Here is a 144,179-nt window from a genome sequence, read left to right as displayed (position 1 = left end):
CATATTAAATGTGTCAATCCTTGCTTCATATGTGTCTATCAGGTATAGACCTCATAATGGAAATTACCGATGGAATCATTTTTAAATTGCTAATGAGATTCTGGAATGTTCATCCTTTAAAAATAAATGGTTAGGAACTGGGGCTGTGGTTCAGCGGTAGAGCACTTGCCTGGCATGTGTGAGGCACTGGGTTGGATTCTCAGCACCACATATAAATAAATAAAATAAATGTCTATCAACAACTAAAAAATATTTTTAAATAAATGAAAATAAATGGTTAGGTAAATTTGCTTTAGGAGGTTTTTTTTTTTTCACTTTTACTTGTGAATCATGGAATTTTATTCTGTACCCTACAAAGATGCACTGTTAACTTAATGAACTGAGTAAATTATCTCTGCTGAGTTTCCTTAGGCACTTATTTAACTACCTAACAGCATCACCTGCACTCTCACAGAGAGTCCATCCTTGGAACTCTCTCTCTTTCCTTTACCCTCAATCACAGAAAAGTGCCGAAAATTGTTTAAGAACGGTGTGTCTGCATGCTGCATACCACAAAATAGGCCAAAACATAAGAAGCCAATGTAGTGGAAAGGAAAAGTATGTATCAGCCACATGATTGTATATTACCAAGATGCTCAGACATCCTGTATTGAGACACCAGTGCTATGAAGGGGAAAGTCACCTATTGATGAAAGTGAGCTTAGGAAAATTTTTATTTCTGTAGTCATTCTTCAAGTCTGGTACTTGTCTCTGTCCCCTACCCAATCCCACTTCCCAATTACAGTAATTAGAAAGGAGGACATACCCCAATGGAATTCTTCTTTGTTTGAAACTTCCTTACCAGAAGTTTATTGTTCTCTCTTTAAAAAAAAAATCACATTTATTGCTACATAACAGTTGTGTACATGTGACATTTTCTATTAAAATGATTTAAAAGCTTTTTACATTTCTTGCTGCTAGTAACTGACCTTGCTGCTAATAAGTTTATCATTACCTATTAAAATTAAAAATGCAATACCCTCCTACCTAGCAATCCTACTCCTTGGAATCTGTCACAAAGAAATAAACACATCAGTAGATAAAGACACACAAGGATGCTTATTGCAGCATTATCTGCAGAACCAAAAAATGGCAACAAAATGAATGTTCAGACAATTAAGGGGTTGCTGACTAGATAATGCTCCATCTAAATCATAGAATACTGTGTTGCCATTAAAAATATGAATTTAAGGTACACCCAAATGAATCAGTTATTTGCCACACGTAATGCTAAGTGAGAAAATATAACCTATGTTTAAAAATTGAAGATTTTTAAAAGCCCTGTTGTTTGGAGATACACACACACACACACACACACACACACACACACACAAAGTAAGTTCTCATAGAACTTTATAAAACAAGAGAAAAAGATGATGGAAATATATTAGGCTGTTCTCATACTTTGGAATGGGATTTAAAAAAGAGGAACCAAGAAAGAAGATGAGATTAAAAGAACAAAATTCACTGTGGAAGTATGCACATGATCACATTTATGCATTCTCTACAATTACAAGTATTTCTTTGAAGAGTAAATTTTCATTGGTTCTTTTCAGTTATGCATAATATTAGGATTGATTTTGACATAATTATAAAAGTATGGAATATAATTTTTTTCTAATTCAGTTCCCTTTCCCTCCCCTCCACTCCCCCCCGTTCCTTTCTCTCTATTCTATTGATCTTTCTGATATTATAGTTGTTTTTTTTAATTAGTACTTTGCACAGATACATAAAGGTGAGATTCACTGTGGTATACTCATATGTGTACATAGTTAGATTCATTCCACTGTTCTTCCCTTATCCTGTCCCTTCTCCCTTCTCCTCCACTCCCTTTCTCTGCCCCACTAACCTTCCTTTTATTTTGATGGAATTCTCCCTCTTTTTGTTTTTTCTTTTCTTTCTTATTTTGAACTAGGATCTGCACATCAGAGAGAACATTTCACTTTTGATTTTCTGGATTTTACTTATTTCACTTAGGATGTTGATCTCCAGTTTCATCCATTTACCAGCAAATGCCATAATTTCGTTCTCCTTTATGGCTGAGTGATACCCCATTGTGTGTATTTATATGTGTTTATTTATGTGTGTGTGTGTATATATATATACACACACACATGTATATATATATACACACACACATAAATAAACACATATACACATATATATATATACATATATATGATTACACACACACACACACACATATCTCACATTTTCTTCATACAGTCATCTGTTGGCAAGCATTTTGTTTGTTCCATAGCTTGGATATTGTGAATTGTGCTGCTATAAACATTGATGTGGCTGCATTCCTATAGTATGCTGATTTTAGATATTTAGGATACACACACACACACACACACACACACACACACACTAAGGAGTGGGGTTACTGGATTGTATGGTCATTCCATTCCTTTTTTAAAAATTTTTAAATTTGTTTTAATTAGTTACACATGAAAGTAGAATGCATTTATGCACTTCAATATATCATATATATATGGGATCCATTCCTAGTTTTTTGAGGAATCTCCATACTGCTTTCCAGAGTAGTTACTAATTTGCAGTCCCATCAACAATTATGAGTGTTACTTTTCCCTTATATCCTTGTCAATACTTATTACTATTTGTATTCCTGATAATTACCATTCTGACTGGAGTGAGACAAAGTCTCAATGTAATTTTGAATTGTAGTTCCTTGCTTGCTAGAGATGTGAAACATTTTTTTCATATATTTATTGGCCATTTGTATTTCTCATTTTGAGAACATGTGTTTTGTTCTTTTGCCCATTTATTAATTGGGTTATTTGATTTATTTGGTATTTTCTGAGTTATTTATATATTCTGGGTTTTTTTACTATTTATTTTTTTTATTTATAGGTGGACACAATATTTTGTTTTTATGTGGTGCTGAGGATTGAACCCAGTCCCTCATGCATAGTAAGTGAGTACTCTACCTCTGAACCACCAGCCCAGCCCTATATTCTGGATTTTAATACCCTGTCTGAGGAGCAGGTGATAAAGATCTTCTTCCATTCTGTAGGCTGTCTTTTCATGTTCTTAATTAATTTTTTTTTTCTGTGCAGAAGCTTTTTAACTTGATGCCATCCCACTTATTGATTTGGGATTTTTATTTCTTGTGCTTTAGGAATCTCATGAAGTCAATCAGTTCCTGAACCTGTATGTTGGAGTGTTGGGCCTACCTACATTTTCTTCCAGCAGGTGCAGGGGTTCTGGTATAATCACTAGGTCTTTGATATACTTTGAATTTTTGTGCAGGGTGAGGGATGGGGTTAAATTTCATTCTACTACATATGGATTTCCCATTTTCTCAGCCCCATTTGTTAAAGAGGCTCTCTTTTCTCCAATGTTTGTTTTTGGAACATTTCTCAAGTACGAGATAACTGTGTTTATGTGGGTCTCTCTCTGTGTCTTCTATTTCATTGGTCTTCATGTCTGTTTTGGCTCCAGTATCATGCTGTTTTTATTATTATAGCTCTGAAGTATAATTTGAGCTTTCATATTGTGATGCCTCTAGCATTGCTCTTTTCACTTAGGATTGCCTTGGCTATTCCAGAACTCAATTTTTCCAAATGAATTTTAGAACTGCTTTTTCTATTTTTGTGAAGAACATCATCTTTGGTACTTTGAGGAGAATAGCATTGAACCTGTATAACACTTTTGGTAGTCTGGTCATTATGACAATATTAATTCTGCCTATCCCAGAACTTGGGAGATCTTTCCATCTCTAAGCTCTTCTTCAATTTCTTTCTTTGGTGTTATATAGTTTTCATCATAGAGATCCTTTGCCTCTTTTTCTGTTCTTTTCTTTCTTTTTCCTTTGAGATTATTGTGAATGTAATAGTTTTTCTAATTTTTTTCCCAGTAGATTCATTATTGGAGTCCAGGAAAGCAATTGATTTATGTATTTTGATTTTGTACTTTATTAAATTTGTTTATCAGCTCTAGAAGTCTTCTGGTGTAGTATTCAAGGTCTTCTAAATATAAGATCATGTCATCTGCAAACAGAGACAATTTGACTTTTTCTTTTCCTATTTGTATCCCTTTAAATTCCCTCTCTTGCCTGATTGCTCTTGAGTATCAAGAACTATGTTAAATAGAAGGGATGAGAGTGTGCATCCTTGTCTTGTTCCTGTTTTCAGAGGAAATACTTTTAGTTTGGTATGATGTTGGCCTTGGATTTGTTTCATATATGAAACAAATATTTGTTTCCTTTATGATGTTAAAGTAAGATCTTTTTATCCCTAATTTCTCTAGTGTTTTAAACCTAGATGTGTACTAGACTTTGTCAAATTCTTTTTCTGCATTTATTGAAATAATCCTGTGATTCTTGCCTTTAACTTTATTTATGTGATGAATTACATTTGTTGATTTGTGTGTGTTAAACCAAGCTTGCATCCCTAGGATAAAACCCACTTGATCATGATGCTCTATCTCCTCAATGTGTTTTTGAATGCAGGTTGCCAATATTTTATTAAGAATTTTTGCATCTATGTTCATCGAGGATATTGACCTCAAGTTTCCTTTCCTTAATAGGTCTTTGTATGGGTTTTGTATCAGAGTGATACTGGCTTCACAGAATGAATTTGGCAGTGTTCATTCCTTTTCTATTTTATGAAATGATTTGAGGAAGACAGATATTATTTCTTCTGTGAAGGTCTGGTAGAACATGGCTGATAATCTGTCTGGTCCTGGGCTTTTCTTTGGAGGGAAGCTTTTGATAGCTGCTTCAATTTTATTACTTGATATTGATCTGTTTGTGTTTTCTGTATCTTTGTGGCTCAATTTGGGTAGATCCTATATATCTAGGAAATTGTCAGTATGTTCAAGATTTTTCTAGCTTATTGAAGTATAAATTTTCAAAACAGTTTATAACGGTCCTCTGGATTTCAGCAGTGTCTATAGTGACATTTCCTTTTTCTTTTTTTTTTGTCTTTATTATTATTATTTTTTTTAATTTTTATTGTTGGTTGTTCAAAACATTACATAGTTCTTGATATATCATATTTCACACTTTGATTCAAGTGGGTTATGAACTCCCATTTTTACCCCGTATACAAATTGCAGAATCACATCAGTTACACATCCATTGATTTACATATTGCCATACTAGTGTCTGTTGTATTCTGCTGCCTTTCCTATCCTCTACTATCCCCCCTCCCCTCCCCTCCCCTCCCCTCTTCTCTCTCTACACCCTCTACTGTCATTCATTTCTCCCCCTTGTATTATTTTCCCCTTTCCCCTCACTTCCTCTTGTATGAAATTTTGTATAACCCTGAGGGTCTCCTTCCATTTCCATGCAATTTCCCTTCTCTCTCCCTTTCCCTCCCACCTCTCATCCCAGTTTAATGTTAATCTTGTTCTCATGCTCTTCATCCCTACTCTGTTCTTAGTTACACTCCTTATATCAAAGAAGACATTTGGCATTTGTTTTTTAGGGATTGGCTAGCTTCACTTAGCATAATCTGCTCTAATGCCATCCATTTCCCTGCAAATTCTATGATTTTGTCATTTTTTAATGCAGAGTAATACTCCATTGTGTATAAATGCCACATTTTTTTTTATCCATTCATCTATTGAAGGGCATCTAGGTTGGTTCCACAGTCTTGCTATTGTGAATTGTGCTGCTATGAACATCGATGTAGCAGTGTCCCTGTAGCATGCTCTTTTTAGGTCTTTAGGGAATAGACCGAGAAGGGGAATAGCTGGGTCAAATGGTGGTTCCATTCCCAGCTTTCCAAGAAATCTCCATACTGCTTTCCAAATTGGCTGCACCAATTTGCAGTCCCACCAGCAATGTACAAGTGTACCCTTTTCCCCACATCCTTGCCAGCACTTGTTGTTTGACTTCCTAATGGCTGCCAATCTTACTGGAGTGAGATGGTATCTTAGGGTGGTTTTGATTTGCATTTCTCTGACTGCTAGAGATGGTGAGCATTTTTTCATGTACTTGTTGATTGATTGTATGTCCCCCTCTGAAAAGTGTCTGTTCAGGTCCTTGGCCCATTTGTTGATTGGGTTATTTGTTATCTTATTGTCTAATCTTTTGAGTTCTTTGTATACTCTAGATATTAGGGCTCTATCTGAAGTGTGAGGAGTAAAGATTTGTTCCCAGGATGTAGGCTCCCTATTTACCTCTCTTAATGTTTCTTTTGCTGAGAAAAAACTTTTTAGTTTGAGTAAGTCCCATTTGTTGATTCTAGTTATTAACTTTTGTGCTATGGGTGTCCTATTGAGGAATTTGGAGCCCGACCCCACAGTATGTAGATCGTAGCCAACTTTTTCTTCTATCAGACGGCGCGTCTCTGATTTGATATCAAGCTCCTTGATCCATTTTGAATTAACTTTTGTGCATGGCGAGAGAAAGGGATTCAGTTTCATTTTGTTGCATATGGATTTCCAGTTTTCCCAGCACCATTTGTTGAAGATGCTATCCTTCCTCCATTGCATGCTTTTAGCCCCTTTATCAAATATAAGATAGTTGTAGCTTTGTGGATTGGTTTCTGTGTCCTCTATTCTGTACCATTGGTCCACCCGTCTGTTTTGGTACCAGTACCATGCTGTCTTTGTTACTATTGCTCTGTAGTATAGTTTGAGGTCTGGTATCGCTATGCCGCCTGATTCACACTTCCTGCTTAGCATTGTTTTTGCTATTCTGGGTCTTTTATTTTTCCATATGAATTTCATGATTGCTTTCTCTATTGACATTTCCTTTTTCATATTTTGTTTTGTTTATTTGAGTCTTCTCTCTCTTTTGATTAGTTTTGCAAAGGGCTTTTCAATATTTTTTATTCTTTCAAAAAAAACAACTTTGTTGATCATTGATCCTTTGTATTTTTTTATTCTCAATTTTATTGATTTAAATAATTTCCTGTAGTCTACTGATATTGGTGTTAGTTTGTTCTTTGTCTATGGTCTTGAAGTGTAACATTAGATCATTTATTTGGTATCTTTCTATTTTTTTACCATTTTAATTTTTGTATTTGTTTTAATTAGTTATACATGACAATAGAATATATTTATGTACTTTGATATATTATACATAGATGAGATATAATTTCTCATTTTTCTGAGTGTACATGTTGTAGAATTATATTGGTCATGCAGTCACATATATACATAAAGTAGTAATGCCTGTTTTGTTCTACTATCTTTCCTATCCTCATATCCTCACATCCCCTTCCCTCCCCTCCCTTCACTTCCCTCTACCTAATCTAAGGTAACAATATTCTTCTCTAGTGCCCCCTGCCTTATTCTGAATTAGCATCTGCATATTAGAGAAGACATCTGGCCTTCGGTTTTTTGGGATTGGCTTATTTCGCTTAGCATGATATTCTCCAACTCTATCCATTTACCTGCAAATGCCATAATTTCATTCTTCTTTAAAGCTGAGTAATATTCCATTGGGGATATATATATATATCTCACATTTTCTTTATCCATTCATCTATTGAAGGACACCTAGGTTGGTTCCATAGTTTAGCTATTGTGAATTGAGCTGCTATAAACATTGATGTGGCTGCATTACTATAGTGTGCTGATTTTAAGTCCTTTGGGTATAAACCGAGGAGTGGAATAGCTGGATCAAATGGTGGTTCCATTCCAAGTTTTCTAAGGAATCTTCATATTGCTTTCCATGCTGGTTGGACTAATTTCAGTCCCACCAGCAATGTATGAGTGTACCTTTTTCACCACATCCTCTCCAACATTTATTGTTTCTGTATTCTTGATGATTACCATTCTGACAGGAGTGAGATGAAATCTTAGTAGCTTTGATTTGCATTTCTCTAATTGCAGAGATACTGACCACTTTTTCATATATTTGTTGATCAATTGTATTTCTTCTTCTGTTAAGTGTCTGTTCAGTTCCTTAGTCCATTAATTAATTGGGTTATTTGTTTTAATTTGTGTTAAATTTTTTTGAGTTTTTTATATATCCTAGAGATTAATGCTTTATTGGAGGTGCATGTGGTAAAGATTTTCTCCTAATCTGTAGGCTCTGTTCTCATTTTATTAATTGTTTCCTTTGCTGAGAAAAAGCTTTTTAATTTGAATCCATTCCATTTATTAATACTTGATTTTACTTCTTGATCTTTAGGAGTGTTGTTAAGGAAGTCAGATCCTAAGCCAATGTAGTGAAGATTTGGACCTATTTTTTCTTCTATTAGGCGCAGGGTCTCTGTTCTAGTTCCTAAGTCTTTGATCCACTTTGAGTTGATTTTTGTGCAGGGTGAGAGATAGAGGTTTAATTTCATTTTGCTACATATGGATTTCAAGTTTTGCCAGCACTATATGTTGAATAGACTATCTTTTCTCCTTTGAATATTTTTGGCACCTTTGTCTAGTATGACATAACCGTATTTATGTGGGTTTGTCTCTGTGTCCTCTATTCTGTACCATTGGTCTACAAGTCTGTTTTAGTTCCAATACCTTGCTGTTTTTTTGTTACTATAGCTGTGTAATATAGTTTAATGTCTGAAATTGTGATGCCTCCTGATTCACTTTTCTCTTTAAGGATTGCTTTGTCTATTTTAATAGGAATTGCATTAAATCTGTTTAGCACTTTTTGGTAGTATGGCTCTTTTGCCAATATTAATTCTGCCTATCCAGGAGCATGGGAGATCTTTCCATCTTCTAAGGTTTTCTTCAATTTCTTTCTTTAGTGTTCTGTAATTTTTATTTTAGTGGTCTGTCACCTCTTGTGTTAGATTAATTCCCAGGTATTTTATTTTATTTTTTGAGGCTATTGTGAATGGGGTAGTTTTCCTAATTTCTCTTTCAGTGGAGTCATCGCTGACATATAGGAATGCATTTTATTTATGGGTATTGATTTTATATCCTGCTACTTTGCTGAATTCATTTATTCTAAAAATTTTCTGGTGGAATTTTTTTTGATCTTATAGATATAGAATCATATCATCAGCAAATAGTGATAGTTTGAGTTCTTTTTTACCTATTTGTATCCCTTTAATTTCTTTTTTTGTCTAATTGCTCTAGCTAGAGTTTCAAGGATGATGTTGAATAGAAGTGGACATCATTTAGAAAGATGATGATGTTGAATAGAAAGAGGACATTCTTGTCTTGTTCCAGTTTTTAGTGGGAATGCTTTCAATTTTTCTCCATTTAGAATGATGCTGGTCTTGGGTTTAGCATATATAGCTTTTACAATGTTGAGGTATGTTCCTAGTATCCCTAGTTTTTTTGTTAAACTTTTTTCTTTTTTTAAAGAGAGAGAGAGAGAGAGAGAGAGAGAGAGAGAGAGAGAGAGAGAGAGAATTTTTAATATTTATTATTTTTTAGTTTTCAGTGGACACAACATCTTTGTTTGTATGTGGTGCTGTGGATCGAACCCGGGCCGCACACACACAAGGCGAGCCTGCTGCCGCTTGAGCCACATCCCCAGCCCTATCCCTAGTTTTTCTAGTGTTTTGAACATGAATGTGTGCTGTATTTTGTCAAATGCTTTTTCTGCATCTATTGAGATGAACATATGATTCTTGTTTTTAATTTTATTAATATGATGAATTACATTTATTGGTTTCCATATGTTGAACCAACCCTGCATCCCTGGCATGAACCCCCCTTGATCATGGTGCATAATCTTTTTAGTATGTTTTTGTTTGTGATTTGCCAGAATTTTATTGAGAATTTTTGCATCTATATTCATCAGGGATATTACTCTGAAGTTTTCTTTCCTTGATGTGACTTCGTCTAGTTTTAGAATTAGGGTGATATTAGCTTCATAGAATGAGTTTGAAGAGTTCCTTCTTTTTCTATTTTATGGAATACTTTTGAGGAGTATTGGTGTTAATTCTTCTTTGAAAGTCTTGTAGACCTCAGCTGAGAATCCATCTGGTCCTGGGCTTTTCTTGGTTTGTAGGCTTTTGATGGCATGTTCAATTTCATTACTTGAAATCGATCTGTTTAAATCGTCATGACCTCCTCATTCAGTTTGGATAGGTCATGTATTTCTAGAAATTTGTCGATGTCTTCAATATTTTCTATTTTATTGGAATATAAATTTTCAAAATAGTTATCTTCTGTATTTCAGACATGTCCATTGTGATATTTCCTTCTTCATCTTGTATTTTAGTAATTTGAGTTTTTTTCTCTTTTTCTATTCATTAGCATGGAAGAGATTTATCTATTTTGTTTATTTTTCAAAGAACTTACTTTTTGGGGGGGGGGGGGAGGCTGGGGATGTGTCTCAAGCGGTAACGCACTCGCCTGGCATGTGCAGGGCGCTGGGTTCGATCCTCAGTACCACATAAAAATAAAATGAAGATGTATGTCCACTGAAAACTGAAAATATTAAAAAAAAAGAATTTACTTTTTTTAAATAACCAACTTTTGTCTTGTCAGTTTTTTTTAAATTGTTTCTTTTGTTTTGATTTCATTATTTTCAGCTCTGATATTAATTCTTTCCTGTCTTCTACTGCTTTTAGTATTGATTTGTTCTTATTTTTCTTTGTCTTTTAGATGTAATGTTAGGTCATTTATTTGTTGACTTTTTATTCTTTTAATGAAAGTGCTCAGTGCAATAAACTTCCTCTTAGTACTGCCTTCATAGTGTCCCAGAGATTTTGATATGTTATATGAATGTTCTCATTTACCTCTAAGAATTTTTAAATTTCATCCTTGATTTCTTCTACTATCCATCCATCAGTCAATAGGGTATTATTTAATCTCCATTTGTTACAGTAGCTTGTATTTTTTATTTTATCATTGATTTCTAATTTTATTTCATTGCAGTCTGATAAAATGCAGGGTATTATCTCTGGGTTTTTTTGTATTTACTAGAGTTGCTTTGTGATATAAGATATGGTCTATTTTAGAAAAGAAGCAATGTGCTGCTGAGAAAAAAAGTATATTCACTTGTTGATAGATGAAATATTATATATATGTCTGTTAAGTCTAAATTTTTGATTGTATTATTTAGTTCTATATTTGTATTATTTAGTTTATGATCTGGGTTGAGAAATAAGTTGAGATACGAATTGGTTTCCCCATATAAGTAATTAGATTTTTTTCTCTCACAGCCTTTAACATTTTATCTTTATTCTCTGTGTTAGTCAATTTCATTATAATGTGGCTTGGTTTGGGTCTGCTGTAATTTTGTACATGTGGGGTCCTATCAGCCTCTTGTATTTGATTTTCCATTCTTTAGGTTTGGGAAATTTTCTGCTATTATATCATTGAAAAGATTGTGCATTCCTTTGGTTTCTATCTCTGCTCCATCATCTATTCCAATAACTCTTAAATTTGTTCTTTTCATGTTACCCCATAATTCTTGGATGTTCTGTTCATAGTTTCTTACCATCTTCTCTGCATGGTCAACTCTACTTTCAAGATTATATATTTTGTCTTCATTGTATGGGCTTCTGTCTTCCAAGTGGTCTGGTCTGTTGATGATGCTTTCTATTGAATTTATAATTTGTTATTACTGATTCCTTCATTTTGAGGATTTCTGCTTTTTTTTTTCACAATCTCTATGCTTTTATTGAAGTAATTTTTCACTTCCTGTATTTTTTCTTTGATTTTGCTCCCTATACTATCCTTTACTTCACAGATCAGTTGAACTATGTACATTCTTAACTCCTTCTTGGACATTTCTTCTACTGTGTTTCAGTGGCTTTTGGTGTTGAAGTGTCTTGGTTTGTTCAAGGCACTTTATTCCCTTGTTTTTTCATTTTGTTCATGTGTTTTCCTATCTAGAAGTATGGACCTGAGGCAGCACAAAATCTACCCTGTAGACCTATAGTGTCCCTGAAAGTTTCCAGTTCTTCGCCTTTAATAGTGAGACCAATATCAACAGCACCCAATGTAAACAATATATAGCCTTAAACCTAATAGCTCCTACTAAGGTGTCTCCTGCTTTCTTGCATTAAACCAAAATGATGAGTTCAATAACTATCTATAGTATAAACAGAAAATTTGTTAAAATGGTTTACAATTTCAAGTAGTGGACAAGAGAACAGAGGTAGGGTAGTACGTGATGTTTGCAAGGGAGGAAGAGAGAAGCTAGAAGCAAAAATTCACAGGAAGAGTGGAAGATGGGCCCACAGAGATTGGCACTTGGTTGGAGAAAAGTTGGAAAGAAAATCCAAGAAAACAGACAAGAGAGAGGAAGAATAAAAAGAGAAAAAATTAAAGACAAAGAACACAAAAAAATGCAAAACACCATTTATATATCATTGTCCTCCACACACTGATGCATAAAAAACACCCTGTTCCAAATACGGTAGAGATATTAGTGAATCAAAAAATAAAATAAAATAAAAAATATCGTTGGAAAGTAGAACTGTCTCTGTCAGTGTTCAAAAGTTTCTCAGCCCTTTCTCTGACGTCTCTCAGGATCATCAGACCCAGATCAGCCTTCAGAGACCCAGTTACTATCCTACTGATCTGGGCTTCAGACACTTCAGGCTCACCCATGCTGCAGTCCCAAGATCTCAATGCTGCTCCTACTTGCAGAGAGACCACCAGGGATACATTCACTCAAAGGAGCAAATCTGAGATGCAGCAGCAAGACAAGGGCCACCAGCACTTCCAGCAGGAGGACTCCAGGCATCTCCAAACCCAGAGGCATCCCCATTCTGGACCTGCAGGTCCCCACTGGAGTCCCCAGATGGAGAATCTTGTGGTGTTAAACCTACTGGCACCCAGGCCCCAGGCCTTGGCTGGTGTCCCCAAATGGGTGCAGCCATGTGCACCCAAACCTGGAGTCTCTCTCAAGCAGTCTTCTAGGTGGTGGTAGCAGATGTAGTGGTGGTGTTTGTTGGTAGCAGGCAGCAGGTCAGCAGCAGTGGCAGCTGCAACTGCAACTGTGGGGGCAGCATCACCAGGTGATCTCTGGGGTTCAGGAGCAGTGTCTCGTTAGTTGCATCCTGGGCAGCAGTGTCTTCTGTGGAAGCAGCAGGTGGTTTCAGCTCTAAGGGCTGCACCACCCAAAAAGAAGACTTCCAAGTGACCTCAGGGTGGCAGCAGTGGCATCAGAGGCATCAGTGATGTCAGTAGCAGTGCAGGCTGCAGCTGACTGGACAAGAGACCTCCCTTTGTCAGCAGCAGTGACCTCAGAAGTAACATAGGAGGCAGCCAAGGCTGTGCCCCTCTTTCTATTTTTTTAATGTAGGAACTCCATGCTATAAACTTTCATTGTAGAACTGCCTTCACACTGTCCCAGAGATTTTGATATGTTATATCATTATTCTTGTTTGTTTCTAAGAACTTTTTTTAGTTCTCCCCTGATTGTTTGAATGGTCTTTTTAAAAATCTTTTTGTTGATATCTAATTTCATTTCATTATAATCTGATAAGATGCAAAGAATTCTGTTTCTGTGTCTGTGTGTGCATTTGCTAAGATTGTAAATATGATCTATTTTAGAAAATGTTCCATGTGCTGCTGAGAAGACAATGAATTCAGCTGTTGATGGATAAAATATTCTATAGATGTTAGGTCCATTTGATTAATTGCATTTTTTAGTTCTGAAGAATCTTTACTTAGTTTATGTCTGGATGGTCTATCTAGTGGTGAGAGAAGTGTGTTGAAATCACTCAGTATTATTGTATTGTGGCCTATTTTTAATCTTGAGAGAGTTTGTTTTGTGTAAATAGATGCATCAATGTTTGAGGTATAAATATTTACAATCATTTTATCTGATTCGATTGGATGATTCGATTCCCTTAAACAGTATGAAGTGCTCGTCTCTGTCTCTTCTGATTGATTTTGGCTTGAAGTCCACTTTGTCTGATATGAGAGTAGCTATCCTTCCTTACTTTTGGCACCACTTGCATGATATGTCTTTTCTCATGCTTTTACCTTCACCTGTGGATATCTTTATCTGTAAGGTGAATCTCTTACAAACAATATATTGTTTGTTATTGTAATTATAATCTAAACTGAAAATTTATGTATTTTGAGGAGTTTCTTAGCTTTTTACACTCAATGTTATTATAGATTATTTTTATTCCCTGATATTTTGATTTATTTCTAATGCTTAATTCAGAATTGATTATCTTTTCAATTGATTATTCTTCTAGGGCAATTTATCCCCATGCCGGTTTTCATTTTTATTTTCCATTTCTTCTTTATGAAATAGTTTATTGTAATGCAGACTTTATGGTTATGCATTATATTTTAGTTTCTGCTTATTATTGAAAGTTCTTATTTCAGCTTCAATTCTGAAGGATAATTTTCCTGGGTATAGTAATCTTGGTTGGCACTCACTTTCTTTCAGAACTTGATATGTATTATTTCAAGCCTTCCTAGCTTTTAGGGTCTGGGTTGAGAAATAAGTTGAAATCCAAATTGGTTTACCTCTAAATGTGACCTGTTTTTCTCTTGCAATTTTTAAAATTCTATCCTTATTCTATATGTTAGGCATTTTCATTGTAATGTGTCTTGGAGAAGATATTTTTTGATTCTGCCTATTTGGAGTTTTATATGCATCTTGTATTTGAATGTCTATCTCATTTCTAAGATTTGGAAAAGTTTTGAATATTATTTCATTAAGAATATTGTGCATTCCTTTAGTTTGCATTTCAGAGCTTTCTTCTACCCCAGTGATTCTTATATTTGGCCTCTTGATGTTATTCCAGATTTCTTGAATATTCTGATCATAGTCTCTTTACATCTTTTCTTTATGGTCAACTTTATTTTCAAGGTTATATACTTTGTCTTCAAGACCTGAAAATATACCATCAAAGTTGTCTAATTCGTTGGTGATACTTTTCATTGAATTTTTAATTTGGTTTTTTTATCTTTCATTTCCATGATTTCTGTTTACTTCTTTTTCAGAATCTCTTTGTTGAAATGATTTTTCACATACTATATTTTCTCTCTAATTTTACTCCCTACTTCTTCTTTTAGCTCATTGAACATTTTAACTATGGACTTTCTAATTCTTTCTCTGACATTTCCTCCACTGTGGTGTCGATAGAGTCAGTTGTTGATGTTATGGCTGGTTTGTTCCCTTGCTTTCTCCTATTGGTATATGTTTATCCATACTGGGATGCTTATTGCTTCTTCTTTTATGCAAAACTATTTCATGAGCTTCTTTTTCTTAAGAGCCCTGGGCTGGGTGTATATCTAGGTATATGTGGCCTCTGCGCTTTCCTGTATCAGCACCAATTTGAGAGAAGCTACTGAATCTTATTTACTACAATCGCTTCAGAGCAAAGCTACATACTATTCAATCTTATGAAAAATTAAAGACTTTTTGATACTCCACTTTATAGTTCCCCACCCACTGGCTGCTGCTGATCCAGGTGTAAACTTGTAGTAAAGTTCTGGAAAAGATTGAATAATTAGTTTTTACTTACAATAAAATTGCTACAACATTATATAGGGGCTAAAAGGGAGAAGAGAAAAAATTGGGCAAAGTGGGGGCAGTAGGGAGAAAAGATAGAAAATAAAAATACATACACATCAGTGTATAAAGGAGAAAAAGATGAATGAAAGTGTGTGAATTTGAGGCAGTAGCAGACAATATAAGAGGAAGAAGAGTGGGTAAGAGGACAAGTATAAACCAGAAATAGGAAAACAAAGAGAATGATACCAATTAATGCTTTAATTAAACCAAGAGTGGAAATATCATTAAATGAGTTAAGGACACAAAGTTGGCTATTAGGGTAACAACTATCAAATCAAGATAAAGAGTGATATATATGATCAAAGTTGACATTAGAGTTATTTATAGTAAACCATGCCAAGATGAAGAAAATTCTTACTGACAGTTGGTTTGAAATTCATTAGGATTTGGGACATTTAGAAGATTTCCATCATTCTTTGGCTTTGGATCACTCCATAGATGCTGAAGAACAGGAGCCACTCCCCAATTGTACTGGATCTCCCACCAGCTAGTTCTCATTTGTCAGTGCAAGGACCTGAATTGACTATTCAGAGGGTGTGATATTATTTCTGATGTTTTTTCTATCATGTGCAGGTGTTTAAGATGCAAAGCTCTGGGCTGTCTCTGTGATTGCCATGGGTCGCCATGTACTTGCTCCCTCCTATGGGATGGTGTAGAGCCTGGTGGCTGTCTAGAAGCACAAGACTAGTGATTATTGATTCTCTGTGTGTGATCTGTGGTGTAAAGGGGTTTCTTCAGCTTGTTCACCTATGTTCTAGTTTCCACTGCCTCAGGTTGGGAACTGTGGGTGTCGCTTCCCTCTGCTGTGACTGAGGCAGTGTTCAGCTAGTGTCCAAACATCCACCAGCTATGACTATGGGTCAGTTGGGGTACTGTTGCTCTCTGTTCTCTGCTGCTTTAGATCCAGGCAGCTTTCCACCTTGACTGACCTGCTGCTGGCTGTGTTCATGATCTGGACACCATTCCTTTAGGCTTTGTGGGACTCAGGCAACTTCCTGCCGTGATCACCCACCCACTGGCTGCTGCCATGATAGGAACCATCCCTCTGTATTGCTTGGAACCAGGAAGCTTCCACCATGATGAGCCCCATGTGTTAGCACAAAAGACCGAAGCTTGACACAAACTTCATGGATCATCTTAGCTTTTTATTCAGGAATGAAGTTCATGCAGGAACGGGGTATGAAGGAACCTGGTGATGGACCCACCTTTGAGCCGCTGATCAAGGGAGGAATATGGACTTACATAGGTCATACTGGAAGATAACCTAATTATTGCCAGAGCGTGTCTAATGAAAGGTCCGGGGTCAGCAGTCAGTGGGCCAGATGGAGGGTCTAGTGTCAGTGTTCAGAATTTATCTCTTTCCTTTGGGGTCTCATTGTACTGTGAAAGGACTTATTTTGGGAAGAATTAATACTTTAACTTCTTCCCAGAGACTGCCAGTCTAGGCTTGGATGGATATTCCCCCACACCTCGCCCAGTCTTGTCACTGGGAATGAATGTATTAGGAAAGTATCAATGCTATCAATGTACAATGGCTTTCTTTTTCACTCCCCTTCCCCAGGATGCACTATTTTGTGGTTTTTCATTTTCCATACCCAACACCATGCAGGCTGCGGCCGTGATCAGGCTGACCTTCTCTTTAGGCCTCCCACCAAGATCCTGGACATCTCTCTATGCTGCTGGAAATACAGTCAGCTTCCCACTGTGATATGCCTCCTGTGAGCACCAGTTCCTGACAACTTTCCTTTCCTCTGTGGAACCAAAACTGCCTTCTCCTTTGAATCTGAGCTCTCACTTCCTGCTACAGATCCCCTCTGCTCAGGCTCCCTCAAAGGTTGTGTAAAGCGCTGTGTTAAGCTAGCCCTTCCTGGGCTGGGGCTGCTCTACCCCACTCCCCTTGTTCATGGTGAGAGGGGGGGGGGTTCAGTGACTTTTAGCCAGTTGCAATCCCTCCACAAATCCTTTCTAGAAAGATTCTTAGATGCCATGTGGATTTAAAGGGCAACCAGTCAGCTAAGGGTGCCACAAATGGCTGTGGAGCCTGGCACATCTTGCTGGCTATAGTTTGGTTTTGAATTGCTTGGTCTGTTTCAGTGACCCTGCTGATCTTGCCACTTTTCAATTCGGTCTGCTTTTCTTTTCAGTTGTTGTTAAGGGAGTGAACTTAATGTGCTTTTTCTCTTCTCTTGCTGTTGCCCCTCCCATCTTCTTCCTGCCCTGGCCCCAGTTCAGGGTTTGGGAACTCTGCCCTCATTTTCTTCTTCTGTAACAAAACTTCGTCTCTCCAAGTCTCAAACTGTGTAATATTGGGTCTTAGAGCATTTATTCTGTCACTTGTCACAAATGAGCTGTTCCTTTAATTCCTCCGTGTGCTTTGGGGATATCAAGGATCACTGTCTAGCTCGTTCTGCCATCTTCTTCCAATTAAGCTACATATGAACTATTCATAAACACTTTTTTTTTTTTTTAATAAAAGGTATTGGACTGGGGATGTGGCTCAAGCAGTAGTGCGCTCGCCTGGCATGCGCGGGGCGCTGGGTTCGATCCTCAGCACCACATAAAAATAAAATAAAGATGTTTTGTCCACCGAAAAGTAAAAAATAAATATTAAAAAATTCTCTCTGTCTCTCTCTCTCTCTAAAAAAAAAAAAAAAAAGGTATTTCTGTTGTTCTGAAACCCAGCTTTCCTTCTCCTGGAAAAGTTGTGGTGATATACCATTCTCAGCTGATGGAAACCCGACTGTGGGCCTTCTGTGACATTCAAAACATCCAGAAAGAAGGAAATCCAATGAAGAAAAATTCTATAGTGATTGCTGCTTATCTAGTTTTGATCACTCTCAGAATCAGGATATTGGTTATCCAAAATAATTTCTTAACTATGGGAGTAAGTTTCTTAATTTAGAATGTTTTGATGATAAAAGAAAAATCATCCCTGCGCTGCAAGTGTACCTCAATGGTAGAACAGGTGCTTAACATGTAGGCCCTGCATTCAATCTCTAGCCCACATGTACACCCCCCCCACACACATAATTGTTCATCTAACAAGTATTTGCTAAGTAATTACCAAATATAACATTATTCTAGAAATTGTTGGGAATGAATGAATCCACACTATATGCTATATATATTACATATCATATATTATGTAATATATATATATCACAATACAGAATTTATCATAGGCTATTATTTAGTTTCAGCTAAAATTTAGCATGTTAGAACTTCAATTAAGATTTTTGAATGGCAACACCTTATACAAAATGAAAAGGTAAGAAACAGACTGAGAGAAGATACAATATAACAAATGATTAGGCTCCAAAACAGTAATAAAGCTTTAAGAGACAATATAATACAAAATAGGCAACAGCAATAAAGAGGTAATTTCTAGAAACAATAGTGTCCAACAGTCACACTAGTTACCATAGAAATCCCATTAAAACAATCCAGAAAAATTTAAAATCTGAAAACACCAAGTTTAGGAGTTGACTGGTGGGAATATAAATCAGCACAATCTCTTTAGGAAAAACAATTTGAAAACATTCATTCCCTATGATCTCACAATTCTACATCCAGGTAACTAAATTTGTATATTTGTGCACAACAAGTCATGTACCAGAATGTTCATTGAGGCACTGTGTTGTAGAAAAATATAAAACACCTTAAATATCAATCAGTATCACTGAAAGAAAATCATCCATGGTTTATTCATACAGTAGAATATAATACAGAGGAGTTAAAACAAATAAAATCAGAACCAACAAGGATAGTTTCAATAAAGTAATAGCTAATTGAAAAACAAGGTAGAATGATATCTATTATGTAAATTTTAAGAACATAAAACAATTCTACATTTTTTTAAAGAGAGAGAGAGAGACAGATTTTTTTTTAATATTTATTTTTTAGTTTTCGGCGGACACAACATCTTTGTTTTGTATGTGGTGCTGAGGATCGAACCTGGGCCACACACATGCCAGGCGAGCGCACTACTGCTTGAGCTACATCCCCAGCCCTCTACATTTTGTTTATAAACACATATATAGAGTAAAAGCCTGAAAGGATAAACACAAATTTAAGGTGGGCTTTGGGATGGGTGAGGGAAATAAGTCAGACAACACTATATTTGTAATCTGATGTCATATTTGTTATGCCACAATATCTGTGAAGACAAAATATTAACAATTTGTTAATTCTAGGTAGTGAGTACACTAGTGCTTATTGTAAAATTCATTGTATTTATTGATTTTTAAAGATTTTTCAATAAAATCAGAAGTATTACCATGACTGTTCTGAAAAATTGGACAGTAGAGAAAGGCAAGAGTTCAGTCAAGGTCCAAGCAAAACACAATAGGGTTTAGAATTAATGCTGTAGAAACAGAAATGAAAAGAAATATTGGCAAGGTGGTATTTTAGTGGTAGTTTTAAAAGCTTCTGATGAATATGAAGAGTAAGGGAAATGAAGGAATAGATGATACCTCTGAATATTAAATGCATTTTTCACATAGAAACTTTTTTAACAGGCATAGATTTATTGAAAGGGAGAGTAATACTCAATAATGTAGTGTAGGGTGGGCAGGGCAAGAGTGTGGCTCAAGGACCCAATGTCTGGGTGAGTATGGTTTTATATGCTGAGATGCACCTTGGTTTCCCTCACTGCTTGCGCCATTTGTTCCTATTTATTACTTGATTTTTGCCTGATTAAGAATACAGAAACTGTGGTGGGAGTTACTATGGCAATAAGCCCTCAGTGATAGTTTTCATAATAATGGAACTTTCCTAAACAGAGACATTATAATGTCATAATAACTCATCTGCCTGTCTTGTACTTCAGCTGGCATATTTCTTGCATCCTGCCTCTGCCATCTTGACATTCTTAAACTCCTATCTCATTTCCCCATGAAAGAAATGATCCCAAAATTCTTTTTTGAGTGGCTAAGGGGATGAGGGTCTTATCTTCTGTAGTTGCTTCAGGTGGGCTGGGGGCCACTGTCTTTGCACAATTGGGGATCACAAAATTCCCTATCTGGTCAAGTCAAGACAGCAGGCACTTGGGTTCATTTGTGGGATCAGTTTGAAGCCCTGCTGTGGCACCAGATAAGAAGAGATAAACTTTGTTAGCAGATTTAACAGGCATGGTGTGAGCAACAGAATTAGGAGCAACAAAAGTTGGGCCACCAAGGGTAGCAACCAAGATATCCAGTTCCAGATTTTGACTGTGATCTTATGACTCTGACAGCTGCTGCCAGATCTTGGAGTCATGGTCTGCTAATTTCTTTCTTGCATATGAAACTATCCTAGATTGGTTTATATAAAAATATCATTTTTCCTTCAGGAAGACACAGTCCCCTCTTTTTGATGGTTAGTAGAGCTAATATTCTTTGATCTGGAAAGTATGTTTAATGAGTCGATTTGGTTCTGGAGTATAGACTTACTTTTTGCTTATAGTTTGAGCTGGTGAACAGTATCTCAGCTGGATAAAAACCTGGATAAAATTAAATCGTATATTGTCATAAATGTCACTTGAAAATAGTTACTTGGGATAACTACTGGCTAACTATTTCAGGCATAAAGGTAAGAATATTATACTTCCATATCTTGTTGGGAGGTGCTCTAATGTTTGGCTGGTAACTAGCTGCCATATTTTTAGTTAACTATGTTGAAACAAGTTAACACAAATGTAGTGGCTTAATGCAACATCAATTTATTATCATGTAGCTCTAGATATCAGAATACTAAGGTTTTAGGGGAGATTGTTTTCTTACCTTGTGTATCTTTTACAGACTATTTGTCATGTCTCGGCTCATGGTCCCTTCCTCTACTTTCAAAGTTCATCATTCTACCCTCTCTACCTTTATTGTCACAGCTCCTCTTTAACATGGACTCTCCTCTTCTAAGGATGTTGTGATTAGTGTCTATTTGGATAATTCAGAATAATCTCTCCATCTCAAGATTCTTCATTTCTTCACATTTGCAAAATCTCTTTTGGGAGGAAATGTATTTTCAGGCTCTAGGAATTAGGATGTAGACACCTTTGGGGACCTTATTTGTCTACCCCCAGTGATTTGGAAATCTTATTTGCACATGTTTTCAACTCTTTGCTCATTCACTGTTTTTGCTTCAATGTAAAAAACTTAAAAATTTTTGAAAATTTAGAGGCACACAGGTGAATTTCACTACAATCAACAAAATTAGAAATTTATGTCTATCTTAGCCAAGAAGTCCTCAGTACCAATCTGCCATGCGACCAGCACGCTAGCTTCATACTAGAGGTTCTAAGCATAAAAGTTAACTAGTGAGATCAAAATAAACACACTAAACTCAATTTACCTTTTTCTTGACCGGCTCCTGCCTCAAGCCACCTGTTGGGGTAGTGAGGTTTACACAAGAGACTAGCAGGAGAGAGGAAGGGGCACGCCAGAGAGTGGCCTTTTATTGGGGAACAAGAAATTCAGGGGAAAATTCCATCCAATGAAGATCGAGGGGGACAGCATTCCAAAGTCAGGGTCAGTGATTGGTCTCAGGGTCAGTGGTCAGTCACACCCCCATACAGACGGGCTCTCGCACCTAAAAAGGGTAGGGATAAGTTCTGACACAGCTTGGCCGGAACACCTCACACCCAGTCAGGGAGGTGCCCAATCACGTGTGAGAACGGCTTCCCACAAGTACCTCTTGATAATAGATGGGAGCCAGAGGGACTCTTTGTCTTTTACCAATCATTTTAAATGATTGCAATATAAGTTATGATTTTCAGGGGCTCGGGGTTTAGCTCAGTGGTGGAGTACTTACCTATCATGTATGAGGCACTGGGTTTGATCCCTAACCACACACACAAAATGATTTTCAAGTTTTAAGACTTATTCCTCACCCCCATTTCTCACTTCCAAACAGTGAAATCTGCTTCAGGCATGTTCAAATGTATGTTGTGCTTCCAATGCAGTCAACTTGGTAATGCAGGTTTTCAGCCCAAGGATGTTGCCTTTATTCTCAACACTTTTATAGCTTCGTTTTTGGAATTGTCTTTAAAGACAGTTCAACAGACACACAGGAAAACACAGCTCGTTATTTTAAGGTCACAAGGTACTTTGCCTACTCTGTCTTCTTCCCTTCCCCATTGTTTTAACCCACTTAGCTTCATCCCCACTCCTTCCTCTGCTGATATTAGTGCCAGAGATCTGTGAGGCTGAGAGGAAGGCCTGGGGAGCCAGAATGTGACTGCGAAGGGGGCAGGGAGAATGTCATACAGCTCACATGGCAGCAGACTCACAAATAAAGTTTATTTGTGGGATCCAGCCCATTTCACATACTGAATAATAATAATTTATAATTTGCTGAGTGTCAAGAAATCATGCCATTAATATAAATGTATGTTGAGAATTACAGACAGCCTTTATGGTATACTATTTTTTGGCAGGAGAGGTGGGATCACTGGGGAAGAAACTGAATAAAAAAATAACAAAACTCATCTATGTACTGATTCTTTTCAAAGAATGTCTTAATTCAGAGGCTTTTTAAGAACAATTCTATAATTCAAAGCTTTCCAACTCCAGTAATGAACATTTACTAGTTTGGTACATGCATAAATAAAGAAAATATTGATAATGGCATCATGTGAAATATCTATGAATATAATAAAGACTGCAAACATTTTGAAATACTGGAGTTAGTAAGTGTAAACACCAACTCCAAAACCTCTGATATTTTCAATTACTGAATTTATGTGATATTTGTTATCCAGATTCTTTCCGAGGCCCATTCAGAATATAGTATCTAAAATATTCCTGTTACATATTTTAATTATATACATACTTATATGCATTTATATTTTTTATACTTGGACCAATTAAGATTATTCCTCAATAAAATATATCTAGAACTGAAGAGTAATCAAAGGAAATACAAAAAATCCTACTTTAGATTGTAATCTCACATAGGAAAAGGTTTTTTTCCCTTTTACAGGACAGACTTCCTGTATTTAACAACTGCCATTTGGCTTCCTCCAGTGGCTCATCCCCTTGATATCAGAATAAAAACCTCTAAATTCTAAACCCATGCTGTTCAATTTATAGCCACTCTCCACAGGTAGCCACTGAGTATTTGAAATGTGCCTAGTCAGTGCCTACAGACTAAGATGTGTTGCAAGAACAAAATATTCAACAGATCTTAGGGATTTATAATGAAAAAAATAATGTAAAATAGATGTCATGAATAATTTTCTGTTGACTACATGTCAAAATGAAAATATTTTAGACTGCTAAATTAAACATATCATTAAAACTAATTTGGCCTACTTCTTTTGACCTTTTAAAGGAAGGTAATAGGGTTTTTAAAATTTACATATTTGGTTTACATCTGTAGCTCACATTCTGTTTCTATTGGACACTGCTATTTTAAGTCATCAGGGTAGTATTTCTTTCCATAGGATCAGATAGCTTATTAAACATGTTTGAGTTATATTTATGCATAAAACAAATTTGATTCAAAATATTTTAAAACACTATCTACTTAGTCACTAACTCCCTGAAAAAAATAGTTTTGTCTCCTATTTTCCAAATGTCACACAAACCACAGAGATTTAAATGACTAACAGTTGTATAAGTTGGACAAGTTGCACAGGTGCTCTAAATTTTGACCTAGACTAAGTTGCAGCATCTTTATGTTTTATGTCTTCTTATATACCTTCCTAGAAAATCAAGTAATTTTATTTTAAAAAGTTTTGCCTAGAAATAACAAATAGTTGACCGTAGCAGATTGATAAATGTGATAAATGGGAGCTTAAATGATGGACACAATAGATATTTCCTCAACTGCAGTTAAAAGAAAAGATTAAATCAATTACTAAAATTGTCAAAAGTTTTCTCTTTAAAGGTTTTTTTGGTTTTTTTTGAGACAGGGTTTCACTAAGTTGCTCAGGCTGGTCTCCCACTTGTGATTCTCCTGCCTCAGTCTCTGCAGTAGCTAGAATTACAGGCATGTGCCACCTTTCCTGGATCTCAAAAGTATATATTTTAAAAACTATCAAAATACTCATCAATTTCAGTACTACACAAAGAACTATCTCAATTATATTTACAGAAGGGCAAGTTTGGTACTCTTCGGTTTTTCCCCCAAAAAGTATATGAGTAAAATCCTATGCCTCATCTATTATCATCATCTCTCTAGATATGTCTGTCCATCTATCTGTCTGTCCGTCCATCCATCCATCCATCTCCAGAGGAACAGAAATCAGTCCTGTCTTTGAATAAGCTTCAAAAAGTTCCCTTAGATTATAGTCATTATGCTAGGGTACATTTTAGACATTTCTGCTTCCAAGCAGAATCCAAGAGACTGTTTGAAGCACTCTTTTAAAAAGATAGTAATGAATAATTTTATTAAATATCTCTTCTACATTAACCAAATGGTTAATATGGTTTGCTTAAAGTTTCATGTGTGTTTGGCATTAGGGATTTGAACCCAGGAGTACTTAACCACTGAGTTACATCCAAGCCCCTCCCTGCCCCCACTTTTTTAAAATTTGAGACAGGGTCTTGCTAAGTTGCTAAAATTTTGAGACAGGGTATGGCTTTGAACTTGCAATCCTCATGCCTCAGCCCACTGAGTCACTGGGATTATAGGTGTGTCCCACCACACCTGGCAACTTTTGAATTGTTCAGATATAATTCATATACCATAAAATTCACCCAATGAAAGTATAAAATTAATTTTTAAATATTCAGTTGTGCAAACACCACTATATTAGAACATTTTCATTATCTCAAAATAAACATTGTGCCTTCAACTCTCTTGCTTTCCATACTTAGGCAACCACTAATAATATGTGGATTTATCTATTCCCAATATTTATATGAATAGAACTTATAATAGTTGACCTTTTGTGTCTAGCTTTTCACTTAGCATGTTTCAAGCCTCATCCATACTTTAGCATGTATTATTACTTCATTCCTTTTCATGGCTGCCTAATGTTACATTGTGTGAATATACTGTATTTATCTGTTCATTAGTTGATGAATAATTGGGTTATTTCTACTTTTAGACTACTATAAATAATGCTGCCATAAACATATGTATATAAACTTTCATGTGGATATGTTTTCAATTCTCTAGGGGATTATGAGAGAAGTTGCTAGCATTTGCTAACTCTCTATTTAACTTTTGTGTATGTGGTGCTGCGGATCAAACCCAGGGTTTGTACTTGCCAAGTAGACATTATCTCTGAGCTACATCCACAGCCCTATGTTTAACTTTTCAAGGAATTTTCAAATTGTTTTCCAAAGTGGCATTTGCCCTGCCTTTTTAATTTGGATTACTCCTATGAGTTTTTGGTTGAGTCTATCTTACCCCAAACTAATTCAGTGCAATAAGCATTCACTGGTCAGCTCATGTGCCAAAGGGTCTATTTGGCAGAGAGAATAGAGATGACTATGACACCAACCTTGTTCACAGGGAACCCACAGCCTGATGAAAGACCTCAAAAGTGCAGGAGAAATAAGTGAGAGGTTCCTCCTACCACCTGGCATCTGGCTCAAAAGAGGAAGGAAGAAATACTTGTGCCCTATGAATACAGGATGAGTATAAGATTTTCAAATAACCCTGGTACTTTACAACTAATTATACAAATCATATTCAGGGCATATTTAGCAATGAAACTTTTATTGTTTTTATTGCTGCTGCAGCAGATTTTTATACTTTTAGATGAAACAATCCATGCTAGCTGTTTCTAAAAATTATCTACATCTAGTGACACTTTACAAGTGTATGGGAAATTAACTAATTAGGATCATATTTTCACTAGTTATCTCAATCACAAAATTACTGAATTTGAAATTAGTCTGACACACAAGAAACTCAGTTAATTCTAACAGCCAAAGGGAAAGAATTTATTTAATTTGGCAAACTAAAACTACCTCAGTCTCCCATAAAGCAAAGAAGAGATACCTTAGGGGAAAAAAATTAGGAGTGGATAAAAAGGAGAATTAAATGAAAGTGATATTATAAAATCATAAAAAAGTGAAGTAAAATGTTTCAAGAAGGGAGAGGTTAATAATGCTAAAACACTATATGGAAATTATACTGAAATAAAGCCACAGTCTACTAATTCTAGTAATAATATATCACTGAGTATATTAATGAGTAATTTCAGTGAAGTAGAGGTAATTTCAGTGTTTAGAAAAAAAGAGTAAGATTTAAAGTAGAGTAGCATTTGAAGAACTCTGAATGTGACATTAATGAGAGAAAGAGAAGGGAAGGTGTTTCTACGCTTAGGATGAAATTGATGAAAGAAAGATTAAAGCCACAGGAGAAGGACAACAGAGGAAGATTCCTAAAGAATTTGGAAAAGGTATGATGAGAACAAGTGAAGGAATTACACTTGCATAGAGGGGACTTCTCTTAGAGGAACTTAATAACTATGCTTCTAGGATACATGTTTCTTCGAGAGAAGAATGGTACCATTAACAGATGTTTGTGTGGGGCCAGTAGTGATGGAAAAGTTAAAGAAGTATAGTGACTACTTTATACAGTATTTTATAAACAAAGAAATTTCACATACATTAGATGCCATTGAGTCTTATAACAACTCTGGATATAGGCTCAGGAAGTTGAATGAATTTCTCAAGAGTCCTTGAGATAGTGAGCAGCAAAGATACTTCTTCAGAGCTGCGTTCCTCATTAATAACAGAGGAGCAAGGTGATGAAGGAAAAGAACCATGGGAATGGGGACTAGCTTGAACAATATCAAGGGACATTTTTCTACCTGTGGGATATCTTTGTGGAGATTAGAATGATAGTTCAATGAATGATAGTTAAATAAATGTCCAACCATATTTGTGTGGTGGGTGCTTCTACCACAATGGAAGAAGTGGGAATAAAGTCAGACTAGTAGAACACAGAGAAAATGGTTGACTTTATGTGGTAGTCAAAATCCCAGGGATTTCTCCTTTATTGGAAAATAATCTGTTAGTACTAAATTTCCTCTGCAGTCTTGGAAATGCCCCACCCCCACTTTTTTTGGCATTATAACTTCTGAGGCAGTGAACACACTATGTCAGTACATTATCTTAGTATAGAATTTCAGAAAATCAGTTTGAAATACTTTTAAAAAATTATTTGCATCAGTTCACATTCCAATTCTGAAAAAGTGAGAGACATGGCTTCAGTACCCGGCTCAATGCTATGCTGAATGAAGTTACTGGTGAGGGAAAGGAAATATTTTGGGAATTTAAAATCTGACAAATTAGTGTGGTTATGCAAATTTGTATCAGAAATCCAATCTATGTTCAATGAAAAGGTACTGGAGAGAAATTTTGAACATTTTTTTCCCCCTGGAGCTTGTTTTCTGGATGAGGTGGGGGCACCTTAGAGTGATATTTTTGTAAGAGATTTGCTTACCTCCTATTACTTGGTACTCCTTTAATCATCTGCAACTTGAGGTGTCTTATGAATATCTCTTATGATCTAACTGGCTACCTCCAGCATGCCTCTAGGAAAAGGAATAAAAGCAACTGGACATTTATAGTTTCACTAGATCTCCTTTTCTAACTTTGATATTTCTGGTAGAAAAAGAAACTGAGCCAAAGAACGGCTTCATGAGAAGACTCCAGAAGGGGAATGCCATTTGACTTTCTGATAACCACAGCAAGTAAAGGACAGATGCTCACGTGACATCATAAAGGCAGTAACTCATATACACTCCAAGGATCCAGACTTCATCCATCCATCTACTGTTGGCATTTTTGTTATTTCCTCCCAAGGGATGCTTGCTTTTCACTGTGGGCTACATGGGAAGTTGGAGAAGCTGGAAAAGCAATTTTCTTTTCCTCTCCTGCTTAACCATTTCCCCTAATCCTGAGACACAAGGTCCCTGCTTTGTCCTTGGAATGGGGGTAGATAGTGATGGGGGTTGGTCAATCACTAAGGAAACTCTCCCTACATCCAGTAAACTAAGGGAAAATTCATTTCAACAAGAAGCTAATTAAAGATTGAGAAAAACTTTTTTAAATGAATTATATTTTCCTTTGATAAAAAGCATTCAGATTGAATTTATGGATTGTATCAAATATTTTCACCTTCATGTTAGGCTAGACTTCCTCTAATACTGTGATTTGTCTGTTGAAAATGATAACAGAATATGAGATAATATTTCAGTTTGATTAGTCAGCTTAGCTATTGTCTTCTAATTTTAAATGGCTAACTTAGTAATAGTTCTTTCTTCTCCTTCTGCCAAATATAACCTCAACTGATTAAATCTGTCTCCCCCTGGCTTTATCATGTTATTATCATGATTACCAGAAGATTTTGAAATAAAACAAATTAATTTTGAAGACTTCATTTTCATTTTTTAAAATTTTGTCTTATGAAAGCCTTATCTAGTGTGCCTGAGATTCTTTTAAGTAATAGACAACTTCTGACTCATGCTTCTTCCAAACTCTCCTGTATATTGGGTATGTTGGACTCTCCAATGAGTATTATTTTCCCTCCTGTGACACAGATTCTCCTTTATGAGTAACCACTTGACTTATAGGAACACAAAGAAAATGACCAAGCAGAATAGCTTAGGTTTTTCCAACACAGGTTAGGAGATTTTCAGAGCAGCAAGTAATTTCAAAGCGTTATGAAAGAATATATTAAGGCAACAAAGAATAATCAAAGATCTTCTAAAGTAGTAAGAAACAGAGCGCCTACAAAATGAGAGAAAATCTTTGCTATCCACACCTCATAGAGAGAGCATTAATCTCCAGAATATACAAAGATGCAGTATCAATTAAAAAAATACATTATGACAATTCTCTAGTAGTCCACATTGATTTCTTCCCTGAGTCTAAACACTAATAATTTATTAAGGTTGTTTATACTGAAATTGTGTAGCAGAAGGAAAGAGCTACAGAGAAATTAAGGCCACAGAACTCCTAGATGTACTACTAACTGATATTTTCTCTAGTGTGATATTTACTCCACACTCTAGTTCTAATCCTGCATTGAATTTTGTGCCTTAGCATAAGACTTAAGTATGGTCCAGTTATTAAAAAAAAAATCAAGAACTCGTTCTATATATTGATAAAAGATGGGAAAAATAGACTTGCTAGCTTTCCCATGTTGATCTTCATTAGTAAAACTTCTCAACTTGTTTGTCAGTCTGCAGCTTCTTTCCACATGACTTTCAAGGTGTTATTTTAACACGAATGGAACTCACTGAGTGATGTGACTGAATGAGGAAGAGCTGGTTCATGCAGATATTAAACTCTAATTCTATCCCAGCAAAGAGAATATTCTTGTTTGATTTGTTGAAAGGCTCTGAGAGGAAGGAAGAGACATTAGTGAGAATTTCCCTCACATAAAACATGTTTAAGTTTAAAGAAATCCTGCTCAATTATGTTCCCCAAATATCACATATGAGTAATTCAGAACAGATGTTAGAAACCTTGCTTTTTAAATTTTTTTCCTGTCAAGCTTCCTAAATGACACACACACACACATATATTTTTTAATATGTCTTTATTTTCTGGGTAAAGACAGGTTCAGTTCTACACAGAGCCAATAACCAAAGAGTTGTCGTACTACCTGTATTAGGCAGCTTAACGTTACTGTAATGAAATTCCTGAGATAGGCTCTTTGATCAAGAAAAGCCCTCAACTGGTAAAGGCCTTTCTTGTTGGCAGAGCCCAAGGTCATACAGATTATCACATGGAAAGATATAGGGACTATGCATGTCAATCTAGTTTCTCTTTTCTTATAAAGTGACTAGATTTAAATCATTGGGCCTCTACCCTTATGACCTTATCTATAATCATTTTCCAAAGGCCTAATCTCTAAACACCATAATTAGATGAAGTTTCCACACTCATAATGATTCACAATGGGGGCCAATTTTCAACACATGAAGCCTTGAAGGACATTCAAACCATATCACCACCATACATCCTTTAAACAAGTAGTACATATATAAAACTTTGTTTGAATTTTCATTGCATTTCTAAGTATTATCCGTACATGATAGGCAATTTAGAAAATCCTAAAACGCTTTAGGAAGATTAAAACCACCCATAATCCAATCCCACCACTCATTATTAATAATAAAAATTTAGTTGGTAATTAGTTTGAAAGGGCCCAGGAAGAAGAACACAAGCAGAAAGAGAAGAACTAAAGAAAAAGTAAAGCTTTAGAATTTGCTTTGAAATGGGAAAAATAAATAATATTTACCATAAACAAGTTTATCAAATTCCTATCCTCTAAGTATCTATAATGTAGAATCATTATTGAAGAGAATGTAGGAATCAGTTCTCTTGCCTAAGTCATATCCTGGCTCACCTGTGGTTGTTACTATAGATAGCAGCAACATTTCTTAGCAGTCACGCATATACCTAAAGGATCCTTTTTTTTAATATTTATTTTTTTAGTTGTTGTTGGACACAATACCTTTATTTTATTTATCTATTTTTTATGTGGTGCTGAGGATCAAACCCAGGGCCTCAAACATGCCAGGCAAGTGCTCTACCACTGAGCCACAACCCCAGTCCCCTAAAGGATCCTAATCACCAAATTACACCAATTACTTTATGAATGAAGAGTTTGGCAAACTGTCATCAAAATTTGTTACTTGTTACTTCTACTGAATTACAGATTTCATCTCTTTAATTCCCCAAAGAGTATTTTCTTGTGAATTTAAATATGATAAACACTTTATGCTACCAATTTTCAGTGGAAAATTCCACATAACCTCAAAAAAATAGAAATCTGTGGTGGCTAGAAAAAGACACACTTAGGAATCCCTTGGAGAAAGCCAAAAAGCTAACCAAAGGACTCAAGGAAATGAAATTATTTTATATATAACATTTTGCACCTCAGACCACGAGTCTTATGTGACCTAGGGTCTGTGAAAGTAAGAGCTCTGAAGACAAACATTTTTGGAAATGCCTTACAGTATATACTCTTCTTGAGTGTGTTACACATTATCATGTTAAGAGCTTTCAGTAGTCAAGAAGAAAACAACATTTCCCTAACTTCTCTGACCATGAATCTATTCGTGGTAGAACACTTATTAATAATTTAAGGAACCCCTTTCATGAATGTCACCTTAATGAATTTATCATTGTCCAGAATCTTCATCTATATATTAGTAATCCTAAACAAGCTCAACAAGGGTCATTCCTCTACCTAAACTTACACAGATTAAGTTGAACAATTTATAGTGATAAATATTTACTTTAAAAATTAGCATATATGAATAAAATGTTTAGCACATAAATGATGTCTCAATGTAAAAAAACTTCACATTTTGGTCTTCTTTTTTAATTTTTAAAGAAACAAATGTTCTTGTTTCAGGATACTGAGAAGAAGAGCTACTTGTTGAACATGTTATCAGAACAAAAGAAAGATAGTTTTAAAAATATTTTATGCTGGCCAAGGTGACTCATTTCTGTGCTCATCTGTAGTTACTATAACTACTCTTCAAAACTGTGCTAATTACTATACAATTCTAGTTCTTGTGAATTTTCTGTTCAAATGTTTTGGTTAATACTTACAAATTAATCTATTTAAGTCTTTCTAATGGTACAAAAAAAGGGAATACAAACTCCACAGTGGAAATGAACAGCTATAGCCATAGTTCAAAAAAGTCTACTGCAAGTGCAGCTTTTCTTTTAAATTTCATTTTTCCTGGCATATATATGTGAGAAATATTTTAAGAATGTAAAGATGTAAAAGTTTTAAACTTTAATTTAGGATAACTGATACATAAAGAATATGTTATATACATGATATGGCTTTTAGTATGATAGAATACACATTAAATATACCCTATTTAAGAAGGTTCAATGCTAAAATCTCTTTTCTATATATCTTTTTCTAGAAGCAAAATTGATAAGCTTAATGATTTAAATGCTAAATCAAAATCATATTCCATGTATCTTTCCTAGAGTTGAGACATAAAAAAGTATCTCATTTGTTGCCATAGGCGGATTAGGTGAGCTAAATGAATCTAAATAGTCAATTTTCATTTCTTTATCTCTTGGTTCACCAAACAAAACAAATAAAAACATAACAGAAAAAAAGATGACACTTTTGTATGCAAACTCTTTATTGAACTATTTTACTATTTAAAACATTATTCCTTAAAGCAGCCACATTGAAAATGTACAGAAATTTTCAAGAGTAAACTATTTTTAGTCAGCTTGTACAAACTTCAGGGGCAAGAAGATACTTCTTTAGAGACTGCCAGTTGATTTAGACTCAGTTTCTGTTAGTGTTATGTAAAGCATCCATGATGGTTTTATTGTACTCTGCAATCTGCTTGGTCACATTTTTAATAATGGGCTGATAATCACTCTCTTGACTCTTGGTTGCTATGACTAACCACATGAGTTAAGGAGAACACTGTTAATAAAAATATTCATCAGTTGTCTCAGAAAGGAACTAAACCATACTAGTATTTATTGAATATAAATAGTATAGAAAATATGCACAATTAAAATACTTTCAAAATACAGTATGTTGTTTTAACAGGTTAAGCATCAATTGAACCCTAAGATAAGCAAAACTTGTTTAAAAAATGTTTATCCACAATATTCTTAATGTTATGTATCTCAACCGAATTTCTGCTCTTAGAACAATAATAATATTCAAAAGAACCATGCTCTCTAGAATACAATACAGAATTTCAGGCAAATTTCTAGATTTCTCCCCATTTCAAATCACCTATTTTATGTTACACAAAACCAGAGAGCTAGGCTTTAAGCATGTTGTGAATGTCTTTCTATTTTTAAACTAAGTTACACTACTCCTGGGAAAAGAGTCCCTAACTCATCTTATTTAGTGGTAAACTGGGGTACATTCTGGCTCTCAAGTGAAGTTCAGCAGCACCCTAAAGGAGAACATATGCCACCACTTGGTCAGGATCTAGTTCTCCAAGTAAAGATGTCCCTGAATGAGTCAATGAAGGGAAAAGAAACAACTTCTGAGAAGATATTTGTCACCTCCACAATATGTTTTCAGCAGCAGCTGCCTCCTGTGACTGCATAAAGATGCATAAAAAGAGGGGGCTGGGGTTATGGTTCAGTGGTAGAGCACTCGCCTCGCACATGCAAGACTGTGGGTTCGATCCTTAGCATCACATATAAATAAATAAAATAAAGTTATTGTGTCCAACCACAACTACAAAAAGTAAATATTAAAAAAAAGATGCATAAAAAGATGGGATGTAAGCATCATTTTGGTAGAAATGAGGCTGAACTGGCTGAAACATGGATGAAATCAAAGGTCAAACTTATAATCTCACAACTCACTTAAAATTCCATTTTCTGCCCTGATATCCAAGATACAGTATTATATACAAAATCCTAATATATGCAACTATATTCATATGGTTATATATAATTCTCCTAATAACTCTCTTAGAAAGAAATACTATTTTAGAGGTAATAAAATTGAGGTTTAAACAGGTTAAGAAAACTATCCAAAGTCCATAAGCTTAATGACTTAAATGCTAATAGGTGGAGTGACATTAAAACTAGATTTCCTGACTTGTACACTTAATCACTATGCTACAGTATGATTTTATACTCCTCTTCTGGCAATTCTCAAAGTCTGCTTTCTATTTATTAATTACTCTGGGAGAGTACACATACACACACACACACACACACTCTCTCTCTCTCTCTCTCTCTCTCTCTCTCTCTGACACTCCCTATCTTAGAGTGAAAACTAAGTATTATTTGTTTATGCCCCACATAGTTAGCTCAGTGTTTGGTACATATTAGGTATTTGGTAAGTGTGTGTTGATCTAAATTTGAGCCTTTAAAAACATTCCTAGAAAGAAAAACAGTCAAGTTCATTTGCACCATTTTAAAGGATACATTCTTTCATCACAAAATTATTTTGCTCCTGGTGTTGCCACTTTCTCTCCAAATTCGTAAGCTAAAAACACAAAAGAAAAATGTTAACTGGGGCTCATATTAAAAACAATTATAAACCCTTCAAAGAGGATAAAAAAACTCAATTTTAAATCTTATCAACTCTTTGAATTTTATTGAGATAAAGTTATGGTAAATAAAAAAATTTAGGAATGATTAAAATAGTGGTAAGTACACTGAGACAATAATGACATCTATAAAAGGTTTACTCTGCATGTTTATTTTAATTAGAAATATTTAAAATGTTTATTATACCAATGAACATGCCAACTGAGACAATTTATGATTTTCCATTTCCTAAAAGAACTTAGAAAAAAGGGACATGGTGAGAATCTCTCCTTGAAATCTGGAAGTCTAATGCCACTGGAGTAATATATATTCTAACACTGTCAAAGGTTCAGCTATATAGGAAAAACTTCCTTATTTCCAGGGTTAAATTTCCTGTCTAATTTCACAAGCTGTGATAAGAGTAGAGCTGCAGTGTGAAGATTATAAGAGGGTTTGCAAAAAGTTGGCACTGGTACAATAATTTCTGCATCAACAGGAAGCTAATGTGGATATTATATTGATGGTTGCTTCCTCAGAAGACAATTTCACTGTTATAGAATTAAATTGTTTTTCTGATTTAATTAACCTTGTAACTCTAGGTTATGGTCTTTCTTTTTTAAGATGCATAGTTTTTCCTAAGAAAAGGACTGTCTGAAAAATGAAACAATAAAAAAATATTCTGCCTGGATATTTCAAAGAAGTAATGAACATTTTTAAAAGTATGGTAACTAAAGCAGCTTTAAAAAAGAGTTTCTACTCTCTGTTAAGATTGTTTTCAGGGTCTAATTTCAGTCTTGATGTAGCACCCATCCCACTGCTTCCTCCAAAGAGATAAATCTAGATATTAAGATGAATTATAACTAATTAATTATGTGAACTATATTTGCTATAAATTAATACTATTAAATCAGAACTATTGCTCCCAAATAGAACCTTGAAGTTAAGATAGTCTTAAGGAAGCAGTCAGCACTTTTTGGCAGTAAATCTCTAATAACCTTTTGCAAAGTCAAGTACCAGACTTTTTTCTCTTTGTTTCATACAAAGAAGTGGCCTTCTTATACCAATGGACCTCTTAAGTGCTACACAAATAATGATAGTAAAGTAATGGTCAGATGGTCAAATTCCTTTTTTATTATAGATCTATATTATTGTCTTTTCTTTAAATATCCAAGGACATCATGAAGCTTAAGTCCATTTTTTAAAATCTGGGTTTTTTTTTTTTCACTATAATTTATTTAAATAGCTTCTTATATAAAATTATTTATAGATGTTAAAAAAACAGTTTTTAAGAAAATAGTTATAAAAGATGGGACACCAGGATTTGATTTGATCAGCTGGGAGTCACAAATGACAACAAATAATACAGAGAAGGATTTAATATTGTAGTATCTGTTATAATTTTGGAATAATCAATATATGGGGATAGTAATTAGCACTTAATGTGGAAATAAACAAGGTAGCCACTGATTGACTCTAAAAAATGGCATTTGTCAAGTGTTTTCCACCTTAAATCATCAATTCAAAGAAACAAGAGGACCAAGAAGGGATAAAAAATACAGCATTTTTTTTTCTAAGAGCCATCTGAGATAAGACAATGACCTCACAAACATTTTCTTTATGTTTCTTCTCTAGCACATATTTCCACTTGAAACAAGCTAATTTTGTCACTTCCAAATCTTTATCTAGGTTTGAATATGAAGTAGAGATAGAATAACTGAAAAGTAAATCTGAATTATGCAAATTAGTGATTTCTAAACTTTTAGTAGTTGTGGCAAACTTTTATGAGACTACTTCTTTCAAGAATATAAGGTACATTGTTTTTTTTAAATAGTATACCTATACAATAGAATTGCTTATTATAAAAATGTCATAAAAATGAAAACAGTCTGTACATTTTTAAGTAAGAAAATGTTTAAAGACCATATGCACATAAAGATTTTACTTTTTAAAAACAATATAATTGATATGAATGCATGAATGCTAAGGGAAAAAAGTCTCAAGGATTATACATCAAAATGTTAATAAGGGTTGTATCTGGATAGTAGGAAAGTAAAGTGACATTTTCTCCACCATGATCATATTAATGTATAAAGGAGGAAATTTTTAATGTATTCAGTATGTTAGTGCAAATTGCTAATACAGACTCGATATGAAAACAACTAATCCTTTTCTGTCCATAATTACTAGTTTTGTATATGATACACAATGCTTCATTCAGTCATTCAAAAAATACTTACTGAATATCACACCTGTGTGAAAGCTAGTTGTACAGTGTTGAGGATAAAGTGAATGAGACAGTCTAGAAGACTGCTCACAGTCTAGAAGACTTCTTGGTAATTACTCTTTAGGTAATTACCAAGAAGACGAGTGACAAGAAAATGGGCTACAATTATGTCTGTGCATCCTATATAAATAATTAGAGATGTGAACCAAAAGAATAGGACAGATAGCCTAAAAGGAGAAGTGAATTTCAAAATCATTTTAAAATTTTGTTTTACCTGAGCATGTGTCTCATTTTCTTGCAATTGTGTTTTTAATGTTTCATATTCTTTGTTTAGCTTTTCCATTATTTTCTTAAAGGCATTTCTGCGGGTTGATAACACTGTTCTCTCCTGATGTAATTTCTATAGATTCAAACAGAAGTAAGAGGCTATAGCGAATATCCAGTAAGCCAATATAAATCTCATTTGACTCAAATAACTTCAGTTATTATATTATGGTAAAATTCTACCAAGGCTAAAATTACTCTAAAACATGTTTGAGTTAAAATAAGCTATATTGATATTGATTCTGTTAAAATAACTCAGTTAATATTTCCATATCTGTCCCTACCCTACAAAATTTACTTTAAATTAATGAAAATGGCAATGGAAAGACACTGACAAATTTAAAGTAAGAATGTTACATCAAACCTGAATTTAACAAAGTTCACATCTGTTGAAATGCTCTGTATTAACTAGTAGCTTGTACTGTTTTTGAACTTTTTTCTTTTGTTTAAAACTTTTAAGTCACTCTAAATTCCTACTACATATGTAAATGTTCTCAACCTGTTCTCAGGATACACTAGAGATCAGTTTAAATTCAAAGAGCGATATGTCAAATACTAGCTTATATGTCAAAAAATCAACTGAAAAAGTTCTATAAACTACATATACATTAACCAATCAAGAAAAAATTTGAATTATAATTTTGTAAGACTTGGTTACCATTTACCTTTTTCTTTTCTTCACCTGATGATTTTAAAGCTGGCAAATCATTATATGTCTCCAGATCAGCTGTCATTTGCTTAATTTTGCTTTTTAGAGACTGTTGTTCCTCAGTCATCTTACTTTCCAGAAGCTCCATTTTCTGTAGATCCAACTGTAGACGTTGACTGTCTGAAACATAAAAATTTTTTTAAATCTCATCTTGATTTTTAAAAAATATTTTTTAGTTGTAAGTGGATCTTTTATTTTCTTTATTTATATGTGGTGCTGAGGATCGAACCCAGGGCCTCACACATGCCAGGCAAGTGTTGTACCACTGAGTCACAACTCCAGCCCCTGAAACATAAAAATTTAATGTCATAATTCATCAAAATTTTATTCCTTTCATATAAGAAAATACAACACAATAATTAAAAATCATGTTTTATGAGAGTATCTGCAAAACAAAAACATGCTCACTGTGACTCTTGAGACCATATAACTTAAGGGAGAGGGGAGAAATGAAGCTTTGGCAACCAATTTAGCCTGCTATATATTAGCCACATCTGCCTCCATGCTCATATAAACATAAAAACATACATGAGTTTTGTGTGTGTTAAGTAATATAAATATTATGAGATAAACATCTCTTATTTTTAATAGGGTTATGATATATCCACAGTTATATTTAAAAAATCAAGTTATAAAATGATATATATTTGAAAACAATTTTATAACTATACATATATAATTTTTTTTTTAATTTTTCACTGTTTGCTATAATTTCTATAAATTCACTATGACCAATGAGTTAGCAAACAGATTGCTCCTCGGAGAAATACAGGGTTGGGTTCCTGCCAGTCTGTGGTCACAACACTTTTGTCAGTTGACAAATACACAATCTTATTTTATGTGTGTTTCTGTTTAAACACGTTATTCTACACAAGTTGGTGATTTCTTAACAATGAACTCATGGACAACAGCTACATGTGAATGAAGCTTATGTAATATACATTTTGTCCATAAGGCACATAACAGCTTTCATGCCCTTAGGAACACCAGATAGCATATCAGTACTTTGCTTAGAGGCGTTTTTAATAGCTTGATCACCACAGAGAAGCACAAAAATGTGAAAAGAATTTTTTTGCTGGCACTAAATACCTAGCCAAAAATGAAACTTGTTTACAGCACAAGACCTGAGAATAAGAAGTCATACAGTTAGTTGCCTTTTTCAACCTCTATAGGGAAAGTGAATATTGGGCTGTTCAAATTTTTCATCACTTTGTATATGTCCATGAAGAGCTGTAAAAATGCTGCCAAGTGTTGATTTGGAGTTTCAAATTAATTTAAGTGAACAGGAAAATTCACAAATATGAAAGCCATGAAAAATGCGAACTATACCCATACATGTACATGTCATTCTTTTATTCAGAAGTACTGAGCATCTATTAAATGCCAAATAATAAGGATACTCTAGAGATCAGTTTAAATTCAAAGAGCTATTTTCTAGAGGTAGAACCAGGCAATTAGATAAATATTTACAATAAGCTAAATGACTATGAAAAGAGTAATAATACAGGGTGCCATAAGCACATGTGGCAGGGTCAAGACCACTCTCTTGAGACAGGCCTTTTAACTGAAGCAGTAGGGATTAGTAATCAGCCAAACAAAGGTTAAAATGTTGACTTCAGTCAAAATACCTAGAAAATAAGCACATTTATGAGGGATTAGTAATCAACCAAACAAAGGTTAAAATGTTCCAGAGAAAACAATCAATGGGTATAAAGTCTAGAGGCAAGAAAGCATGGACCCCTAAACAAATAACAGAATTTAATATGTTGAATATTAAATAGCATCTAATAGTCTTATTAAATGAATATTCATAGTAAAAAATAGTGCTTCAAAGTCACTGAAACACACATTTCATAAAAGCAAGTAATAAAAAAAGGGGGTGTTATATAATCAAATCTTTTAAAGTTGGTATAATTAAAGCAGTATTTTCTTGAATGTTTCCTTTATTCCCTCTTAAGAGTTTTAAAATTCAAACATATTGACACACATTATTAAAATATACATATATGTATACATACAAACAAATATAAATATAACAGGTCTTAATGTTGTGGCAAAGAGTTCTATTGGATTCTTATCTCTACTAAGGTTGGAAATGTTACAATGAGACTCAAAGTACTGAACAAATCACTAAGATGTACAGTGTTTTAACTATTTTGTACCCTTGTCTCAGATGTTGAACACCTATAAAAATTTAAATATAGCATATAATTGTATAATATATTACATAGCATAAACTTATAATACAATTATAAAATTATATTAGTTCATAAAACAATATATAATTTCCAGATTATGATTGCAACTCTATTTTAATGTACCTATGTCAATTTTGTTAAGATATCTGTATAATTGAAAACTTAAGATTTAATGGGTAAATGCTCTAAATAAGAAATGTGCTTATTTTCTAGGTATTTTGACTGAAGTCAACAGTTATATACCTGAAAATGTAATTTGAATATATACTAGTGAAATTATTTAAGAATTATACAAACTGATTTCTCTAGAGAAAAGGAGAAAATGGTTGGTTGGTATAGGGTAAAGTTTATCTTCCTTTAACAACAGGTCCCCATGAAAAGCTAAAAGCTTCTCCAAGGGAAGAGACAGGAAAAGGATGCAGTCTAGTTCCTTCTGATATGCTATGAAGTTGCAAAGTTTACCAAGCAGTGTGTACATAGTAGCAAAATCTCAGAAGGAACCACTTTGACCTGGGGAAATGTTTCTGAAATATTGTGCCCTCAGCACATTTGTTTACTCCCTGGAGTTTCCTTTCCAAAAATATAAATAAAAACCACGGCTGACAGACTCCTTGCCTCTTTACTCAAGTGGTACACCAGTGTTTCCCGACCTTCCTGACTTCTTTTTCTTTCATTATCAGCCCCTTAAGGAGCATTTTCAAGCCCCCTGTACATTACTCTCCTTAAGATTTTATATCCTAGATGTGTCGTTTATCTGTTTTTTTCACTTGTCCCCAAGAAGCAATGTTACCCACTTTGGGAACAATACTACTCCATTAAAAATCATGATGTACACTAAGAAAATCAGGCGAATCCCAACTATAACCTCAAGGATAGAAAGGGAGGCAATTCACAAAAGGGGGATACAAAATGCACTATATCTGAAAGGTGAACAAAAATATTATGTCCTTTGGTGATTTTTACATACAAGGAATTTCTTGAGGTGGAGGATGACATAAGAGGAAGGAAAGAAAGAATAATTATATATTTGGTTCAAATTAGCACAAAAATAACTCAAAAATGACATTAATTTGGGGGTAAGAGAATTTAACTGCTAATAAGAAAAACTTCCAGCAAAATCTTTAAAATAGTAATAAACTGGATTTTTATTCTATTGAAGCCAGTTCTCAATCTTTTTCAACTATACATCTCGGAAGAAAAAAATAATTATTGCTTTTTTTGTTTTAAGTATAAAAGTATTCAAGGAATACAAAGTCCTTATCATTGAATTTATTTCCTGTTATTGATTACTTGCTTTTATGATTTCCTGTCATTGATTACTTGCTTTTATGAAATGTGTGTTTCTCAACAGCTGTTATACAAAGTCAGCTTAGGAAAAAAAATATGTTGAAATAATATTGACCTTAGAGAAATGAAAAAACTTAAGCACTATGGTAAAAAACACAAAACAGAGGTTTTCTAGATGAAACAAAATATAAAATTCCTTAATTTATAGGCAAAAAGGAAGTAAAAATTTTAAAATAGGCACATATATCCAAAAGAAGTAAAAATATTTCACTGATATGAGGTATTTAAAGTACTCAAACACAGAAACAGAGGTAGAATTGTGATGGCAGGGGATAGGGGAGAGTTGTTCCATGGGTATGAAGTTTTCAAGATGAAAAAGTTCTAGAGTTCTATTGTATATAATATTCATACAGTTAACACTACCATGCTGTACACTTAAAATGGTTAAGATGTTAAATTTTTGTTATGTGTTTTTACCATGATGAAAAACATACTTAGAGTCAAACCAATAGTGGATATGAAACAAGGTTAGTATGTACTTCCTGCGGTTGCTTGGCATGTAATTCAGATACAAAAAAAAATTATGGCAAAAAAATCTTGGCATAAAATACACTTAACTATACAGAAAACAGCAACTATTTACTTATAAGTCTTAATTCAAAGGTATACTATGATCATTCTGTATGCATTTATAGGTCCATAATCCCTTTTCTAAAACTCCTGGGCAGTTGTTTTCAGAATACAGAATTCTTTGGATTTTAGAAAAGTAATATATGCACATACTAATTATAATATAACTTCCATAGCAGGGTCTGATGCAGCACCCAGTCACTGAGTTAATATTTCTAAAATAAAGAGTCATATAAAGTGGGATAATTAAAGACAACACATAGTCTCATGTCAATTCAGGTCAGGTTTGATTTTGCTGTCGAGATCTTTTTAGATTTTGGGAATCCAGATAAAGTACTGTGGGGTTCATTCCATTTCAAGAATCTTTAAACTGAATTGACAAAAAATAATTAAATTTTTATTTCCTATAATCTCATTAATTGCCAGAGTAAGTCTAAGTAGACAAAAACATAGCTAACTCAAATTCACCATATACCAATATAAGAAACACTGTAGTTAGAATCTATCAATCCAAAAGATTTCAAACATTTTTAACATGATTTTATCCCAGCCTCTTTAAGCTAACCTTTGTATGTTTCTAATCTCTACTTGCCCCATCCCAAAGACAGCCATTAGTCACTTATGACTTTTGTACACTTGAAATGTGTCTAGACTGAATTAAAACATTTGAGTATAAAATTTCTCACTAATAGTAATATTAATACAGATTCTATATAGGTGAAATGATGATGCCATGGATACACCAAGGTAAATATACTAGTATAATTCACCTGTCTCATTTTACTTTTTAAAACACGGCTACAAGAAAATTTTAATTATGTAGTTGGCATTATATTTTTCTTGGACAGCGCTGCTATAGTTGCATGCTACTGAGCCTGGCTGAATCTATTTAAATTAACCATCATCCCTTCTAGGACAATTGCCCTAATTATCTAAGATTTAGCTAAATATGTGCCCTATGTTGTTCTGTTGTTCCTTATGCTTGCTTTGCTTCTATGATAGCACTATTTCATTGTATTATCATCTCTGTTTGTCATTCTACCACATTCTACCAATTCAAAGTTCCTTGAGAAAACAGGCTGGGTTTTTTTTGTTTTTTAACCTCTGTATACTCAAATATTCTCTCACTACCAAACTCTATTCAGGCTTTTTTGAGCCCTTCTCAAATAGACCTTATTCTTGGCCTATAAAAACTCCAGACTTGCAACACAATCACTAATTCTTTCTTCCCCCCAGATTAAAAGATTTACACAAACACTAACATAGTTCTAACATCTTATGGCTGCATTACTAGGATGACCCCTTAAAGTGCGCGCCTGAGAAAACCCAACATTGCCCAAAGAATTTACTGTTTGTTCTGATATCTGACAATAGTCCCCTGAGCACCTGTCTTAGAACATTTACTAAAAAAGGCTTACAAATGGGAAACCGTCCTCAGTCCCTTTGAGTTGTATACACATCATTACAACTCAGAAGTGTCTTTCTCAAGGACCTGAAAGCCATTCCTTTGAAGTGTAATCATTAGGAAGGTCAGAGTCTCTATAGAAGCCTACATAGGTTAATTGACAATTGGCTTAATCAACAGTTATGCTGACCAAAGTCTGTTGTTTTTTCAATTCCCTATTCTAATGAACCTTCAGGGATGGGGGAACAAGCAGACAGGCCCTGCATCTGTTTTTTTCCCTAAAATTCCCAGTCATCTCTGTAGAAATTGAAGTTAAATTTAATTCACATTGGATCCTTTCTTTACTGCATTATTACTTCATTACTGATAAAAATGTGTTCTTACCACTTTAGCATCCAGCTTTAACTTTGATATTTCCCAGGACACAGCATAGACAAGGAGGAAGTACAGATGTTTCTCGACTAACAATGAGATTACTTCCAAATAAACCCATTTTGAAGAGAAGTTAAAAATGTACTTAAGATACCTAACCTACTGAACCTTATACTTAGTAACACAGTACAATGTAAAATACTGGTTGTTGACCCTAATGATTGCATTGCTAACTAGAACCTGTGGCTCACTGCTGCTGTCCAGCACTGTAAGAGAATATCACACTATATTATCATTAGCCAAGAAAAATATCAAAATCCAAACTTCAAAAGAGTTTTTACCGAATATGTTTTGCTTTAGTACCACAGTAAATTCAAAAGAAAATTATAAGTCAAACTATCGTTAAGTATAGGATGGTCTATGTTCAATAAATGTTGTTATATGAATGAGAATATACTAATGTAATACTAGTAAGTTGATAAAAAGTAGTCATATAAAATTATGAGACCACAAGTGATTGAAGTAATACAAATTCTAAATAATATATTTCCTCAACAATTTCCAAAGAAGTCAAAGAGAATAACATTGATATATTTTATATATAACATTGATATATTTTATACCCTTCCTCAATGAGATTTTCAAAAACAACCAGAGAGAATAACATCAATAAAAAAAGTTCCAATTTGTTACAAAAACAATTAAAGAAAGAATATAAAGTCTAGGCCAGTTTCTTACCTGAAGTCAAATTCCTAGCTGTACTTTGTGATTTCTGCATTTCAGTAGATTTAAAATTAAGGTCATCTTGCATCATCTTTAACTCTTGATTGGTGATAGATGATATCTGTTTCATACGATTTATATTCTATATTTATAAATAAAAATAGAAAAAATTCCACTGACTTAACTCTTCAATAAAAACCACTGAGAAATACTGTGGAAGAATGGGATGCTTTCATTAGTATTATTTTTTTAAATACATCATATAATTTTGATATTGCATAGAAATTCAAAATCTCTCAAAATAAATAGGCAATAAACTCAATTTTTAAATTTACTTTATTTCACGGTAGAAAAAAATAAACTACCCTATTTTACGAAGTGGTTGTAGTCTTAAAACTAAAAATATTGAAAAGGGATCAGGGACTTTCCTATAATAGTATCACACATATCAGATGTTCAATAAACTATTTTGATAATTCAATTTACTCATTGGGTATATCTAGAAGAAAAAACTCTATTTATAATGAAAATTACAATGTAAAGTATATTAACATTTCCACATAATGTTTAGGTTTTGAAATTTTCTGAGTAAAAGTTTTTCTACTACTTCAAATAAAACAGGGAAGAAAAAAAAATCTTAATAATTACTTTAATAAGTCCCTCACTTATTGCTGAATACCGATATTATACGTATTTCATTCTTTTCTCCTATTGCCTAATTAACTAAGACTTTGCTAAAAAGAAAAATTAATAAATTAAATAAATAAAATAGCAAGCAAAGGAATATAAAGGAAATAGTTTAAGTGAGCAGACATAATATGAGCCTTCCATTTTTGTATTTGGAAAGTTAATCACAGTGAAAATAATGGGGACACAAAAACACACACATGGTACTTACTCGACTACAATGCTCCAGAAGTGCAACAATGTTGGCTTCTATCTGTGCCTTCCTTTCCAGTTCCTGATTCTTAGTTTCCTCAAAAGTCTCTATAAAAGCTGACAGATGAAAAATATGATAAGAGAGAATACTGCTGTATATAGTTAACACTATATAAACCCTGATTTTTAGGTCTTTAAAATTAAAATACATTTTAGAAATTCAAAACAAATATAAATTTTAAACTACCACTGCTTAATTTTTTATTAACTAAAGGATAATTTCTCAATAAGAACATTTCTACAAACTTTCAAAATTTTAAAGCCTGTCGTTATGAACTTGATATGGGTAAACTAGGAAGTTAAAAATATAGGCTCAAAAGAAACAAACAGTAAAAATAAAATAAAAATCAGAAAACATCTGTTTTTACATAGGTTCTCCTTGATACATCTATAATTATTAACACCTATAATTGGCCATTGGCTTTATGAAATTAATATTACTAAATATCTATTTTATCTGAAAATGTATATTTAACTTAGGTTAGATTAATCTCAAAATAAATTTAATAATTCATTCAGATTAAATAAATAGTCTAGGAAATCATCCCTTCATCTTTCTAATACAGAACTAGCACATAATTTTGCTCTTATTTATACTCTTCAAGTGTTCCTACGGAACTTTTAAAAAGTAAAAAAAAAATTAGTTACAAATTTTACTATTAATACGAGATAAACATCAATATGGTCTATCTTTCTATTATACTTTTTTTCTACTTAAACATTTAATATATTTTTTAATCAAAACAGTCTTTAACAGAACTTTTTTTAAATGAATATGGTTGTCAGAGACCATAATCAACATTAAAAAAAAAAAAAAAACTATTATTTATGCCCCATCTTCAACATTTAACTACAGATCTTAGCTACCAATAGCCTGCTTCTATATCAGTCATATATTAAATAATCATATGAGATTTTTACACATAATAATGTCTATCAGAGGTTATTTTGTTAAGAAAACAAACTATAATAAACCCTTAGGAAGAAATCTGGATGAAGTGCCTTGCAATTTTTAAAATTCTGGAAGATAGGAATTCTTTTAATTCATTCATTAAACATTTAGTAGGTGAATATTTATTAAGATACATCTAAATGTCAGATGCCATACTATTTCCAACATACGGAGCTGTGACACATCATTCCTTGATCTTATACCTACTTCTCTACTAAAAAGCACTTAAAAAAATAAAGAAAACAAGGAATTAATTTTGAAATAATTTTTGGTACTTGCTGAGACTGTAAACAAATTGAGTTATTGTGAAATCAGAATTGATAATTGCCATTTTGTAGAAAGTTATCTATGAAGGTTAACAATTGACATCAGACCTAAACAACTTCAGATATTAGCAAAATGATAATTAAAAAGGAAACTGGTAGTAGATAATTACATATTTTATAAATATACAAAGTTTAATTTAAGATCTATTTATAAAGCTGAGATTAAAAAAAAAAAGTGAAGGAAAAACTCTAACCAAAGACCACTAAAGTTATAGTTGGTAACAGAAACAAGGAAAAAGAGCAGAGGTGAGGGCTAATAATTGAGACATCATAAAAAGCTGTAAAAAAGTGAAAGATATGAAGGTGAACATAGCCATGTATAAGAAGACATTCAAGGGCTGGGGATGTGGCTCAAAGCGGTAACGCGCTTGCCTGGCATACCTGGGGCGCTGGGTTCGATCCTCAGCACCACATAAAAATAAAATAAAGATGTTGTGTCCACCGAAAACTGAAAAATAAATATTAAAAAATTCTCTCTCTCTAAAAAAAAAAAAAAAGACATTCAACATTCAAACAATAAGTGGTCTATAGCTCCCTCTATACAAATTACAAATGTAAATACTAGTTTTAGAAGCTATCCCCATTAAAACAAAACAAAAAACCTCATGCCTACATGTATGTAGGAATATATATATATTCCTTTTAAAATTCCTAGAAATTAAAAAAGTGCTATAATTCTTCATATTTTGCATTTATTAGCCATTATGTCTTCTTAAAATGGGATCTCTGATTTGGTATAAATGAAAAGCAATTTGAAATATATTTTATAGTTATAAGATCATCACTTACTGTCCATATTTTCCTCCCTTTTTTTTAGCTCCTTGTATTTCTGATTCATTTCACCTATAAGAAATACAAAATATAACATTTATTTTAAAACTTTCAGTTATAATATTCTAAATTAGAAATATCTTTTAGGTTTTCTATATGCAATTATTCACTGAATATTTGATATTTTTAATTGGTTGAAATTCTTTTACATTAACTTACAGAGTATTTTAAAGGAGCTATATATATATTTGTGACTTGACTATTTGGAAAAACAGTCTCCTGACTGGAAAGGACTTATAGGCTTTCTATTCCCAGGGTGGGGCTAATCAGCCAACATATGAACACTACTGATGACAGGAAGCCTAAGTTCTGAAGGAGATACATTCTGTCTTTAAATAGTTCACAACAGCAAACAAGCTATCAGGGTAACATCTCTCAGAGAACTTATAGCCTAGGGATTTAACAAATAATTAAAGTTAAAATGTACTAAGTGCTTTCATATGAAAAATAGGAGTAGACAGCAAGGACAACTAATCTGGTTCGGGGACTGGGAAAAATTCTCTAAAGGAGTAAATTTTTGCTGCATATAAAGAATGAATACGAGTAGCTAAGGAGGCTGAAGCAGGAGGATTCCAAATTTAAAGTCAGCTTTAGCAACTTACAGAAACCCTAATCAACTTAGAGAGAACTTTTCTTAAAATAAAAAATTTAAAAAGGGTTAGGGATGTGGTTCAGTGGTTAAGCACCCCTGGGTTCAATCCTTGGTACCAAAAAAAAAAAAAAAAAAAAAAAAAAAGAATAGGAGTTACTTTGTCAAGATGTAGAAAATGGAATGTCAAAGAATTACCAATACCAAAGTGTGGAAGTGAGGATGGATATGAAAACATGAGAAACTGAAAGTGGTAGGGCTAAGAGAATGTGAAGTTTTAGAAAGGTAGCACAGAGATGAAGCAGATTACAAAACACCTTATAAAATACATATTAAAGACTGGACTTTCTCCTAAAGACAATTATTGAAGAACTTTAAGAGGGACTAAGTTTGGATGAATGATGAAATATGCCTGGAGTAGGGTAGATCTAATAAGCATGGAAATTGGATTTTCATTTGAGACATTCAAGAGCCAAAGTGAATGGGTTTTGCTGAGGATTAGAGAGGGAGGAGTCAAGTATAATACACAGGTTTCTGGCTTAGGCAACTGAGAAGATGGTGGTATTAACTGGAAAGGGGAATGTCGAGTTTAATGAACATGAAAGACATGTCTAAAGGGACAAAATACAAGGCCCAGTGAGATAAATGAAATATAACATGTCAGCCTAACAAAGAGAACATTAGGGATCATGATTACTTTATAATAGGATTTTACAGTAATGCTGAGCTTTGGAGGCACACAGGGCTATTTTGAATAGTGAGATGGCTGCAGCTCCCAGCTCCCAGGTAGAGAAAAAAGAATAATGTGTGATTGTTTCAATTTGTAGTTTCTTGATCCCAGTCAGTTAATTCTCAGCTTTCTGTGGAAACTAGTAAGCTTAGTAAGATGATACCCAGCAGGTATGAAAAGAATAACAAGCTGAATATTTCTAAGGGAGATCCAGATTAGAAGTGGCCTCTAGAAGGACTTTAAGAATAGAGTTCAACTTTTACACTTTTCTTGTGATTGTATTATAACCACTATAGAAAGCAGTATGGAAGTTCCTCAAAAGACTAGGCATGAAACCATCATATGACCCAGCTATACCACCTCCTTGGTATTTATCCTAATTAGTCAACACACTATAGTGATATATTATAGCTGCACAATTCACAATAGCCAAACTATAGAACCAGCCTAGGTGTTTATCAATGATTGAATGCATAAAGAAAATGTGGTATATATACACAACGGAGTTTTATTAGCTATACAGAAAAATGAAATTGTAGGAAAAATGGATGGAACTTGAGTCAATTATGTTAAACAAAATAAGCCAAACTTGGAGTCAAGGTTCATATATTTTCTCTGACATATGGAAGCTAGAGAGAAAAAAGGAAAAGAAAAGTAGGTGTGTGTGGGGGGCAGGGATCTCATGAAAATCAAAGGGAGATCAGTAAAGGAAAAAGAGCAGGGGTGAAGGAGAGGGGAAGTGCTAGGGAGGGACACTGGTCACATTATATTGTTATAGTGTGTGCATGTATGAATGTGTAACCACAAATTCCAACATTATGCACAATTACAATGCACCAGTAAAAAAACTAAATAAAAACAATAAATAAATAAGAATTCCAAGAAAGTGGGTAATCACAGTGGAAAGTCCAAAGACTAAAGTTCCAATAGTCAGTGTGTGTTCTATATATCCTACTACATGGTATTGAGTTTTTTTCAAGATCTGGCTAGATAGTAAAGTTAGGAAACAGAGTAATAAACTGGGTGTAGAACTCTGTAATTACTGGGGAAGCGTGGATCTCCATGTGCTTTGTGGTGAGTTACGAGGTCAGCAAACTACTTTTTTGCCCTATGGTCTGAAATTGCTTTTCTCAAATTCACTGAGGATAGCCTTGATGCTGAGAAAAGCTTCAGGGTCCCAAAATATTACTGGTAGTAAAAGGCTAAAAGTGAAAGATAAAGTGAATACATGTGGTCATGAGTTCCTAGCTAGGCTACAATCAGTACCAATGGGAAATACTTTGTCAACACAGGTAAGGCTCTGAATACATTAATAACTTTACTGAATGACTACATAGTGAAAATTAACAACAGTATACTAACAATAACTATAATAATGCAGTATGATTCGTTGTGAGGGAGAAGTGAGAGGTAACTTGTTATTAGTAACAAATTTTTCATATACCTAAGTTTTTAAAAAATATTATAAGACAGGGCTAAAAATTAATCCCATAAAAATGTCAACCATTCACTTACCTTACTAAATTTTTTTAATGGAAAACAAAGAAAAAAAGCTAAAGATTTTAGGATACATGATCTGGGACAACACTACTCTTGATCAGAGAGTGATACATATAAATGTCATTAAAATATACGTGAAGTACTAGAACATCTAGTAGCTCTGAATCTGCCATGGCCTAGGTTATAAATAAAGTCCATAGTACCTTGTTTTAGCTGTCTGAGAAGTTCCACTCTTGAGAGACTGATCAGGCATTAAAGGATTAGGAAGAAGGCCTGGATTCTTAGCTTTATGCAAATTTAATTACCACCTTTTATTTCTTCTTCTAAACTTATGAGAATTCCCTACACATTCCTTTTTTATTTATTATCCTGCTTTTGATCCTCAAGGCAGGAGGTTTTCCCTCTTTTTCCAAATGAAACTGCTCTCAATACAGTTCTGAGTCCTAAATTATCAAATCCAAAGGGCAGTTTTCAGTTTTTATCTTACCCTGCAAGATTTGCCATTACAGACGGATTATTTCAATTTTCTTATTTCTTTGTTTCCCTTTATGCTTTGTTTTTGCTTTTTATGGGGGGGGGGGGAATTTTCTGTCTTTTCTTACTCCCAGATCACTTTCTGTCTTCATGGGTTCCTCTTCCTTCTTCATTTAAAATCTGAGTTAAGTACTAATTAGTTAGTAACAATCTCACTCATTCTTGTGGTTTAAAAACCCTCAAATCTAATGTTTTCCCTGATTTTGAAATCCTTTCAACATCTCAAACTTATAATTAAACTTATTAGTTTTCCCCCTCAAAATCTGCACCCATTTTAATTCCTTATTACATTTGTTTTTTACTTATGTGCTGCTGAAGTGAGCTCCATATTATATTTGAATGTCCTCACAATCTACTTATTATCCAAGTCAGAAACGTGGAGACTCTTCCCCTCATTCTCCTCAAATATTCCTCCTAGCTGTCAACATATTGAATTGGAAAGTATATCTGGTACATGTCTCCAGCTGCAAGCTGGCCAGCCAGATTAGATGGGACAGAGCTCCACATATCTCAGCAGAATCCCAAGCTTCAAAGAAATTTCCTCTGATATCACGGCTAGGAAGGAGAGTGGTAGGAGCATTAGAACTGGTCTATTCTGTGATTTCCAAGTGGAGAACTGATATCTTACCTGCCAATAAAAGGCAATGTAGAGGTGTGGGCAATCCTAAGGCAAGATAAGTGTGATTACCAAATCTATCCTTGGATTCAACATTACAGGAAAGTAAAAGATCACAGATAGAAAGAAGTAAATCAGAGTATCACATTGGCAGTGTAATCATGCAAACAGAAATATTTGAAGTGGTAGGATCAACAATGAGGAAACCAAAAAAGATGGGAAGAGACACAATGATACAATGGGGTAATTTTGGAAATATCCTCTAATTCTGAGTATCTGCTGTGATTATAGTTCTACATTCATTTATTTATTCCATATATTTACTGAGTATCTACCATGTACTATTATACATACTAGGGATAAGATAAGGAACAAGGTAATTTTTGGCTTATCCTCAAAAGGCTTATGATCTATTAGTTTGCAATAACAAAAGGTATAAGGAAACATAAGTGCTGTAACTGAGTTATGTATTAAGCATTATGATAATCAGACGGGTGAAAAGTAGTCAGGGGTTTTTACATTATCGGGCAATTTAGAAATAAAAGAAATAATATATTTTCCTCCAAAAAATATACCGTAATAAAACTTGTACACAAAAACATATACTTCAAATTCAGGCTCTTCCTCTCCCTCAGACAGTAATGAAGAAATGGGTATGGACTGTTACCATAGTCTTGGGCTATAGCAGAAAGAACACCATTGCTCTTGGATACTCCCTGCTTTAGCCAGCCAGTGGAGATATGGTCTCTTCACATTACCAAGAGATTGAGTGCCATCTGTTCTCACTGTGAGGAAGTTTTGAAATTTAATTCTCTTGTCTCAGGGTAAAGGTTGGAGCTATCTTGATTTTCATACTTTGAGAAGTAGTTCTGATCTAGAGAAGATCTGATTATGATTTTCAGGAATGGGTAAACTTCCCCAATCTTCCCTCCTGATTATAAACAAAAAGAGATGTACTAAAAACTCCACTGACCTCAAGGCCCTCAACTCAGCAAGCCTTCAAATTTTGGAGCTGAAAGGGCAAAGGAAACAGAATCAGGGAGATGGAGCAAAAAAACCCAAAAAGACTTCTGCATATTCAGGTGGTTCCTTTCCTGCACCTGGGGCAAGCTAAATCTCCCAGTACTTCATGTGCTATGTTTTCATTCCTCATTACCATTCTTAGTACTACTCCAAATGAATTCCAGTTCTTTACCCTTTTATAAGTATTATGCCAAGAAACTTATGATTCCAAGAAGACTATCACTTCCCATAATCTTAGATAGGTTGCAAAGTTAATGCAACCTAGGATTTCAGCTGTAATGTAACCTAAGATTTCAGCTGTTCTCAGGGCTATATCCCATTAATCCATAATGAGCTATTATTACACCCCTTGTAACAGTTTCACATATTTTAGTTAGCCAAGCCACTTTCTTTCCTTCCCTTCCCTCCATCTTTCCATTCCCCACTCCTGCTGTTTGGTGCTGGGGATAGAATGCAGAGCCTTGTGTATGTGAAGCACTCACACTTCCACTGAACTCTATCCCCAAATCTTGAGCCTCCAATTTTCTTTCTTTTCTTTTTTGATTGGGGGTAGTAATAGGGATTCAACCCAGAGTTGTTTCACTACCAAGTTGCATCCCAAGTCCTTTTTGATACAGGGTCTCACTAATTTGCTCAGTCTAGCCGTGAACCTGCAATCTTCCTGCTTCAGCCTCCTGAGTTACTGGGATTACAGGCATGTGCCCAGGAATCAGGCCATTTTTATATTTCAACTCCTACTTCAATTTTAATTAGTTTGGGGATCTATTAAAGCCCATCTGTTTATATTTAGTCTATCTTTCCCACCTAATTTTCACATGCCATTACAGCAGTATCCAACAAATTAGAAGTGAAAATCCTTCTAAATTGCTCTATTAAAATACATATGAACAATGTTTTAAACAAACTTTTGGCTTTAGATGTCATCCCACTTACTAACTATACATTCCCTGCAAAATATTTTAAATTCTGGCAGAAATATATCTTTAAAATTATGGAGACAAGGTCAGATAATTCTACTTCTGAATGCAAGAGGCACTTTAAAAAATATAATAAAAATTCTCTAAACATGTCATAACAGTTAAATAATCGCTAAAAGCCTCACCATTTCTAAAGAAAATAAAAGAAATATATGGACGATCTTTTCAACAGAGTAATATCAATCAGATGGTAGGACTAGTAGTCCTTGGCATATACTAAATGCAACATAAGGTCCTCAATTATTTTCTAAAGCAATGGTTATTAAACTTCAGTATGAGTCAGAACCACCAGGAGGGCTTGCTAACACACAAATTATTGTGCTCTGTTCCTGTTCCAAATTTAGTAGGTCTGGAGTAGGGTCTAAGAATTTGCATTTCTAAGAAGTTTCAGATGGTGCTGATTCTCCTGGTCAGAGATAATTCGACCATTTTAATGAAAAATACCAAGTGTAGTCTAATTAATTTCCACATTGAACAATAATGATTTGTTCCTCATCTGATATATAGTGAGAATACAGAAAGTAGAAATGAGTAAATGCCATTTATTATCCCAGATACCAGAAGACAAAAGCTTTGAAATTAAAAGATTATTTTGTATATATTTAGAGGAAATACTAATGGAAAAAACTTTCTAATATAAGCTTAGAAAACTATCCAGAAAAAATTACTCAAGTTTCAGTCTATAAGCTAACAGCATTAACAACACTATTAGCTAATATTTAGGATAACTTTTGAAATTGAGTATAATTCTGAGTCACACAGACACATATATCCTGCATTCAGCTAATCCTCATAATAAGCCTATAATGTAGGGACTATTATTATTTCCCTTTTAAAGATGAGAAAACTAAGGTAAAATTAGTTTAAACATTATGTCCAAGATTGAACAATAAAAATAGCACAGTTTGAACCAAGGTACTCTGGTTGCAGAAAAACACTAGTCTTCCTTAAATATTTTTTTTTTAATTTTACCTGATATAACCAACGAATAATAGCTCTTAACTGAGGTCTTAGAAATCTGACTATAAAGAAGTATCTTACAGACAAACTAAAGAAAAATATTACATTTTGTACTTTTACTACTCTTCAAAGATGCTTGTAAATTATAATAAATACTTTCAAAATTTAGAAAAGCAATCCAATGTTTCTACCTTATGTGTACTTCCATTATGATCTATGTTTATCACATCATAATAGCTATACATTTATATGCCTGTGCTGTTAATAATCTATGATAAGGGGGCTGGGGTTGTGGCTCAGAGGTAGAGCGCTCACCTACCATGCATGAGGCACTAGGTTCGATCCTCAGCACCGCATAAAAATAAAATATATTGTGTCCACGTATAACTAAAAAATAAATATTTTTTTAAAAAATAATCTATGATAAGACTTAAAACTGAATCCATATTTGGAGTACTGGACTCTAAGAATGAAGAAATAGTTTTTTTTGTTGTTGACTTTTTTTTTTTTTTGTGAGTAACTGTGCTCAAAAACCCCTCCTAGAGGTATGTGACTGTACTTTGTTAATTGTTCAATCTAATCTAATCTCTGTGTATGGATTCTTAGAAAATTAGCCCCACCTTGTGGTTAATGGTAATACTTCACATTCAGGCTTTTAAGAACAGTCCAAATTTTCAAACTGGGAAGAGATGAATATATTACCTTGACGGACAAAAATTAAAACACTTATATAGCTGGCACTGATAAGGAAACATGTTTATATACTGCTGCTGGTTGTATAAAATGGGTCAGCATTTTCTGAGAGGAAATTTGTAAAACCAAAATTATAAATACTATTCTATTCAAAATTTCACTTTTAGAAATTTATTCCCTACAAGTACTGCATAAGTAATAAGCATTAATATAGGATGTTTATTGCAGCATTTTTCTTGGAAATAGAAAAGCAGAAACAGTGTAAATGCCAATGTGGATACAGCAAATACTATACAAACATTACCATAATAGCGGCTAATGATTATCACAAGTGTTTCACATGCACTATAGGCGTTATTCTTAAGTCAGACTTCACAGCTCTAATATTAACAATTATTCTTTACCACTTCCCAGAATAAGGTATATATACTTTCATAAAATAATGTGCATTAAACATAGTTAAATGAAAAGACTAAAGCTCAAAAGAACTATGCAATATTACTCCATTTAAAAAATTAAAATTTGTAAATGCATAGAAAAAATGTAAAAGGCTAAACATCAAAGTATAAACAATCATTACCTCTGAGAACTCAGATTAAGTGTGAAAAGAGAGATGATTTTTTATTTATATACTTTTGTAGTACTTGAATTTTTCCACATTAAATACCTATCAGATTCATTTTTTTAATTATAATTTTTAAAAATAAAAATAAGCTGAGTCTTTAAAATAACTTTAACAAGAAAAATAATTTTTAGATTTTATTTTTTGTTTGTTTGTTTGAGATGGAGTCTCACTATATTGCCCAGGCTAGCCTCAAACACCTAGGCTCAACCAATCTTTTTGCCTCAGCCTGCCTGGTAATGGGGACTATATGTGCTAGCCACAGCAAATGTTTTTAAAAGCCGGAAGGGGTGTTGAGGCTAACTGCACAGTCAATGAAAGTACATGAAATGGTCATTTGGAACATAACACTCTCTCTCTCCTCTCTCTTTCTCACACACACACACACACACACACACACTTGTTAAAAGCCAATAAAATGAAGCATATCCAAGTGATACGTTTGGTAATTTCTTGGTAAAGATGGCAGATTGAACATGCATATCTAACACTGACCTCCTTCAAACTCCACTAAAACTATAGAAAAAATAATGTTTAAAGTATAAACACCTGCCAGGCATGGTGGTGCACGCCTGTGATCCCAGCAGCTGGAAAGGCTGAGGCAGGAGAATCGTGAGTTCAAAGCCAGCCTCAGCAACTCAGTGAGGTCCTAGGCAATGCAGCAAGACCCTGTCTCTAAATAAAATACAAGAAAGGGCTGAGGATGTGGCTTAGTGGTGAAGAGCCCCGAGTTCAATCCCTGGTACCTAAATAAATAAATAAATAAATAAATAAAAACTTCCAGCAACTCAGCAAAGAAAAAAAAAATTAGAAGATGGAAGTGGTAACTAACTTAGCAGACTTTTGAAAATCTAATCATAAACCTGCATTGAGTAAAGTTGAGAACCACCCTGCCTAAAGACTCAGCAATTTCACACAGTAGTAAAAACTAACCACTTATCATCTACATCCTAAAGAATGGATTATCAACAATCTTGAGTCAAGGAACTATTGAGAATACAGATAATACAGATAAATGTCTACTGCTTTACTGGAAAACATGAACCCAAGATACAAATCCTCTAGAATGAATGTAATAAACTCTTTGTAGTTAAATCCTCTTTGGGGAAGAGGATTTAACTACTTGCATCATCTTAAAATGAGGGGGCCCAAAGAAGTAACTAGAGCTCAATTTTCACCTTTAATTCAATTTACAACTCTTTCTCTGCTAAAATGTGGGTTATTTAGTTCATTTCAGAAACATTTACTTAATGTTTACTTTTTCAGATGCTGTATTGAGACTACCAAAGTCTTGAGGACTTTTAAAAGGGAAGCAATTTAGAGAGACCCTATCTCAAAATAAAAAATAAAAAAGGCTGGGAATGTTGCTCAGTGGTTAAATAACTCTGGGTTTAATCTCTGGTACCAAAAAAAAAAAAAAGAAAGAAAGAAAGAAAACAAGGAGGACAAACACATGAATAGATAATTGCAATATAAAGTAATCAATGCAGTGATATGTTCAAGAACAAACATGATCTAAAAACATGGAGGATGGTCACTCAGTCCCATTCAGAAAAAAGTCAGGGAAGGAAGTTAAAAGTTATGCTGAATGAGAGGATACCTGAGCTTAAAGGTCTTAAAGGATGAGAAATTAATCAGCTAAAAAAAAACAGGAAAAAAGAACATTCAAGATTAAAAAAAAAAAAACAAACAGTAGCCGCAAAGGGTTAGAGCATGAAACAGTTTGCTATATGGTTTCTAAATGTAAATTGTTAACACAAAGTGTGAAGATGATGAGGGGTGGAAGGGAAGGTCAATGACATAGAGTCTAGATTACAGAGGGACTAGTACGACATGCAAAAATTCTTTAACGTTATCTTATATGTCACTGGCCAATCACTGTTAAACAGAAGAATGACACAGAATCATATTTTACATAAATCACTCTGGCAATATTATGGTGAAAGAATCTGAGAGGGGGCAAGACTGGAGGTGGGGTGACCAGTTAGGAGGCTACTACAATAGTTCAGGCAGGAAATAATGAGGTCCTGAACTAACAAGTAACCTTCTAACAAGTAACCATCTAATAACCCCCCCTGTGCTGTTAAACCAATAATCTAAGATGATTACAATACAGCAGAACAAAAAAAGAATGCACTGATATATACATACACACATATGTATATATCACATATATACATGAATATATACATAACATACATCATATATTTAACATATATAAATGCTTTTTGCAACCATTACATAGAATTAGATTCTTTTTCTGCCTTAAAAAAAGGACAAAGATTAGAAAGCAAAAAGAGAAATGGAAGCTAAAATCCAAAGCATTCTGCACTTCATTTCTCTCAGAACTAGCAACTAATAATACATTGTTACCCCCACCACCCAAGACATTTTAGTGAAAAAATTTAGGAAGAGGAAAATTTAGAACATATCCTATGAAGCATCAAAAATCAAGAACATTATAAGATTTTTCAGAATAGTTTTGAATATATTAATAAAGAAAATCAAGAATACTAGTCTATATAAACAAAAGCAATGAAATTATTCAGTAAAGAAAATACTATGGTCTAAAGATATAATATATCAGTTAAGATAGGAAGAATAAGTCCTGGATATATATTATACAACACGATTACTATCAATTAATAACAATGTAGTATATTCTTGAAGATCACTAATAAGAGTGGATTTTGAATATTACTACCAAAAAATAAATGTGAGGTAAAGCATATATTAATTTTTATTGAGCCATTTTATAATGTATACATATTTGAGAATGTTATGCTATATGCAATAATTTTTGTTAATAAAAACAAATTATTAAAAATAAGTTCTTAACAATTTATTGTGAGTCTATCTTGCTATATGTGACTTTTAATATATATAAGCCCTGGTGAGATAGAATAATTATATTCACTTTTCATGAGAAAACTAGACTTGGGCAAATTCACTTACCTAATAATGAAGTTTTAATGTCTATCTGCTTTTGATGCCTTATTGAAAGCCACACACAGCTATATAAAAATTAAACTATTTAAATCTAAGAACATTTTTATTTCACAAATGCAACACTTCAAGTCAGAAGGTTAAAGCTTAGATTTAGGCAATGGAACTATGACTTTGGAGTCAGAGACCTTGGTTTAAATCTACACTTTATTCCTTACTAAAAAACAAAACTTTTTTGAGCTTCAACATGTATAAAATGGCTTAACAAGGCTTCACAACGTTCTTGGAAAGATGACAAAGCGACTATCCCAGGTAAGCAGTAGTAGGTAATGATATTATTTACAAATCAACTAAAGCATAATAAAATTTACATGCCACTTTAAAAATCAAAGTTAATGGGCTGGGATTGTGGCTCAGCAGTAGAATGCTCGCCTTGCAGGGGAGGGACCCAGGTTCCATCTTCAGAACCACATTAAAAAAAATAAATAAATAAAGGGACTATGTTGTGTCCATCTACACCTGAAAAATAAATAAAATTTCTTTAAAAAAATCAAAGTTAAAAAAAAATTAAAACAGACCACTCTTTCCTTGATGTTTCCTTAGCCATAATAATTACTTGTGCACATTTTATACCATGAGGTGGGCAAGATTATCCTGATCTTTCCCTCACTGACTCATAAGAATATACAATCAATTAATGATAAACTGAGAGAATATTACCTAGTTTGCAGTTAATGTGCCACAGGAAACCCACCTTTCTCTCCTTTATTAGAAAGAAGCTGGCCAGGAAACTATAATGCTCAACCTCTTCCTCTATCCAAACATACCACTATAGTTTCCAAACCCCCACCACAGAATTTCCACCTTTAGACCCTAAGCTTCCTTAGCTGTTCAGATCCCTGTGCTGTTTCTTTAAATCCCACTGTTGGAGAAAGTTGGGTGAAAAAGAAGATAATCAGTGCCTGCCACCTCATACATGAAACTGGCTGGGAAATTATTTTTTCTTGATTATTTGTGATAGCTGTGTCTTGATTCTCACCTCTTCAAACTCTACCAATTTCCTTAATACTGGACCACACTGAGGAAGTAAAACTTAGGAATCTACAATTATTTTACTTCTTTAAGAACCTGCTTTGTAAAACACTGAATAAATTCTTACCAATATGCAAACATGAGGTTATTACAAATTTTTGAACAAATCAAATAATTGCTTTAATGTTACTCATAATATTCAGCAGCATATAATTTAGTAAAATTAAAATGTAAAGAATTAAATAATAAATCCAAGGTAGTTAAATTATTGCTGAGATTCCAGATAATGCTATATTAATATTACTATAAAGCTATTAATCTACATCATAAAAATGTAAAAGTACATTAGATACATTACCTTGGTGTTCCTCTAAATCCATATCAAGTTGTCTAATTTCTTCAGTAAATTGATTTGTTTTTTCTTTTATATCTGTTAACCTGTTGAAAATATTATTTAATATATTTATGAAGATAATAGGATGCTCAGTAAAAAACAAAGATGTTAGGACATCTTTTCTAAGTTGCATAATATCTAGAAATAATATACCCTATTCTGAAGATAATACTAAAAGCCTAAAGAGAAAATCTTTTCTAGACCCGTTTTCATGATTCCTATTTAGAACACAAGTGAATTCTGAAAACACTAGGTTGCCAGGCTACAAGAATAAACTGTTCCTTTTAAGCTTGACTTGCATATTAGGAAAGTAGAAAATAGTTAGCAACCTTATTTTTGTAGGTTTGTAAAAAGTAAACTATGGTGGTACTCAGAAAGGGAATATTTACTCATGGTCAAAATTATACAGGTCAAGCCAAAAGCAGTGGCTCACACCTGTAATCCCAGTAGCTAGAGATGCTGAGACAAGAGGATTGCGAGTTCATAATTGGCCTCAGCAAAAAGTGAGGCACTAAGCAACTCAGTGAGCCCCTGTCTCTAAATAAAATACAAAATAGGGCTGGGGATGTGGTTCAGTGGTTGAGTGCCCCTGAGTTCAATCCCTGGTACTTAAAAAAAAAAAAAAAAAAAAAAAGATTATACAGGTCAAAATGTTGACAAAAAGCAGTAATACTTACTACAAAGCTAACAGCACTCAAGATAATGTCATACTAGAATAAGAATAGACATACATATCAATGTATTAAAATTGTAAGTTCAGAAATAAGATCATATGTGTGTATACAGACAAATGATTTAGGACTAGAGTGCCAAGAAAAATAAATAGGTAAACAATGGTATTTTCAACAAATATTTGAAAAAACAAAAGTAAAAAGTTATCCCAGCACTATGCACAAAAGAATAAAATTGTTCTGCTATCTCACATCATATATAATAATTAACACAAAACAGATCAGAGATTTAAATGTAAGAGCCAAACTGTAAAACTCTTAAAAGAAAGCTTAGGGACAAATCTTCATGACCTTGACATTGGTTTCTCAGACATGACACCAAGGGCTAGGGATGTGACTCAGTGGTAGAGTGCTTGCTTAGAATATGTGAGGCCCTGGGTCTGATATCCAGTAATACACACACACACACACCCCTCTAAAAACATAAGCAATAAGAGAAAAAAACATTTAAGTAGACATTATCAAAATTGAAAACTTCTGTGTTTCCAAGGACACGAATAAAGGAGGAAAATGATGACCCACAGAATGAGAGAAAATTTTTGCAAAGCATATATCTGATAACAGTCTTGTATTTAGAACATGAAGAACTCTTACAATGTAATAATAATAAAGCCCCCATTTTAAAAACAGGCAAGGAGTTCAATAAATATTTCTCTAAAGAAGACATACACATGGTCCATATACACATAAAATGAAGCTCAACATCATTAACCATCAGGGAAATGCAATTCAAAACCATAACAAGATACCACTTTATACCTGTTAGGATGACTAGAATAAAAAAAGACAGATAATACAAAGTAATGGTAAGGATGTAGAGATACTGGAACACTCATAAGCTGCAGGTAGAAATACAAAATGGCATAGTTGCATGACATCCCAAGCTTTTGTCTTCTGCAATCATTTGATCCTAATGGACTCCAACTCATCATGTTAAACAGAATACCACATGAAACAACAATTCTATTTCTGGATACACACTCAAGAGAAATAAACATGTATGTCCACACAAAAACTAGCACATGACTGTTCATACCAACATGATTCATAATAGCCAAAAACTGGAAACAAGCCAAACATCCATTACCTGATGAATGGATCAATAAATTATGGTATATGCATACCATGGAATATTATTTTAAAATACATAGAAATGAAATACTGAAATATGCTACAACAGAGATGAACCCTCAAATCATTATCTTAAGTCAACAGATCCAGTCCCATAGGACAATATACATATGATTTCTCTTATATGCAATGTTCAGGATAGGCAAATCTAGGGAGACATAAAGGAGATGACTGGTTCTAGAGCTGGGAAAGGGGCAAGGGAGGTGATGGTTAAAAGCTGTGGAACCAACCTAGATGCCCTTCAATAGATGAATAAATAAATAAACTGTGTGTATGTGTGTGTGTGTGTGTGTGTGTATATACACATATATACCCAGCTCTAGAACCAGTCATATATACATATACACACACACACATAGATATATTGTGTGTAGATATATATACATACATATATATATATATGTATATATATCTACACACACACACACACACACACACACACATATATACATATACAATGGAATACTACTCAGCCTTGAAGAAGAATGAAATTATGGCATTTGCAGGTAAATGGATGGAGCTGGAGAGTATCATGCTAAGTGAAGTAAACCAATCCCAAAAAACCAAAGGGCAAATGTTTTCTCTGATAAGTGGATGCTGATCCATAATGGGGTGGGGGGCAGCAAGGGAAGAATGGAGGAACTTTGGATTGGGCAGAGGGGAGGGAGAGGAGAAGAATGGGTGTGGGAGTGGGAAAGATGGTGGAATTAGATGGACATCATTACTCTATGTATGGGTAAGACTGTAAGAATGGTGTGACTCTACATCATATACAACCACAGAAATGAAAAGTTGTACTCCATTTGTATATAAAAAAAAGCTGTGAGGTTTTATTCAGGTGACTGAATTGTTCTAAAACTGACTGGGTTCTGGTTGCTCAACTCTGTAAATATACTAAAAAATTCTGAATTTTATACTTTAAATATGTGAAATATATGAATTATATCTTAATACAACTATTTATAAAAAGCACTTATACTATTCAATGGCTCTAAATTAAACACTCATTTACTCAAAGAATAAAACTGCAAACTGCATCAGTATCCTCAATGTAAACCATACGAAAAATACCTAGAACAATATGTACTCTTGAACTTTTAGAATGTAATTTAGGAGATGAGAAATGAACATAAAATGTACTTACTGTCTCTCCATGCTGGCTATTTCCTGATTATCTTCTTTAACCTATATAGGCATAAAAAGAAAATAGTATTTAAAGAATAAGTTATTATTAGGCTACCTTAAGGAGAATTTCCTTCTAGGGTATGTTGTATTAAAATGTCAAATCTAGTATTTTCCTTGAAATCTATTATTTAGAATTCTACCTTTGAAGGTATATAGAACATCACTAAGGAATTATTCAGATTCCATCCTGAGTAAAAACTGAAATACACAATTGTATCCACAAGGCACCATCAGATTCATATCTCTTCAGACCTGGATCAATTAGCTGATATAAGTATCTAGAATTTGAGACCTTCCCATACCCTAGGATAAGGTTGCCAGATTTTTTACAAGCCCTGTTAAAACAGAATTTCAGATAAACAATGAATAACTTTTAGGGTACATGTGCACAATGTAATATTTGGAATATACTTACCTCAAAAATATCTTTCTCCATATATATATATATACCTATACCTATCTAGATACAGATATATGAATTTTAGGTGGCTTGTATGAAATTCAAATTAACTAGCTATTCAGTATTTTACTTGGCAATCCTAGCCCAAGATTACTCTCTCCTTCATTGCTTCCACCGACTTCTTCCTAAGAAACTTTAGGAGTTTTAAATTTTAATATATTTCATAAGATTATAAAAAACCCACTGCAATCCAAATCCACTGGGCTCAAACCTAGACTACAAAGGAGTTCCTGACTAGAGCTATGTTCAAATATATATTCTAGTCTCCCAAGGACCCTAGAGTTAGGGTATCTCAGGATAAATATGCTAATTATAACTTATAACTAAAAGTTAGCCTTGAGGTACAAAGCAAGCCACTAAGTACATGTGACATGATTCTATGACATATAATTTCATAAGATATCTTAATTCTATTTCCTTCATGGAGGCACTGATACTAACAACTACCAAAAGTCATTAGACTTGGGATATTTCATTTCTAAGTGAAAGGCCTAAAACAAATAATGGAATACATCATATCTTCAGTAAGATTATATAACTATTTAATCATCAATAAAGAAGAGTTTTGATGTTTCCTAGTTAAGGATCCAAATATGAAATGGCCAAAATATGCAAAATGGCCATATAAAATGAGGATTTTACCAAAAAACAAAACAAAGCAAAAAAAAAAAAACAGTTCATGTGAGAACATGATTTTTCTCTAAATTTTCTTGATCAAGTATTTCATATTTAGGTGAAATTAACTTTTCACTATTGTTTTTACACAATAAACTTGTACCCACAAGGCACCATCAGATTTTCTAGTGCTTATTGGTTTTACTGTGCATGTCCCTTAAATAAAACAAATCAACACATTTAATAAAACCCAAACTATTAAATTTAAGTATAGTTTTTTTTTTTTTACCTGCTTAAGTAATCTCTCTCTCTCCTCCATTGGAGATCCCATGCTTTTGTCTTCTGCAATCATTTGATCACGATGGGACTCTAACTCATAAAGTTTTTCGTGCAGCAATACAGCCTCCTGTTTTACCTGGGAGTGTGCTATTTCCTAAGGAAAACAAAAGGGGAAATTTAATTAGGGTCTTTGTAGGTTTAGATGAGGTCATTAAAGCCTAATCCAATATGATCGGTGTCCTTATAAGAGAAGAGACCACAGAGACACACAGTGAGAATGCCATTGATAGATAGTATAGGCAGAGACAGAAGTGAGGCAGCTGGCAGCTTTGCAAAGAATGCCAATGACTGATGGCCACCACCACAAGCCAGGATAAAGCAAGGAAGAATTCTATCCAGTTTCAATGGAAACATATCTCTGAAGATACCTTGATTTCAGACTTCTAGCTTCCAGACTGTGAAATTTTTTTTTTTTTTTTTGTTCCTTTAGGCCACCCAGTTTGTGACCCTTTGTTATGGCAGAACTAAGAAATTAATACATGAAAGTAGAATAGTTATTATCTATTCTCTACTATTCTACTGCTCACAATAAGAAAATAAGAATGAGATAAAATTTTTATTAGATAACAAAAGGATCTAGGAATAATGGTAGTGACAGTGATGATTAATTGACATTTGAACCTATTATTTCTTGAGCATTTGTTCCTGCCAAGCACTGTACTCCACATGTACTTTATATGCTATCTCTAATACTGAAGCATTGTTCTAGGAGGTAGAGTTATTACTATCACCTCCATTTGACAGATGAAGAAACCGGGGATATGAGGTCTAAATAATTTTCCAAGTTAACAGAGATACAAATGGTTATATTGATATTTGAAACCAAGCCCACAGCATAAATGAAAACAAATTCTTTTAAAATATGTTTTTAGTTGTCAATGGACCTTTACTTTGCTTTTATTTCTATGTGATGCTGAGAATTACACCCAGTGCCTCACGCATGCTAGGCAAGTGCTCTACCACTGAGCTGCAACCCCAGCCCCAAATTCTTTGTTTTTCCTTCTCCATTTATTTATATTTTCTAGTGCTAGAAATCAAACCAAAGGCACCAAGGCCTGATATATGCTAGGCAAGTGTCCTAGCACTAAGCAACAATCCTAGCTGCATGACCAAATTCTTAAGAGGGAAAACCTCTTTTTTTGAAAGTAGAAGAAATCTTTAAAAAAGGAAAATGTAGGCAAGGGAAATATATGAAAGTCCATAAACAATGAGATGGATATATATATATATATATATATATATATATATACACACACACACACACACACATATACAATTTAAGAAGATTAGCTTTAGAAAGAGAAAGAAAAGGTATGATAATAAAACATATATAGAACGGCAGATATTTTGAGGTATTCTTTTTCTTAATAATACCTCTTTCCTTTTGCCTAACAATATGATACACTTGTTCAAACTCTATGTTGCTAAAACTGTTCTTGAAGACTCAAGCTTATTTTGACACTTGTTTTTTTTTTAAATATCCCTGTGAACTAAGTATGAGAATACAGAGTAGAGAACACAAATTAGATATTAAATAAACACTAGTCAACTGACAGCTATCTGACATGTTTCTTGAACAACAAAATCAGAATAAACAAATAAAAATAAAAGAATTCTGGCAGAAGTTAAGTAGAAACAGTGACCTGTGTTTTCTTGATTTGAGAATATGGTTAATGTTTCAAAACTTATTTTAGGCATGTATATACAATGCCAAAGAATAGTGGCACCAATTAAAAAAAAATACAACTAAACTAAGGTTAGAGCTCATGGTTTTTTCTAAGGAAACTAAATTTGTCAAGTGAAATGAGACTTCACTCTCCAATCCACTTCAAAAGACAATGAGAAATTCTTCATGCCAACTATATTAATATTAAATGTGGTTCTTCTTCCTTAAAGCATATTTCCATTAGCACAGAAATCCAAGGAAAATAATTGTGGACAACTAGACAGAAAAATCAACTCACTATTTTTAAACAGCACATTCTAAAAAGAAAGAATTATAAATTACTCATGCTTTTTTTTTTTTTTTTACAAGGGAGAAGTCAAACTACAACTTACCAAACTAACTACAATGGGTTACTAATCCTATTATCATATCTCTCTTAGTCTGTAAAGGCAAGCAAAACAGTATACTGAACTGAACTTTGAGGTACAGACAGTAAGTACACTGAACTGCCACAGATATGAAATAGTAATTCACAGGAAAAAAATCCCACCAGCTAACAAATATATAAACAGAGACACAACTTCATGTATAAATACATGAAAATTAAGACAAAGTAATAGTCAGGTGTGGTGATGCCCACCTGTAGTCTCAACTATTAGGAAGGCTGAAGTGGAAGAACTATTTGAGCCCAACAGTTTAAGATCACCCTGGGCAACACAGCAAGACCTCATCTTAAAAGCAAAAACAAAAACAAAAACAAACAAACAAACAAAAAAAACAGACCAATAAACTGAAAAGTTGTATAATCCTTGCTGTTAATGAGTGTAGGAGAAAATAAACTCTCAGATAAGTTACTCTAGGAGTAAAACTTGGAGCAATATTTTGAGAAGTAATTTGGCAATCTCAACATTTTAGAAGTGTATACTTTTTGGTTTACTGTCAGAAATTAATCTTATGATATGTAACTTTGCATAAAATATGCTTTCACTGGAGCATCATTGAGTGTTTCAGAAAATTACAACTAAATTATTCATCTACAATACTGTTATAATCATGCAACATAATACCATACATTAAAATAAGAGGAATCTCTAAAATGATGTAAAATGGACATTCCATAGATGATGTTGGGCTGTAGACGAAACTCAGCTGTAGAGCACTCAACTAGCATACACTTGCCCATGTGGTGCTGGGTTCAATCTCGGACCCCCCCGTCCCCCACCACACAAATAGATGACAATGTAAAGGTGAAAAAAAAAAAAAAAAAAACTCAGATAGCATATGAGCATTTCAGGTATGAATCCCATTTGAAGTTTTCCACAACTTTAAAACCAAGATAGAATTATAGGATTGTTGTGAAGATTAAATGACCTTGCTAGTGATATGTGTTAAGAGCTCAAAAGTAACAAAGGAAGCACTCAATAAATATCAGTTCTGTCTAGAGAAGGGACAAGAAAGACATTTTTGCTTTCATCTTTTTTGATTTTTTAAATCATAAACATGTTTCGTGAATTGAAAATTGCTTTAGATAAACAAGAAAACACAAGCTTTTTACATCCTGAAAGTAATTAACTAATCCCTCTCCCTTTCCATTTGTTTATAAGTCTCTTGTGCACATATTTATTAACTCACAATTATATTTTTGCATTTCCCAACAGAACAGAATAATTGGTTTTGTATATGATACATAGATAAAACTAATTTCTTATCCAACCAAAATCTTTGTGGTATACAATGGGAGGAAAAATTACTGAACTCCTGTTAGTAAACTGATAAATAAATATCTACATACTTTATAAGTTCCATTAAGGAGGCTAGGGATATAGCTCAGTTGGTAGAGTGCTTGCCTCCCATGCACACGGCCCTGGGTTCAATCCCCAGCACCACTAAATAAATAAATAAATTCCATTAACAATCAGCTAGATTATCTTTTTGTAATTAAGTTATATAAGTACTCTTATTTGATTTTATACTTACAGTTTCCATGCTCTCTTTTTTCATGTTCAGTGAATCTAGTTGTTGCTGAAGTGTATCTAATTCCTAAGAAGGGGGAAGAAAAGGCAAGTAGAAATTACAATAAGAATTTCTATTTCATTTTCATTTCAAATTTACACAGTAAATTTTGAAAATATCTTCAATTGATATCTTGCATATTGACTAGAATTTATTAACATTTCAATATTTCTAATTTTTACTGATTCCTTTAAAAACTTTGCCATATACCTTCAAAAAAAATTTGTAAGCTTGTCAAATGTGGCTAGATCTTTTCATGATGAATCATTATGGTGTTCTGATAATTTTAATTATCAGAAGCTTTAAAATTAATGATGTCATTGCTTAAAATTCAGATTTTTTTTTTTTTTGGTCCTCACAGCAGGAATTTTATTTGGGTTGTCAGAACTTCTCCAGCCACTGGAGTCTGGGCTGTCCCTGACCACTGCCTGTTCACAGGCTGAACCAGCTGGGGATACTGCCTTGCCAGGGGTTGCTGCTCTTAATTTTGATTTTTAACCACATTTTTAAAAATATTTTGCTCATATCCTAGGATAAGATCCTTGTTATGGTTGGATGTGAGATATTCCCCAAAACCTCATGTGTGAGACAATGCAAGAAGGTTCAGAGGAGAAATGATTGGGTTGTGAGAGTCTTAATCCAATCAGTGAATTAATCCCCTGATAGGGATTAACTGAGTCATAACTGACGTGGTAGGGTGTGGCTGGATGTGGGAATTGGGGGTATGGCTTTGGGGTATACATATTTGTATCTGGAGAGTGGAGTCTCTGCTCTCTGATTACTAAGTGAGCTGCTTCCCTCCTCCCTCCAGCCCTGAGGAATGGCGCCTGCTACATATGGATTAAGACCTCAGAAACCAGGAGCTGCAAATAAATGTTTTCTCCTCTGCAATTGTGTTGGTGGGTCCTTTAGTCACAGCAGAAAAAAAGCTAAAAAAATCCTTAAACTGATTATTCATTATAACCCTCAGAAAAATTAAGTATACCTTGGTCCTAACAAAGTATTTGGTAACTATTGTGTCATATCTGTAATATTTCTACAATATTTTTCTTCAAAGCTTCATTTAATCTTTTTGTTTGTTTTATTTTTGGTGCTAGGGATTGAACCCAGGGCCTTATGCATGCAAGGCAAGCACTCTATCAACTGAGCTAATATCTCCAGCCCCACTTCATTGTATCTTATAAATTTTGTCTAAAATAAAAGTTTAAACTAAAATGTCACAGAAGGAAATATCTGAGAAACTAAAACAACAGTCATTATGGGCATTTACAGGGCCTAAGTCTTGCTAACATTTTAAGGAACAGCTAGATATGAAAGGCACCATCATAACTGAACACTGAAAGTATTATCAATGACCCCTCAGTAGCCACCTAAATTGTTACTTACCTAACATGATTAGGGAACAATAACCATTCAAACTGAGGACATAACAGGTGAAAGAGTTGCTGTTTATTAGACAGGAAGAAAAAGAAAGCTAATATCCATATGGTGGCTCCTTTAGTTCATGAGGTCTTTTAAAGTTCTCATTAAAAAATCCATAAAAATGCAAGCATTTTCATGTATCTTTATGATATATAAAAATGAAGAATGCATAGAACTGAACAAATAATAATTATATAATGTTAATTAGCAGAAGATCTTGTTAAAATGAATACTCTGATCACCAGATCTAGTCAAGCTCAGGGGATGCTAATGCTGTTTGATTTTCAGATGCTTTTAGTAGCAAGACTGATATATGCCTAGCACATTATAGTAATTAATATTACCTGCAACAGTTTCTCATTTGTGGTTTTCATCTCTATGTACTTGACTTGTTTTTCAGGAGACATATTTCTAATAATACCATCTGCTGCTTGTTTTTCTTGTTCAACTTCTTCTTCTACACTTCTAATTTGTTTTTCTTTCCTGAAATCAAAAACGCACAATATTTCCTTTACTATATTGAGGGAAAAACTCAAATAATTCCAGTTAGGTCTTAATTTAATAGAGTACCTAAAGATATTGAAACAGTGGTCTTCATAAACACAGGCTTATTTTTACATCTTTCTCTTTTCCATCTCCAAATCCTATTTCTATATTCTTTATTTTACTTTACTAAGAAAACAGATTAGTACAGAAGATCCTTAAGTCCTTATACATGTGAAGATACATTTACAACTTTTGTTGTCATACACTAGAGACAAATATAAGATAGTTAAGTTTTAGAATCATGGTTTTCTTTTCTTTTTATTTTTAGTTGTAGATGGACATAATACCTTTATTTTGTTTATTTAGTTTTTTTATGTGGTGCTGGGGATCAAACCCAGTGCCTCATGCATGCTAGGCAAGCACTCTACCACTGAGCCACAACCCCAGCCCAGAATCATGGTTTTCAAACATCCTTTAGTCACAGGAAATCTTTGAACAAATGAAAACTTGTATAGAAATCTGACAAGTAAATCAATGCAGCTTTGACTGAATTGGCAAGTACAATTTGATTTTTTTTAAAAAGAAACCATACCTTTAGATTAATGGTAAGCTTTACTTAGTTGGGCATGGTGATAATATACCTATAGTTTCAGTTACTTGAGGGTCTGAGGCAGGAAGATCGAGCCCAGAAGCTCAAGGCCAGCCTGGGCAATATAGCAAGACTCCCCATCTCTTAAAAAGCATTAGTAACAACAATGAAAATGGTTGAGCATGAGGCTCATTGGTAGACTAACTGCCTAGCATGCTGGATTTGATCTAGCATCATGATAAACAAGCAAATAAATATCTATAATATTATGCTTTGGGCTAGGTTGTGGCTCAGTGGTAAGGCACTTGCCTAGCATGTGTGAAGCATTGGGTTCAATTCTCAGCACCACATATAAATAAATGAATAAAATAAAGATCTGTCAACATCTAAAAAACTTTTTTTTAAATATTATGCTTTGCTTAAATTCCCTTTACCTACCAATTTAATTAAAATAGTTATCTAATAAATTATCACTATTTTAGAATTATAATAGTTTAATCTCTCTAGAAATATAAATGTTAAGTAACAGTGAAGTTAATTAGAAACAATAACCATCTTATCATATAATTACAAGAAATACCAGTGTTGTGTGCCTTATGTGTAAAAAATAGAGTAGATAAAGTTTCAGGAAAAAAAAAATAGTTGAGACAGAACCTGTGTAAATACTTAAAGATTTTCATATAAAAGCCTGATTTAATGTATTTACAGTCTCAACATCTTAAAAGTTCTAATTTGGCTTCAAACTCTGATTAATCTATCACGATTTACTGTATTCTGTTCATAGATATCAACTACAGTTTCACAATCACCAGCTAAGCCCAGTGGATGCACAGATCCCCATATTCTTCTACTCACCACTAGCACAAATAATCTAAACTCCAAAATTTTCCAACAAACATCATCTTGAAATAACCAAATGAAAGATGAACATAATGAGACAGATAACTAATGCATTCCCTTTGAATTTTAATTACAATAATATAACAAATGCGTTTGCTGTTATTACAATTTACATAGGTATATGAGTTCACAGAACTTCTAAGCAGAAAGTATCATCTGTTTAAATCTGTTTTATTGAGCAAGGATACAAAAGCCCCATAGTATCAATCTTTTAGAACTAAATCATTCTAAATTTCGTGATTATTCTACTATAGTTAGATGGGAACTAATGTTGTAGAGTTTCCCATTTTACAGACAGGAAATTATAGCATAAGGAAGGTAACTGATTTTCTGAAGGTCATATAATGGCCAACTGACAGGTCTTTTGGTAATTTGAGCACTTTGCTCCTATTTTAACTTGGCAGTAAAACAACCTGTGAAGGTGTCATAAAAATGAGTAAATAACAAGTTGAAAGGAAATGGAATCCAAACATAGTGTTATACTTTTTCAATTTGTATCTTTCTAAATACAAAATAGCTTTAGGACTAACAAGTTACTTTAGAAACAATATATCTTTAAAAAAAAAAAACCTTCTCAATATCATACACTTTAAGTCACAAAGTTAAATTGTCAATTTGTCAATATTTTGATAACATTTTGAAGAGTAAGAAACATAATTGTTGCTTAGTGCGGTGAGGCTGACTTTGAATGTGCAGTCATCCTGTCTCAACCCTATCTCTAAATAAAATACAAAAAAAAAAAAAAAAAAATAGGGCTGGGGATGTGGCTCAACGGTCGAGTGTCCATGAGTTCAACCCTGGTACCCAAAAAACAAAAAAAGGTTAAGCAAGCCCCTTCCTTGTTGCACTGAAAAAGTCAAAGAAGAAATTTTTCTTCTAGTCAATCTTTTGCTAAGGAAGTTCAGCTTTTTTTTTTTTAATCACTTATTCACTGGGTACAAAGGTTAAGACAAAGTGAAATCATATGACATACTTTTTTCTATGTGAGCTCCTCTGTGCCCAGCTCTAATGGTGTAGAAGAAACCGAATAAATTTCTTCAGCACACCAGTCTCAGAGACAAAAGGAAAAAGTAAAGGTAAGATGATATATATTTATAGGTTTGGTTGTTGCTGAATTTTAAAAATTAACTGTGTTAAATCTGTACAACAATCATTGCCTTTAATAAGTAATGAAAGAGCAGAAAATGTGATTATATTTTCACATGGTCTACCTCAAAAATAATATAAACCTAAAACACAACCAAGAAATCTTTCCCAAATAAAATTATAATGAAATATAAAGTAACTATTTTTTCTTTGAAGAACAAAAGGTTAAATCTATCCACTCAAATTCATAAACTTTTTATTTTGAAATATAATATTAATGGAGCATTTAACTGAAAAACAAATGTGCGAGAGGAAAAGAACCGCTAATAGAAACTATTGAAACTGGGAAACAATTATTATCCTTACTTGTGTTTTTTTTCCTTAAAGTTTTCCATTTCAAGTTTTTAAATTTGCACTCATATACACAAAACCAAGAACAAACAAAAATAATCTATAAAACTGGTAAGGACAGGAATAAAGTTAACCATCAATCATTACCATCTTACTCCAAATACACTGAATTCTGGCACAAATAATTAAAGCAGGTAATGAGAAAATTATGTATGGATTTCATTTAACCTATATAATTGTAACATCCATTTATTTCATGGCATATAGTAACACATCAATAACAAAATCCCTGAACTTGTACTTTAAACCTCATTAAGAATATGACTTCTTTTTTTATAACTTATCATTTCCTGTCTAAAGCTCTTTTTTTTTATGTGAAGTGTACATTGTAAGCTATGTAAAAGGGCTCTTAATTTTATGAAATAATTTTAAAAACTGATATTCTACTTGGTTTCTATTTTTATTAGTTCTAAATAATCATTACATAAAACTCAAAATAATATTTCAAAATGAGAAGAAAAATTCCAAAAGAAGAAAAACAGAAAATAACTGTTTTCTTTTTAAATCAACTTTTTGAAAGTGTACATTGACTCATGAACAATTTCTTCATAATCTTCTGACTTGCCACTCTGCGGAGATGATTTCTTAAAGGCAGACAGCAATACTGCCTTTCAGTGTCGTGATGATCAATAGTCACTCTGTCTCTAAAATTTTTCCCGCTCTCAAAAGGCACACAGATATGTGGCTCAGTGTATTTCACAACTTTAGATCTAATAATGCTTTAGATTTGTTGAATGTTTCCTTGTACAGAACCTTGAACTGAGCATATGCTGTTTTTAAGTCTAGAATTTATCAAGAGGAAGGAAAACATTTACTTTTTCTTTATTTGTACTAGGGATTGAACCCAGGGGTGCTTTGCCCCTGAGCTACACCCACAGCCATTTTTATTTTTTATTTTGAGACAGGGTCTTGCTAAGTTGCTTAAGGCCTTGTTAAATTGCTGAGGCTAGCCTCAAACTTGCAATCCTCCTGCCTCTACCTCCCAAGTCACTGGGATTACAGATAAGTGCCATTGTGCCAGTGAAAACATTTCTTTTTCTAAGTCTTGTAATTTTATTTTTTAGCACACTAGAGAAAACAATTATTATTAAAAAGATAATAAACACAGCAAATAAATTTAAGACTGTCCTATTTACATTTCCATGTACGCTCACAGTCCTACCTTCCTTTATTTCCTTCTTCACCTGCTTCTATTCCACATCAAGTCCTTAAATTCAGTTTTCTTTGTAGTCTATTTGCTTCCTTTAATCACCCCTATCTACTATATATATCTGAAAAACAGCACTTCTCCCTTACTCATCTCTCCATTCCACCAGAAACTTCAGTAAGAACTTTACCACACCACTGAGAAATACTGCAACAAACCATTGAAGAGGATGTGTAACTATCCATAGAGATCATTAAACACACATAAAATATATTTTGTAAATTTAAATTTAGGCATCTCCCTTTATGGTCAATGGACAGGAATAGTGATAGCTTAAACTCATTTCTGGCTCTAAAAACGGTTCTATTATTATCTATATTTGAGTTGCATCAAATCTAGGAGGCCAAATAGCTTTTTCTAACAAATTTAACTATGCAAAGAGAGAGTAGATGGGGAATAAGGTTAAACAAATCAATGAACTGAAGGCAATGAGTACGTTGACTACAATAGACTAGCACTGAAATAATAAATTCCTATTGCTAATGAGAACAAACTTTAGTAATTTGAAAAGAATCTTCTCATGAAGATTAGTTTTTCTAATTCCAGGTTTGTTGAAATATTCTCCTGGAAGCATCTTAACTGTTACAAATGCTCTAAGAAGGCTTAAAAGACTAAACTTTAAAAGACCCCTAATGACAGGATGTATTCATACCCTTTCAAATCAGAAAATTTGTTTGCAGAAGGATTTCCAGTGTCAACTTTGAGAAAACAGAATGAGAAACAAAGATCATGAATAAAATGATTAAATGGAAAGTTAATGATTTAATAAGAATAGCATTCTGCAACAAATGGCAATTTTTGGTAAAAAATAGCATATGAAATGCAGCCAATAACACAACTCCTGTCCAAAACTTGGAAAAAATAAATAAAAGGTTAAAAGGAGTATTAAATTCACAATGACACAAATAACAGAGGGTACAATAACAATAAAACTTACAAAGCACAAAGTTAATAGATGAATAGAAATTGACTGGGAAAGCAAAATTTTCCCAAGTCAGCAAATGGAAAAACACTGAAAAGCCACTTGATTTATATTCTGCAAGAACTTTGAATGGTCCAGAAATGGCAGCACCAGGTATTCTGAAAGTAGAGGAGGGGCTAGGTTCAACTTGCTTAGTACGTGCAAGGCTCTGGGTTCAATCATCCTACCAAAAAAAAACCCAAAAACCTTTGTTCTAAAAGAATCTTTAAAAAAAATCTAAAATTAATGACATTTATGGATTCCTTAAGAAAACAGTCAAGCAAGTTCACTCTGAAATGCTAATTCCAATCAGCTTTTCAGTTCCTCACTCTTCTACATAACCTCACAACAAAATATTAACATATGAACAAAGCCTCCAAAAAACTGGGAAAGTATAGCTTGGGGACACATATTCTATTTAAGGGAAAAGACAACAAAAGGCACACATACACAAAACAATAATAAAGGCAAGAAACTCAACAGATACTGCTGCAGAAAATATTGAGAGAACAAAAGTTCTTAAAATTAAAAAGAAGACAGGAAATAGCAATCTTTAACAGAATTTGAGAATAAAAATTGAGGATGCTTCAAAACATAAGAGATGTAATATAGGAGAGTAGAAAGAAAATCATTCCAGAAGGTTTAATACATAATAAGGTAGTTCTCCATAGAGAAGCAGGACTTGGAGGAAAAAAAAAAAGTGATGAAGAGTATTGTCAACATTATTAATGGAAAAATTCCCAGAAATTAGAAATACAGCTTCCAGATTCAAAGTAACAATCAAGTACCCAGTTTAACTGATGAAATTAGACTGTCACAAAGACACAGAATCATGAATTCTAGAATACTGATTTTAGAAGCTTTGAGGGTTAGGAAGAGGCAAGGTACATTAAAAGGATAAATAAGTAAAATAAGGTAACAACTGAAACTCAAAAGACAATGGGGCAAGAAAATCAACATTTTCAGGAAAAATTATTTCCCATCTAGATTCAATTTCTAGCCAAAGTATCTTTCAAGGTCCAAAAAAAATTTTTCCATCCTATGTACTTTTTCCAGAAGTTATGAAGCACCACTGAAATGAGGTAATAAGCCAAAAAAAAAGGGCATTCTAGAAAAACAGGAATCCAATAAAGCAGGCAAAAGAGAATTTCTGTGATAAGGGCAGAAGTCAACAACCATGTAGAAAGAAGGCCCATTGATCAGTTTCTCTAGCTTAAAGCATGGTAGCTCTTGTAAGCAAATGAAAGAGATTAAATATCTAAAATGCATTAACTAGAGAATTGCCATGAGAGAGTGTGAACATAAATTCATTTAAAAAAGAAAAAAAACCAGTCTGATTAATTTAGAGTAAAAAAACCATGTAGCAATGGGAAAGTAATCCTCTTACGTGGCTCATCACTGATAACTTATATGTACTTGTGATAACATAAATGCTGAATAGCCATCTAAAATTACAAGTGACTATATTTGGAAGTCAATGATGTATTTAAGAGTAGGATAGAGAGTATTTGAAAGAAAGCTAAAGATTTTCACCTCCCACAGTTAGATATAAGCCAATGGATTAACACCAACAAATAACACCTAAAATTGAAAATTCAAGAATTAGCAATACATGAATATAATCAAGCACACATATACACATAAATATACATTCTTCTGGACTTTCTTTTTTTACATATTTAGTAAAAATTTAAATGTACTTTAAAGTTTCTTTCAAAAGATCTCATGAGACAACTTAGAAAATATTGTCATTCTCCACAGGAGCTTTTGTTAAGATCAGAGTGCAGGGATGGGGAATAGCAATGAACTTGTTTCTTATTCTATGTATCTTAAGAAAAAAGAGATTTAAAAGAAAAAAAAAATCCATATGTTCTCAATAATCTTTACAGTTCTTGTATTTACTGAGATGAAATACTCTCTTCTCTCAGGCCTGCAATATGAAATTCACATGCATCACAGTCTTGTTTTGGCCCTTCTCCATGCTATTATTATCGGACAAAAGCCAGACTTCTAAAATAGTAAGTTTTTATAATCAAGAGAAATGTCTAAAATATCTAAAGGCAAACACCACCACCACAAAATCTGATCCCTAAACTATTCTTTAGTTATTTGTATATATTCAAATCTGTGATCTGAGTCATCCTAACTTGACAAAGGTAATCTTTACTTTGTTTTTAAATTGAGTTCTTTAAAAGTTGATGAAAGAAGAAATCTGTAAATTTTCACTATAAAATCTGAGATTAGTTCCAAGACATAAAAACCACAGCTTAAAATTATAGAGGAAATTTCAACTGCAAAGACAGGCAAAACAATACTATTCCTTTGTATCTATATCCACAGAAGGAAAGCACTTCAGGTTGTGTGGCTCATTAAATTTACTCACAGATGCTCAATTTCTGATATAAGACAAAATATTTCCTTTTAAAATATGAAACTTTTAGCTATTGGCCCAACAAAGCTTGAATTGGGTATTATTTTTTAATTATTTAAGAGCCCTAGCTATGTGTTGTTATCTCCACTGATTTTAAAAAATTATACATTTTAAATAATTCCCCTAGAAATGCCTAACTTGCATGTTAAAATATTAAGTTAACCAAATTATGTAATATTTCTACACATAAAACAGCAATATATCAATATTCTTTCTCTCTGTAATGATTACATTAATTACAGTTGGAAGATATCTGTATAACATACTACAAGCATTTACTTACTTATTCTATTAGAATTTCCCTGATCTTCCCCATTTCATCATTAAAAACACTCACTTTTCCACATTACAATGCCTAAAGATGAGAGATATTTTTTCTAAAATGATTTCCTTCCAACATCAAAGTGCATGAATATGAAATTTTGAGAAATTATATTATTTTTTCCTGATTAATAAAATTTCTAATTTTTTTTCTTTTTTAGGAAGTCAAATGTAATTTCACTGAAAAGGATTATTCTTTGATTCCAGTGGGTATCAATAATAATGTTACTATCCTTGATCTCAGTTATAACAAAATTACTTTGAATGTTACAGACACAAGGGTGCTACAGAAGTATTTTTTACTTACTGAGCTCTATTTGATTCAGAACAATATCACTATCTTACATAATAGTAGTTTCAGTAACCTCTCCAATCTAGAAATCTTAAATATATGTAGAAACTCCATTTATGTTATTCAACAGGATGCATTTGTAGGCCTAAATAAACTAAAACAATTACATCTCTGCCAAAACAAAATATTACAACTAAATCCTGACATGTTTATGCCGCTAAACAACCTGAAACTTCTGAATCTGCAAGGAAATTTGATAAGCTACTTTGATGTACCACAACTATTTCATCTGGAATTAATAATTTTATATGGAAATCCATGGAACTGCACTTGTAGTTTATTCAATTTGCAGAACTGGTTGAAAACATCAAATGTGATACTAGGTAAGGTATCATCATTTAATTAAAATTAAAATGTGATTAACTTTTGGCATTTTGCCCTAGAAAAATATTTTTCATGTTTAAACAAACAACCAACAAAAAAATCCAGCTGAGTGTGGTAATGCCTTCCAGCAACTAGAGAAGTTTAGATAGGAGGATCGAAAGTTTGAGGCCAGTTGGGCAACTTCGTCACTGCCTAAAAATTAAAATTTAGAAAAGGATGGAAATGTGGCTCTGCAGTGGAGTACTCTTGGGTTCAATAATCAATACTGACAAGAAAAAAAGAAAGAAAAACTATCTATTGGGCTAAAGTTGTAGCATTTTGCAAGGCTCCAGAATAGATCCCAGCACTGCCAAAAAGTCAAGAAATAAAATTTCTGTTAAAGGAAAGCAGGAAAAAATATTTAAATAGCTGGGGATTTGGGATGTAGCTTAGTGGTGGAGTACCTGCCTTGCAAGCATGAGGTCCTGGGTTTGATTGCCAGTGCTGTGCAAGAAGGAAAAAATCCCCAAAAAACCATCTCTAAAGAGTTACTCTCCATGCCCCACCCCCTGACTATAAAGAAATTTAAATGTATTGGGCTTGCAGAGACAATACATAAGACCAATTTTTTTTTCTTTAAGTACTTCCTGTTTATTATTAGATATCTTGTTGTAGAGTAGGTTAAAAAAAAAAGGTGTCTTACTTTGTTAACTGCAAACCAAACACTGCTTGAGATCCAGACTGTAGCCACTATCATAATCATAAAATCTTTATAAACACAGACTAAAATATATAAATAGTTAATGCATTTAAACTGTTTTTATAAAGTAATGGGAATGTGTATCACCCCTCATTGTGTTACTACGCAAACACATCAAGACCTCGTTATAACATCCTTAATAATGATAGACATGTCAAAAATATAGATAATTATAAATGTTGCTAACCATTCTTATTCTCTATAATAAGCCTTAATTTATTCACTCTTATTTACCAGAAAATGAGAACATCACCATGTGTAGCTATCCACACAGCCTGAAGTGCTACAATATCAAAACAGTACCCTATATGGCTGAATGCTACTCAAAGTTTGCTTCATCTATAACTGAAGATCTTTATGTTCATTTTCAGTCCATTAGCAATTCAACTTTTAATAGTTCTTTAAACAATTTCACAAGAAATTCAGGTAATGTATTGGTTTTTAATATTAATATTGCTGGAGGTGTTATAAAAAATAAACAGTCTTTCTTTATTTCTTTATTTTGAATTTCTATCAACAATGTAAAAGAACATTTCCTCATCTCAATGAAAGATTTACAAAGTACTAGAATTCAATGTAGGCTCTCTTACTTATCACCCAGATACCACAGTTGATTATTTCACTTATTTGAGGCAAATTATAATTTTTTAATGTATGCAAATCAATACTTGTCTTATGTGAATGAGTAGCAATACCTGCAAAGACAAGTGGGCAAGGAATGAGTATCCTTTATCCAAAATACTCAGTACCAGAAGTGTTCTGAATTTTGAATTTTTTTTTTTAATTTTGAAATATGTGCATATACATAATGAGATAGAAGCCAAGTGTAAATATGAAATACATTTGTTTCAAAAACACCTTATACATATATCCTAAAGATAATTTTAAACAATATTTTTAATGCACCTGTGCTTTGACTAATGTGTCACATTAAGTCAGATGGGAAATTTTCCATTTAAGGAATTTTGAGCATTTTGGATTTTCAGATTAAGGATGCCCAAACTGTAATTATTTTAGGAAAAGGTATTATTTCACCATACTATAAAATATCTTTTATTTAGTAACTAGTAACTTTTGTGTACCAACATTGGAGAGTAATAGGAATATTACATATCTTTTTCATCAACTTAACCAAATCTCTTTCTCTTCCATTTAAGAACATGAACCTCTTGGAAAAAGTTGGGTTTTTCTTGTTGGTGTTGTTGTCACTGCACTTATGACTTCACTCCTCATCTTAACTGCTATCAAATGCCCAATATGGTATAATTTTCTGCTTAGTTACAATCATCGTCGCCTAGAAGAGCATGAGGCAGAAACCTACGAAGATGGTTTTCCTGGAAATTCAAATTCTCTTCCACAGATAGGAGATATAAACTCTGAAGACACTACAGTAATATTTGAACAGTTACATTCATTTGTGGCAGAAGATGATGGTTTTATTGAAGATAAGTATATAGATACCCATGAACTATGTGAAGAAAATTAATTTTAAAATGTTTGACTGCTGATAAAATATCAGACCACTCACAGTTTAGATGTGGAGACTTGGATATGTAAAACATACCAAATTGGAGCTAGTAGATCTTCGTCTTAATTAATATCATATACACAAATATCATAAAAATGTTTTTCTTATTGAGCAAGGGGGGCCAAATGAAGTAACTGACACTCTTAGAGCTAACAGTTACACAATTAGTTAATCTACAATGCTAGCATTATTAATCTCAGCAGTACTTAGAACAAGTAAAAAGGCAGCTAGTGTATTATTCATTAAATAAATGAATATATTCTCACAATAACACATATTTGTGATATAGGACATATTAAATTATACTAAAGTCCCAGTCATTAAAAAAATAAAATATTTTAGATTTATGTCATGAGTTAAAGAACAGAGAACTTCGACTACACACTAAGATTAGTTCTATGCTCACAGACTAATTTCATGGTATTGAAAAATATTTTATGTTAATGGTTCCTGAATTAGAAAAACATATTTACTCAAAACTTAGTAGAAACTTAAGCACAGTGTTCAGGTATAATCCTTAATGATTACTACCGATTTCAATCAGAAAAAAAGGCTACCACCAAATTGGCACAATTTAGTACCATGGTGGCTTCTCAAGTGGGCATCACAATTATTTATGAATTCTATTTATAAAAACACACATTTCTGCCTCTCTCTGGGAGATTATTCGAATGAATCTGTGCTGGGACTAAGGAATCTTTAGTTGGTCCATGGGTAGCTGATAACATGGAGCAATGTTTCTCAAATTGTTTTCTAGAACACTAACCTCCAGAGAGACATTCGGAAGTATTTATAGGATAAGAAAAAGGTACATGGGCCAAGCACAGTGGCACACCTGTAATCCTGGCTACTTGGGAGGCTGAGATAAGACGACTGTATTCAAGGTAGCCTGGGCAACTCAGCAAGACCCTTTGTCAAAATAAAATTTTAAAAAATGGCTGGGTCGGGGGTGGTGCACAACTGTTATTCCAGCAGTTCAGAAGACAGAGGCAGGAGGATAACAAGTTCACTGAAAGCCTTAGCAATTTAGTGAGGTCCTAAGCAACTTAGCAAAAAATCCGTCTCAAAATAAAAAATAAAACGAGGTGGGGATGAGGCTTAGTGGTTCAGCACCCCTGGGTTCAATCTCTGTACAAAATAAATAAAAAATTAAAAATAATTGGGATACATACAGCTCAGTAGTAGAGCACTTGCTTAGCATGGATGATGTCCTGGGTTCAATCCCCTGTGTGTATGTGTCTGTCTGTCTGTCTTTCTCTCTCTCTCTCTCTCTCTCTCTCACACACACACACACACAAATAAATAAATATAAAAAGAAAAGAGAAAATTTAAAGGGTGCATGGTCAAATTACTATAGAAAACACTGTGTTTAAAAGAAGTGAAACAAGATCCCTTGATATATAATATAGAACTTATCTGAGACTTTACTAAGCTAAACTGCTTTCTCATTATTCAAGAGAAACATATTAAGAATTTTTCAAATTTATTTACTTGGTACAACTACTAAGAGCTCATAGCACAATAATAGTCCAAAGAACATACTCTGCAAAACACTAGCCCTAAGACTGTAAAGGAAGAGTTCATCTAAAGTCATTATTGTCAATTTCCTTATAATCAACCGGCTGCAAATATAATTTTAACAACTCATTGATGCTAACTGATGTTAAAAACTGTAGTAAAATCTGTAATTTTAATATTCCACACATAGAAATTAGTGTATTTATCTGTTATCTTAAAAGATAAAGATCTCTGAAACACTGAAATATACTTATGGATGAAATGTGGATTTTCCTCATCATAATAAATGTAAAGCGAAAGCTGTGGATGAACAGGGTTATTTATATGCTGAAAGAGCTAGGAGATGGGTACATAAAGGTATACTATTTTTGTGTATGTTCAAATTTCTCTATAATAAAGTTTTTTAAATGTGTATGTACTTGATAATTCCTTAGAAAAAAGAGACTACAAATGTACATCTTGTCATGATCTGTAAAATAGTCATTTTAAAAGCTATATACATATCAAATTCTACTTTGAGGAAAATATCTACTCTGGGGAAATAAAATCTGTTTATGATGATATATCCTTTGAAATAGAAGAACTGAAAGTTTATAATACATATTTGCTTGTGTTTATAGAAGCATATTTTCAATAAAGAATATGAACATTTTGTCTAATATATGTTATCCATTGCCTTAAACTTCAATTTTAAGAATGAGATAATTACAGGGATACAACGCATCTTTTTCCTAAATAAGCTATCATTCTATCTTATCTTTGCTAACTATAAGGTGCAATTATTAATATCTGAGAAACACAATAAAATAAAATATAATTACAAATGAACAAAGGTTGTATCTAATCTCTAAAATCCAAGAATCTTTTATCATTATATTTTACGTATTCAATAAATATCTAACTAAATAAAGAAAAATAAATGGGTGTAAAATTATAGTTACATATGTTTTAAAGAGCAAATGATTTTGACTAATCCCAAACTAGGAAATGTAGACATTAGAATTGGAAGAGAATCATTAGTTTAAGCATGTACAAGAATAACCGGCTTGTTATGGATAAGTTTCCCATAATGAACCAGATTTTCATGCCACACTAAATGATGGTACAAATAGGAAATCTGCCATTTCCTGGTCTCTCTGAATGTGCAGAGTCAAGGCAGATTCTTAGGTTATTGAGATGTTTTACATCTTAACACAAGAAATAAATATATCCTCAGTGCATATGAAAGTAAACTTCATATAAATAGATTTTCCTTTAATTTAAATTTCTGCTTAAAAGAGAAAAGAATCTATTTTACTTTAACCTTAAATGCAAACTGTAAATATAATTTTGAAACTGGTGACATCTCAGGACAAATTATGATATTTAAAATTTTTTTTTCTTTAATCAAATGAACCAAACACATTAAAACTGTGGTATTTTTAAACTTAAATCTGGGAATATATTCCCGGATAAAAATCTGCAAAACATTTAGTTATAATATTGATATATCTGATTGAGGTATTATATAACTTTTCAGATAATGGGATAAATGGGGACTCAAATGTTCTAAATTCTTTAAGGTTTTTATATTTTTTTAAGTTTTTTTTTTTTTTTGGTAAACTTAGGATAAATATTTGATAAATGGTTTCAAACCAGGGTAACAGATAGAGAAGCAAAAAAAAAAAAAAAAAAAAAAGAGGGAGGGAGGAAGATTTCAAGTAAGAATTTGGTTTCAAAAAAATAGGTCTTTGCGTAAGAAAAGAAACTGCCAATATTTTCAATTTCTTAGAAAGCACTTTACAAGCCAGGTAAAGTGGTACAAGCCTATAATCCCAGAGGCAAATGAGGCTGAAAAAGGAGGATCACAAGTTCAAAGCCAGGCTCAACAACTTATCAAGACCCTAAGCAACTTAACAAGATCCTGTTTCCAATAAAAATAAAAAGGGCTGGGATGTGGCTTGGTAGTTAAATGTTCCTGGGTTCAATCCCTGATACGAAATAAATAAATAAATAGCTATCAAATAGATAAATAAATAGCTATCAGGACTGGGGATGTGGCTCACTGGTTAAGCATCCCTGGGTTCAATCTCTAGTACAAAAAAAAAAAAAAAAAAAAGTACTTCACAATAGCATCAAGTGATAGGAGAAAAAGAAACTTTTGTTTTAATCAATAAAAAAATCATAGTTACCTTTCAAATGTTTTATTACTGTATTTCAGTATTCTGTCATGAAATATTTACTGTTTATGCAGAAGTAACATGACAGTGTATTTGTTATTACTGAATTTCATGATTTTTGTTAGTAATTATCCTTGCTCTCAAACAGATTTATATTAATACATTTTGGGTCCAGAATGAGCTTATATGTGTGTTTATACAAAAATAGCTCATCTTTTATGTTTGTGTTGTAATATAAAGAATCTAATTAGGGCCCAAAATTTCATGAAAAATAATTACATCATGTCTACTCATTATCTTTGTATGTGTTACTGTCACTGTCACAGTTAATAACAAAGTCAAAGCTAGCTAGTATTTAGTCTTTAGATAGGTTATAAAGACACAGATAACCTACAAATATAATATAGAATACTAATATAATTATCAACAATGCTAATAAAAATTTAAATAGTCTACTAATGAATTTTTAGTTGAACTGGGGTTAAAATATCATAATCTAATTAATATTCTAGGTTAAAATTATAAATGGAAGATATAATAAAATTCTTATTTCAAATTAATTTTAGGTTCTTAGAAGCAGAAATTGTTTATATATAATCTATATAGTCATTTTCTTCATACAGAAGTTTGTAATTTAGTGGTAAATGAAGATAACATGTACAAAAATAAAACTTCCATTGCAAATATTTATTTTTAATTTAAAAAGGCAATAGAAAAAAAGTTAAAACTTCTATAAGGAAATAAATAACTCACTAGTTAAACTACATAGTAAACTCATTTATAAATCTGATTTTAAATAGAATAAACTTACGCTTGTCTTTCAGTAAATATGATATCCATACTTTGTGTTTCTCGATCATTTTGAGCTTTAAGCTGAAGAAATAGTTAACACAGAGAAGTTAGTTATAAAAATGTAACCATTAAACTGAATACTTTCTTTAAAGGTTATTCTGGTTATGAACCAAATACAGATTATAATAATAATCCTAATGCCACAAAGATCCAGAAAAAACTACAGTAATTGTTTCATTTAACAAAGAACACCATGAGATAAAAAGAAAGAGCTGTTTTCATAAGTATCATAATCTCATGCCAAAAATATTCATTGTTCTTCAGTGATCTATTAAATAATCCAATGTAACCTTCATTTATAAAAACATCTTAAAAATTTACTGGTTTTCAATAAACATATGATTAATAATGTGAAGAATTTAGAACCAGCATGGGTTGTTTGTCTCACATCACTCAGTATTTACGTGAGTACTCCTAGTTGACACGACCTGTGCAAATCTAGAATAGAATGTGGACATATCCCAAATAACTGACAATGCACATGAAGAAGTTCTTTTTATTTCTAGCACAGTTTTTAATATGTGAATTATTCTGTATCCTAAACATAAAAATAATCTACTAAATTATCATGGTTTTAGAATCTTAAATTTAGAAGGGTCATTTTATAAACTATGTTTTTACCGAATAGTTTCTGGTTATATAAATAAATTATAAGCTATATAAGTTATGAGCTTTATGTTATTTTCTTTCTAATGTTTATAATCAAAATAGGCTAGCTATGAACATTTCGTTGTTTTCTACCAAATAGTTAATCTAAATACAATTTTTATTTACCAATCAAAGGTCAGAACATCTGGCATCATATCTACTCATTTTTTCCCCTTAAAACTATAAAAAGATATCATTTATCTCTACTGAGTAATCAACTCCACTTATACAAAAATTAAAACTGAAGTATTTTTAACTAATCTATAAACAAGCAATATAGCAGACATTCTAAGGCTGAGTACAAGGCCAATTCAAACAGAGCCTTGTGGACAGACAGTGAAGCATCTATTTGGAGGAGCCACTCAATAGGAGGAATTTAAAAAGAGCAACTAAGGGGGTTCATCTATAACAGTGATATTTAGAATCAAAGTAATGTCCATCTCTAAGGCCTAAAAGATTTTACCAAACTATTTCTAGATATAAATGCTTTATTTTGAGGATACTATTTTTATAAATCTATTGTTTATATTTATAAATTCTCTTACCATGTTGTAATCATTCATTACTTCTTCCATTTCAGTATTGGTATTAAGTTTATCTACCAACTAAAAATAAAAACACAAAAAAAACCCACATTCTGTTAGTCTTAACATTCTGTACAATTCATAATCAAAGTAATTCAATCACACATAATGAGTAGTAATTTAAGTACCAATACTTGAAAGCATCTTATCTTTGAAGATAAAAACAAATATTGAGCTAACTAAATAAATACATATTATGCATTTGGCCAAAAAGTAAACTACATTTTAGTGTGGAAAAATAGGTAATAATGAAATACTCTTCCTGCAACTCGTACCTTAAACAGCTTTGTCTGCTCTGAAAAGACAGAAAGATTAGAAAAGACTAAAGTTTGCCAGATTAATCACTCTCTTACTTTTTCCCTAGGAGAGAACATTAACAGGTTTTCAAATTTACACTACTGAAAAATAGCTTTCTTTTTTTATTTTTATTTATTTATTTATTTATTTTTAAAAGAGAGAGAGGAGGGAGAGAGAGAGAGAGAGAATTTTTTTAATATTTATTTTTTAGTTTTCGGCGACACAACATCTTTGTTTGTATGTGGTGCTGAGGATCAAACCCGGGCCGCACGCATGCCAGGCGAGTGCACTACCGCTTGAGCCACATCCCCAGCCCAGCTTTCTTTTTTTAAAAATTAAAAAAAACAAAACAAAATCAACAAAGGAATCCATAGACGACACAATAGTAAGCCTACTTCAAAAAGTTAGGCAATGATATTAATAGCTAGCACAAAGTATTTGTGCCAAATACTGTTACATGTACTAACTTATTTAGTTTTTTTAGTATTACTCTATGAAGAAAATACTATTGTCCAGATTTTACAGATAAATTTAGGAAGTACTGGAACCAGACAGGAAATCAAATTATTTAAACACTAAAAGCAAACAGTGTAAGTGTAATTGATGACAAAAGATTAAGCTTTATTAATATAGGATATATATCAGTATACATCACATTTTCTCATTTGTTATACACATAAGTGCTAGTAAGACTTAGTATTTATTAAATGCTAACTATAGGTTAGACACCTAGTTAAGTGCTTTCTATTTATTGGGTATTAGCTCATTAAACCTATAAACAGCATATTTTATACATTATTAAGATCTTTCTTTTTGTTTTAGGTGAGACAAGGGATTGAACCCACAGGAGCTTTACTACTAAGTTACATGACCAGCCCTTTTAATTTTGAGATAGGGTGTCTTGCTAAATGGATGAGGTTGGCTTAAATTTTGTGATCCTTCTGCTTTAGTCTCATGAGATGGAGGGATTACAGGTAGGTGTTCACCACTATGCCCAGCTTATTAAGTAACTTATCAAATACATTTCGGCATAACTAATAATTACTTTTATATATTGTCATTCCCCATCTTATAAGAATATTCTCTCATATTTAGAATACAATAACATTTACTAAAGAAAATATTACTGAACGTGAGATGTTACAAAATGTTTGTTATGGATTGTGTGGTTCTGAAAATTTAAGATTTAACATATACTATAATCAGCAAAATTTTATTGATAAGCAAAATATAACAATATAAAGTAGATATATCATAATATATATAATCATTTTTAATAGGAGTAGTGAGATAAAAGTTTATTATTTTCTTTAAATCTGGACACCACTGCTGTATAATGTTCCGAAGAGTCAGAATAAAGAAAATTCTCACAATGAAAATTTTCATGGAAGCAACAACACCCAAAGGCTTGAGGCAGTTATCAGTAGTTCTAAAGCAACTGTTTTTTCTTGAAGTTCACATTGGAAAGGATCCTTGGTGTCAAATATACTCTATTTGACAGAATGTACACACAATAAAACATACAGATGGAAGTAATTGGTGTGCTAAATAATTAAATTTTAAAAATTTCATGATGGCAAAATTCCATAAAAGGGTAAAGATGTTTTCAAAGCAGTGGCATTGTTGGTACCCAGTAAATTCTAGCTATTAAATTATTATTTCAGTATTGTTATAGAAAGAAACGCATGTGTGTTTGTGTACTCATAAATTAATGTGTTTTAAAACATATTAGAAGAATACATATCAATCTGGTAAGCCAAATAATTTCTGATGAGGAAAATGAAGGAGAGAAGAAAGGGGCACTTTATTCTCTACATATTTTATAGATTGAATCTTTCACAACAACTATATATTCATGTATTCTTAAGCTGTAAAAAAAAAAAAATGAAAATATTCAAAGCAAATTCTCTCAGAAAAGAGCAAATACCATGTTGTAGTCTGCTAGTTGTCCTTGAAACTCTTTGATTTCAACAGCTAAAGTCTCTGCCCTGAAAGCATAAAATAAATACATTCATGTAAACATTATGGATAACTACTAATTCATATTCTATGGATATGTAATATTGAATGAATACTAAATTAATACTTATTCAGTAGTAAGAGTACATAAAAATATCTTTCATATTTTAACTGCAAAGATACTTACCTCTTTTCATATGACAAATACACTGAATTCTCTTGATTATGCATTTCTATTTCTTTCTGAAGTTTATTAATTTCAGTTGTAAGTTCACTTATTTTACTTCTGTAGAGAAAAGAAAGAAGAACGTCAGCCATACTTCTAATCTAGAAAAGGCTTTCTAGTTACAAAATTCATATATATATGTGTAGATTGTCTATAGTTACAACTAATGAATAATTCTATTTCCAACATGATCAAGGTTGGAATTTTCATTTGTATTCATAAGATAAAACCACAAAAGATGTATTTGGAACTTAACTGCCAATGACATAACTAACTACTTTCCTGAAATGGACTACAGGTCACAAATAGTAATAGAATATACCCTCATGTTTTTGTGCTATCCACAGTGTAACATACAGTCATGATAGATTATTTCCTCAGCTCTATAAATATTGTATCCATCACTTTTGTAAGTCTAGATAATTAATAAAACCAATTAAGTCCTAAAAAAAGACTTTCTAGTTCAACAAAACAAACTTTTCATAAATATGCAATAATATAAATAGTGTGAAATTCCCTAAGAAAAAAGTTTCAATGGTTTATTTGACTAAGAATAAGGACTATCTCGTCTAATTCTACTCAACTGATAAGAAACTGACATAGTTTCTCTAATTATTAAGAAAGGTCAACAAGGAAGAGAATTGAAGCCTAGTCAAACAGATGTAGATTCCTGTCATTCTTAAAACTGCTACAATTTTTCAATAGTGGCATTACTGACATTTTAGGACAGTGACTGATAACTTTGTGGTAGAGGGCTATCTTATGCATTACAGTATGTATAGAAACATCCCTGGTCTCGATGCCAGCAGTAAAAAACCCCAATTGTGACAACCAGAAATGTGTATAAAAATTGCCAAATATGGGCTGGGGCTGTAGCTCAGTGGCAGAGCACTTACCTAGCATGTGTGAGGGACTGGATTCGATCCTTAGCACCGCATTAAAAAAAAAAAAAATTAAACAAAATGCTGTCCATCTACAACTATAAAAAAAATTTTTTTAATTGCCAAATATTTACTAATGGAATCAACCCAGTTGAAAACTAATGCTCTAGAAAAACAATTATACTAACATAAATATTCTTTGATGCAGAAGCACAAAACCTAAAAGGAGGCAATGCAATAAGCAGGCATTGTTTTATTTCCTTTTTTTCTTTTGATTAGAATATCACTGAATATCAGAGACATTATACATCTCACAGACTTACTGTCTTTATTATTAACCTTAGTTTTAAGGAAAGATGGCCTCCTAGGAATTTGAGAATCAAAATGATCCTCCAGGTAATTAAGAAACAAAAGAATCAAGAACTAAGAAAGTAAACAAGGCTTTTAAGGCATGATAGAAGAATGGATTAAATTAAATGGAAATAAGAGAGAAAGAAGATACAGATGAGGAGCCAATAGGAAAATAAAGTAAAATTGGAAAATGTAGATAGAACAATAGGAAATCCAAGCATAAGGTAGGTAGAAAATGACCAAAAAGTTCTCAATTTGGAGCTGGACATTTGACAAGTTCTTAATTTAGTGCTTCACACTTAAGAGACATATGACAAAGCTTATGGATTAATTAAAATTAGGTCATATTTGTAGTAACTTACCAAACATACATTTATCTAAAACCCTCTACTGATTAGGGTGTCACAAAAAAGTATACAGATTTTTTTTTTTGTTTTTTTTTGGTGGTCTGGGGATTGAACCCAGGGCCTTGTGCATGTGAAGCAAGCACTCTACCGACTGAGCTATACCCCAGCCCTCCATAGATTTTTCCTTTTTTATTAGGTAAAACAGGTGACATTACAATAACACAAATGTTATGTTTCAGAATACCAAAAAGTTTAGAATATTATGTTTATCTTCAGATGAAAACAGTAAACTTTATGATATGGTTTGAATGTGCATGTCCCCAAATCAATAGTATTAAGAAGTGAAGCTTCAGAGCTGATTAGGCCAGAAAGGCTCTTCCCTCATAAATAAGATTAGGTACTATATTATGAAAGGGCTGGAGGGAAGTGGTAGGCCCTGTTTTTCTCTTTAATTATGTGAGAGAGAGGACACCTAGATTGTGCTATCTATTGAACCAGCCCCTTATCAAACACTGATCCTACCAGTACACTGATCCTAGACTTCCTAATGTCCAGAACTAAGAGAAATAAACTTACATAATTATTAAATCACCCAACTTCAGGCATTTTGTTATAGAAGTACAAACAGACTGAGACAAAATATATAGCTCATATATATGCAAATACATAAAATTTTATATCTCAGTCTAATTCTATTATCGTATATATTTTACAGAATAGCCAAATAAACCAGAAATTGATAAACTAAAAAATAATTCTTAGGCATCAACAGATACCTAATTATTATGATAAGAACCACAGATAAAACTTCATGATCACTCATAGAAAGACATGTTTATTTAACATACCTAAGAAGTCCGAGATAATAAGATTTGTCTAAAATTTGCCTCTGGGGACCTGAAAAAATGTTTAAATGTTAGTGTTCAGTCTCAAAATGCCAGCAAAATAGCAAAAATCCAAAGCACAACCAGAATTATACATCATAATTCTCAGACAGCTTTCATTACTGCCACCAAACATTAAGAAAAGAGAACTAGTATCTTAGAATCATGATATTTTAAAAAGACCACAAAGATGGAATGAGGTGAGACTATTAAGATAGTAGATTCATAGTACAGGCTAGCTAAATGGAAACTAGGCATAAGGGAGCCTAAAACAGAGCTTCCCCAAAGAAGTTTCTCTGACAACAAAATATAGTAGGACTGTCCAATTAAGAGTAGATACATGCAACTACTGAGCACTTGAAAAATGGCTGGTGCTACTAAAGAAATTAATTTTTATTTTACTTAATTTTGAGTATTACAAATGACTATTAGATATTGGAGACTTTAGATATTCCTAAATGTGACTAAGAGACAACAATTTTCCGAATTTCTCTTAGGAGACTTTTAAAAACATGATGTTAGCTGGGCGTGGTAGTGCACGCCTGTAATCCTAGCAACTCAGGAGTCCGAAGCAAGAGGATGGAGAGTTCAAAGCCTTGAATATACTTCAAAGCCTCAGCAACTTAGTGAGGCTCAAAGCAACTTAGTGAAATCCTATCTCTAATAAAATATAAAAAAGAGCTGAAGATATTGCTCAGTGGTTAAGTGCCCCTGGGCTCAATCACTGGTACCTGGTACTAAATAAATAAATAAATAAATACATGCTATTACATTTCAGTAGAATGAAGAAAGTATTCCTAGGGCTTTGGGGCATAGCTCAGGGGTAGAGTATTTGCCTAGCCAAGTTCAGGGATCTGGGTTTGATCTCCAGGCATGGCAAACAAAACAATAACAAACAAGCCCAAAAAAGTATTTCTAGGTTTAAATGTTCCAAATTTTATAAGGGATGAAATGCCTTGCAAAGTGTGAGAAGTAAAGTCTAGAAAGTACTGCCTGTAATGTCTGTTCTTAGTAGAAAGGAAAAATGTCTTGTAATAACTGGAAATGGGACTTAGAACAAGAAAGAACAAAAGTCACAGCAGATAATGGTGCATAGTGGTAACAATCTGAACTCTCATGTAAGGCTTTGAAGTATATTCATAGAAACTGACCATTTTAAATGACACTTGGTCTGTTTTGAAGGAAGTTTATATAAGATAAATATCTGACATATTCTCTAGAAAATTTAAGTATGTTTCTATCCTTAATGTTTTTTGATAAGTAACATTAAACATTTAAAAATTACTTTGAATACATTTTAAAGATTAGTTGAACGACTATATAATTTTGCTTCATTTTTTATAGTATTGATAATTACTAAAAGTCATGACATATTATTATAAAAAGTACAGTCATCTCAAGGCCATTGTAGGGAATTGATTCTAGGACCCCTGTATAGACACCCAAATCCAGGAATTCTCAAGTCTCTTATACAAGATGACCTAATATTTGCATATAACCTGTGTGTATCATTGCATGTAGTTTAAATCATCTCTAAATTACTTATAGTATCTAATATAATGTAAATGCCATAGAAATAATTGTTGCACTATATTGTTTAGGGACTAATGACAAGAATAGCCTGTATGTGTTGAGTACAGATGCAGCTTTTTTCAACTATTTTTGATCTGTGGTTGACTGAATCTGCAGATGTAAAGCACTGAATAATAAGGGTCAATTGTACTATGTATCTTAAAATTAATTTTGTAATAGCAGAATATTTTCTTCCCTGTTAAACCATTTGTCACAATAAAGAACATAATGATTTTTTTTTTTTTTTTTTTTTTGCTGGTAGTTGAACCTAGGGCTTCCATAGGCTAGGTAAGTACCCTTTATTGAGCTACATCCCCAGCCATTTGTCAAAATAAAAGAAAAGAACTTTTCACACACAAAAAAAAGTTTACCAAGGTTTGTTTATATATACCACATACACAATATGCATTCATTTTTCTAATGATTTTCTAAATAGATGCATAATGAGAGATTCAGAAGAGACTTATTTGCTAGACTTCATTCCTTATTTAAGAATTAGAATGGAGGGCTGGGATGTAGCTCAGTGGCAAAGCGTCTGCCTTGCATTCGCAAAGCCCTGGGTCGACCCCCAGTTCCAAAAAAAGACAAAAAAAAGAACCCCACCAAAAAAAAAAGATTAAAAAAAAAAAAAGAATTAGAATGGAGCCAGAGTGGTAGCACATGCCTGTAATCCCAGCGGCTTGGGAGACTGAGGCAATAGGATTGAGACTTCAAAGCCAGCCTCAGCAAAAACGAGGCACTAAGCAACTCAGTAAGACTCTGTCTCTAAATAAAGATATAAAATAGGGCTGGGGATGTGGCTCAGTGGTCCAGTGCCCATGATTTCAATCCCCAGTACCAAAAAAAAAAAAGACTGGATCTTTCTAATTATTAGGAAAAAAGTAATATTTCTTGACTCACTGATTATAAATAGCAATATTTTAATAGCATCACTTTTATATGAAAACTACTAAAAAGTATATCAGAATATTGCTACATGATTTTGAATTCAGAAAATATGAATATTCAGAAAAATTAATATCAAAATAACTCATGTTTATAACTTACTAGTTTACAATGTGTTTTCATATTTATTCTGTTTTTATCTCACAACAATTTTATGAATCAAACAAGAATTATGTTCTAATTCTGATTTGGTTATATGGTAATGTAATACTTTTTGTACAAAATATACTCATCTTCATAAAACAAATACCTTTCATCCCAGTTTTCATTCCACTCAAACCTTGCTGTGTTACAGGACGATCAGCAACTTTGATCTGAGATGACAGAACACCACCAGTCCCCAAAGGACCACCACGAGAACCTGGTCTTGCTGTTCCAGGGGGCAACTAAACAAAAAGATTTTACTTTCATTAAAATAGTAAAAAACAGTCCTTCTACTATTATGAGACTGCAAAGATAATTTGAAAACTTAAAATTCTACATAATTAGTAAAATATTCCTTGCATTTTTACTGTATGGAATAATAAATACTATTATTCAATATTATTAGATAATAAATTTCTTGAATATTTAAATTTATGTACATATCATATATTTCATTAAAATTTTAAACTCTATGTGTAGATATTATTTAAAATATCTCCAAACTAGAAAAGAGCTAAACGTCTATCATAGGAAAAAGTTGAATAAGTTGTAGCATATAAAAAAGCAGTTTTTTTAAACAGTTTATAAAATTAAAAAATTGTAATAAAACAAAAAAGTCTGGAAGATCTTATATGAATAGGAACAATGGCTAGCTCTACCTAATGGTAACAGTTGACTTTTATTTTCTGCTTTTATATAAAGTGGTGTTTTGGGTATAATAGTGGGTATATATATTATCTCTAAAATAAAAAAGGAGGAAATCTTCATTTTGAAAAAAAAATGGTTATGATTCCATAACAACATGGCCATGTAAATTACTGAAGAGCTTATATCATTCAACAAGCATTTGTAATCTCTACTTCAGATCAGCTAAATCCAGTATAACAGCACATACTCCGAGGAAAGAACAAGACTCCTTTTTCATCAGTTCATAAAGTATATTCAGGCATGGGAAAGTATAAAAGACAATTTGAAACTGTTCCAAAATATTCCTCCTCCTTCTGTTTATTTTCGTACCTTCTTTTTTGAAACTCTCTCTCTAATAAAGAGTAAAATTTACAATAGTAGATAAAATATGGCGTAGAAATTTTAGATAGGGGTTGGATATAACCACTGCCATTCATTTTGGTTGTTTTTAATTCTGTTAGTTGATGACTTTTAATTCTATGAAACAACACAGTTCTTTAAAAGATTATGAAAATTGCGTGGGAATTATTTGGGGTAAGGGGCCAATAACAGTACACATTCCAGAGAAAACATTGAACACAGAAACAATATCAACTACAAATTCAGATGAAATGATTGCAGCGTTAACCTGAGAGATTTCTAGAAGAAAATGCTAAATCTCTGGCTGGGTAAACCTTGTAAATGATTTTTTCTTTTGCTTTATGCAAGCATAATTTTGAGAGTTATTCAAATAACTTCTACTTCTTTTCATTCACCAGATGAACATATATACAAGAAAGTATAAATTAAAACCATATACATTAATGGATAGATATGTACTCACATGGAAATATATTCAGAATATATGATTGAAACAAAAGAGAGATGCAAAACAATGTATATATTATGTGCATGTACCAATGTTAAAACAAATCCCTTCAATATGTACAACTATATTGCTCTAATAAAAAAAATGGAAAGAATATCAATGCACGTGGTATTATTCTGATTTTGGAACAGACCAAAACCATACAAATTATATGTGCATATGTATTTGATTGTTTATAAATAAATGCACAGTAGAAAAGTCTAGAAGATAGACACAACACTATTGACAGTGTTTAGACATTCAACAGGAACTCCATTACTTTGTTGTTTGCATATTTTAAGATGATTATTATTTTTGAAAATACAAACATTAATAAGTGGCAATGTCAGATTCATTTTGTAAATAATTAACAAGCATTAATTCTTATTAGAACAAAAGAAAAAGATATAGATATACTCTTAATATAATAGACAAATTTTACTCATTAAATTCATTGTATTCATTTCTGTTTTAGTTGGTTTTTGTTTGTGTAGCCATTAAAGAATATTCAGTTTTCTCTTTTCATGAAAAAAAAAAAAAAAGAAAAAGATATCCTAGCTTAGTATATCTAAGAAGATGTCAGAAAAGTCATTTCTAAATTGATATGATAATACACCCGAAAACTCTAGAAAATTCTGAAAACATGAGGTACTGATTTTAACAAAGCTATTCCTGCCCCCCAAAATAAACATAGGACTAAGAATTATCTGTTGTTCGCGGTTAACTTAAGCATCAGCTTTAAGCACCCTCTGAGTTAGTCAAAGCCATCTGTGTGAATATCAGAAAAAATATTACAGACACTGTGGTATATTCATTTCTTCCTACTTTATTTTCTATGCACATATAAATGCATGTTTATAAGTTAAGTTGAGGTTACACTTTTTTTTTTCTTAAGGCTATATTATAAAGAATTTTGCCAAGTGTGGTGGTACACCTGTAATCCCAGAAGCTCGGGAGGCTGAGGAAGGAGGATTGCCAAGTTCAAAGCCAGCCTCAGCAACTTGGCGAGACCCTGTCACTAAATGCAATATAAAAAGAGATAGGGAAGTGACTTAGTGATTAAGTGCCTCTAAGTTCAATCCCTAGTACCAAAAAGAAGAATTTCTTTTCTCAAATATATTTTAAAATAATTTTTAATGACTATCTAATAGCTCATTATAGGGATAAAAATATCATAATTTAAGTCTCACTTGTCATAAGGTCATTAGGTCTCAAGATTTTTCTTATTATGATACTTAAAAATATGTAATCATCTTTACTGGATATTCTTCTGCTGAGAATTATTCTGTAAACTTTATCCCACTTTTTCTAATATAGTGTTTTTCTTCTTGATTCACTGATTTATGACATTATGCTCTTAACATTTAGCAGTTTGTTTCTAAAATTGCTGTGGCAATTAGAATATAGTTTCACTCATACTCAACCTTTATAAAAAATGTTTATGTAATTATGTTTCTTATTAGTTTTGCTTTTTTATTCTAGATGAATTTTGAAATAATTTTATAATGGCATTCCTTCCATCCTTCAGAAGAAATCTCATGGAATTCTGATTGAACATAGGTTTATAGACTTAATACAGAAAAAACTCTTTACAAATTAGTAAAGTTTGCTATATCATTTAAAGATTATGAATTCTGTTTTTATAAATATTTTTTACCAGGTTATCATTTTTCTTGGTGTTTTCAATTTTTTAATTCAAATATATAATTCTGAAATTACTCTCCTTAGGGTTGGGGATATGACTCAGTTGGTAGAGTGCTTGCCTTGCATGCACAAGGCCCTGGGTTCAATCCCCAGCACCCAAAAAAATGCTTTGAAATTATTCTCCTTTTCATTACTTGGCATTTCAGTTCTTATTAGAAAGTCCTAGCCTATATCAAGTTTATACGAAATATAATTTCTCTAATGCAGCTGTGATTGTATTTTCAAAATATCAAGTTTCAAAACTATTTAGAATTCTGATAAAAGATGTGAGAGAGGGATCAAAAACTTTTTAAACAAATAGTTTGTTTTTGGAATGTTCTAATGAATACTCTATGCTTTTACAACTAAGTTGAAATGCCATCTTAATCATTAATTCTTACATATGCTTGATTCTATTTCTAGTCTATTTTATTTCGTTTGATTCTGGCACCAATGCACTGTACCATTTAAAATTATTGTAGCTTTAAAATAAAATTGAGGATCAGCAACAGCGGGCAACATCTCTCAGTGGTATCGTCTCAAAATTGTCCCATATTTATATTTTCACATGTTTTACAAAAAACAAACACATTGCTGGGCATGGCACACCTGTCATCCCAGTAGCTCAGGAGGCTGAGGCAGGAGGATCACAAGTTCAAAGCCAACCTCAGCAACTTAGCAGGGCCCTAAGCAACTTAGTGAGATGCTGTCTCAAAATAAAAAATAAATGGGCTGGGGATGTGACTCAGTGATTAAACATACCTAAATTCAATCCCTGGTACCAAAAAATTACAAAAAAAACAAACAAAAAGTCATTTATATAACATTATGCTTAATGAATAAAGGAACACAAAGCAGAATCTCTCATACAGAGAAGTTTTCCAACTTCTACCAGGATGTATGCATAAGCATTCTACAGATTTTTTTTATTTAAACTTACTCCAGTTGTCACTCGATTATTTCCTGATAGGGGTCGCATTCCAGAAGGAGGCCTTCCTGTCAACCCAATTCCACCTCGTGAAACAGGGCGAGATGCTGAAGCTTTGTGATTACTGGCCATTATTTGTTCACTTTAACCACTGTTTGGAAACAATAAATAGTTCAATTTTCCTTTGATGTCTTTTGTAGCAAGATACAATTGTCCCATTATACCCTTTCTTCAAACATTTAATTCATGACGATTATTCTTGCAAATTACCATTCCAGGAACACTATAAGGTTAAACCTGCTTTGATTTGTTCAAATTTGACATTAACCTATTATATTATGTCCCATCATCCTATACGTAGGATACCTATAAAAACAGAACAATTTCATAAATGCCCTATAAAGGTCCATAGAACAACAGGGCATAATGGGTTAATATTCCACTTAGAACTACAGGACCATTTATTACATGATTTTTCCTCATTTCCCTGTTATTTTACAAACTCCTCTAAAAACACACTCACTCTCTCACTCTCTCTCTCTCTCTCTCTCTCTCTCTCTCTCTCTTTCTCTCTGTCTCTCTCTCTCTTTGGTATTTCTGATCCTTAACCATGTTTCTATTCCAACTTCTGTTCCTACCACCATCAGCAAGTTATTTCCTACTAACTGGAAAATCAAGTCTTTTATCACCTTTAGAACACACAAATTAACCTAATCCATTTTGCCCTCCAATCTCCCTAGCCATCCCCATTCTCATCAAGATCAATCTCTATTCTGATTTGCCCTCTTGATCCCATCTCTTTTGGGCATTACCCCCATTCCTGTTGATTTCTTGAAACTTCCTCCAATCTCTTAAGTCAGTTTTTTGCTAACCATAAAAGCTAATCTCTTGATCTTAAACCATCTCTAACTCTCCCCCAGATATTCTTTCTTTGTGTAACCAATCTTTTAAGAAAACCCTGTTTTTGCCAGGCATGGTGGGCATGCCTGACTCAGGACACTAAAGCAGGAGGACTAACAAGTTCAAGGCCAATCTCAACAACTTAGCAAAACTCTGTCTCAAAATAAAAAAGGTTCTCTCATTTGCAGAAGCTAGAGTATTATAAAGGAAAGGGGGAGGGAAGGATAAGATTACTTAAAGAACCAATCAAATTAATAAAGGAGTGAAAGAAGTCTAGTAGAAGAAGGGAGTGGGGAAGATCAGAGGGAACAGGAGGGATCATAAACTGAAACTGATTTCTATGAGGTATGAGTTTGTTGGGATGAACTGAACTACTATGTACAGCCATAAAGCTCCAATAAACAATTAAAAATTAAAAAAATATAAAAAGGCTGGTGATGTAGCTCAGTGGTAAAGGGCCCCAGGTTCTATTCCAAGTACTCCCGCCCATAAAAAGAAGACCTATTTCCACTATTTCCTGGATGCCCACTATTCCATTCAAATGACCCCTGCAAATATTGCCAAGAATGTGTCATCTGTTACTAGTTTCCATTCTTACATGAAACCATCTCCATAATATTCTCCTTTTGAACATCTTTTTCAGTCTCCTAGATCTTATTCTGCCCTTCAGTAAGAGCATTCCCCAAGATATCATCCAGCCTATTTTTCTTTTTTTTTTGCTCTAAGCTCTCATTAGGTCACCTTATCTACACTAAGGGCTTTAATAATTAAAACTGAGGATTCATAACTCCTTATCTCCAGTCCTGACACACTCAGCTTAAGGTGTTTATATCCAAATAATTACTTAACATCTCAACTTAGATGTTTCCTAAATATTTCAAAATAAATATACGTAACTCTAAACTTCTGATCATCTCCCCAAGTTATTCTTTCTCTTGGCACCATCTTCTAGTCGTACATAAGTCAAACACTTCATCCTTGATTTCTCCTCTCCTTCACTTCCCAGAGCTTATCAAATAGTTCTACTGATTTTATTACTAACTGTTTAACATGTGTCTTCCTCTCTATTCCTATAGCACTGGTCAATTCAAGGCCTCCCTGACACAAGTGGACTATTACATCAGCCTCTTAACTAGTTCCCTTGCCTAACACACAACTTGCCCATTATCTTCTCTAGGAATCCTTCCATGACCACTCCATAACCACCTCCACTTTCTTCATTTTGAATTTGTTGGTCAGTTCTATATGCTACTATGCATTGTGCACATGTATCTATCCCAATTGATATTACCAATTTGTCTAAGTATTTCTCTCCCTTTACAGGGAAAGCTGGATTTTATTCATCTTTATATCCTCAGCATCTGTCTCAGTGACAGGCAGAAACTTCGTTGACTTTTATATCTTTTCAATCTCCTCTTATACTAAGAGATTGCCAATTACAAAAATTTACTAAATTTGGACAGGAGTATAGCTCAGGGATAGAATGCATGCCTAGCAAGCAGAAGGCCCTGTATCAATTCCAACAATAACAACATAGAGGAAAATTTTACTAAATAGTCAAAACAAAGAAGTGATAAATGTTTGCAGAGATAGATATTATTAATCCAATTTAAACATTACATACCACACATATTGAATCTCATGTTACCCCATTAATATGTACAATTTTATATATCAGCTAAATATAAATTTAATAAAAAATTTAAAATAAACAAAATGCTGATGCTCACAAACAAAACATATGGCAAACTAAAATAGCTTCTCTATTTTTATAACCTATACCCAGTTCTTGCTTTTTTTTTTGCAGCACCATGATTAGTATTTTTTTTTTTTTTTTAATGCTAGGAAATGAAACACAGGGTCTCATGCATCCTGGGCAAGTGAGGCAAGTACTGTACCATTGAGTTACATACTTGGCTCTTTCTATTCATTTACTTTGAGTCAGGACCTGGTTAAGTTGTCCATGATGACCCACAACCTGCAGTCCTTTTACCTCAGCCTCCAAATCACAGGCATATATCACCGCACCTGACTTGCTTTTATTCTTTCTACTATCTACTTTCTACTGTAACTATGCTGATGACTCATATATCGATATCTATCCTCCTGGTCCTTTAAACTGGACACCAATTCTGATTTTCATTTTTTTCACTGGAAATTCCTAGTCAGATATACCATTATTACCTCATATTGTTAAGTGTACTTAACTGCCGTTTTGAACTCTGCAGACAAAGCAATAGCATTATTTCAAATGGAAAGGGGAATTTCTTAAAATGAGATTTTGAAAGGAGAACGGGGTTTAATTTTAAAACGGTTTCTCCAAGAGCTAGTACAATTAAACTGTGGTTTCCAGCAGAATGAGTCACTCTCATTTTAGCTTTCCTGATAACTTTCAAGAAAACTGCCAATATACAAAAATTCCATCTGATTTTCTTTGCCTCTGCTCTACTGGTAGTGGGGAAGGCTTAGCATTTACATCAGTCTCAGTGGGATTAAGAAAAAGGGGAAGGAGGGGCAGTAGTAACAAACTCTGGGATTCATATATTCACACAACCTTCGGGATTATTCACACAATCACAGTTGTGAGCCTGTCAGTTGGTGCCACATAGATTAGGGATACAAACTTTACTTCTGACAGTTACTATCTGCATAATCTTGACACGCACTTAGCTTCTCTGGATGTGTTTCCTCATATCTACAATAAAGTGTGGCCATGAGCTCCACCTTGTAGAGTTATTGTGAAGATCAGATACCATACGTAACACATTTGGCACTGTCCTCTCTAAACCAACCATTCCCACAAGTGTTACTAAGTCCCTTCCACTGCAACCAAAGGACATATCTACTCCTCTGAGTAAAATCCTTCAGCCCACAGGGACTCTCTCTGAGGCTCTGGAATTCTTCCGTCTAGTCCCGCTTGGAGGGTCTTCTCAGGGGATTCCTGGAGATCTCTGCGCACCCTTCGCTGGAATAGAAAACTTCAGCGGCCGGGCAAGGGGCCCGAAACAAACCCCTAAGAGCTGAAGAATTGGATAAAATCAGCGCCACCTGAATAAAGAACCGGCGCACAAAGACGTGAGAGGAAGAGATGGAACCTGGGCTTTCTCACCTCCACCGTCGCGGAAGGAGGGCGATGGCAAGGGTTCAGGACGCTCCACTCTTTCCGAGGCCGTCACTGCGGAGGAACCCACCAGCAAGCTTTTCCCTGCCCGCGACTCCCGGTCACTCAGGGGCGGCTTTTTAGGCCCTCAGGCCTAACCAGCTACGGCTGCGTGGCGCTGCGTATCCTGGCAACCGGGGTGGGGTGAAGAAGGGCCCTGCGCCTGATTGGTCAATCCTGGGCCTAAGATCCCAGTACTCACAAACAAACGAGATCAAACTTCTATCGCGATATTCGAGAACTAGCCTTGTTTTTTTCAATTCATTTTTGGAAGAAATGACAACAGGCAGGTTGACTAGAAAAAAGGAGAACATTGTATTGAGACACTTTGGTTTTCTTGACAATAAGTGGGACTTCTGAGTGCCCGACCTGAACCCATTCTATGTAATCTGATGCTCATACCCCAAACATGTATAAGAACCAGACTTTAGGGAGTTTACTTAAGAAAGGGTGAAAGCCTTGGCAAGTACACCCAGTGTCTAAGACTGCAAAGGTCTATCTGTAGCAACCAATGTCCAGCATCAGTATGTTGTTGCAGGCAGCAGTGCTTGTTCTTAGTGCTGTTCTCAAGAGGGAAAACATGGCAGAATAGCATGATGGCGCAAGGTTGCGCAGTGCAGGACATAAACAGAAGCAGAGAAGCAGAAGGGCTGGGGAAGGAGAGAGAGAAGATATATTCTGTTGTTTTGAAGATGCCTGTAATCCCAGTGACTTGGGAGGCTGAGGTAGGTGGATCCCAAGTTTCGGGCCAGCCTGTGCAAATCAGTAAGACCTTTTTTCAAAATAAAAAAGGACTGGGGATGTAGTTCAGTGGTAGAGTGCCACTGTGTTCAATCCCCAGTGCTAGGGGTGTGGTTGGGGATAGATAAAGGACTATGTAAATAATCATAAATTTATTGTAACAGTATTTGTGTCTTAAGTTCCTGTCTGGCTCAGGACAGGAACTCTCTCTTCCTGGAATCCGTATTCCTGTGCTTTTCACTGTCAAAAGTCTTGTTCATCATTCAAGTCTTAACCCATATGTTCTTTCTTCAGAGAATTCTCTGGCACTCCACTGAATTAATCTCCAATTCCCTCTGCCTCTTCCCTATTCAATGTCCCCAATGCACCCTGTGTTTTTCCTACTAAAAAACTCTGAAAGATAAACTTTAGCATATGTTTCAGTTAGCTTTTGCATCACTGTAAATGAAATATCTAACAGAATAACTTCAAGGAGAAAAGTTTATTTGGGGCTCATGGTTTCAGAGAATCCACTGGTGGCTGACTTCATTGCTGTGGGTTCAAGGTGAGGTACAACATCATGGTGGAAAAATTCAGTGGAGTAAAGCTAGCTACTCAGCTCCTTGTGGGGTCAGGATAGAGCAGAAAGCAATAGGGCATTCCCACAGTGACTGACCTCCTCCAACCATGCCCATCGGCCTAGAGGTAAGACCTAGTCAGTCTATTCCAACTAAGATGGATTGATGAGGTTACAACTCTCATGATCTTATCATTTCACCTTCAAATATTCCTGCATTGACAGTAGTTTTTGAGGGATACCCCCCCCCAATATCTGAACTATAACAGCATGTGAAAAGTTTAAAGAGCTTGAGCAGGTAGCAGTTGTAAACCAGAAGTGGTTTAGGACTCTGTTAGAGGTGGCTGAAGGCAAACATTTTATAGAGTTTATGTAGAAGCAGAATAAAGATTATTTGAAGCTGGGAGTGGTGGCATATGCCTGTAATCCCAGCTATTTAGGTGACTGAGAGGAAACCAGACTCAGCCAAAGAATTATACACACACACATATACATATATATATCTCCATAGTCTGGTTGGCCTATTGGTCATTTGACTAACCCTAAGATAACAACCAAGAGATTACTTGTTATTGAATAAGGTCAGTTATGCCAGAGCCCATCGAAGAAAAAAGTCAAACAAAAAACAATGGATATTTGCAGTATGAATGTAGATTTTTTAAAAAAAATAAACTTTCAGAAATAGCATCATTAAATTTTTCTAGAGCAGAATACAGATGATATTAATGAATGTGTTAGTGAATATTTACATCAAGTGAAAAAATACTAGATCCACTGATGGCAGTGTCTATGGAAAGAAAATGGCTATGAAAATTCAATGTACATGTCCTTTGACCAGCAATTGCACTTTTAGCAATTCAGCATATATTCTTTTTAAAAAATATTTTTTGCGTTGCCAATGGACTTTTTTATTTTTATTTATTTATATGTGGTGCTGAGAATTGTACCTAGTGCCTCACCCATGCTGCACAAGAGCTCTACCACTGAGCCACATCCCCAGCCCTCAGCATATATTCTTATTGGATTCATGTACATATATAACACATATGTTCATAACCAAGGTTATTCATTTGAACAGTATTTGTTACAGCAAATGACTAGAAAAAAATCTAAACACACTGATTAATAATACTAGAGCCCTAAAATCTCATTATTTGATTATTTAAAAAATGGGATGGACACATGGCTCAGAGATACACTTGCCCAGCATGTGTAAGGCCCTGGCATCATACTGAGAATCAAAACTGTAATGCATAACTCAGTTTACATAAATTTTAATGTTTGGTCTGGATTGGGTAACTATACTGTTTTTTTCTGGAAAAAACTTGTAACATCATCTAGAGTAGTCCTACATGCCCTCAGGCACATGGCAGGAGAATCCAGAATTTGTCACTTTGTACACAGATGGAGAGTAAGAAGAAAATGTTTTAAATGTATGAATTGCTTAACATGTAAAATATTGTAGAGCTCAGTTTTGTGTTCACAAAACTTAAGTTTAGTCTGAGCTCCATTACATTCTTGCTATGTGATTTAAGTTATTTCAGTTGTTAACTAATTTAAAAAATACTATTGAACACGTGTCATATATGAGATTGTTAGATAAAGTTGGCTGATCTTCTGCCCTCACTGATTCCATGTATTCCCTGATTACACAGGAGGCTCCCTTCAGAAAGTCCAGAGGAAAATTAGGCAGCTTTTGATTGGCAGCTTAAATTTCCTTTTACTGTTGAGTTCGGCTTTAGTGCAGGAGCAATAGCACAATGGCCTCCTTGTTGATTTATATATATATTATTTCTGGTGCTGGGGATTAAACCCAGGGGTGCTCTACCACTAAGTTACATCCCCAGTCCTTTTCATTTTTATTTTGAGACATGGTCTCACTAAATTGCTCAGACTGGCCAGAAACCTGGGGTCCTCCTACTTCAGCTTCTAGCATTGGATTACAGGTGTGCACAATCACACAATTCAACAGCTGATCTGTTTGTTGTTAATGAGGCAAATTCTTTATTTGTAAAATGGGAGTAATAAAACCATCTCCCTTGCAAGGTTATTGTGAGGACTAAAAGACTGAAAATTGCTTTGTACAGTGGAGAAAGGTTCACCGAAGATCTGGTATATATATCAGTAAACTAGATGGTTGACATTTGAGATGACAGAAGGAAATTTAGTCTGGTAGAAAAGACACACACATTTATGTGTTAAAATTCAGTGAATACTACATTGAAGATAACAAAATTGCACTGGTCTACAGAAGAGCCAGAAGATGATAAACTGATGTTGAAATGCGACAGGTGGTAAAAGGCATTATAAGTTTTTTTCATTTGTTTTTAAGATTATGTACAAAAAGCATGGAAACATGAATAGCATGATGTGTTCAGGAATGGTGCTAAAGTCAATATGGTTGAGGGATGGGAGGAGGCACCAGAGATGAATCTGGAAAGGAGATATAAAAGACCTTGTATATTGCTATACTCAAGAATGGAAAACAAAGGTTACTGAACGAAGGAATAACACAATCTAATTTTTAGAAAGATAATCCCATTTTAATGTGTAGAATTGGCTGGAGAGTAGGGGCAAAGAGTCTAGAATCATGTTGAAATTTAAGCAAGAAACTCTGGGGCGCGGTGGCGCATGCCTGTAATCCTAAGGGCTCCAGAGGCTAAAGCAGGAGGATCAGGAGTTCAAAGCCAGCCTCAGCAATAGGAAGGCGCTAAGCAACTCAGTGAGTGCCTGTCCCTAATTAAAATACAAAATAGAGCTGAGGATGTGGCTCAGTGATTCAATCCCCGGTAGTCCCTTCTCCGCCTCAAAAAGCAAGAAACTACTAAGTAGAGATTTCTAATAGCTAGAAATTCGGATCTAGAGTTTGGAGATATCAATCAGGGGATATACATTTAGAAATAAGCAATAGTAAACAGTCTACCCAGGAAGAAGTTGCTACAGCAAAGCAAGTATTAAGATGTCAACATTTCAGGACTAAAATCAGAAACAGAAACCAGAAGAGTGGTGATTCCAAACTTCGAATGAGAATTTTAAGAGGAAAGAAGTGAGAAAGGCGCTAACTGGACTTGGCAATTTAGAAGGGGTTGTGGCGAAGTGAAATTGGTGGGAGGGAAATTGTTGGAGGAGAAATCTTGTGGACAGTCGCACTCAACGTGGTCCAACGACGACAGGCAACATCACCCGGGTGTGCTTAAAAACATATATTCTCAGGCCCACCCTAGATCTACAGAAGCAAAAAGCCACTAGACGAATGGACATTCTGCCTGAAAGAACGGACACGGACCACCATACTCATTAGCTAATCTGATGGCAGTGGGCAAGGAGACTGGGATAATTTGAAACGAGGCAAGCGAGGTTAGTTTGACTCCAAGGGTTTCTTGTTTTCATTGAAAAACAATGTTTACCTTGTAAAAGTCTCAGGAGACTCCGTAGAGAAGGCGGGGAGAAAATGGGGTAAGTAAGCCCTAACAGGAGTCACGAAGCAATCTCCACCGCTACGCAGGGCGCAGCGCGGAGACTCCAGATTTAAAATATCCGGGTTCGGCTCACCGGCCGCTCACAACCCGCTGACGCGCGGCACTGTGGGATTTGTAGTTCTGGCGCGAATCCCGTATTACAAGAAACAGTTCCGCCAAGGCACAGCAAGGGACCAAGTAAGCAAAGCACCGGGCTCGGCCTGCACAGAAAGACCGGGCGTGGTTCTCTCTTCCTCCGCCGGCGATCCAGAGAGCAGGAGGGGAGCGAGCCGCAGCCCCGAGTCGGCCTCGACAGTCGGGACGCACAAACTCTGCGTCATGGCGGGCTGAGGCGGATGATGAATTCCGGCGTGCAAGTCAGGGTTGCTGTGTCACTCGGCTCGCTCGGCGCGCCCCTTCCCCGCCGCCCTTCCGCACCGGCTCCCAGGCTCTTCCGGTCTTCCGTCGCCCCTCACCTGCAGGCCCAACTCCCGCGGCAGCCGGTGCACGCCAGGTGTGCCCTGTGGACGGATCTCGCACAGTGCCCGGGTTCCGGGCGTCCGACCCACACGGGCCATGGCGAGCGGCGCCGCCAGGTACCGGCTGAGCTGCTCCCTCCCGGGCCACGAGCTGGACGTGCGGGGCCTGGTGTGCTGCCTCTATCCGCCGGGAGCCTTTGTGTCGGTGTCCCGAGACCGCACCACCCGCCTTTGGGCCCCGGACAGGTGAGCGCTGCGACTTGGGCTGCCCTTGGCTACGTTGCGGGCTTCCCGCAGGGAAGGAAGAGCGACCCTTCCGGGCTGTATACTTCGTTTCCTGCCCTCGGCTCCCAGGTCCCAGCCGATTTTCAGAGCTGTGGCACTTTAGGCGCACAGTGTAAGACTTCAGATTTAAGTGGATCTAGTACCGGTTTGGAGGACCAGACACCTGCCGCCTTGTCTTAACTTGACCACTTCACGAGTTGGTGACCTTGGAGGATCCTCTTACTTTTGAGGGTTTCAGTTTTGGCAGAATATCTTCCAAAGTTTCTTTTAGAGTTGAAAATTTACTGATGCCAGGTGCACCCTCCTAAGTGAGGTAATGTGAAAGCATCTTTCATATTGGTGATTTGTTGTTTTTCTTTTTTCCTAGAAGTTGCTCCGTAGTCTACCTTTAGATCTCAAAAATTGCATTACAGAAGGTTGCATTGAATCCTCTCTTTGTGGTGCAGGTTTGAGTATTTTAGTCTGGGCTCTGTGATGGATCACGTGGATGATACCCCTAAAATGCTTATTGCTGTGTGGATATGCTCTTTTCTTGAGGAAGGCTCATTGCCTTCAAAGTTTTATCAACCAAATTCTCAAACTAAATAAATAAATAAAAAGGTCCAGATCAAGTTTAAGGGTTTACAACTGATTGTAATTGAGGTTACTTACTTTGTTTAGTAAGTCTCACATCACTAGAGGTTTCAGATTTGAGGTTACCATTCTTAAATTCAGTTGATAACTGTTGAATGCCTCTTTTTTGTATCCTGAGGAGAAAACAGACAATTCACATGTTTATGGAACTCTCTTAATCTGCTGAGGAAGATGAATTGACATATGTATTATGAAGAATACAGATAAAGAATGGCGGTGGGGGGGGGGGGGGTAGTGTTAAAAAGGAAGCTTCTCCAGGAGATGTTTTTATTTTTTAAAGCTGACATCAGAAGCATGAGATGGATTGTGCTGGTCTTGGGGAGGGAGAAATGAGGATGGTTGAGCTGGAAGATCTAAAATGAAGGAACAGCCTGGACAGCAGGAGGAACACTGAGGCCCTGTATTGAGAAAAAGGAAAGTTCCTGTGTAACAGGAGGATATAAATGGTGAGGTGAGCCTGGCAGGAACCAGGTCATGGAGTTCAGAGGTAGAAGCATTCAGATAGTTGGGAGTATGATGGGATTTCTTGTTGAGAAATTTTTGCTATCCACTGATAGAAAATAAATTGGAAAAGGACAAGTGTGAAAGTAGATCTGTTTGGAGGCTTTTGCAGTAATGCAGCCTACACATGAGGGTAGATTAGACTAGGGAAATTATACAGCAAATTCCTGTATTGACTTGAATAAAATGATCTTTAAAGGTCTCTTCTAACTCTTTAAGGTTCTGTGGTATTTCAAACCACTTATAACATGTTAGGTAGCTGTTTGTGTATTTGAGAACAATGATTAATTTTGAGACTTTAAAACGGTCCTCCAAACATAACTAATTAAATACATTTTTTAAAGATTGGCTGTATATCTCAGTGATAATGTATACTAAGAAAACACAATTCAATCCTTGGCACCAAAACAAAACAAAACAAAAAGTAAATGCATAGAATCAAGTTCAGTAAAAACATGCTCAGAAGGATATAAACATTGTAGGAAGATGCCTATTTTAATAGTGGAATCCTGTCATTAAACTTTTATATGTTTATAGGACTGTGCCACGTTGACAAAAGTTTAAATCACTGGAAAGTTGCATAATCTAGGAACTTAATGAACTTTGGTCTAAAATGATCTTGTATTTGAGAACTGATTCTAATCTTCTATTTGAGAACTGATTTAAATCACATTATTTTTCCCCAAATACATTCAGGTATTTATATGAAAAACTTGCATTTTGCCAGGCACAGAGGTAGATATTGGGGTATTACTGAAACAAGATTATTTTTCTCTTTCCAGCGCTCAGGTTAGAACATCTCCGTCACTAGGTGATTGACATTTTATGCTTCCTAACTAGAATGTCTCAAACTACACCTTTTGTGTTATAAAAGGGTTCACAAGGTGGCATACTGACAGTTTTTATTTCATGGGATATTAATAAATTAATGAAAGACTGTACAATGCTTGGAGTCAGGTAGTAAATGAAATATGTATTCACAAGTACATTGTCAGTATGGTTCTGGCTCAAGGTAGTAAGTATAGGGATGAACTAGAATAGAATTTACTTCTCGGGAGACACAGAGTTCTCTTCTAGGATGGACTAAATCAGATATCTGGTCTTAAACTGAAATCCATTGAAAACTCAGAAAGTCTCTGGACCTTTTGAAGGTCCTTTCGACACTATTTTTCAGTAGTACATAAAATTGAGCCAGCCAACCTGCTCCTATTTCATACTACTTCAGGTTTCCATAAGCTGTCTTCTTCATACTAAATTGGATCTCCCAAGTCTGTCATCACTTCTGGGTTGGGAGAGATGAGATAAGGCTTCAGCATCTTTGCCTTTTGAAAACTATCCATATTGGAAGATACAACTGCAGGTTGAAGTTCATACATTCAGTATTCTCTGATCATGCTAAGGATAAAGTGACTTCTCCCTCTTGTAAACTCAGTACTTTAGGTTCTTCATCCAGTATATCTGTGGGGTTTGTTAGGAAACCAAAGCAATTCCTGTTCCCTTCATATTACATCCCAAATTTCTCTTTCTCAAAGGCAAAAAATTTATCTAACTCCTAATTCTTACATTTTACGTCTATTTCTCTATATAAAGATGTGTTCTGTGCAGTATTTAATTTTAAAAGATTTTAAAAATTTAGAAATTCAAATATTGGACTTATTTTCTAAATTTCTTTTTGTTTTTCTCCCATTTAAAACAATATCTTCTTTCTCTTTTTGGCTATAATTTTTATGGAATTACCTTGACTTATTTGTGAAATTTTGTCTTTGTCTCATGGTTGCAGTATTTTCAAGGATCTTAATGATTCTTATTTTTCTATTTTATTTTATTTTTTTCCTGAGTGGTCTGTTTCCTCCAAATTGATGGGTTGTTTTTGTTTGGTTGGTTGGTTGGGTTTTTTTTTGGGGGGGCGGGGGGACTCATATGTTATGCTGGAGGCATTTCCTCAGATGTTTGGTAATCTGTATTGTGTCCTTATTGTTGAAGATGGAGAATAAAAAGCTCTTGGGAAGTTCTGTGCTCTTAGCTGGCACTTGTTGATTTTGAACTTAATTGGTGGGGCCATTTCCCTGGGCTGATCTCCAGCCTCAGGTGTTTTGTTTTTGGTAATCTTGGGCTTTAGTATGAAATTACATGTTTCTCACAGTTCCAAGACTGGTGCCCCCCCCATTCAGACTCACCTTTTCTAAGTAAAAGTTTCATACCTATGCAGAGTACAAGAAGGGTATAGTTGCCAGTCTGGGGTGGCTGGCAGTCTTTTCTTTTTCTTAATGCTTAAAAGCATTTTTTTTTTTATCCATTCAAAAACTACTTAATGCTTACTATGTATTGTGCTAGTAATTTGGGAAAATATAAAGAAAAATCAGATCTGGATTCCACCATTACAAAATTCATAGACCACTATGGATGATGCATACAGACATTTATGCTGAGAAGTGCTAAAGGACACACATACATAGACTTAGTAATTTACCTAATATTGATTTTATTTCCCCCCCAGTACTGGGGATTGAACCCAGTGGTGCTCTACCACTGAGCTACATCCCCAACTCTTATTTTTTGTTTGAGACAGGATCTTGGTAAGTTGCTGAGGCTGGCCTCAATGATCTTCCTTCTTCAACTTCCCAAGTAGCTGAGATTACACATGTGCACTAACCCCACCACCCATACTATAGATTTTTAAACATGTATTATTTTAAAATTTTCTCTGGGCTTATTGATAAATGTTTTCAAAATAACATTTTTAAAAACTCTCATAAATGAAGTGAACAAAAATTGGCTACTACCAATTATCTTCCTTTGAAGATTTTTTTCATATGATTCAACTGATTATGAAGATTTTCTATTGGTTATCCTTATTCTTGTTCTGTGCTTTTCCCCCATTTCTGTAGATTTATAGTGCTCATAATCCCCCCCCCCCCCCCATTTATTTTTATTTTGGTGAAATACACCTAGGGGGCTGGAGTTGTGGCTCAGCAGTAGAGCACTTGCCTCACATGCATGCTGCACTGGATTTGATCCTCAGCATCACGTAAAAATAAATACACAAAATAAAGGTATTATGTCCATCTACAACTAAAAAAATATAAAATATATAGCTATCTAACAAAATTTAGTTTTGTAACCATTTTTATGTATAAAGTTCAGTAGTATTAAGTATATTTTTGAGGTATGCAACTATTACCACCATCCAGCTTCATAACTTCATCTTATAAAATTTATACTCATTAAAATAATAAATTCCCATGCTTCCTTTCCTTAGCTCATGGTAACCATCATTATGTAACTGGCTTTTTTCATTTAGTATTATCCTCAAAAGTTCATTCATATTTTAGAACCTGTCAGAATTTCTTTCTTTTTGAAGTTAAGTAAAATTCTGTTGTTTGTGTTGACCACATTTGTTTATCCATTCATTGATTGATAGACTCTTGGGTTGCTTCCACATTTTAGCTATTGTAAATAATGATGCTAAACATGGTTGTCTAAATATCTCTTTAAGACTCTGGTTTCATTCCATTAGAAATATACTCAGAAATGGGATAACTGGATCACATTTTTTTTTTTTTTTAATATGGGAAATTGAATCCAGTGGCATTAACCACTGAACTACACCCCAGCTCTTTTTCATGTTTTGTTTAGAGACATGGTCTTGCTGAGTTGCTTAAGGCCTCACTAAGTTGCTGAGGCTGGCTATGAATTCACAATCCTCCTGCAATAGCTTTGCAAGTCCCTGGAATTACAGGCATGAGCTACCATCCCTGGCTGTTTTAGTTTTTTGATTAGAAAAATCATCGTGCTCTTTTCCACAAGAAGAGTCTTGTTCTTGGGCGAAGTGTTCTGTTAGTTCTAGTTGGTTTATTGTGTTAAACCTTTAATTTCTGTACCTATTTTCTGTCTGGTTGTTTTATTCATTATTGAAAATGGGGTATTGAGGTCTTCGGCAATTATAGTAGAACTATTTATCCTTCAATTCTGTCACTTTTTGCTTTGTGTATTTTGATGGCCTGTTATCTGGTGTATAAGTGTCTATGATTGTTTTGTATTCTTGCCATATTGCATTTTTATTAATATATAATAATGTATGTCTCACTTTTTTAAAATTAAAGTCTATTTGGTCTTATATTAGTATTGCTAATCCTGTTCTCTCTTGGTTACTGTTTTCAAGGAATTTTCCGTTGTATTTGTTTTTAGATCAAAAATGAGTCTCTTGTAGACAGCATATAATTGGATCATATTTCTTAAACCATTCTGCCCATCTGTCTTTTGATTGGAGAGTTTAATCCATTCACATTTATAGTCATTACTGATAGCATTTTAATATTTATTTTCTGTATGCCTTATAGCTTTTTCATCCTCATTTCCTGCATCACTGTCTTCTTTTGTGTTCAGTTGATATTTTGTAATAAAAATTTAAATTCCTTTCTCATTTCCTTTTGTGTAGATTCTTAGCTATTCTCTTTGTAGTTACCAGAAGAATTGCATTGAACATGCCAAACTTTTAACTCTAATTTGAATTTATACAAGTTAAATTCAATAACATACAAATTCTGCTCCTTCACAACTCTGTTTTTCCCCCTTTTGGTTGTGGGTGTCAAAAAAATTCATCTATACATTATGCACTCCAAAACATTAATAATTATTTTAAATGTATTAGTCTCTTAAATTGTAAAAAGCAAAATATAGAGTTGCAAACCACTGCTGTATTACTAGATGTATTTACCATTGTTGAGATCTTTATTTCTTCATATGTCTTTGGATTACTGTCTGAGTTCCTTTCATTTTACTCTGCAAGACTCCCTTAAGCATTTCTTGTGGGGAAAGTCTCTTGGTAACAAACTCCCTTGCTTTTGTTATCTGGGAAAGTTTTAATTCCTCCTTCCCTTTTGAAGAACAGTTTTGCAGGGCATAGGATTCTTGGGTGAAGGGTTTTTTTTAATTTTATTTTACTACTTTGAATATATTGATACATTTCCTATATCAATATATTGATATAGGAAATGTATCAATATATTTCCTTCTGGCCTCCAAAGTTGTATGTGTGTGTGTGCACACACACGCATGTGCCAGTGCATGCATTGGGAATTGAATCCAGGGCTTTGCACATGCTAAGCACCTGCTCTACTTCTGAGCTATGTACCCTAGACCTTCCTCTCAAAAGGCTTTGATGAGATCCATTATCTTGAGAGGATCTTTATATGTGATGAATTATTTCTTTCTTAGTGCTTTCAAGATTCTCCCTTTGAAATGTGTCTCAGTGTGGGTGTCTGTGTCTTGAAATTTGTTGAGCTTCTCTGGATGTGTATTTTCATACCTGGGATTTTTTTCAGCAATTATTTCTTTAAATATTCTCTCTTCTCTCCCTCTTTATGTATATGGTTCTCTTGATTGTTTCCTATAGGTTGCAGAGGCTCTGTTCACTTTTCTTTCATCTTTCTTCTTTTACTGAGACTTGATCATTTCTACTGTCCTATCAAGTTCACTTAATATATAACAATGGATTTGTAAAGTAGTATATACTCTAAAGTTCAGCATGAATGCAAAATGAAAATGAATACTTGGACAGTTATGTTCTAGGGTAAGGCACAGGACAAATATTTATCTATTAATTGTCTTGTTTTTCTAGTCCTAACAGGGGCTTTACAGAAATGCACTGTATGAGTGGCCACTCTAATTTTGTATCTTGTGTATGCATCATACCCTCAAGTGACATGTACCCTCATGGACTGATTGCCACTGGAGGAAATGACCACAATATTTGCATTTTCTCACTGGACAGTCCAGTGCCTCTTTATATTTTGAAAGGTCACAAAAATACTGGTGAGTATAACACTTTGGTGTTTTTCTAATTGAAGTTTTTAATCCCCTTGAAAGTAATATTTACATATTTATTTTTTCCAAGTTTTTGTTTTCTTTCATCTATAGCTATGGCTTGATAGTGCAAAACTTTTTGGGTCACTTTAGTTCTGTGAAATCTCTGTTCCAAATCTACTTGTGAATTTAAAGATTGATATGCTGGTATATATATGTGTGTGTGTGTGTGTGTATGATTTGTTTTGTTTTATTTTACAATGGTGGGGATCAAACCCAGAGCCTTATGCATGCTAGGCAAGCACTCTACCATTAAGCTACACCCCAGCCTATATATAAAAAGTAAAGTGTTTATTTATAAAAGGAAGAGGCTGTATAATTTTAATATACTTCATGGATTAGATCTTCTACTATTTTGTGTAGTGAAGTTATGTAGAACATGTCTTTATCTTTTGGCTGTCATCTCTTTGCAGCAAATTGAAGACCAGGAAGAAATGCATTTACTAATCTAATATCAGTATTGAAGATTTTTAAACTTGTAAATACCATTTTTCCATAATTTGTATATATTCCTGGTTCTGTGGTGATTCTGGATTTATATATGGCAGAACAGCTCTTTGTTATGAAGTGGCAAGCTTGATCAGTCCATTTACACGGACTTATTTTTATATTTATGGCTGGAATAATTTGGGACATTACCCATAAATATTTTAAACTTAACTCCTTTGAAAAAATTGTAAAATGTTTGTATGTGTAAAATATTTCACACAGAGTGAAACAGATTTTTACAATTTTTTTATAGAAATCTGTAAATATATACAAAATAGATACTAGGGTTTTGTTTTGTTTTTGTGTGTGTGTGCATGATGGAGATTAAACCCAGGGTCTCACCCATGATAGGCAAATGCTCCATCACTGAGCCACACACCCAGCCCCAAATTTGGTATTCTATAATGAGTTATTACATAATCATATATACGAGAGAAAAATATAATAATCCCTTCCACCTATGTATTTATATAGCTTTAAAAGATTATCAACAAGTGACCTATTTTTTTATCTTTCCCTCTATCACTGTTATTTTAAAAGAAATTCTTGATATACTATTTTATTTACAAATATAGCAAAATGTAAACTTTAAAGCAGGGATAATCAAACTTTTTTGTAAAGGATCACATACTAAATGTCTTAAGAAGTTTCAAGCCATATGACTACTATCATTACTCAGTTCTGCCACTATAGTACAACAGCTGCCATAGACAATAAATAAATGAATAAATAAATAAATGTGCACATCATTTAAACAAGTTTTAGAGGTAAGTTATTCTATCTTAGAAAAGTGATCCAAAAGAAGAATTTTTTTTTAAGTTAACTATTTCCAGTGCACTTCAGGTACTCTGTACATAAGTGCAGTAATAATAGAACATTCCAGTGATTGAATTTACTGGCTCTCTTGGCACTTGAATTTAAACAAACAAAGAATAATGAAGTATTACAGAAGTGTTAAGTCAGTCTTTAAAAAAAGAATTTTAACTATTTGAAAAGCAACTTTTCATATAAATGGGAAAATTCACTTTAATTTCAACATCTAAACACAGAAGTTCGTGTATTTATTTGTACAGTAATATCTTTCAGTGTTTGTTCCTAAGAACAAGTGTATGTGGATACATTATGCATCATAAGGATGTTTTGTGTTCTCATTGCAAAGACTAGTTATGCAATTCTAGTTTCGTTGGCATGGTGGTGGGTACTTTGTAGTCCCAGCTACTTGGAGGCTGAGGCAGGACGGTAGCTTAAGCATAGGAGTTTGGTGTCAGCCTATGGAATATAACAAGACCTCATTTCCCACTCCTCTTTTCATCCCCAAATCAAAATAATTTAATCTCTCTGAATTTTAGTCTCCTAATCTGTTAAATGGAGCAATATCTGGTTCCTGAAGTTGTTGCAAACAGGAATACACTTTTTATAGTGTTGGACACATGGTAAGCACTCAGTAACTTAGCTGTTGATACTCAGTCAAGGTTTCTGTCTTCTGCTGTGTAGAGAGAGGCTCAACACTAACCCACGTTCAAGACCTCATGTTACAGATTTTACCTACTACTCTTTGTCCTGCTTTCCTTTTCCACCTAATTTTTACCTTAGTATATTGTATTTATTTTCAAAGTCACGTATTAAATGTTTCTAAAACAAAGTAGAAAATAAGGAGAATATTAATTTAACTGGAATTTTAATCAACTTGGTTTTTAAATTTTATTTTTGTCAAAGAAAAAGTATTTTCTCTAAAGTTAAGGACCCTTTTTTCTCATTTCTGTAATTTCTATTTTAACTGTAGCCAATTTTTTATATGTTGCAGGAGGTCTGGGAAGCACTTACTTTTTCAAATGTTTTAACATATAAATCAGGGTAGGCGAGGTTCTTATACAATATAGTAACAAATAATTCCCAGATGTGACATAATACAGAATATATCTCATTCACCTTACATGTTCAACATGAATTAGTAAAGGGATGCTGCCAGATTTTCTCAGAGACTCAGGTTGATAGGGGCTTTATCTTTACTTGTGCTTCAGCAGTTCTTGCAGCAATGAAAGGAGAACTTCATATACAGGAGGAAAATACCATCCCCTTATGTGCTTGAAAAGGGAGAACTACCGCAGTGTGCCTTCTGGTCCCTAGCTACTTAGATTGTTCTCCCTTCTGCAGGCAAAATACACCCACCTCCCAAACAGTCCAAATTCCCACCCAGTTACAGCATAAAGCCCAAAGTTAAGTACTTCGAAGTGATGTATAGTATTCTGAAAATCAGGGAAATGTTGTTTAGGTGTTTCTACATCAGGTCTATATGTAGTTCCTCTTTAATTCAGAGATCTGTGAGCTAAAAGCACCTATATCACCCATATTTGTATACTATTATGGAATGGGGAAGAGCAAACATTCCTATTAAGAAAAAGAAACAGTGCAAAATAGCAGTTTCTTGTCTATTGCCATTCTGAAATTCAAAGGAGTGATTATTTCAAGAACCTCCTACTCTGAAAGAGATTTTTTTGATCAGTTCCTCCTGATCCTACAAGAGAGGTTACAACCCTTATTCTTTGTGGCTTTGCTTTGATTCTCTGGAATACTCGTCCTTTTCTAAGATAATTAAAAAATATATTTTTAGCTTTTGATGGACATAATAACTTATTTTTACGTGCTGCTGAGGATTGAACCCAGTGCCTCACACTTGGTAGGCAAGCGCTCTACCATTAAGCCACAACCCTAGCCCTCTAAGATAATTTTTAATATTTATGATTTTGAGCCTGCATAATTTTACATTGAGATAGTAAAACATTTAATTAACTATTCTAATACTGTTGAACTTTGATCTTGGCTGCAGGTTTTTGTTTTGTTTTCATTTTTGTCATTTTCTTGAAAGTGACCCATAATATTTACATATACAGGGTTTCAAAAATCACCTGCATTATCTTCCTATGGTTGTTTCTTAGAGCCAGAAGGAATTATGCAGCCCAGTTAGTCCTGTTCCCTCATTTTACAGACTAGGAATCTAAGGTTAAGCATCATTATCCCAATGGTCACACAGTTTGTTTATATCCAAGCATTCTGCCACCAGAGCCTGTGCTCTTGACCACTGCATTCTTCATCTCTATTGAGTTGAACCTCAGTTGGCTATTCACTTCACAAAGTGTTTTTAAAATTGCAATAATTGGGCTCAGTGGCAGAGCAATTGTCTAACATGTGTGAGGCACTGGATTCGATTGTAAGCACCACATAAAATAAATAAAATAAAGGCATTCTGTTCATCTACAACTACAAAATAAAAAATTAAATTGCAATACTTTAATAATTTGCAAGGTTAAGCATTTTTTCTCTATGAAAATGTATTAATTAATGACTTTTTCTCCCTAGTTTGTAGTTTATCATCTGGGAAATTTGGGACATTACTTAGTGGCTCATGGGACACAACTGCTAAAGTCTGGCTGAATGACAAATGCATGATGACCTTACAGGTACAGTATGTCTGTGTGAATATTCTAGATAATAAACAAGTATGATAATTCTATGCAACTTAAACTGATACCCATTTTACCCACAGGGTCATACTGCTGCTGTATGGGCAGTAAAGATTTTACCTGAACAGGGCTTAATGTTAACTGGTTCAGCAGATAAAACTATTAAGCTGTGGAAGGCTGGAAGGTGTGAGAGGACTTTTTCAGGTAAGATGGGGTAGACAATTTAATTATAATTAAATTTATTATATTGTTTCATTATTATTACTTCTTAGTTGGTCAGATGATATTTTTCTCAACAAATTAGAAGCTTAAAAATGACATTTGAAAAATATCAGTATTTATGAGCCAGTTAATTTGGACAAATGTAATTTTCTGACAGTTACTGTTTAGTATTTTTTCTAATGTTATAATGAACCCTCTCATAAAACAATCAAGTGTGGACTAATAAAAAGTTGTCTGATATGCTATAAAATGTGTTTGCTTTTTTGTGTTTTTTTTTTTTATTGTCATTTTAACAGGTTCAGGCTGAAAAATTGAAGCATCCTTACTGATGGTAGGTCAGCAGTATAATCTTTAACTGAGTGAAAGCATCATTATTGTCTTTATTTTGTTGAAGTACATTGTTTAATAATAATAAAATTTAGATTTTTTTTTAATCTTGTGGGTTTCCATAGAATACAACTACACTGAGGTATCTGCTGTCTAAGTTTTAATAATTTGTTTGTTTTGGTGCTGGGGATTGAGCCCTGGCCCCTCTGCTGTCTAGTATTAATATAATTGATTTATTTATTTGAGAGGTATTTAATTTCGGTGTAAGTTTTTGTTCATCACTACCCTGGATAATACTTTGAAAAAAATAAAAGTAAAAAGTCCCTTTATACACATAAAAGTAACTATAGGTGGAAAATAATAAGTTATAATTAAGTATCCCTCTGTTTTCTGCATCAGTATTTACAATTTATATATCAAGTCTTTAATTTAGGATAACGAATCTAAATCAACAAATACTGAACATGAAAGTTTTGTTTTCTCATTTTCTTTATTAGGTCACAACATCAGAAAATGTTTTGTCCTTAAACTTAGGAGACACTTACTTTTTAATATATATTTTGATATATTTGAATATTGTGACTTTTATGAATTATTCTTGTTAAAGAAAAATTGTTAGAGTCTGTAAACAAGTCAAGATGGCACCTGGCATTTTGCAGAGGGAGTGGTTTGTGAAGTAATGCCAGCGAGCCATTAAGTGTGGAGATTCCTTATTGGTTGACTGCTGTATCTAGTTTATGTTAATTAAGATAAGCTGTGTGTAAGGTATATATACCCCTCCTGTCCTACAATAAATGGCTCCCACTCCTGCTGTATCAACCTACACAAGTTGCTCGTCACCCCCCGGTTAGTTTGCTGCAGCCGGACTACGGCAAAAAATTAAAAAGGAATTGTCAGGTGAACATGAAGAATTTTTGGAGTCAAAATACTGTCTCTGAAAGGTTTTAGGAAATAATTTAGAAAACAATGTGATTGAAGCAAAATAACTTCTGAAGAATAGAAAATATTGCCATAACTGAAATACAAATTTTGATTACCAGGCTTTTCTATAGAAAAAAGGAAAATTTTGTAACTTGAAAAATCAGTTTTTACTGCTAATATGTTTTATAATTTTAGTAAACTCTATGGAGCCATTGAGCATAGGATACATTTTTTTTTTTTTTTTTTTTTTTTAATGCAGGGCATGAAGACTGTGTAAGAGGTTTGGCAATTTTGAGTGAAACAGAATTTCTTTCCTGTGCAAATGATGCTAGTATTAGAAGATGGCAAATCACTGGCGAGTGTGTTGAAGTATATTATGGACATACAAATTATATTTATAGCATATCTGTCTTTCCTAATTGTAAAGGTAAGAGTAGTGTATTCTCTGTATTAAAATTTTGTTTTGTGCGTTATTTCATTCTACTCTTGAGCTGAGGACAGGAGGGCTGCTTACTTAAATCAGCTTATTGTTAACTAAATATTTCCTAAGTATCTGTTTTCCCAAGTGGAGAAAATTATATTGCCATCTTTATATTAATTCAGATTAGTGGTTGTATTATAAAATGTTCACAAGTATCTGAGGAATGACTTTCTGTAATTCATTGGTACATGGTATAGTTTATAAGATGTGAAGGAATTAAAACGTGATTTTTGAAGTTGTATATAATTGACTAATATAAAACTTAAAACTAATTTTAAAACACATTGAGATTTAAAAGATCTGTATATCTAGAAAGATGTTGTTTATAAAGGTTATTATTTATGTCTAAACAAGTTTTTTTTTTTCCCATTTTCATTAATTTTAGATTTTGTGACAACAGCAGAAGACAGATCTCTGAGAATCTGGAAACAAGGAGAATGTGCTCAAACAATCCGACTTCCAGCTCAGTCTATATGGTGCTGCTGTGTGCTGGACAATGGTGACATTGTGGTTGGTGCGAGGTATTTATATTCTAGTCAGTCAATAAATTTTATGTATCTAGGCCTATGATAGGCACTAGAGTGTACAGAGGTAAGCCATAGGAATAGCAGGTGAAATGAGAAGACTGCATATTTCCATTAATTGAACAAAGTAGGAATAACAACTATTACACTAATGACACATGTATTACACTAATGATACATGATATACAAGTATTGTACTAAAAGTTGTACCGTCCAAACATTGAATGTAAAAGAAGTTAGAGGATGTAAAAATTGGTGTGGGAAAATTTTCTGAAGAAGAAGAAATTCAAATTGAATTTTGAAGGTTAATGAGTAGGAAAGGAAATTAGAATTTCCAACAAAAGATATAAGCTTCTATGGAGTCAATGTGATATTCAGAGGAGATGAGGGAAAAGGATGAAAAACTAAGGCTGGGAACATTAAATAGTGGATATGATGGGGCTTAACTGTGGGAAACCTTGAAAACCAGCTGTTTTTCACATTGGTAGTTTAGGGTTAAGGTGTTATAATGCTCAAGCAAGAAATGATATTATTAAAGTGAACCTTGTGTGTCATTAAATATATATCTTAAATTTAACTAGATGTGATGTGACAGGAAAGCAAACTAGAAATCAACTGCAGCAGTAAGATGTGAAGTTAAAAATCAGTGATCCCACAATGGCACTGGATAAGAAATAAATAAGATAATTCAGACAAAAATTATGAGAATAAGAATGAAAGGAAAAGATAATACTTTAAACTTTTGGTGGCTGGCAATTCCCATCAATAAAAATGGGAAAGTGGGACAATTAATTTGGTGCAAAAGTTATAACTTTGGCTTTAGACTTCCTCTGAGTGTTGGTCAGCTACATCCATGCCAGTAGATCATGGACAGTTGGAGCCTAGTTTAAGAACTGAAACTAAGGTAAAGATTTATCTAAAACTGCCATAAACAAACTATTGATCACCTTTTTCTGAGGGAAGATGTACAGAGGAAGAAGAGAACACTAGGAACCGAATCTTGCAATACACTGTGGATAGATGGGGCCAGTATGTTAAATTGTACAAAGGAATCCAGATGATGAAATGGAGGGAGATGGCAAAGGAGAGATTTTGGAGGGAGATTATCATCAGTGTGGAAAAAAGAAAATGCTAGAGGTGTGAGGGAATTGAAAATTAGAAAAGCATTAGGATTTAGTTTAAAAATTGTTATTAGTAACTCTTTTGATGTCCTACTTTGGTAGAAAATGATAGAAAAAATCGTAAGAGGAAATAAAGAGTTGTTTGAGAGATGGATGAAAGAAAGGATTACAGATTACTCTGGCATTGAAGGTAATGGGAAAAATGTGATAGCTGTAAGAAATACAGGTTTAATGAAATAGAACTCTCTTATTTTTTTTTTTTTTTTTTTTGCCAAGTCAAGGGTTGGTTTGTTGGCTTAGTTTTATTTTCCACTAAGCATATTAGAAGTTGAAGAAAAAACAATTGAAAGAGGGAAATTGATTTACATAGAAGATTCTGTGGAATTGAGTGGGATGAATACAATTGAAAGTAGCTAACTTGGCTCTCCTATTTCAAAATTTAGAATTGAGGAACCATAGAAATGGAGTGATTTTTTTCGGGAATAAAGTTTGAGGGCTGCTTTGCAGTCTAAACTTAAGGCCATTGTTTTTCTTTGATTGAGGTTACTGCTCAGTACTAGTAAGGTAAATAAAGCCCGTGCTTCCCTATTGAACATCTTTTATTTTATAAGTATTAGGGTGGGTCTTTGAGCCTTGTATAAAGTAAACCAGTGCACTATCCTTCTTTATAGTAAAAAAACCTATGTAATGTTGACTTTAAAAGTAAATTGCATAATTCTAGTAATTGTTATGATGGTAAGTAAATATTTAAAAGTTATATTAAATATGTATTTCTGTGTCCATTTTCAGTAATTTATAATATAGAGTAATGTGCTGGGGTCAGTATAGTGCTATAAATAAATACATAGTAACATTTCTCATATTCACAAATGAATTTTTGCTTTGGATCATTCAGGTGTGGAATGTTGATATACTATGGCAATGATTTTTAAAATCATTGTGTTTGTTTTTTTTTAATAGTGATGGTATTATTAGAGTGTTTACAGAATCAGAGGATCGGATAGCAAGTGCTGAAGAAATCAAGGCTTTTGAAAAAGAGCTCTCTCAGGCAACCATTGATTCCAAAACTGGTGATTTAGGGGACATTAATGCTGAACAGCTTCCTGGGAGGGAACATCTGAATGAACCTGGTAAATATTGCAGTGTTTCTAATAGCAGTTTAAAATGTCACCACATTTGCCTTTGGGAATACTAAGAACAGATAAGAAGGGAGAAAATGTTGTTTTGCTAGTGTTTCATTGTTATTCTCATTGCCAGATTCTGTTTTTTGTGAATTTTTATTACCACAGGTAACTGCTATGAGAAACTATGTTGCTCTTGCACCTATCTCACAGTATAGACTTTGAGTGATGCTTCCCATCAGGAATTTTTCCTTTTAATAAGAATCTCAACACTTAGCTCAAAAATAGTAAAAACTTGAAAAATACATAGGTAATACTTTTTGGCTAATCGAATTCCCTGAAAGAGTTATAAAGACTAAACACAAAAGTGAATTCAAATATAGTAATGTCTACAAGTTAGGGATCATTTGAGTTTGAAATCCAAGAACAAAAGTCATCTCAAGTAAAATCTTATGGATATATCCCTGACCCATTACATCATCACTTCTCAAAACTAGATTCATAGAACCCTGGGGATCTGAAATTTGTTAGGATGCTCATGAGGTCAAGGCTACTTTTATGATAGTAGATGTTATTTGCCTTTTTATATTTTGTAAAGGTTTGCACTTAGGATGCAAAGGCAATAGTGGGTAAAATTGCTAGCTCTCTAGCAGAATCTTTTTTTTTTTCTTTTGGTAATAAGTATTGGGATTTAAGCCTAGAGGTCTCCCACATCCTAGTAGTACACTACCAATGAACTATGTTCTCAGCCTTTTATATTTTATTTTATTTTATTTTGAGACAGTGTCTTGCTAAGTTGCCCAAGCTGGCATTAAACTTATGATCTTCCTACTTCGACTTTCTCAGTAGCTGAGAGGGATTACAGACATGTGTCACCATGCCCAGCTTAGAATCACATTTTTTAAGCCTTGTATTATTTCGTAAAATTTCTTTACAACCATTATTTTCCTTTGGTCACTTTCTACTAGAATTATTACTAAAATAAAATTCTCTTTTAAATCTCATGTATAAATTTTAGTATTAAAATTTTTCTTTCTAAATGTTTTCAAATTTTACTCTGCCATTCTACTTTTGATTCTTACAATTTTTGTTTTAAGGTACTAGAGAAGGACAAACTCGTCTAATCAGAGATGGGGACAGAGTCGAAGCCTATCAGTGGAGTGTTAGTGAAGGAAGGTGGATAAAAATTGGTGATGTTGTTGGCTCTTCTGGTGCTACTCAGCAAACATCTGGAAAAGTTTTATATGAAGGGAAAGTATGTTAAAGTACTTTCTAACTATCATTATCTTAGACTATTAGACAAATTATAGGTATTTTTTTCCCTGTGCTGATAAATTTTTCTTTGGTGCTTTGACATTGAAAACTATATTACTGTGGGAAAATTATCTTTTTACCTGTCTTGAAATAGATTTTTAAAATATGTCTTCCATGTAGAGGAAACTGCACTTAATAGGCAAGTTAGCCATAATCTGTCTTTTAGAATTCCCATACATAACTTTTCCCACTAATTTTGGATTGGGGACTACTGTTCCACCTCTCATCTAATGCTACATCTATTGCTTAATGCCTGGGTGTATTTAACTTGACAAGACTTGAGGGATCCTGCAGGGCAGTGCTTATAATGCCAGCAGGTTTTGGTGAGTAGGGTACCAAACAGCTGATAACTTTTCTCTTGAGATGAACCAGTTGGAAATCTTCCTTTGGTTCTTCCTTTGTCTAATAGAATTAATGTTATAATCCATTTCCCATCTCCTTTCTCCCCACCCCCTGTGAAATACTAATCTTACAGCACATAAAATTACAGTTAATCTTTATCTGCCAAAGAGGAAGCTTTTAGCATTGCACTTTGGAGAAAGTTTAGGCATTGTAATTATTAAAATAAAGAACACATTGACCTCTGTGTTATATATATCACTAACATATGAAATTTTTTTTTAATGTTCCCATTATAGGAATTTGATTATGTTTTCTCAATTGATGTCAATGAAGGTGGACCATCATATAAATTGCCATACAATACCAGTGATGATCCCTGGCTAACCGCATATAATTTCTTACAGAAGAATGATTTGAATCCCATGTTTTTAGATCAGGTGGCTAAATTTATTATTGATAACACAAAAGGACAAATGTTGGGACTTGGGAATACCAGTTTTTCAGATCCATTTACAGGTAAGTTAGGGTTTGTATTAACTCATATCCATCTGTGTTAGCTTTCTGTTACTGTGATTAAATACCTAAAATTTTAACTTAGAGGAGGAAAGATTGTTTTTAGGATCAGGGTTTCAGAGATTTCAGTCCATGGTCATTGGTTGTATTGATTCACATCATGATGTGGGGAAGGTGTGATACAGCAAAGCTGTTACCCCATGGCAGACAGGAAGCAGAGAGAAAGCAAGAGAAAGGGGTCAGGGACCAGAAATAGTCCCCAAGGGCATGCCTTAAAGACAAAGTCCCTTGGTACCACCTCTTATAATTTCCAACACCTCCCCAGTAGTCTGTTGAACTATATCAATCCATTGACGAGGTTAGAGTCTTTGTGATCTAATCACTTCTCAAAAACCCCCTCTGATTATGGGACTAAGCTTTAAACATGAACCTTTGGAGGATATTCCAGATCCAAACAATCAGAGTTAGTTTTTGACTTTGACCTTTTTGAGGGGTGTGGTGATTAAACCAAATGCCTTGGGCATTTTCTAAGCACATGCTATACCACTGAGCTATATCAGCAGCTTGGTTGACTTTTTCTGATGTGTTTAAAACTATGATTAGCTGTTTAAATTCTTTTTAAAAATCTACAAGGGATTTTTACCTCACATCTATGATTGATATATTTTTAACCCTTGAATTATACAATTCTGTGTTTAGAAATAATTATTCTTTCAAAAATACAGCCTCACTGTAAACTAAATAAATTAAGAAAATTTGATTCAGTCATTTGAAATAAAAAGAAACTTCTAAGTTCCTTTATATAGTTCCCCTGTTGTGCTGGGGTGCTTTTAGAGACTCCCACATGCTAGGCAAGTACTCTATTGCTAAGCAATGCACCTAGACCCTAGTTTCCTTTTGTTGTTGTTGTTGTTACCAGAGGTTGAACCCAGCGATACTTAACCACTGAGCCACATACCCAGCCCTTTTTATTTTCTATTTTGAGACAGGGTCTTGCTAAGTTGCTTGAGACCTTGCTAAGTTGCAAAGACTGGTCTGGAATTTGTGATCCATCTGCTTAAGCCTTTTTAGTTGCTGCCTTGATTCCAGGCATGCACCTTAGTTTCCATTTTATAGTAATACTTAGTAAAATGAAATTGTTTTCACTGGGTATAGTGGCAGCAGCTGAGGAGGCTGATGCAAGAGGATCCCAAGTTCAAGGCCAACCTTGAGAACTTAGTGAGACCCCATCTCAAAATAAATAAAAAGGTCTAGGGCTGGGGTTATGGCTCAGTGGTAGAGCGCTTGCCTCACGTTTGTGAGGCACTGGGTTTGATCCTCAGCACCACATAAAATGAATAAATAGAATAAACATATTGGGTCCATCTGTAACTAAAAAAATTTAAAAAAATTAAAAAGGTCTAGAGATGTTGCTTGGTGGTAAAACACCCCTTTCACTGGGTTCAATCCCCAGTACAACACACAAAAGAAATTATTTTCACATGAAGGTAAATTAGTTAGTTGTACATCAACTCTAGGGCTGAATTGTGATTTGCATTCCACATGCTTATTTCAAGTTAGTTTTTAACATTTTATGTAGTATCTGAAATGTTATAAATGGGGTTAGGAGAGCATGCCAGTCTGTAAAGTAGTATTAGCCTGAAACTAAAATTCCAGTGATTTTTTTTTTTCTAAGTTCTATTTTCTTAACTTTAATGGTTTTCTGTCTTGGTTCCAGCACATAAACATTAAAATCACTATAATCTAATATAAAAAGAATTGCAGGTGATCTCTGACCTAAATAATATACAATCAATTCCTATCCCATTCCTATATAAATTCACTAAAATTCCTGCTTTCACTGTTGCTATCAGGACGATGGGCATTAAATGCTAATCTTTTAGATTTTTAAAAGATTACTACTAATACTAATTAAGTTAATTAGAATTAGCTTACTAATACTAGTAATTACTACTGATAATTAGTAAATACTAATAATTAGTAAAACTAGCATTAGTCTGAATTTTGGCTCCCAGAAAGTAGATTATGATCCTAGTAGTATTACCCTGAGTTCTAGATCTAGGAATCTGAGGAAACAGAATGCTGCATCTTTGTTTAAGGCCTACTCTAAATAAAAATTTGAAATAGGTAGTTTATTGTTAATTTTTTTGTTGTTGTCGTTTCTTTGTGTGTGAGAGAGAGAGGGGGAGATACTGAGATGCTGGGGATTAAAACCAAGGCCTTCAATATGCTAGCATGTACTCTGCTATTAAGCTATATCCCTAGCTCCCCATTGTCTTACTGACTTAATTTTTCACATGGTAGTGATTCCCTTGATCTACAAAAACCCATAGCCTCTTCCTGTCTCAAATTCTTACATAGATCTGTTCTTCTCTTTTGGGTACTCCATGTTTCCACATTTTCTCTCTTCTCCTTCTAACCCAATGTAGATTGCCCATTTATAAAAATAAAACTAATCTCACCTGCATGTTGGCTTAAACAGAATTCACAAAGTAATTTACTACTGAACTAAAAATGATTTAGCCCTCCAAATACATGCAGTTAACACAAAAAGAAAAAAAAAAAATTAGATGCTTAGTGCCTGGATATTTCTCTTGTTGAAAGTTCAGCCTCGGGTCAAAAGAATGAACTCTCAAAATAATAAACTCTCCCTGCAATGCTGGTTAATGTGGGATGAGGGCAGGTATCAAGGCAGTTGGTTGTGCCTGGAAACCTAGCAACTCTTTGGCTTATTTTGCTCTTCCCAGATGTTATAAACATTCTTACATATCTTTTTGTGGACAACCTGATTATTTCCCTAGAGCTACTAACACAACATGTATTCTCATATATTGTATGCTTGTAAATGTATAAATGGAAATATTTTTTTGGTAGCATTCTTACCCTTTGTAATTCTTTCCACCACTAGTTAGTTATAAGCTTCAATGGATATAAGCAATTTTTCTTCCCTGCTGGATCCCTGGAACTGAGTCTACTGTTTGACACCTGAATTAATGAACCAGAGCTTCTCTAAAAGATTAACATTCAATGCCTGTGGTTTTGATAGCAACAGCAACAGCAGGAATTCTAGTGAATTTGTATAAGAACAGGAATTTACTATATGTGTATATTATTTAGGTCAGAGATCACCTGCAATTCTTTTTATTTTAGAATACCAGTTATTTTAATATTTACACGCTGGGGCCAAGATTAAAAAAAAAAGCATTAAAGTTTAAGAAAACAAAACTTAAGAGAATCACTAAAATTTTAATTTCTCCCCAGCCGTAATGCTCTATTGTATTCATGTGACAGCTTTTCTCTTCAGCTTTTCTACAAGTTTGGGTTTTTCTAATGTAAGTATTATACTGTTTATGAAATTCAGAATTTTGGTATACGTCAGCTTTTCCTTTATTTTCTACACACAGGTGGTGGTCGGTATGTTCCAGGCTCTTCAGGATCATCCAACACTCTGCCAACAGCAGATCCTTTTACAGGTGGGATGCAGTTTTAACATATTCTTCTTTACCACATAGATAAAGCATTTTGCATTATGTGGTTTTACATTTTAGAGGTATTATCTAGTAACTGATAATTTCCCTTAACTACATTTTCAATTTTGATTGATCTCCTTTTCTTTAACTTCTAATTTTTGCTTTTTCCTGGAATAATTTTGTAGATCTCCTTATGATTCTTGAATAGCCTATTTTTAGAACCCATCATTTTCTCCCATGGTTCTTCCTGCCAGGAGAGTAGAATAGTACAAGAATATAGGTTTTAGAGTCAGACAGACCTTGGTTGAAAATCTGGCTCTACCACTTACTTGCTATGAGGAGTTGGCAAGTTACTTAACCTATCTCAGCCTATTTTTTTTATCTGTGAAATTAGATAATAGGGGAGCCCATCAACCAAGACACAGCATGAGCGCCATCATTGGTGAGATGCTACCAGTTACAAGCAGAGAAGGAGCTGTGTGAGTCCTGATATTGGATGGAGCAATGCAATCAAGAAGTCAGCCCAGGCATATTTTACTTAGCGTGGGAGGAGACATTTCACCTGACTGCCCAGGATTAGTCTTCCTAATCTAAATTATTAATGGTCTTCCTGCAGCCCATGAAGTGTCTTTGTATCTCATGAGAGTGAATTACTTACTGAGGTATGCAAGCCTCAGTGTCAATACTACTGGAAAAAAATCACCAGAGTTGGACTTTAATGTAGCTGAAGAAGTCTGTATTTCAGAATGGCTCTTGATATCTTTTGTGATGCTGTTGTTGGATCTTCAGGCAGAGTTCTTGGACAATGTACCAAATTTGAGAAGAGATTCATAGCCTTTATGGAATCCTCTGGCCTTACAGTCTTAGTACTGTGGGCTATAAAAATACGATCTGCTCAGCCATAGATTGGGCCAACACACAACCTTAGGTCAGTGTCGTGAAATTGTGAATTGCTCTCAATGAGCTTCCTTTTTCTTGTGGATGAACTGGTGGCCCAGACAAAAGTAGTTACACCCTATGCATTGATAGCCAGTGTACTAAAATAACGAAGTATCAAGCCAAATGATGTGGCAGTACCTTGACTATTAAGGAAGTCTTTGATGACATAATGTAATTTCAAAAGACCTAAAGAGTGGATAATTGATGACTTTATCAGCAGTTCTGGAACAGTGATGCCTTGAAAATTATTCTAACAGAGTTCCAAAAATGTCACTGGTGGCTTTTTTCTGTTACCAACAATATCAAAAGAATTCCTGGAACCATTCATCATAACCAGAGCATGTCTCACTGTTGCACAGTGTCAGTAACAGAAAATGCAGTAATTGTATAGATATGCAGATAACATACTAAATGTCTAAGAGAATTGTTTTTATGATCATTGAACTACACTTATATAAAAAATTAGATAAGAGCACATACCATATTGAGATATGAAAATTAAATGGCAAAATACTTATAAAATGTTTAGCAAAATGCTTGAAATACAGGGCTGGGGATGTGGCTCAAGCGGTAGCGCGCTCGCCTGGCATGCGTGCGGCCCGGGTTCGATCCTCAACACCATATACAAACAGATGTTGTGTCTGCTGAAAACTAAAAAAAAAAAAAATTAAAATTTCTCTCTCTCTCCCCACCCCCCTCTTTAAAAAAAAAAAGCTTGAAATATATATAAGGAATCAATATATATTAGCTATATTATTATTGTTGATGTTGCACCCCCAAATAGCATTGAGGCCCCAAATTTCCCCATATGGCTTACACCTTAAATCAACCGTAATTCATTTTTCTTTTCTTATTAATTTATGCACTACTCACATTTCTTATATCTATTAGAATGATCTAAGAAACTTATTTAAATTAATTATCCCAATGTTGTACCCCCAGAGATTTTGATTCCCTCAATTAGTGGGGAGATTAAAAATGCTTATACTTTAATCCTTCACCCAAGGATTCTGATTAAATGGTCTTAGTTCTGGTTTGCTCTAATGTATCTCTACAAGTTCCCTATTTGTTTCTAGAGGGGCACCAATTTAGAGTACTATGTTATGAGTAGACTCTGGGAATCTGCCTATTAAATAGGTAACTGATTCAGGTGATCAGAAAACACATTTAGAAAAGTGTAGGACTATAGTCTGCTTTTTAATAGCATAATGCCTTGGGCAAGTTATTCAACCTAAAATATTGTGAATTATAATGGTGTTTAGTTAATATTTGAATGAATGTGCATATAAGATGCTTACCATGCTGGCTGACATAATTAATGCTCAACAAATCTACTTATCTGTGGTTTCATTGTTGTTGTTATTATTTTTGGCAGTACGGAGAATGAGCCCAGGGCCTCATGTGCTAGGCGAGCACTCTACCACTGAGCTACATCTCCAACCCTTTTTAATTTTTTTTTTTTAAATTTTGAGACAGTGGCTCAGAAAATTGCCGAGACTGGCATTGATTTTGTAATCCTCCTGCCTCATACTCCTGCAGATATACGCATGTGCCTCCACACTTGGCTTTTGTTTATCGTTTTTTTTATTTTATTTTTTGTTATAGTTTTTTTTTTATGTTTTCTGTGTATGTCACACTGATTATAGCAACTCCTACATTATATACAAACTCAGGCCGGAACATGAGCTCATCTTCCTCCTTCACTCAAAGGCTAATCCAGTCCTCTGAACATCTCCAACTCTTGCTAATTCTGCTCTTTCCCTCTCTCCCTCTCTCCTTCCTCCCTATCTTCCTTTCTTCCTTCAATAAGACAGCCACAAGTATGGTCTCAAATGTAAACTGGGCTGTTGTCATAGCACCCCTAACTATTATCTAAGTCTCTTCCAATTGTCTTATGTGCTCGCAGGTAGCCTTATTCTTTTCTTTTTTAGTATAGGGTTCACATTTCATTTTGGAAAGCTTTCTCTTTAATCCACTTGTTTTTGTAACTTCCTGAATTTCTATAATTATAATGTATAAGACATCCAATGTTTATTTTGTCACTTGAAAATTACTTTTTTACTTAACATTTATTGGGCACTTATTATATGCAATGCACCACTCTATTTTCTGTATTAAATTTTATAGCACATTTATTATGTATATAAAGGTGCTATTCTGGAAGTATGTCTAATACTAAAAATAAGTTATGTAAAGAAAGAATAGTATGGACTTTATAATTTGTAGTTACTTTTGCTTACCAGGAGTATTATTACATTGCAGGTGCTGGTCGTTATGTGCCAGGTTCTGCAAGTATGGGCACTACTAACATGACTGGAGTTGATCCATTTACAGGTATATACTCTTAATATTTCTCTCTCTTTTTTTTTCTCTTTCTCTCTCTTAATTTTTAGAATTCATTGGAACTTTTAATGGAAAAGTAAGAAAATTTGTATCGTTTTCTTGATTGAGAAATCTTTTCATAGTAAATAATTTTCTTGGCTTGGCTTTTAGAATTTTGTTAGAATTATCTTTTACTACACATTAGAGTCATCTGGGAAGCTTAAAAAGAATAAGCTCAAGCTCATCCCCAGAGATGTTCAGTGGTTTAATATTGCTCTAGGTTAGGACCTTGACAAAGTTAGTTTAATAAACTTTCAATTTGATTTTAATATGCACCAAGAATTGAAAACTAGTGTAGTAAGTTGGGCTTCTCATTACCCTTAGAAGAATCTATATTTATTCCAATCTCTGTTCCTTCATGCTTTCTTAATATGCTGAGAGTATTACTCACTTTATTGTTATCCATTGTTTGTTTTTTTCCCCTGTATCTGAGAATTATTCCAATCTCTGTTCCTTCATTCTTCCTTAATATGCTGAGAGTATTATTCACTTTATTGTTATCCATTGTTTGTTTTTTCCCCTGTATCTGAGAATGAACCCAGGAGCATTTAACCACTGAACCATATCCCCAGTTCTTTTTTTTTTTTGAGACAGGATCTCCACTAAGTTGCCGAGGCTGACTTTGAACTTGTGATCCTCCTACCTTAGCCTCCCAAGCTGCTGGAATTATAGGCATGCCACACCTGGCTTATCCATTGTTTTCTTTAAGAAGACTAAAAAAAACTTTGTTTTTATGATTTAGGCATGAGATATTTGACCTTCTTCTTAGCAACTAATGTCTTTTTATCCTATGTATCTAGCCTAGAGTGTGATACAGCTCATCACTAAATATATGCAGGCATGTTTTTCTGTTTTCTGTATTTCTGTAAAATGTAAAGCTGTGTCTGTGATTCTTCTCTATCAAGGTTGACAGATCTCTGGGCATGTAATTGCTATTACTACCATGTAATTACTATTTTATGTTTTGTGTGATTATAGATATGTATGTGAAAATATATCCATATTTATATGCATATGTATATAATAATTTGAATAGCACATACTATACAAGCAGCATAAAAGAAGTTCCCATAAGGTCATCACTCTACTTAAGAATAGCTTGGCATATGATTTTATAAGCTGATTTTTAATTTTAGAAGTAACATTGATTGGCAATATTAAAGCATAACATAATTAAAATTATGGATTCCTGAATGAGAATGCTTAGATTCAAATCTGCTTCTTTTTGTCTGTTTTACCATGAAAAAACTATTTGATGTATCTGTGCCTCTGCTTTTCTCATTTGCAAAGTTGAGATAATATCTACCTCCTAGAATTATTAAAAGCCAAAAAAACAAAATTTATGTAAGCAGATTTTTGTAGAATGTGTTTGACAATTGCTAAATTATGTATTATAACAAAAAACAGGCTTAAATTAACAACGTTCCTTCTCATTTTCCAGATGTTAGTTTTTAGTAGTTTGTATCTAAACTGGACCTTTATATACCTGAGTCCAACCTGTCACCTAGATAAATGAAATGCCTCCAAACTGGTCTGTGGTCCATACTGCAGCCAGTGATCTTTTTACAGTTCACTCTGTTGATCAGTTTCTTGAGCATGGTATGCTGCTTTCTACTTCAGGAGCTTTGAACACAGTTTTGTTTGGGGATACTTAAACCCTTTGCTTTGTTATGTTATTGATTGTTTAACACCCCCTTACACACACCTATATGTGTCCTTTGCCATATCACCATTCTATCATGCTCTCTTTAAATTCTGTATTTTTCCTTCAGATAATTTTATTGTACTTAATTATTTGGATATTTATTTATACTGTCCTTATCACAGCTTGTAGACTGTAACAACCAGGAGTGCAGGTAGTGTCTTTATGGTCCATCTTTGATCATGTCAATGAATGTTTTATACTTAACAAATAGAATTCATTTTGTACACTTATTACTTGGTGTATTTTTATTTGCCTTTACTCCTTTCTATCCTTTATATAATCAGAATATTAAATCTGTCATAATTTTTGCAAAATACCTTAGTTTTACATTAGAACAAAAATGGAGTATAAATAAAGATTTAAAATGTTAAGTAAGATAAATTAAAACCAAATGAGGTAGCACACACCTGTAATCCCAATTACTCATGAGGCTGAGGCAGGAGAATCCTAAATTTGAGGTTGTCTGGGTATCTTAGTGAGACCCTATCTCAAAAATAAATAAAGGGCTGGGGCTATATCTCAGAGATAGAATGCCCCTGGGTTCTGGGTTTTTTTAAATTAAAAAATTAAAAATCTTTTTTTTTCAATTAGTGGCTCATAGAAATAATAAATGGTCATTTTTAATTGTCCACTAACAATGAAAGTGCTCTATTGACTTTGATTGCTTTCGTGTCATTTTTTTGTTTTCTCAAAAGAAATCCCAGTATAGGAAAAAATGTAAGTAAATAAAATAAATTAGATTTAAATTATACTTTCATTGAAATAATTTTATTCCATTGAATTAACTGAATTGTCATCTGGTGCCAGCCTTTATCATCAGATACTGAATTTTGGTTACTGTAATAGAGACTTAATGAAATAAAAATGTTTAAAAGAATACAGGAATTTGCTACTTGGGAATTTATAAAGAAGATATAGAAAGTGATTAGAGAAAATGACAATGACTATCATTTAGAGTAAACAGTAAAAGATATGAGAAAGGAGAGATCATTATGTTAAAGAAGATAGGAGTGGAAAGTTTCATAATTGTTTTGCATTTAGACAGATACAATACCTTTACTTATTGATTTTATGTGGTGCTTAGGAGGATCAAACCCAGTGTCTCACGTGTGCTAGGCAAGTACTCTACCACTGAGCTCCAACTCCAGCCTATGCTTTGCGTTTTTTGATCGTTTAAAAATACACAATTTCAATTAAATCCTTAAAACAGAAAGTAGAAAATATAAAAACTAAAGGCCTTCTTCTACATGTAAGCTTCCATTTTCCAAAGCAAAAATGTTTATATCAACAAATATTTCTTGTGGATGGGCTTTTTTTTTTTTTAAGTTACATGTTTTTATTACATGCACTAGTAATTATATATCTCAGTACTTGTGAAAACAAACTTAGGAAAATCTCATTTTTGATCATTCCTTGTGATTGTCATGATTATTTATTTTGTAAATAGGGAATAGTGCCTACAGATCAGCTGCATCTAAAACAGTGAATATTTACTTCCCTAAAAAAGAAGCTGTCACTTTTGACCAAGCAAACCCTACACAAATATTAGGTAAGCCTTTTTTAATTAATTTTTTTCACAATCCACATACTGTTGGAAACACTGTGAAAGCTGTTTTTCTAAAATGTGAGAAATTGGGTACTTGTATGAATAGAGGCTTCTATTGTGGTATTATACAGCTACATTTACTACAAATGTAAAACTTGGTGATGGACCCTTAATACTTTGTAAGATACCTTACCAAATAAAGGATAAATATTTTATTATGACTTTAATGAGAATAAAACTATAGGAGGGAAATATAAGTTCCACCTCACAGTCATTTCATGTTGTCAGAAAAAAGAAAGTGAGTAAAGCATTTGAAAAACAAAGATCTTATTTTTTTTTTAAAGAGAGAAAGAAGAGAGAGAGAGAATTTTTTTAATATTTATTTTTTAGTTTTCGGCGGACACAACATCTTTGTTTGTATGTGGTGCTGAGGATCGAACCCAGGCCACACGCATGCCAGGAGAGCGGGCTACCGCTTTAACCACATCCCCTGCCCACAAAGATCTTATTTTTAAAAATTTAGTGGCTCATAAAAATAATAAATGGTCATTTTTAATTGTCCACTAAAAATAAAACTGCTCTAATGACTTTGATTGCTTTCATGTTTTTTTTTTTCCTCAAAACAAATTAACAGTGTTGTTTCAGACTAAGAGAATTACTATCTCTACCACAAAGATTATGGTGAAAATTAATTGAGATAATGTAACATTTGTATCTAAATAGAAGGCAGGGTTTTTGTTTGTGTGTTTGGGTTGCTATTATCCTTCATATTACCTTTGTAAAAATCACTGATATTGATAGCAATTTTCTTAATTTTTTTGGAGAAAAATATATTTGCACACTTTTGTACATATATTTGAAGAAATGATATTAGATGACTCAAAGTTTTTGTGATAATAAGGACATAGATATTAAAGATACATGTGATAACTCTGAAGGAAATTATAAACACGAAAGTCAAAGTAATATTTTATTGTTTTAAAAATATTGTATGTCAAATATGCATATTGAACTCAGTATATTTTAAGTCAGTTAATGCTTTACTGTTTCATTGAGTCATAGAAGTTGGCATAATTTGACCAAAAATTTGTTATAAATTTTCTCATTGGGGAAGTAGGAGTTTGACTTTTACTTGGGTATATATAATATAATGTTGCTTTGAAAATCATTCAAAATGGTTACAAATACAGTATACTTTAGAACTAATTAAAATATATCATTTTCTATTAAAAAAAGAAAGCGTCACAGGGTAAAATTAAAATGATCACAGTTATCTTTTTTTTTTTTTTTTTTTTTTTCCAATCATATAGTACTTAGCCAAGAAATACTCACAACCCTTATTTTTATTTCATGGTCTAGGCCAATTGCTGAGAAAAGTCTTAATGTCATACAGTAGGATGTTCTTACTGAAGGAAAAAAAATGCCTTTTATGATTATCTGGCTAACTGTAGTTAAGAGGATTCTGAAGATTTCTCTTTGGGTTTTAGGTAAACTGAAGGAGCTTAATGGAACTGCACCTGAAGAGAAAAAGTTAACTGAGGATGATTTGGTACTTCTTGAAAAGATATTGTCTCTAATATGTAATAGTTCTTCAGAGAAACCCACAGCCCAGCAACTTCAGATTTTGTGGAAATCTATTAACTGGCCTGAAGGTAAATAAGCACTCTTCCACATATAACTAGAAAGCTTTTATTTCAATCCCTACAACTGGTGTTTCAAGATTAAATAAAAATTAACCTGAGAAGTTTGAATCCAAATTGTGAAAACTTCACAAAGGATTCACTATATCATTGTAATTCATAATCTTGTTTTGATTACATGCTTTATGAGAATCTGAAGGTACAAGCTGAGTATACCTTATCTGAAATGCTTAAAGCCAGAAGTGCTTTGTATTTGGGAGTTTTTCAGATTTTGAAATATTTACAGACTTTACCAGTTGAGCATCCTTAATCTGAAAATTCAAAATCCAAAATACATTTTGAAAACCTGGCATTTCAGATTAAGAATTCTCAATCTGTATCCATGCATGGTGGTGCATACATGTAATCTCAGTAGCTCTGAGGGCTGAGGCAAGAGAATTGCAAGTTCAAAGCCAACCTCAGCAACTTAGCTAGGCCTTAAGAAATTCAGTGAGGCCTTGTCATTAAATAAAACATTTTAAAAGGCTGGAGGATTGGTTCAATGGTTAAGTGTCTCTGAGTGTAATCCCCAGTATGGGGAGAAAAAAAAAACCCTCAATCTGTCATGTCTGTCATATAATGATTCCTGTATATACAACAGTTTGTATACCATTTCAGCATTTGTGCATCCCCTGCAGGTGATCCAAGAAATTTTTTGTGATTTTTAATCTTAGGCTGCAAACACTTGCTATATGATATTTAACCTCTCTATTATGTCAATTTACATCTTAATTGCAAAAGTGTCCTCTCCCCCATTTTTTTCATGTCATTTATTTATTGGATAAAAGGTCATTTTGTTCTACAAAATGTCCTACTTGGTAGATTTGACTGATTGCTCACTGTGTTCCACTGTATTTTTTTTTCTAGTAGCATTATTAGATTTTATTTTCATTGGCTTATTACTTATTTTCGAAGATCCTTTATCTTTTTTAAGATCCTTTGTAAAAGATGCTGCATACTACTTTTATATTGTGGTGCATATAATATCAGAAATATCAGGTTTTCTCACTTGGAGTAATGCCAAGATTATTGCATGAATTCAGATGTATCTATCCAATCCCTTGATTACAAAGCTCCCACCAATCTATGAGTATTCTTATGGCATTTGTTGGTTGAATTGTTCTCTAAAAAACTTTCCCTGTTCAACCCATTAGTATTGTTATAGGAATTTTATAAACAAAATCCCCATTACATTAATTCAGTTCATTATTGACTACTGTGTGTCATGCTAAGTTACCTTATTTTATAGCATATCTGGATTTATAGCAATAAATTCAGTAAATATGAAAAACCAACTAATGTATTTTCCAAAAATATGTGTTTTGTGGAGCAAGCACATGATTCTTTTTTAACATTTTCTAAGATGAGCATATCTTAATTTTGTAGCAGAAAGAAATAATCCTTTAAGAAAGCTTAATAAGAGCTAGGTGAGGTGGTACATGTGTGTAATCCCAGATGCTTGGGAGGCTGAGGCGGAAGAATTTCAAGTTAGAGGCCATCCTTGGCAACCTACCAAGACCTTGTCTCAAAATAAGAAGGGCTGGGAATTGTAGCTCAGTGATAGTGTGTCCCTGGGTTCAATGCCCAGTACCACAATGAAAAACAAATTTTTTTTTTTATTAATACTCAAAGGAATTTTCTAGATTTTCATAAACATTAATGAAATTTTCTTTTTAATAGATATTGTCTTCCCTGCACTTGACATTCTTCGGTTGTCAATTAAACATCCCAGTGTGAATGAAAACTTCTGCAATGAAAAGGAAGGGGCTCAGTTCAGCAGTCATCTTATCAATCTACTGAACCCTAAAGGAAAGCCAGCAAACCAGCTGCTTGCTCTCAGGACTTTTTGCAATTGCTTTGTTGGCCAGGCAGGACAAAAGCTCATGATGTCCCAGAGGGAATCACTGATGTCCCATGCAGTAGAACTGAAATCAGGGAGCAATAAGAACATTCACATTGCTCTGGCTACATTGACCTTGAACTATTCTGTTTGTTTTCATAAAGACCATAACATTGAAGGGAAAGCTCAATGCTTGTCAGTAATTAGCACAATCTTGGAAGTTGTTCAAGACCTAGAAGCCACTTTTAGACTTCTTGTGGCTCTTGGGACACTTATCAGTGATGATTCAAATGCTGTACAATTAGCCAAGTCTTTAGGTGTTGATACTCAAATAAAAAAGTATGCCTCGGTATCAGAACCAGCTAAAGTAAGTGAATGCTGTAGGCTTATCCTAAATTTGCTGTAGTATTGGGGAATGGGGGCTGAGATTTTAAATTGATTAGTGTTTTTTTTTTTTTTCCCTCACATTTTTCATGACTGATTAAAGATTATTAAAAAAAATACTGTGGATTAAGTTAAAGTTCAGATCTTGTAAACTGGCAAGGAGGGGAAACAAAGGAGAAATAAAATTTTTGCACTGATGAATTGTGAGATTTTTCCTGTGTAATGTGGATAAATTTTCAAGAATATAGAAACAAATTAAGAAAAAACTGTAATCAACAACATCACCATCACTATGTCATTTTTCTCCATACCTTAGCCATTCAGAAGAATACAAGGGCTTTTATATAATCTGTTTTTACTAAACTGTTAGTTGTTGGTGGTTATCTTTTATTTTAACTTCTTCGATTACTTTCATTGTTGGGTTCTATGAACATCACTGACATATTTCAAGGTTTTGTTTTAGCATTTACTATACATTTTTAAATATTGTTATACATTGAAAAGATAATTTCTTGATTTAAGTCATTTATAAATAGAAGGTATATTTGTTTTCTAGCTAATTTTTAGATGAAAAATCAAATAGATGAGATAAGTTAGATCATATATCAATTTAGACGAGAGGCCTTAAGTTGCATATAGGTTATATCTAGTTTCTTTTCCCCTTCCATGTTTGAGATAGCTTCATTTTCATTCCAGCAATGATATTTGTTTACTTTCAGTTATTTCCATTATTTAAAACATGTTCAATTTTATTAGGCACTATGTAAGCAAACCTGTATCAATCTATGTTATTTGAAAGTCTAAAGGCTGTTGTGTGAAATTAATGTCTTGGATCCTCCAATATGACCCACACAGTATACTACACACTTTGACATTTACTTCTCCAACCAGCTTTAAATGAGGGATGGTATTATCTCTGTTGCAAGTCTAAAGATAATGGAATGAATCATGATAGGTGAAAAGAAAGAAAACCCAAGAGTGAGTTAACTATTAAAAGTACTATAATTTCTCAGAGAAGGTGGTCAAAGAACATCCTTTCTGAACATCTTAGCAACTAAAACAAAGAACCATCCATTAATTTTAGATGATTGGTTGTGTCTAAGACAATCTAAGCAAATTTTTATTTTTTATGTGGGAGAAATGTTTTCACCAAAAGGACTTGGCCTAAAATCATGAGCAACATTCTTAGCATTTGTGGTATTACCGTGGGGGTTTCCTAGCCAATGCCAAATTGAACTCTGAGAAGGACCTTTTTTCCTAGCATGGGAATAAAAGTTTCTGATTTAGATTAATCAAGGAAAAACTTCTGGATATCAAAAGGAAATCAGTAAAATGTAAATAGAGGGGGTATGTACCTTGATAAGTATTAAATCGTACCTTCTCGGTGTGCACCTGGACTTTAAATATTGTTTGCTAGCTCAGAAGCCTATGTTTTATTTTTTGTTGAATCAGGATTTAAATTGTTACATCAAACTTAAATGACAAAACTAAGAATTTAACCTGGATCAGACTGGTTCCATTACAATACGCTGCCCTCTTAATACGTCAAGTCTACCATGTAATTATAGGTACAATTTGGCTGCAATATTTTGAAAAACTAGGTACCCTTGAATAATTGGACATAGTCTTATTTAACAATATGAGTTCACTCTACACAGTTTAGGGGTGGCAAACTGTAAACACTGTTTGCCTTTTACTATGGTGAAATATTCTTATAACATTTTTATTATCTCATTCCATGTTTATACAGTTTAGCAAAAGGAAAAAAATAATTCCACTTGAAGGATGTGTTAAATAGTTATTTAACGATTTTACGTTTCTTTAAACTTTTCTGTGATTCTCCTAATGTTTTTATTTCTAAATATAAAAGTAATAAACATTCATTGAGTAAAATACACATTCACCTCACCCCTCCAAATAAAAATTGCCTGTAATCTTACTGTCTAGAGAGAACCATTCTTATATCTTATGGCATGTTGATATGTATGTAAATATGTGTCATTTTTGTATCATGCAAAATGTTCTATCTGATTTTTAAACCTAACATATAGTACACATATCTCCACCTATTAATAAATATGATATTTCATTATATGAGTATACCCATGACCTACTATCTGACACTGTTTATAATTCTTTGCTATCAAGCAGTGCTATGACAAATTTCACAAGGAATATGTTTTGTACATGTAATTGATTCATCAATTAATCAATTTAATGAATGTACTTAAGACTGATACCCATGGCCAAATCACCTCCAGTGGAATAACTCTTAACAAGTAGTATACTTCAGATTGCATTTGAAAGTCCATTGCCACTGGGTGTGGTGGCATATGCCTGTAATCCCAGAGGCTGAGGCAGGAGCATGTGAGTTCAAAGCCGGCCCCAGCCCCTTAGGCCGCAAGTAACCCAGTGAGACCCTGTCTCCAAGTACCAATACCTCCTCCCAGCAAAAAAAAGAAAAGAAACCCCATTGCCTGCAAAAGACATAATTATTCACTTTTTAGATACATATGTTTGTGTTGTGGTTCTCTTATGACTAGCTGAGTTTGATATAGCAATCAATATATGACCAAATAGCAATGTGATTAAATGTTATATATTTCATAATCTTCCTAAGTGATAAAAGACGCATATCTGAAAATATTTCAAAGATAGTTCTGGGGATGAGTTGGAGATAGGTTCCTTAGTAATACCATTGTGTACATTATGATTATTCTGTAAGGAAATGATAAAATGAATAGAGGACTATTTGTGATGTATCATCATTCCTAGAGGTCTTGAGAGAAATTATCCACTTGAGATTAGAAAATGTTAATCTTCTAAAAAAGTAATTTGAAATTATTCAAATTTTAATTCATTTTTTCTGTAGAAAATTCTATGCAGTATAGTTATGACAAATACAATTCGAAGACTTTTAATAGTTAATACCATTTTACCATGAGTTTTTCCTTTAATTTTTTAATGCAAATGCTCATACATTAAAGTGCTCTTCAATTTATGAAGGGTTATAGCCTGATAAATCTATCACAAATTGATAGTATCTTAAGTCAAAAACACACTTAATACACCAAATCTGCTGAATATCATAGCTTAGCAACCCCAGTGAACTGTAGAGTATTGTGTGCTCACTCTCATGATTGTGTAGTTGACTGGGAGCTGCAATTTATTGCCCCTGTCCAGCACATGAGAGTAGTTTACTACATATAACTAGCCTGGGAAAAGTTCAAAATATGAAGCAGAGTTTTTCTTACTTCTTTCACATCATCATAAAGTAAAAAAAAAGTAGAACCATTGTAAGTTAGGAACTATATAATCTACAATTGTTAATGTTTTGTCATATTTTTCTCTCTGCATGTAAACTTTCTTTTGAAACTGCTTAAAATTAAATTGCAGAGGCAATGTGCAATGACACTCAGCTGTAATTCCAGCTATTTGGAAAACTGAGGCAGGAAGATTATAACTTTTGAGACCAGCCTACGCAGCTAAGTGAGAACCTATCTCAAAAAGGGCTGAGGTGTATATTATCCATTCATCTGTTTGAAGGGCACCTAGTTTGGTTCCACAGCTTAGCTATTGTGAATTGAGCTGCTTTTAAACATTGATGTGCCATGTCACTAGTGTATGCTGATTTTAAGTCCTTGGAGTATATGCCAAGGAGTAGGATAACTAGATCAAATGGTGGTTCCGTTCCAAGTTTTCTGAAGAATCTTCATTTTGCTTTCTAGAGTGGTTGCGCCAATTTGCAGTCCCACCAACAATGTATGAGTGTACCTTTTCCCCCACATCCTTGCCAACATTTATCGTTACTTGTATTCTTGATTGCTGCCATTCTGACTAGAGTGAGATGAAATCGCGGTGCAGTTTAATTTGCATTTTTCCAATTGCAAGACATGCTGAGCATTTTTTCATATATTTGTTGACTGATCGCAACTGGGTTAGTTAGATTAAGTTATTTTGGCAAGAAACTCCATGGGTGATATGTATTTGCTCTTTTGACTTGATTGTATCATATCTGAACTTAAGGAAGCCTTCTGTGAAGTGTCTGTTCATTTCCTTTTTGCATTTATTGATTGGGTTTTGTCTTTTTGGTGTTAAGTTTTTTGAGTTCTTTATATATCCTGGAGATTAATGCTCTTTTTGAGGTGCAGGTGGCAAAGATTTTCTCCCATTCTGTATGCCCTGTTCACATTCTGATTGTTTCCTTTGCTGTGAAGAAGCTGTTTAGTTTGATACCATCCAGTTTATCAATTCCTGATTTTACTTCTTGCATTTTAGGAGTCTTGTTGAGGAAATTGGTTCCTAAGCCGACATGGTGGAGATTTGGGCTTACTTTTTCTTTTAGTAGGTGCAGAGTCTCTGGTCCAATGCCTAGGTCCTTGATCCACTTTGAATTGATATTTGTGCAGGGTGAGAGATAGGGGTTTAATTTCATTTTGCCACATATAGATTTCCAGTTTTCCCAGCACCATTTGTTGAGAGGCTCTCTCTTCTCCAATGAATG

General features: G+C 33.7%; 3 protein-coding genes across 4 annotated transcripts; 2 read left to right on the top strand and 1 right to left on the bottom strand.

Moving 5' to 3' along the window:
- Positions 1-32,472: 32,472 nt before the first annotated feature.
- Positions 32,473-102,483, bottom strand: Ift74 (intraflagellar transport 74). 2 transcript variants are annotated; one of them, XM_027930989.2, is made up of 20 exons: positions 102,326-102,483; positions 98,329-98,467; positions 94,278-94,413; positions 91,475-91,523; positions 89,009-89,107; positions 88,790-88,850; positions 86,527-86,586; positions 85,293-85,354; positions 69,814-69,952; positions 68,012-68,074; positions 64,319-64,462; positions 62,914-62,954; positions 59,872-59,951; positions 47,250-47,303; positions 45,142-45,239; positions 44,259-44,385; positions 37,585-37,748; positions 36,870-36,995; positions 34,267-34,327; positions 32,473-32,763 (listed from the first exon to the last, which is right to left on the bottom strand). In XM_027930989.2, exons 2-20 carry the CDS (start codon positions 98,446-98,448, stop codon positions 32,645-32,647), a joined length of 1,803 nt encoding a protein of 600 aa, XP_027786790.2. In that variant the 5' UTR covers positions 98,449-98,467; positions 102,326-102,483; the 3' UTR covers positions 32,473-32,644. The 2 variants fall into 2 exon arrangements, with proteins under 2 accessions (XP_027786790.2, XP_071456542.1); XM_071600441.1 differs by lacking the exon at positions 98,329-98,467 and having other exon boundaries at positions 32,474-32,763.
- Lrrc19 (leucine rich repeat containing 19) lies at positions 77,047-81,028 on the top strand. Its single transcript, XM_027930990.2, has 4 exons — positions 77,047-77,127; positions 78,023-78,536; positions 79,514-79,702; positions 80,434-81,028. Exons 1-4 carry the CDS (start codon positions 77,047-77,049, stop codon positions 80,760-80,762), a joined length of 1,113 nt encoding a protein of 370 aa, XP_027786791.1. The 3' UTR covers positions 80,763-81,028.
- A 4,850-nt stretch (positions 102,484-107,333) lies between the features above and the next one.
- Plaa (phospholipase A2 activating protein) lies at positions 107,334-139,876 on the top strand. The gene is made up of 14 exons (XM_027931031.2): positions 107,334-107,856; positions 114,650-114,843; positions 118,741-118,841; positions 118,928-119,048; positions 120,574-120,741; positions 121,181-121,316; positions 123,401-123,570; positions 124,659-124,816; positions 125,514-125,733; positions 129,135-129,203; positions 132,402-132,473; positions 135,674-135,775; positions 137,260-137,424; positions 139,132-139,876. Exons 1-14 carry the CDS (start codon positions 107,708-107,710, stop codon positions 139,695-139,697), a joined length of 2,391 nt encoding a protein of 796 aa, XP_027786832.1. The 5' UTR covers positions 107,334-107,707; the 3' UTR covers positions 139,698-139,876.
- The last annotated feature ends 4,303 nt before the right edge of the window (positions 139,877-144,179 follow it).

The sequence above is a fragment of the Marmota flaviventris genome, chromosome 13, assembly GCF_047511675.1.
Source record: "Marmota flaviventris isolate mMarFla1 chromosome 13, mMarFla1.hap1, whole genome shotgun sequence".
Taxonomy (NCBI): Eukaryota; Metazoa; Chordata; class Mammalia; order Rodentia; family Sciuridae; genus Marmota; species Marmota flaviventris.
The sequence above is the reverse complement of the archived record's forward strand: the minus strand, read 5'-3'. Positions and strand labels throughout refer to the sequence as shown.

Excerpts from the sequence above, each read along its gene's own strand:
- Plaa (XM_027931031.2), top strand. The coding sequence starts at position 107,708 with ATGGCGAGCGGCGCCGCCAGGTACCGGCTGAGCTGCTCCCTCCCGGGC. Across the intron at positions 107,857-114,649 it reads CGCCTTTGGGCCCCGGACAG|TCCTAACAGGGGCTTTACAG; the intron begins GTGAGCGCTGCG and ends TTGTTTTTCTAG. Across the intron at positions 132,474-135,673 it reads TGGAGTTGATCCATTTACAG|GGAATAGTGCCTACAGATCA; the intron begins GTATATACTCTT and ends TTTTGTAAATAG.
- Lrrc19 (XM_027930990.2), top strand. The coding sequence starts at position 77,047 with ATGAAATTCACATGCATCACAGTCTTGTTTTGGCCCTTCTCCATGCTA. Across the intron at positions 77,128-78,022 it reads AAAGCCAGACTTCTAAAATA|GAAGTCAAATGTAATTTCAC; the intron begins GTAAGTTTTTAT and ends TTTCTTTTTTAG. Across the intron at positions 78,537-79,513 it reads AACATCAAATGTGATACTAG|AAAATGAGAACATCACCATG; the intron begins GTAAGGTATCAT and ends CTTATTTACCAG.
- Ift74 (XM_027930989.2), bottom strand. The coding sequence starts at position 98,448 with ATGGCCAGTAATCACAAAGCTTCAGCATCTCGCCCTGTTTCACGAGGT. Across the intron at positions 91,524-94,277 it reads AATGAAAACTGGGATGAAAG|GTCCCCAGAGGCAAATTTTA; the intron begins GTATTTGTTTTA and ends ACATTTTTTCAG. Across the intron at positions 32,764-34,266 it reads TAATTTTGTGATGAAAGAAT|TCATAGCAACCAAGAGTCAA; the intron begins GTATCCTTTAAA and ends TCATGTGGTTAG.